General features: G+C 40.6%; 2 protein-coding genes across 6 annotated transcripts; one reads left to right on the top strand and one right to left on the bottom strand.

Annotated features, from left to right (window-relative positions):
- Window positions 1-31,381: 31,381 nt before the first annotated feature.
- On the bottom strand, window positions 31,382-83,588 carry mettl15 (methyltransferase like 15). 3 transcript variants are annotated; one of them, XM_034217148.1, is made up of 7 exons: window positions 83,514-83,588; window positions 81,502-81,753; window positions 62,228-62,364; window positions 54,350-54,541; window positions 53,080-53,258; window positions 44,291-44,580; window positions 31,382-33,149 (listed from the first exon to the last, which is right to left on the bottom strand). In XM_034217148.1, the coding sequence occupies exons 2-7, from the start codon at window positions 81,736-81,738 to the stop codon at window positions 33,078-33,080; spliced, it is 1,107 nt and encodes a 368-aa protein (XP_034073039.1). In that variant the 5' UTR covers window positions 81,739-81,753; window positions 83,514-83,588; the 3' UTR covers window positions 31,382-33,077. The 3 variants fall into 3 exon arrangements, with proteins under 3 accessions (XP_034073039.1, XP_034073026.1, XP_034073035.1); XM_034217135.1 differs by lacking the exon at window positions 31,382-33,149 and having other exon boundaries at window positions 43,082-44,580; XM_034217144.1 differs by lacking the exons at window positions 31,382-33,149; window positions 83,514-83,588 and adding an exon at window positions 83,340-83,485 and having other exon boundaries at window positions 43,082-44,580.
- Window positions 83,589-83,612: 24 nt separating this feature from the next.
- kif18a (kinesin family member 18A) lies at window positions 83,613-132,852 on the top strand. Of its 3 annotated transcripts, XM_034217119.1 has the most exons (18): window positions 83,614-83,779; window positions 84,941-85,282; window positions 86,776-86,933; window positions 87,105-87,209; window positions 87,451-87,561; window positions 96,332-96,529; window positions 106,415-106,591; window positions 106,687-106,761; window positions 106,916-107,016; window positions 112,678-112,840; window positions 113,339-113,503; window positions 114,470-114,591; window positions 114,719-114,990; window positions 117,755-117,799; window positions 122,143-122,521; window positions 129,860-129,952; window positions 130,154-130,251; window positions 132,229-132,407. In XM_034217119.1, the coding sequence occupies exons 2-18, from the start codon at window positions 84,967-84,969 to the stop codon at window positions 132,357-132,359; spliced, it is 2,709 nt and encodes a 902-aa protein (XP_034073010.1). In that variant the 5' UTR covers window positions 83,614-83,779; window positions 84,941-84,966; the 3' UTR covers window positions 132,360-132,407. The 3 variants fall into 3 exon arrangements, with proteins under 3 accessions (XP_034073018.1, XP_034073010.1, XP_034073001.1); XM_034217127.1 differs by lacking the exon at window positions 117,755-117,799 and having other exon boundaries at window positions 83,613-83,779; XM_034217110.1 differs by lacking the exon at window positions 83,614-83,779 and having other exon boundaries at window positions 84,967-85,282; window positions 132,229-132,852.
- The last annotated feature ends 11,327 nt before the right edge of the window (window positions 132,853-144,179 follow it).

The following is a 144,179-nucleotide window of genomic DNA, read 5'->3' as shown; positions in this document are numbered from 1 at the left end:
TTAAAAATACCGAAGCAGCAGAGACCGCAGCCCGTCCCGGGTCCCCAGCCCAGGCACGAGGCAAGAGGGAGCTGGCCAAGAAAATCTCCGGTCCCGGCAGCTGCCGCTCAAGCGCAGCCGACCCAGGTTTTCAGCCACCAGGCGAGGAAGAAGAAGCGGGCGGCCTGACAGCCTCCTCTCCTCTCCTCGATGAAGGAGCTGGAAGTTCCCTGTTCCCCAGCTCCAGAGCACGTTCCAGTGTTGGATGCTCATGTGTTTTCGGGGTGCCGCCATGCCCCCATCTTCCCGCCGCCTCGAGTGATGCCAGAACGTCATCCTCAAATTCGCGCCATCAGGGAAATGGACTTAACATCAAAGACAGCAAGTTCCGCTGCCTGTTTAAGTCACACAAACACATGTCATCATTGTTGTTTCAAAATAAATCATTTTCCACTGTCGTTTCCAGGCTTCAAGCCAAGGGCGCAGTCAATAAAAATGAAAAGAAAAACAATAAACAGTCTGTCGTCTGCCCCTCTTTTGAGAGTGGCTACGGCCTCTCTCAAATGGCGGACAATAGACGGGATTGTGAAGGCACCACCGCCACGCGCATGCGCAGTGTCGGCCGGGGTTGTCAACCTGGGGTACCACCGTGTTCAGACACTAGAGGGCCCCATAACACAACAAATAGAGACACTGAGGGCAGACGACAGAGCTGTGACATCTCCGCTCGCTTTGAGAAGCGAAAAGTGGAGGATGCTCACAGATTCTGCTTGGGTTTTCAAGACAGTAACACGGGGCTACAGGCTCCAATTCGCTGTCACCCCCCTCACTTCTCGGGCATTTTGTATTCACAGGCCCGGGGAGAGTCGGCCCATATTCTAGAGCAAGAGATTTTCTCGCTACTAGAAAAGAAGGCTATATCGATAATACCCGCCGAACAGAGTCAGAGCGGCTTTTATTCCAAGTATTTCCTCGTTCCCAAACGGGGAGGGAACGGAATTCGGCCTATTCTTTCACACACAGTGACGTCACGAGCTACCCACAATGCAACACGCGCCATATAAATATATATAAATGCGCCATTTTCCTGGAGGTGCTAATATCCTGGAAGTGCAAATATAAACAGCTAGCTAACTAGCCAGGCAGAGCGCAGTAGGTTTTTTTTCTGAATTAACGACCGAAGAAATCGCTGCATGTCTTCGGATTACATCTCTGGACTTGAGGGGTGTGCTTTAGGTCGTTACCAGCGTAAACTAGAGCTGTGTGGGTTGTTACAGACTGCCTGCAGATGTATGGAAAAACGACAGTGGCCTTCGTCGATTTTGGCTGCATCTACGTCTAATTTCTGGAAACACCAGGTGAATACCCCACTTGTCACAATAATATTATCATGCCATTGCATATATGTGGTATTTTAGAGTTGACTAGATATTGATTAAGGCAATAGACTATGATATTCAGTACAGGAAGCTTAGCAACACCTAGACGGTGTACGGCTGCTTGCACCTCGCGTAAAACGGCGCAGACCGGAAGTACGGTGTCGCGCTCGGCCCAATACCCGTATGTGTGTGTGAAAGAATACTAGATTTGAGAGCTCTGAACAAATATCTCAAAAGATACAAATTCAGAATGCTCACTCACACATCTCTGTTGCGTCTCGTGCGCCAAAATGACTGGTTCACATCAGTCGACCTGAAAGATGCGTATTTCCACATCCCAGTATATTACCCACACAGGAAATATCTGAGGTTCGCCTTTCAGGGTGTCTGTTACGAGTACAGAGTACTTCCCTTCGGTCTGTCTCTCAGCCCGCGAGTGTTTGTACGGTGTACGGAAGCCGCGATAGCCCCGTTAAGACAACAGGGAATTCGCCTGGCAACTTATCTGGACGATTGGCTCCTTCTCGCACAGTCGGAGCAAGAGGCTATTACGCAGACGAATGTCCTCGTAAAACACCTGCTCGACCTGGGTTTTGTAATAAACACAGAAAAGAGCATGTTGTCTCCAGCCCAGACTGTACTCTTCCTGGGCCTACGCCTGAATTCGGTGCCCTTTACAGCCCGCTTGTCAGCGGAGAGAGTGAAAGCCTTCAGGGCTTGCCTCGCTCATTTCCAGCCACGCAAATATGTTCTCTTCAGGTCATGTCTGCGGTTGCTGGGGCTCATGGCGTCAGCCATCCTGGTGGTACGACTGGGACGCTTACACATGAGGGAGTTTCAGCGCTGGGTAGCTGCCCTCAGACTGGACCCCGCGCGTCATGGCGCGCGGAGAGTGATGGTCACTATGAAATGCGTAATGGCTCTGCGCCACTGGCTACACCCGACTTTTCTAGTACGGGGCGTGCCTATGGGTGCTGTCCTATCGCGGAAGGTGGTCACCACAGACGCATGTCTGACGGGCTGGGGGGGTATATACGAAGGTCGACCTGTGAGGGGTCTCTGGAGCAGAGACCTCCAACGGTCTCACATAAATTATCTGGAGCTTTTAGTGGTGTTCCTCACCCTAAAACGCTTTCTGCCTTTTCTCAGAGGACATCATGTCCTTGTGAGGACAGACAACACGACCACAATATCGTATATAAACCGCCAAGGGGGTTTGCGTTCTCTCCAGTTACACATGCTGGCACGCAAACTGATCTTATGGAGCTGCGGACGTCTCCTCTCTCTGAGAGCGACGCACGTACCAGGAGTGATGAACCTCGGGGCAGATCTGTTGTCCAGAGGTATACCACTTTATGCAGACTGGACTCTACATCCAAGGATTGTGAGTCAGCTGTGGGTGTGTTACGGCCGGGCCGCGGTGGATCTGTTCGCATCAAAAGAAAATGCTAAATGTCAGCTGTTCTTTTCAATGCGCGATTTAAACGCACCGTTAGGCGTGGACGCACTCGCGCACGTTTGGCCTCCGGTCCTTCTGTACGCGTTCCCACCCCTGGCTCTGATACCCCCAACTCTGGCCAGAGTGAGAGAACAATGCCACACACTGATCCTAATAGCTCTGCACTGGCCTGCAATGTACTGGCTGGCGGAGATATATCAGCTGCTGTGCGGGCAGCCGTGGCAGCTCCCACTACGCAGGGACATACTGTGTCAGGCGGGGGGGGGGCGATCTTTCACCCACACCCAGAGCGCTTGGCACTATGGGCCTGGCCCGTGAGTGGTACAATCTGAATACAGTGGGGCTCCCTCAGAAGGTGATAAACACTATTCAGAGTGCAAGAGCTTCCTCTACCAGGTCTCTCTATGACTGTAAGTGGAGGTTGTTTGAGGAGTGGTGCCTTCAAAAAGGACACATCTCTTTTCAATGTCCTGTCGGGGTGATTTTATCATTTCTACAGGACCTGATTGATAAACACAGAGCTTTCTCTACGATCAAAGTGTACCTGGCTGCTATTGCTGCATGCCATGTGGGCTTTGAGGGAAAGACGGCTAGCCAACATCCCTTGGTCTGCCGTTTTATGAAAGGGGCTCGCAGGCTCCTCCCTGTTTCCAGGTCACTGGTGCCCTTATGGGACTTGGCAGTGGTTTTAGATGGGCTCACTCGACCTCCATTTGAACCCCTGGAAGAAGCTGACATGAAACACCTGTCACTGAAGACAGTGCTGTTACTGGCTCTGGCATCTGCCAAGCGAGTCAGTGACATTCATGCGCTCTCTGTGATGACATCATCGGTGACATCACAGAGCCTCTCCAGAAAGTTTGCAAATAGACCCCCGTTCCTCCACAGAGTTTTCGATGCCAAGCAAACGCAGACAAGCCGCTCGCCCCGTGCGCAGACGCAGGAGACCTCAGAAGTCCCACGCTGCTCGCAGACGCAAGAGAGTGAGTGGTCCGACGCAGACGCTAAGCAACGACAGGAAACGCAAACTTTTTTAAATAAATCTTTTTTTTTTTGGATTTTTTTTTCTTTTTTTCAATGTGTGGAAAAGGGGGCAAAATGGCTCCTTTGGTCAAAAAGGTTGCAGACCCCTGCCATAGAGCCTCTCCTGAAAGTTTGCAATAGTCATAAAGACCATTAAAAATGTAGCACAAGCTTATAAAAAGGCACAACCTTTTTAAAAGCTTGTACTACATGTTTCCTGTCGTTGCTTAGCGTCTGCGTCGGACCACTCTCTTGCGTCTGTGAGCAGCGAGGGACTTCTGAGGTCTCCTGCGTCTGCGCACGGGGCGAGCGGCTTGTCTGCGTTTGCTAGGCATCGTCAAAAAACGTAAACTCTGTGGAGTAACGGGGGTCTATTTGCAAGCTTTCTGGAGAGGCTCTGTGATGTCACCGATGATGTCATCGCATTCTGCATGTCAGTTTTGTCTACGTTACGTTACAAGATTGGAGCACTTGTGCTGCATTCATGTGGTGTCCCGTACTTCCTTCCTGAAAAAGAAAGACAAAATAGAAACATTATAAATTATAAAATATGTATGGTCTATTTGCAAACTTTCTGGAGAGGCTCTGTGATGTCACCGATGATGTCATCGCATTCTGCATGACGTTGCCGATGATGTCATTGCCGAGGACGTCATCACAGTCTGCATCGGTGATGTCATAGAGCCTTTGCTCACTGAGGATCAAATGACATCATGCAGAATGGGATGTCTTCATCAGTGACAACGTTATCAGCCATGATGTCATGCGGAATGTGATGACATCATCGGTGACATCACAGAGCCTCTCCTGAAAGTTTGCAAATAGACCCCCCGTTCCTCCACAGAGTTTAAGTTTTTTGACGATGCCAAGCAAACGCAGACAAGCCGCTCGCCCCGTGCGCAGACGCAGGAGACCTCAGAAGAAGTCCCTGGCTGCTCGCAGACGCAAGAGAGTGGTCCGACGCAGACGCTAAGCAACGACAGGAAACATGTAGTACAAGCTTTTAAAAAGGTTTTCCTTTTTAAAAGCTTGTGCTACATTTTTAATGGTCTTTATGACTATTGCAAACTTTTAAAATAATTTTTCTTTTTTTCTTTTTCAAAGATTTTTGTGGAAAAGGGTTGTGGCTCCTTTGGTCAAAAAGGTTGCAGACCCCTGCCGTAGAGCCTCAACCTGAAAGTTTGCAATAGTCATAAGGACCATTAAAAATGTAGCACAAGCTTTTAAAAAGGCAAAACCTTTTTAAAAGCTTGTACTACATGTTTCCTGTCGTTGCTTAGCGTCTGCGTCGGACCACTCTCTTGCGTCTGCGAGCAGCCAGGGACTTCTTCTGAGGTCTCCTGCGTCTGCGCACGGGGCGAGCGGCTTGTCTGCGTTTGCTTTGCATCGTCAAAAAACGTAAACTCCTTGGAGGAACGGGGGGTCTATTTGCAAACTTTCTGGAGAGGCTCTGTGATGTCACCGATGATGTCATCACATTCTGCATGATGTTGCCGATGATGTCATTGCCGATGATGTCATTGCCGATGATGTCATTTTAAAAGACTGGGATGTGTCATGCGGAATGTGATGACATCATCGGTGACATCACAGAGCCTCTCCAGAAAGTTTGCAAATAGACCCCCCGTTCCTCCACAGAGTTTAAGTTTTTTGACGATGCAAAGCAAACGCAGACAAGCCGCTCGCCCCGTGCGCAGACGCAGGAGACCTCAGAAGAAGTCCCTGGCTGCTCGCAGACGCAAGAGAGTGGTCCGACGCAGACGCTAAGCAACGACAGGAAACATGTAGTTCAAGCTTTTAAAAAGGTTTTCCTTTTTAAAAGCTTGTGCTACATTTTTATGTAGCACAAGCTACGGATGATGTCATCGCATTATTAGCTTTTCTTTTTAATGACTGATTTTAAATGCCATTTTCTTAATGTCTTTCATTTTTTGTAAAGCACTTTGAATTGCCTTGTGTTGAAAAGTGCTATATAAATAAACTTGCCTTGCCTAATGGGATGTCTTCATCAGTGACAACGTTATCAGCCATGATGTCATGCGGAATGTGATGACATCATCGGTGACATCACAGAGCCTCTCCAGAAAGTTTGCAAATAGACCCCCCGTTCCTCCACAGAGTTTACGTTTTTTGAAGATGCCAAGCAAACGCAGACAAGCCGCTCGCCCCGTGCGCAGACGCAGGAGACCTCAGAAGTCCCACGCTGCTCGCAGACGCAAGAGAGTGGTCCGACGCAGACGCTAAGCAACGACAGGAAACGCAAACTTTTTTAAATACATCTTTTTTTTTTTCTTTTTTTCAATGTGTGGAAAAGGGGGCAAAATGGCTCCTTTGGTCAAAAAGGTTGCAGAAACCTGTCATAGAGCCTCTCCTGAAAGTTTGCAATAGTCATAAAGACCATTAAAAATGTAGCACAAGCTTATAAAAAGGCACAACCTTTTTAAAAGCTTGTACTACATGTTTCCTGTCGTTGCTTAGCGTCTGCGTCGGACCACTCTCTTGCGTCTGTGAGCAGCGAGGGACTTCTGAGGTCTCCTGCGTCTGCGCACGGGGCGAGCGGCTTGTCTGCGTTTGCTTGGCATCGTCAAAAAACGTAAACTCTGTGGAGTAACGGGGGGTCTATTTGCAAGCTTTCTGGAGAGGCTCTGTGATGTCACCGATGATGTCATCGCATTCTGCATGTCAGTTTTGTCTACGTTACGTTACAAGATTGGAGCACTTGTGCTGCATTCATGTGGTGTCCCGTACTTCCTTCCTGAAAAAGAAAGACAAAATAGAAACATTATAAATTATAAAATATGTATGGTCTATTTGCAAACTTTCTGGAGAGGCTCTGTGATGTCACCAATGATGTCATCGCATTCTGCATGACGTTGCCGATGATGTCATTGCCGAGGATGTCATCACAGTCTGCATCGGTGATGTCATAGAGCCTTTGCTCACTGAGGATCAAATGACATCATGCAGAATGGGATGTCTTCATCAGTGACAACGTTATCAGCCATGATGTCCTTCATGCACTCAGTTTGCCCCGGGGCAAACTAGAGTGTTGCTGAAGCCCAACCCTGCCTTTATACCTAAGGTGGTTGGCTCATGTACCCCCATTGACATTGTGGCATTTCTTCCGCCGCTGTGTTCCTCTGAGGAACAGCGGCCGAATTTGCTGTGTCCAGTTTGTGCTTTACGCATCTATATGGACAGGTCAAAAGAATTTCGTTGTAATGACCAACTCTTTATATCCTGGGCTAACCCTCAGAAGGGCAAGCCCGTTACCAGGCAACGGCTCTCCCACTGGATTGTGGAAGCAATTGCTCTGACTTATACGAGTCAGGGTTTGCAGGCACCAACGGGCCTGCATGCTCATTCTACTCGTGGACTGGCTACATCCTGGGCTTTGTTCAAGGGTGTTTCCATCCAAGACATTTGTGCAGCAGCGAGCTGGTCCTCGCCGCTCACTTTTTTCCGCTTTTACAGGCTAGATGTCTCTGCTCCAAGTGTGGCCCGCGCAGTGCTGGGTCCCGTGTTGAGACAGAGTTCTACCTGTTATGTTCTGGTTGTTTTTGGTGATTTTCGAGATAAGCATGTCTAGCAATACGGGAGTTTCAATATCCCATAGTGAGACATCGAACGGAGAGTTATGAATGAGAACTATAGGTTACTTATGTAACCCCAGTTCTCAGAGTAACAGTCTCACCAGACGGCCCTTCTTGCTAAGGCGAAGCGAGAAGAGGTGCTTATTTTGAATGACGCTGCGTCGTAGCACAAGCTACTTAAAGGGTGGGTGGATTCCCTGACGTTGACGTCAAGATCACCAGCCAATCAGGATTGGCGTAATGAGATTGATGCTTCTGTTTGCATACGCGTTGAGGCGCATCCCATAGTGAGACATCTCACTTCATGTTACTCTGAGAACTGGGGTTACGTAAGTAACCTATAGGTTTTGTTATGTTTGTTTATTTTTGTTGGCCTAAAGTTTTTATTAAGTCCTCTCTTTGTTACGCTAGTTTTTTCCTCCTTGTGAGCGCTTTATGTTATTTCCACCACCTACTCTGTTAACTAGTGATGGCGAGATGAAGCCTTATGAAGCTTTGAAGCTTTCCAGCCAATTGGTTCGCAAAAGGGTTCATCTCATGAGGCTTCATCATGGGCTTCATTTGAACACAAACCCCCCTGTTGGTCAAAGTGTGTAAAACAGGCAGATTGGACATCTCCACAGTGTGCTCTCTCATACCGAGTTCCCAATGAGTAAAGCCTTAGAATACCTCTAAACAACGAACATTAAATCATATTTTCATGTTAACAATATTGTATTTATTCCAGTTTAATGATTGTGATTGAAAATCCTCAGGAGGCTGGTACACATTGCAAAGAGGGATTTGTATTCCTTAATAATATTCATAAACTTAACCATGTTGTAGCCTGAGAAAGACTAAACCATATCAAAGAATACATTTATTAACTACATTATCTCATTTAGCTGTAGCTTTTATAAACAACAAAACATACGTATTGTTCAGTCGTTGAACCAGGGACCCTGCCGTCATGAGTCAACTGTTTTCCAGCTGAGACACAGCACACACACTAAAGCTCCCTGAAAACACTGGAAGATATGTATTCCTGTATTTATTCATGTTTTTATTGATGTTTTTATTCGTACATTTATTTATGCTTGTATCTATTTATACTTATGACATGTTCCGACCTCTATTTAAGTGAGGGTCTGAGCTCTCTTGATTCCATCGTGTCACCGGGCCCGGGTACAGGAGGGGTAATATGGTTCTTGTTATACATCCATGGGTATTATGAGCGTTGTGGTTCAACGGTTCAACCGATCTGAATGGCTTCCTGAAGCAGTCACGTGGTATCGACAGGCAGCGAGGCTTCGTTTGTCATCGATGACGTCACTGGCCCAAAACGATACAAGCCTCGATACATGCTTCACAAAAAGCTTCGGGGATTATTCGACACACGCTCCGAAGCCTCGGCGCAATATGTAACATCACTACTGTTAAGAGGAATTACCTGAAATGTGAAAATAAATACACTTTTTTTATTACATTCAAGACTTTGTCTCTGGGTTGTGCATTTGGGTTCATCAATTTGTGTCGAGATCCTGACAGAACGAACTGACCAAAGATGGACCCAGCCGATCCAAAAGCACTCCAGACTGCTTTGTTTGCCCAAGGCAGTTTAATTCACCAGCATCAAGAGCAGCTAACTGCTATTGGGCACGGAGTAAGAGCTTTGTCGGACTGCCAGGAGGGTTTGCAGACCGCCGTAACCGCACAGGTCAATCAGCTGGCGACACAGCTTCAACAGATCCTCACCGTCTAGAGACTCCAGATGTGCCGACGGCGCCACCTCCCGTCGATCCTGCAGCTGGCCAGGCCGAGGTTCACTCAGCATTTGTTCCACTTCGGTTGGCATCACCAGAGAGGTTTTACGGGGAGTCTGGAAACTGTAGAACGTTCCTGGTCCAGTGTGATCTGCACTATAAACACAATCCAGAAGCGTTTGTTTCAGAGGAAGCCAAGATCGCCTTCCTGGTCTCCCACCTCACCGGCAGAGCCGCGGCATGGGCCACGGCTGAATGGGCTCGAGACTCTCCCATGTGCAGGTCGTATTCCGCTTTTCATGACACAATGGGCCGGGTGTTTAATCAGACTTCAACCTCCAGGGAGGCCACCCGGACTCTTGTGCAGATAAAACAGCGCACCTACCCTGTCATAGATTACGCCATAGAATTCCGGACCGCAGCCTCGGACAGTGGCTGGAACACTCCCGCATTGATAGATGCGTTTATGAACGAACTGTCAGATCCCATAAAGGATTGCCTGGCTCCGTTGGAATTGCCTCAATACCTGGAAACATTCATTTCCATGGCTACTCGAGTGGATAATCGCCTCAGAGAGAGAGAGACGTTGAGAGCCACACCTCGACTTCCGAGCCACCAGGGGCGTTTTCCTGGAAATTCTTCCTCATGGGTTCCGCCGGCTTCTGCAACACCAGGAACAGCGCCTCCACAGGCACGGGAGGAACCCATGCAGCTGGGAAGAACCAGGATTTCTCCAGAGGAAAGACAGCGCCGACTACAGGAGGGAAGCTGTTTCTACTGTAGACATCCGGGTCACCAGCATGCCGCATGTCTGGGAAAAGGACAAGCTCACCGGCTATGAGGAGGGCGCTGGTGAGCAAATTCCCTTCGAAATACCCTCCACGCACACCTACTCAGATAACACTCATAGTTAACAACCAAGACCACACACTAGGGGCACTGAATCTTAAGACTATTCCTTTGGTCCACCCCATCAATGCCAGCGCATTAGACGGCAGACTAATGTGTCAAGTCACAGATCAGACCGAGCCCGTTCAGGTAATAATTTAGAATCATTCAGAAATGTTACAATTTCATTTATTCAATTCCCCTCAGCACTCACTTGTATTAGGTTTCCCCTGGTTAAAAACACAATCCACACATTGATTGGTGCTCAGGCCAAGTTAAGGGATGGGGAGGGGAATGTGAAAACAATTATAGTGTTCCTAACTGACCTCGCCCTGCTATAACGCAGACTCTGGCGATCAGACTGCAATCAGTCATCATGTCCGGTAAAGACTCAGAGACTACACCAGTTAATGGTAATGATGAGTATCCTGAGTTGTCTAAAATCCCTGCATGTTACCACGATCTGAAGGAAGTTTTTAACAAAACCAAGGCTCTGTCACTACCTCCACATCACCCTTTTGATTGTGCTATCGATCTGCTACCCGGTGCACCCATTCCTAAGGGACGCCTTTATTCCTTTATCTCCGGGCCAGAGCGAGCGGCCATGGATGAGTACATCTCGTCTTCCCTGAAAGCGGGAATCAGCCGTCCCTCCTCTTCACCGGCAGGAGCAGGATTCTTCTTTGTGAGTAAAAAAGATGGCTCACTCAGGCCATGTATTGACTATAGCCCACTTAACGCCATTACTACAAAGAACCGCTACCCCCTGCCATTAATGTCATCAGCGTTTGAACTGCTTCAGTCCGCTAAGATTTTCACCAAACTCGACCTCAGAAATGCTTATCACCTGGTCAGGATAAGAGAAGGAGACGAGTGGAAAACGGGGTTTAATATCCCGAGTGGACATTATGAATACCGGGTCATGCCCTTTGGGTTATGTAACATTCCTGCTGTCTTCCAGACCTTCGTCAATGACATTTTGGGAGACTTCTTGAATGTATTTGTGTATGTATATCTGGATGACATATTAATATTTTCCCCAGACAGTCAAACCCATGTTCCACAGGTTCGTCAAGTTCTCTAAAAGTTACTGGAGAACCACCTGTACGTCAAAGCCGAGAAATGTGAGTTTCACGCAGCCACAGTTTCTTTTCTGGAACATTGTAACCGCCAACCAGGTACAGATGGACCCTTCCAAGGTTAGTGCTGTGGCTAATTGGCCCACACTAACCAACAAGAAAAAGGTGCAACAGTTCATAGGGTTTGCAAACTTTTATCGAAAGTTTATCCGGAACTTTAGCTCTGTTGCCGCTCCCCTGCATAATCTCACTTCCTCCAAAGTCTCGTTTCAGTGGAGTCCCCAGGCTGAGACCGCCTTCAGGACTCTTAAGGAGAGATTTACCATGGCACCTGTTCTTACCGTCCCAGACCCCCAGCGACAATTCGTGGTGGAAGTGGATGCCTCCAATGTGGGAATAGGAGCAGTGTTGTCCCAGAGATCCATCAAGGACAACCGGATGCATCCCTGCGCCTACCTGTCCCGTAAGTTGTCTTCGGCTGAGCGGAACTACGACCTAGGTGACAAGGAGTTGCTAGCGGTTAAGGCAGCTTTAGAGGATTGGAGACACTGGCTAGAGGGGGCGGAGCAACCTTTTATTGTTTGGACAGACCATAAGAACTTGGAGTACATTAGGAAGGCCAAGAGACTTAACTCACGTCAGTCCCGTTGGTCTCTGTTCTTTAACAGATTTCACTTCACGATTTCCTACCGACCGGGTACTCAGAATGGAAAACCAGACACACTGTCACGACTCTATGAGCCAGAACCTACTGCCAAGGAACCAGAGGTAATCCTTCCACTGAACTGTGTCGTTGGGCCAGTCTCCTGGCAGATAGAAAATGATGAGAAGCAGGCTAATGTTGTGAGCCCAGCACCTAGTGGGTGTCCGAATAATCGTCTGTTTGTCCCTGTGTCGTTACGCTCCAAGGTAATCCACTGGGCTCACACCTCTAAACTCACATGTCATTCAGGTATCCGGCGAACGATGTTCACCATTAAACAGCGTTTCTGGTGGCCAGCCATGGTGAAGGAGGTGACGGAATACATGGCTGCCTGTCCCCTGTGCGCCCGTAACAAGACCTCATCCCTGGCTCCGATGGGTCTTCTTCAACCTCTGCCCAGTGCCCCAATGCCCTTGGTCCCATATCTCGCTGGACTTTGTCACCGGACTACCGCCTTCTAAGGTTAACACTGCCGTCCTGACGGTAGTAGACCATTTCACCAAGATGGTTCATTTTATCCCTCTGCTTAAACTTCCCTCTGCCAAGGAAACAGCAGAGGTCATGCTAACCCATGTATTCAGGATTCATGGTTTCCCCAGTGATTTGGTGTCCGACCGAGGTCCCCAGTTCATCTCCGTTTTCTGGAGGGAATTCTGCCGGCTCCTAGGCGCCACCGTCAGCCTGTCCTCCGGCTACCACCCCCAGATTTCCATCGTGTCCCAGAGCCTCAGGTCATGGAGCAACCAACTCACCTCGGTGGAATACTCCCACAATACTCTTCCTTCGGCTTCTACAGGTCTCTCCCCCTTCCAGTGCGCCTATGGATATCAACCGCCGTTTTTCCCAGCCATCGGACACGCTAGGATGAAGGCAGCGGCAGATCGTTCCCGCCATGCAGCTCCCGTCTACAGACCGGGTCAACAAGTCTGGTTGTCCACTAAAGACTTGCCCCTACATGTTCATTCCAGGAAGTTGGCACCAAGGTTCGTGGGTCCTTTCCCAATTCAAAACATTATAAACCCTGTCGCGATGCATCTCCGACTCCCCAGGTCTCTCAAGGTCCACCCCACGTTCCGGGTCTGCAAAATCAAGCCTGTTCAGGAGAGCGCTCTGGTTCCCGCCTCCAAGGCCCCTCCACCACCCCGGATCATCGACGGGGGCCCGGTATACACGGTCAGGAAGCTACTAGCGGTCCGCAAACGGGGCCCGGGACATCAATACCTGGTCGAATGGGAGGGATACGGTCCTGAGGAGCGCTTATGGGTAGCTCCCGCACTTATCATTGATAAGACTCTGATCAGGGACTTCCACGATCGTCGTCCTGATCAGCCTGGGCCGTCAAGAGTCGTCCCTAGGGGGGGGGGGTACTGTTGTGTCTCGTCAAATGTGTAAGTTATGTTTATGTATTTTTTCTGCCATTTACTGTTTTATTTTGTATTTACCTCTTGTCTTTCATTTCAGGCCCTGTTTCTTCCTCCCCTTGTGTGTTTTTCCCGCCTTCATCAGTGTCTGCCCCACCCCTGATTGTTTCCACCTGTTCCCACTCACCTCATGTTTAAATAGTCCTGTCTCTCCCCTCGTCTTGTTTGTTTCCTCGAATGGTCGTCCCAAGCCTCAGCTCTGAAAGGATAGCTTTTCACTCATGTCAGGTTTTGTTATGTTTGTTTATTTTTGTTGGCTTAAAGTTTTTATTAAGTCCTCTCTTTGTTACGCTAGTTTTTTCCTCCTTGTGAGCACTTTGTTATTTCCACCACCTACTGTACTCTGTTAAGAGGAATTACCTGAACTGTGAAAATAATTACACTTTTGTTATTACATTCAAGACTTTGTCTCTGGGTCGTGCATTTGGGTTCATCAGTTTGTGTCGAGGTCCTGACATGAATATATCAACAACTTAACACCATGACAACGATAAGGATTCAGATATGATGGTATGTGACATGTAATTTCTTGAATGTATCCTACTTTTATTGGTTTGAAAGAGAAAAGTAATTCCTTGCATTTAGGAATCACAAATATGAGACATAACGCCACATATTTGTCTTGTGGGTTGCTTGTTTACTAAGAAACATTATTATACTTTTATTTTTTTAAGCCTGCAAGTTGCTCTGTTATCGAGTGCATTTTGAGAAGGGAGGGGGGCTGCTAGCTGACCAACTGAAATAACTGGTGTTTGACGTCATGGCTTTATTTTTAGAAGGTAATATATGGGTGTGGAAGTGCCTTTTCATGTTAGAATCAAAATACAAACACATACACACACCTGTGTGTGTCTGTGTGTGTGTGTGTGTGTGTGTGTGTGTGTGTGTGTGTGTGTGTGTGTGTGTGTGTGTGTGTGTGTGTGTGTGTGTGTGTGTGTGTGTGTGTGTGTGTGTGTGTGTGAATTAGGTTGTGTTAACACTCAATTTAATAGGATAAACACTGAGGAACAACTAGTTTTCACATTTTTTTTACTCAATTTGGCTAAAATAATATCAAGGAAAAAAAATGGACCAACTCTGATTTTTAAGTTGAAGTCAGTTGACAGCTTTTGTATTATTAACAGTATTTTAATTGAAAATGGTGGTATTTATCATGCACTAATAAAGGAATTCAACTTCAATCAATGCTATATATTATCTCCAAAAGGTAAAAAAGTATCTTGGCTAACTCAGTTTGAAATCTGCAGGCCAATTTCAGGGGTAAGTTTATCCAAGTTTAGCTTTCATCCACATAATAAAATCAATTTAAACTAATCACGTAAAGAGTTTCTATTGAAGACTTCTAGAACTTGAGCAAGTAGGTAATACAAACGTTTTGCAAAAGTAAGGGGGGTATACTACGAATCTAGTTCAACATATCCTGGATATTGTCACGATCTGTCTGTGTTGTGTTTTGTCTTGTCTTTTTCTGTCTTTGGTTTCCTGTTTTATTTTGAAAAGTGTTCACCTCCTGTTTTGCCTGTTGCTTTCTGTCTGTTTTCCCTCCCTGATTACCCGATTGTGTTCACCTGGTGCCCCTGTGTTTTCTACTCCCTCCTCACCTGTCTCTTGTTTGTTTGATTAGTCATGTGTGCATTTAGGTTCTGTGTTTTCTGTTAGTCTTTGTTAGTTCCTTGTTGTAGTTGGACGTTGTTCACGGGGTGAGAGTTCTGTTTTGGCCAAGTTTGTTTAATTTAAGCCTTGAAATACAGGTGTTTTTTCTGAGAAATCTGCGTTTGGGTCCTACCTGCTTCGCTCATCCTTGAAAGAAAAAACTAACCAAATATGGGCCCAGCAGATTCTTTTGAGCAGGAATTATTGGATTTTTCCTTTTTTTTGGCTAACTGCTCTGATCGATGGAGGGGAGCGTCTGGGGTTCGGCAGCGAGAGGCAGCTCTGGCAGAGGCGCGCCAGATGGCTACGGAGAAGCCAGGCTTAGTGAAATTCTTACCTGGCTGGATTTTGGATTTCCTCTCGGTGTGTTATCCCCTGCCTGCTAGCCCCAGCCATGCTGGCTCCCTGCCTCCCAATAGACCTATCGCTAAACCACGCCCCAAATAGAATTTGTCCAATCATATCACAGCAAAAATCCCTCCTGGCAGAAAACTCTGACATCACCAGAAAAGCCGTTTGTGGGGCGCATCAAACCAAAACCAGACGTCTGTGATCGAAACCACTGTAAAGAGTTCAGTTTCTATGTTTATTATCTAGCTAATATCTGATGGTGAAACGCTGTGCGTGGGGTACCTGTAATTCGGACACCAGGTGCCCTAAAAGACTGGATGGAGGAGTACATTTCGTACCTTTTCCGAAGCCCAAAAGAAAACTCAACAAATGCAAGCGGTGGATTATGCTGTGTCGTCGACCACATAGCACATACACAACTGAATGTGAAGACAATTACCAAGGACACTTATTATTGCTCAAAGGTAAGGTCAATTCATAAAGACATAATATTTGACGGCATGTATTAGAAACGTAGACCAAACTATTAGTTTGCTAACGATTGACTTTGACTGCCAACTAGCTAGCGTATATCCAGCCCAGCTAACTAACGTTAGCTGCCAACTTGTTAGCCAGCTAACTAGCTACAGTGTTATCAACATCAACGTTTTCTGTCTGACTTTTCGTCCTCGCTAGTTAGCTGGTGTTTTTAGCTAACTGTCTTTTCACCTCAAAGCACTTCAGAGATGGGAAGCCAACTCTGGAATATCCAGATCCCATCCGGGCTCTCGTGTGTGCTGCTCCGAAAAGACACAGACCCTCAACCAAAAAAAGGTAACGTAACAGTCAGCCAGGTGCATAACAGTGAAAATGAATACCAACAAGGACAGTTATAGTTATAGATTTAATGTAGTGACCACCACTGCTAACATTGACTTGAACTCCCCCCGCGGCCATTGTCAACAGTCATTCACGGTCGGCTTTGTTTGTCCGAGTTTTCAAAGGGGGCGTGGCTTAGCGATAGGTCTATTCCCATTATGACACCACACGCATCGGTGTGTTCCGTCTGGAGTCAACCCTTGCTTCGGCCCCAGCAGCCATGGTTCCAGCCCCAGTTCTGGCCCCAGCAGCCATGGTTCCGGCCCCAGTACAGGCGCCAGCAGCCATGGTTTCAGCCCCAGTTCTGGCCCCAGCAGCCATGGTTCCAGCCCCAGCAGCCATGGTTCCGGCTCCAGTTCTGGCCCCAGCAGCCATGGTTCCAGCCTCAGTCCTGGCCCCAGCAGCCATGGTTTTGACTCCAGTTCTGGCCCCAGCAGCCATGGTTCCAGCCTCAGTCCTGGCCCCAGCAGCCATGGTTTTGACTCCAGCCCCTCGTCTCCGGCTGACGCCAGCTCCCCGTGTCCTGTCGGCGTACCGGCCGACTCCAGCCCCCCGTGTCCTGTCGGCATTCCGGGCCGACTCCAGCCCCCGTGTTCTGTTGGCGAACCGACCGTCTCAAGTCTCCTCTCAAGTTCCTTCTCAAGTCCCCTCTCAAGCCACATCTCCAGCTCCCTCTCGAGTCTCCTCTCCAGTCTCCTCTCCAGTTCCCTCTCAAGTCTCCTCTCGAGTCCCCTTTCAAGACACTTCGCAAGTTCCCTCTCGAGTCCCCTCTAAAGTCACCCCTCCAGTTCCCTCTCGAGTCCCCTATCGAGTCCCCTCTCGAGTCATCTCTCAAGTCTCCTCTCCAGTTCCCTCAAGTCTCCTCTCAAGTCTCCTCTCAAGTCCCCTCTCAAGTCTCCTCTCGAGTCTCCTCTCGAGTCCCCTCTCAAGTCTCCTCTCGAGTCCCCTCTCAAGTCTCCTCTCGAGTCCCCTCTCAAGTCACCCCTCGAGTTCCCTCTCGAGTTCCCTCTCAAGTCTCCTCTCGAGTTCCCTCTCGAGTCTCCTTTCAAGTCCCCTCTCGAGTTCCCTCAAGTCTCCTCTCGAGTTCCCTCTCAAGTCTCCTCTCGAGTGTCCTCTCGAGTTCCTTCTCAAGTCCCTCCTCTAGTCACCTCTCTAGTCCCTCCTCTGGTCCCTTCCCGAGTCCCTCCTCTAGTCCCTCCTCTAGTCCTTTCCCGAGTCCCTCCTCTAGTCCCTCCTCTAGTCCTTTCCCGAGTCACTTCCCGAGTCCCTTCTCGAGTCCCCTCTCGAGTCCCCTTCTCTAGTCCCTCCTCGAGTTCCCCCTTGGTTCCCCTCTCGAGTCTCCTCTTGAGTCCCCTCTCGAGTCACGTCTCAAGTCCCTACCCAATGTCCTGGTCCGTTGGAGGTTCCGCTGGAGGTCCTGCCAACCCTATGTCCTGTGCCGTTGGAGGTTCCGCTGGGGGTCCTGCCAACTCTATGTCCTGTCCCGTTGGGGGTCCCGCCGACTACTCTTCTGCCGGGGGTCCTGCCAACCCTATGTCCTGTGTCGTTAGAGGTCCCGCCGACTACTCTCCTGCCGGGGTCCTGCCAACCCTGTGTCCTGTCCCGTTGGGGGTCCCGCCGACGACTCTTCTGCCGGGGGTCCTGCCAACCCTATGTCCTGTGCCGTTGGAGGTTCCGCTGGGGTTCCTGCCAGCTCCATGTTCTGTCCCATTGGGGGTCCCGTTGACTACTCTCCTGCCGGGGGTCCTGCCAACCCTGTGTCCTGTGCCGTTGGTGGTCCCGCCGACGACTCTTCTGCCGGGGGTCCTGCCAATCCCATGTCTTGTTCCGTTGGAGGTCCCGCCATCACCTTTCTCGCCGGGGGTCCTGCTAACTCCTGGTCCTCTTCCGTGGGGGATCCTGCCGAAGCCTGTCCCACCAGCTCCGGTTCCTGTCCGGCCGACACCGGGTCCTGCCTGGCCTCCGGAGCTGTCCCGTCAGCGCTTTCCTGCCCGGCCTCCGGAGCTGTCTGGTCTTCGCCCTAGAGCCCGGTCCCCTGAGAGCCACGGTCTTCGCCCTCGGGCCCGGCCCCCTGACTCTTCCTTGGATTCTGCCTTGCCCCCGGGCCTCCGCCCGAGTCCCCCACCTTGGACTCTGCCTTGCCCCTGGGCCGTCCGACCAAGTCCCCCTTTTTGAACTCTGCCTTGCCCCCGGGCCGTCCGCCCGAGACCCCTTCCGGGTCCTCCGCTGTGCCCCTGGGCTGTCAGCCCAAACCCGTCCTCCAGACCCCCTCCACCCACCTTGTTGGCCCTAGTTTTGTGTCCCTCCTCCGGTCCCCCTCCACCCACCCTGCTGGACTTTTTTTGGGACGTCTGGGATCCGTCCCTTGAGGGGGGGGTACTGTCACAATCTGTCTGTGTTGTGTTTTGTCTTGTCTCTTTCTGTCTTTGGAAAAGTGTTCACCTCCTGTTTTGCCTGTTGCTTTCTGTCTGTTTTCCCTCCCTGATTACCCGATTGTGTTCACCTGGTGCCCCGGTGTTTTCTCCTCCCTCCTCACCTGTCTCTTGTTTGTTTGATTAGTCATGTGTGCATTTAGGTTCTGTGTTTTCTGTTAGTCTTTGTTAGTTCCTTGTTGGACGTTATTCACGGGGTGAGAGTTCTGTTTTGTCCAAGTTTGTTTCATTTAAGCCTTGAAATAAAGGTGTTTTTTCTGAGAAATCTGCGTTTGGGTCCTGCCTGCTTCGCTCATCCTTGACAGATATGTTTTGAGTTATCCGGTTGACTTAATCCAAAACAAAGCCGCTGTCGCTAAACTGTCCTACGACGCTGGTTATTAACTCGTTCGCTCAAGCCAGCCGTGTCCTATCTAGTTAGGTGTGCGTTCACATAAAATGGGTGGTATTTGGAGCATTCGACCAATCACAAACATGGAGAAGCATACTGACAGCGTTGCGTCATACTTCCTGAATGAAAAGTCAACTATAATATTAGTCAAATATGAAGAAGTTAAACTTTAAACATCCATGACTTAAACACTTTATCCAGGATCAAAGCCACATAGCTGCACATGCAAGGTGAATACAGCTGATAAAAGAAAAAGTGTTTGAATGCGTACATTAACAGGTTTATGATATCACTAAGACACTAGTGGATCTGACTTTAATTACATTTAACTCAAGTGTTTCGTCAACTTAATGTGTTGCTTAAAATAATATTTCTGCATACAGTATGTGACACAGTGTTGCACGGCCAGATACGGCTCAAGAAGCTGACTCAGATAAGGAAATATATGATACATTGTGATGTGATATGAATGATAATGGGACACATCAACGTCTGCACTCACAGTGCCGCGGACTGTAGGCTACGTAATGTTACTCTGATCCGGTTACTTATGTTGTGGCAGATATTTAAGTAAGCTTTCTTAACGCTAATGCTATAATAGTCAGATTGCTCTGAAGATGGGAGGTGATATTCTATTCATTTTCACGTTCACACAGACGGTGATTTGAACTGCAACGGCAGTTTAAACTGTATTTCCTTTATCCCGTAATAGGACTTGATCGCTTTAAACTCTGCACACTGTTGTTATCAGCTTTTCCACCATGGTTTCTACCTCAACCTGTAATAGATTTATCCTTACTGAAACGGTTACATTCAATGAAAAATAAAATCAATATGCAGGCTTACGTGAACACTGTTCTACATGAACAATATGGGCAGTTTATACAATAAATAAATCAACAGTATAGTGGCGATATGCTCCAAGTGGAAGCGATTCGCCATTAAAGCAAAGAAGAAGAACTCCGCACAGTTGATCTCTTATCCTGGAACATATCCTGCTTCGGAGCACAGACTAGGTTCCAGGATAAGTCACCATGGAGATCTAGCCCGCTAAAAAGTGAACCAGCTTCGTAGTACCGGAAATCCCAGAAGTTATCTTGCTAAACGAAAATCCTGCTTCGTAGTATACCCCCCAAGAATGGAACTCATTGCCAAACTACCTTGCTGAAATAGAGTCCAGAGCCTCTTTCAAGAAGAGATTGAAGGGCCATCTACTAATGACCATGTACCCTTGTGAGCTGTGAACCCTAATTTAATTTGATCTCATGCTTTGTGATATGGAAAACTTCTTTGCAGCAATGTTGAGCCAATGTTCTTGAAATGAGGGAAACTGGATTCGCCTTAGTCAATACACTGATATTTATTGAGACAAAACGGCCGGAGGATTAACAAAGCAACTCGCACTGTTTAATGCAAGCTGCCAAATTAATTCTGCCCACACAAAGACGGAACCGCTCGAACCTGGTCGCTGAGAAGGGGCGGAGCCTAGAAACGCGGGCCTTTACCCCAATCGATTCCAGATGAGCAAACAAAGATGCTCTGTCTCGTAAAGGCATCGGGCAGTAAACCCTTCCCCCACACAGGAAAAGAGAACCCATACAACCTGGGTCATGTAAAGTTTCTCAGGACAGCTAAGAACACAAAGACATCAGACTAAAAATATTCCTTTACACTTTGTACTGGTGGGTGTCTTGTGCACTCATCCTTGGCTGAGATTGATATTGAAAGTGGATGAGATTGTTGATGATATTGGTGATGTTGTTAATGATGTCAGGAATTATGTCTTGAATGTTGTTGTATTATTGTGGTATTGTTTTAAGTGTCGGACCCCAGGAAGAGTAGCTTTTGTCAAGAGCAAAAGCTAATGGGGATCATTAATAAACATAAAAACATACACCATATTCTAATTGATCAAATACTAATTTATTTAAATTTTTATATTTATCATTTTGTTTTCAGTTTGTAGCTGCAAGTTTTTGCCACCAGGACCTGTAGTGCTTTGCCGTAAAAAGCATATGATGACAGATTTACGTTACATGTTTTATTTGTAATAAAGTTAAGTATAACTTTTCCTCCTCAGAAATGTTTAAAGCTAGACTGATTAATTGAGGGAGGAAGACATTAAACATGCTTTAACCACATCCACATGACAAGAAATTCTAGGCTGCACATGTGTTAAATGTTAGTCTTGAAAAAAAAAAAGGCTCTGCTTTAAATCTATACGCTCCATTATATTTTGGACAAAATATTTAAAGCATTTTCCTATATTCCCTCGTCTGATAGGTTTCTTGGTGTAGGCCAGTAGGGCCATGTCTTGTAGCAGTAACTGTTAGGCCACGTTGCTGTTAAAAGCTTATATATGACAAACGGTTTCAGTTCCAGAGTTTAACTTCTACTTAAAATGATTTAGCAATGTATATTAAACTGCCGAAAGTCATTGAAAAAAAAGTAATCCATTTAAATCTTCATGCTACACTACTAGTTAACTGATTGAAGCTAACCTAGACATCAACCTAAACATGGAATAGGTGAATAAAGAAAAATATGTTTTTTTAAATCAGTCTTTCCTTTATTCTCTCACTAGAGGCCAATTATAAACATCTAGAGTTATTCAAGTCTCTAAACATAAAAAGAACAATACACTTGGACAGTAAGTTGTGCATTATTGCTAACTTATTTTATTAAATATGAAATAATATTTCGAAATATGTATGAATGAAAAATGTATAACTGTTTAAGGCTCTACTATCCACTACCATAATAATGAAAATATGAATGAGTAAATGTGGGTCTGTGTCCGAATATGCATCTTTGGGAAAATTCCTCGGAAAATATCAGACAGCCTTTCAGTCAGTAGGGGGAGAAAACACTTCATCCCACTCTCAGCCTCTCTCTCTCTCTCTCTCTCTCTCTCTCTCTCTCTCTCTCTCTCTCTCTCTCTCTCTCTCTCTCTCTCTCTCTCTCTCTCTCTCTCTCTCTCTCTGAGTTTCCTCCCCCATTCTAGGCAACACCATGAGTCAGAGAATGGCACATTGACATGAGTGGCATGGCCAACCTCACAGGGAGTCAAAGATACAGCCTGGAGTCTGTCACTGTCCAGATTTTGTGAATATATGTTCTACTTCAGGAACCCAAGTCAGAACACACCGTAACTCAGAAACCAATTTACTGTTTTTGAACTCAACATATGAGCTGCCACAGCTGACAATCATAGCTCTCAGGAACTAAGCAAAACTGAATCCTTTCAAACACAGGTGAGTAATTTAGTTATGATTCATGATAAGTGTAACATTGTTGTAAAAAGTGACTTGAATCAGGAGTTTACTGAAACTGAAACCCAATATTTCCCTAAAGGCCCTGTCACACTGTCCCGAAATTGACACCCGATGGACACACGAATATGGAATTGTGAATTTCGCACGAAGATGGCCCTGAACCACACACAAAGCCAACATTTACATTACATTTAAGACATACAACTGCAATGAAAGTACCAAAAACAATTATGTTACAGTACTATGATACTGTACTGATATCTTCAGACTTTGTTCTTTACTTTATCCGTCGTTATATGTAGAAAATATTACGTTTTTTCCGTAATGTTGTTTCCATAACAACAACAACTTCCTGTCAACTGTCCTTCAAAATAATATATGATATCCTTTTTAGTTTCACAGAACACAAATTGGGTTATTTACATAATATATTTACATGATTTTGTTGTTCAATAAAACAACCCGATGGACACACGATAAAGGAAATGTTCAAATTCGGCTGTGATCGTAGCAACATCGGGCCATTCGTGAGGGCATTTTAAGCCTTCGTATGACCGCCGGTGGAGTTTCTCAGGCTCCGACAGCAACTTCGTGAGCGGTGGCAAAATCTTTGGCATGCCAAAAAATTGCCGAAGGACCTTGCGAAGGTTCATTTTCGTGTTGAATTCGTGTGTAAATGTTGCCCTTCGTAAGGCCATCGTGAGGGCATCTTGTTATCATCGGTGCCATCGGGCATTCGCCACGATCAGAGTGAGGGTGAATGCACCGATGATAACACGAAGATGACACGATTTGACAAGATGCCCTCACGAGTACCTTACGAAGTTGCCGCTCACGAAGTTGAAGTTGCTGCCGGAGCCTGAGAAACTCCACCGGCGGTCATACGATGGCTTAAGATGCCCTCACGAATGGCCCGATGTTGCTACAATCACAGCCGAATTTGAACATTTCCTTTATCGTGTGTCCATCGGGTGTCAATTTCGGGACAGTGTGACAGGGCCTTAACCCTAACCTTGGTGCTCTAGCTGCCTAATCTCGGACACAAACAGGACGTAAAGCCTCTCTCTGGTGTCAAAACCATGAGTTCTACTAAACATCCCTAAACAAATAATAAGTACTATTTTAAAACAATTCCAAGGGTTTGAAAAATGATAAATGTACCGCAAATTGAAAAGTGATCAACCGTTGAACAATAGTCAGGTTGACAGGACACATTTCTTATACCAACTATCCATTTAACCACCTGATAGCGTCGACATGGTGCTTCAGTTAATGTAGTACCTTTCACTCACTTCTATCTGAACCTGCTGAAGGGATTGTGAAATAAATTCCTAAATGTCATGTTTTCCCACTTTGTATTAGTCTCTAACTCAGCAGGCATCTGTTTGAGTCTTGCTTTGACTCAGCTAGAAGGCGACAATGATATTGTCCTCTTTTAAATAAAGCTTACAACCAGATTCTGACTTAACCCCAAGAAAGAGCATCCAGAGTGTCTTGGGATGTGCAAAGGGCAGAGGTCAAGATGACAGACAGAACGAGGGTCAGGCTGCAGATCAGAGACAGTCAAATAGGGAAAACTGAGGACATGCATGGTAAGTTAATAAAGTCAATGGTTCAGGTTTTACACAGAAATGTTGACCTCTTTGTCCGTCGAGTGCCTCTTAATCATTATGTGTTTTCAAATGATGCTTTTGAATGTAATAAACAAAATAAAGTTAAAATAACTTAGTTTTAGTGAGGCTCAGTGTTGATTTGTGGCCCCTTTTCAAATAAACAGGTTAGGTTTCCCCCCCTGTTTCCTGTCTTTATGCTAAGCTAACCAACTGCTGGCTATAGCTACATACTTTTCGCACGAACATGGGAGTAGTATCAATGTTCTTATCCAACTTTTAGTGAAAAAACTAAAACGCATATTCCTTAAAAATGTAGAATATTTATTTACGGAACAGCAGAACATTAAAAACATAATCAGCATGTTTCTGGCAACCTGAAATCATCTAAGTATTAGCTTTATCTTGTCCTCTGTTTTTGGCTTCACCAATTCCTGAAAAACACATTTGGACCTTTAGCAGCTACATGATCCATTATGATCATGACTAAAGGGTTTTTTAGTTGTTTTTTGCTGAAAATATGGTGACGGGCTGCAAAACCAAAACAATGAGCTTAAAGGCACTAACACGCTCTGTAGAGCTGCTTCAAGAACATTTTAGCCAGAATAGTCAAAACTTGTGAATCTTGGCACAACTCTCACTGTAACAAGTTGTTTACCTGATAATGACAACAATTAGGAAAAAGGAAGACCTACTGACAAAACTTTGTAAAATAACACAAATAGATTACAAGAAATGCAACAAGGAGAACCATGATCTGCATAAAGAGCTGATGTTAATCTGTAACCCAAAATCGATTTGATTAGTAAATATGTTTTCTAAATATATGTTTGGTATTGGTTGTTTAATTGATCAAATGTATGATTTTTATTTTGAGTCATTTCATAAAGTGTGTTTGGACAGCCTGCTGTCTGTAGTGTTTATGTTTTACTGTATTGGTTTAAGGAAACCTGTATACATGCAGTTTTACAAAACAAAGCATTATAACGCTGAATAGATAAGTCAATGGGTCTGCAGTAAACCAGGGTGTATTCCAGTGAACCACGTATGCTCTAATCCGAAGATATAATACAACGAAAATGTGAATACATGAAATACAAATGAGGATGTTGCCATGTCAAAGCATGATATATGGGATAAATACAATGGCTCAATGCGTCTTAAAACCAATCAGAAAGCAAGGGCAGACTGAAAGTGAGATACGATTTCTATGCCTGCCTTTGCCATATATTCGGGAATGCATCCTAAATAACATGGAAGCTAAAAATAGAAAATAGGTGTAAATGGCATCACACACACACACACACACACACACACACACACACACTCAACACAACACAGACATGTTGTGCATTTTAATTGTCTCACCGTTTGAAGTACTCAAAGTGAATATGTGATTTGTCAATTGATTCTTTTTCTCCCAGGCTATGAATAAAATGCTTTAATTATTGATGCTCTGACGTCAGATATCCGCTTGAATGTTGTATGTGGTGCAGACCTCTTTCTCCGGGCAAGCTACTTCCCCCACCCCACTCTCAACCCAACAGCACCCCAACCACCCCACCCCTCCCCAGCAGACAACCTCCTGCTCCCCCTAGCTGAGCATGCTCTACCTGGCATGAATGGAACTTGAACGCGTTGCAGGCAGCTTGCAGACAGGCGTCAACCAATTGGAAGGAAGTTAATATTAAGTCTGTCTCTCCATATCTGCCAGCCCTCATCTCTGTGTACTGCAATCCTCCCCACTAGAGGCTTGTCTGTGCCATGCCATCGTAGCACTGCTCCACTGTTGAGCAACTGGTATCTCTGGTAAACTGCATGTCAAAGAGCTGGCTTGTTAACGTTTTAGTTAGTTATTTTTGCCAAGATTACAATTTCTGAGATTGTTTTCTCCTAGCAATGCAGACCAGTGTAGTTTTTTTCCATTAAAAAATTATAATTTATTGATATTCTTTTCAGTTCTGGTCTGAAATCATGTAGAGAAAGCAATAAGGGGAGAAATGAAAAACCACTTTGTGTCCACCCTACTAGGGTTGTGTTATTTGTTTTCCATACCATAACATGACATACCATGACATAACATAACATGACATGACATAACATAACATAACATGACATAACATGACATAACATAACATGACATAACATACCATAACATGACATACCATGACATAACATGACATGACATAACATACCATAACATGACATACCATGACATAACATGACATACCATGACATAACATAACATGACATAACATGACATAACATGACATAACATAACATGACATAACATGACATAACATACCATAACATGACATAACATACCATAACATACCATAACATGACATACCATAACATGACATAACATAACATGACATGACATAACATGACATAACATAACATGACATACCATAACATGGCATAACATAACATGACATACCATGACATAACATAACATAACATGACATAACATAACATGACATAACATAACATGACATAACATGACATAACATGACATAACATACCATAACATGACATACCATGACATGACATGACATAACATAACATGACATACCATAACATGACATACCATAACATGGCATAACATAACATGACATACCATGACATAACATAACATAACATGACATAACATAACATAACATGACATAACATAACATGACATGACATACCATAACATGACATACCATAACATGGCATAACATAACATGACATAACATAACATACCATAACATGACATACCATAACATGACATAACATGACATAACATGACATAACATACCATAACATGACATAACATAACATGACATAACATGACATAACATGACATAACATACCATGACATACCATGACATAACATGACATGACATAACATACCATAACATGACATACCATGACATAACATGACATACCATGACATAACATAACATGACATAACATAACATAACATGACATAACATGACATAACATAACATGACATAACATGACATAACATGACATAACATACCATAACATGACATAACATGACATAACATGACATAACATACCATAACATACCATAACATGACATACCATAACATGACATAACATAACATGACATGACATAACATGACATACCATAACATGACATACCATAACATGGCATAACATAACATGACATACCATGACATAACATAACATAACATGACATAACATAACATAACATGACATAACATAACATGACATAACATGACATAACATGACATAACATACCATAACATGACATACCATGACATGACATGACATAACATGACATAACATGACATACCATAACATGACATACCATAACATGGCATAACATAACATGACATAACATAACATACCATAACATGACATACCATAACATGACATACCATAACGTAACGTGAAAAACTAAGAATTGTATTTTCAGCTTAAAAGACTGGGTCAAAGCTGCTAGTATTGAATACGTTAATAACTGTGAAAATAAAAGTCAGTAATTCTAGTTGAGAGGATCTATTTAACCTACATTAAAAAAAAAAAAACACTAATCGGTGCTGGTTGTTATAGGAGAGCGGGTACTTTGTGTCTGAGCGTTCTTCAAAAATATTTAAAGTGTTAAAGTCCAGCCCTGATCCACCACTAACAGTATATCTTGCATTAATGAGCTCCTTATCAGCATAAACCTACACTGCTGAGATACAGAAGGCTTTTGCTCTCTTAACCTGAGCATGTTAGGTCTGGAGGATATTAGAGGATGTTGCATTGTTGTCTATTTCTTTGTCTAACTACAGAGGCAACGGTGTGACTCACTGCACTTTCACCACCATACTGAGCCTTTGTTTGTACATAATCAATACAGAAATGTTCACAATGTCAAGATATTTATCTTTTTTCCTTCTTTAACTACATTGTAAAATGACAGAAAGCTCTCACCATCGTTATGTATAAAACATTTCATGCTTGATGAGTACCCTTCCTAAAGTGTGAAGAGAGACAAAGAGAGACATGCCTAGCTAGGACCGGCGTATGCCATGGATGTGAAGAGATCCTCTTGAGGAGGCGGAGGGATGGAGGGAGGCAGAGGCACATTGAAGCAGATGCAGAGAAATGTGAGAGGGTGTCAGTGAGACTGGTGATGACGCGCTCATGGCTGCGGAGAGCTGGCGAGGCCGCGGCCCTGGCTCTGACTCACCTCATCCCCACGGGGCCTCCTGGTTGACGTCACTCAGCGTGCGCTGTGGCATTTCTCTGCTTCAACTTCTTTGTGAGCAGTAGCCACACATGAGCCTTTCTCACATCTGAGATACTCTGAAAAATGCATCTATCTATCTATCCATCTATCTATCTATATCCATCTATCCATCTATTGATTTACTGTATCTTTATAACTATCTTTCTTCTAATCTATTTATTTAGTTCTCCCTCTGAATGTACTACCAGAGCTTTTTCTGTTGTGCAGTTTTTTGTCTAACTACCAGTGTCGAGCAGAGGTGTGACTCATTGCGCTTAAAACCTAAAACAGGGTACACTTTGTACATTGTCAATATATTACTTTAACTTGAAATGTTAAGTCATCTGACACATTTGTTTTTGTAACATCCAACAACAATTCTGACTGTATATTACCTCCACAGTTAGATGAGTAGGGTGAAATTATAAATAATAGTTTAAGGGCGTAGATAAACTTCTCTTATGCTTAACGCTGCAGCAAGCTGCACACCTTGCAATGTTCTGCTCTCACCTCTTGGATGTACATGAAGTCCTGTTGGGAGGTAAATCACTAAGGAGCAGACGACAGCAGTAGGTGGAATGTTGCATTGCTCCAGCAGGTCATTAACATGGCCTTTACTCTAGTTATGAAAGCAATTGTAAATGATACGTCCTGCGGAGTTAAGATTGAATTTAACCATGTTTACAGCATATAACTAAATAAATACGTCATGTTTTTATTTTTTGTGTTTACATAAAAATAGTTATTATAAAATGCACACTGAAATGGTTTACTGTATTCACATTGAGTTTGGTAAAATTGTGGATCAAACACTGCAATGATTCCATATAATATGTTATTAGTGATGTGTAAAGCACAGTCATCTGCATATAAACGAGCTGTGTATCAGGCCACCTGCTCTTTTACACGACTGAAAACAAACAGAAAGTTAGAAGCAGACAAGTACTGTATAAGGGAGCATGCTGGTATAGGTTCTAAAAATAAAACATACTAGTTGGCAGCGTGTACTCCTGTAATCAGCTTACATTTGTTGGCAACAAGCAGTGTATTGGAATAGGATTTTGGTGCTTTTCTTTAACATTTAGATCACCATAAAGTTGTAGCTGGGTCTAACAAGTAAAAAACACCAATCAGAGATCTGCTTTATGTGTCTGGCATGTGACTGAAATGAATAGTGCAATGCTCTGCTCTGTTTCTGCTCAGAAGCTTTAGCCCTCAGCAGTACCGACCAAGAGAAGACCATGCACCATCCAGACTTGCTGCTGGGGAGAAACCATGGGCAGGGTGAGGGTAGTACACTGGTACAGAGTAGTGCTGGAAGACAAACAGACTCAGATTTATTCCTAAAAGTATCCAAAAGTGTTTCAAGAATTAGCTACCACGCCCGAGTCCACACAGTACAAACACAAGCCCAAAGTCTCTCACATCACACGTTGCTTTGTGGTGCTGAGCAAATATCCAGAGGGACCTGGACACAACAAACCACACACTTCAACCTATCCATTCTGCCTCTACGTGTTGAAAGTGTTGGCAGTAAACCCAACAAAGCAGGTCTCACACTACCCGCTTCTTCCTAGTGGAGAGCTGCAGCAGGATTAGGATCCTACGGCTCCCAGAGGACCCAACACAAATGTTGCAGGAACAGGATGTATTTACTCTAATGCAGGCAGAAGTGGGCGGTCAGCATCATAATTACAGGATGAACGCTGGGTAAAATTTCATATTTATGGTATGGAAATAAGAGAGGCTGTTATTGTTTGGCAAACTGCAAGCAAATGTATCATCTTCCAGTAAACTGTACTCATCTAATGTGATCAATATAGTGTTTTAAATATTGTGCGTGGATGGTTTAGTTCTGTTAAGAGTAATACTCACACTGCAGCTCTGAAGTCTGACTCAAACATCTCCATTGCCAAAGGAAACTACATTTAGTCAAAGAAAGCAGCGAAGGCTTCTGTAATGTTTTATTTAGTTTTAGTTTCTGCTGCCATGTTTTGCTATTTATTTTTAAAGGAATTGACGTTGGCTTATTGCATTTATAAAGATTAAAATATGTTATTGTGTCTATGGAACGGGGTAGAAAGATTTTAAGTTGATCTGCAGGAGTGGGTAAGGCTTGACATCCGGCGGGAGCGAGATCTGGGTGCCACAATGGTCACATTCAGAAGGAAATTATGTGTCTAAAGAGTTAGGGATATCACAAATGTCTCTCAGTCTGTATTGCAACATAGCAGCTTCCATTTTAAAACTAAATATACACACGAGTGTCATTGGCATAACATGAATGGGCCATTCTTACAAGATAGCATTGCAAAGGGGGAGCATAAACAAACCAACAAGTCCTCCAACTCATACGACCAAATAGGTCGCTTGTTCAAGCGCTTAGTACAACCTATAATCACGTTTTAAAGTTTACGACCTCTAGTGCTCCCGTTGATGGCAAACGTTATAGAGGGTCGTTTATTCACAAATAACCCTGACCATTGTAGGATAGTTTGGCCAATAAAATGCTTTTTGATTAGATTTCTAGCGAGAAGTGTATATTGTACTTTTAGAATCTACGTCCAGTGGATGTGTAGGATCTATAGTTTGATAGATATTACAAAGATCATTTGAGATTTCGCCGAACTGTAAGAGACATTATATCAACAACATTGTAAGTATCTCTGCCAAAAAATGACCAAAAAGGCAGAACAGATCACAGTCTCAGTCCTGTGTTAACAATGTTACGGCAAAGTCCACAGGCCAACAGGGCTCACAGTGATGACTATAAAACGACTCATAGGTATCCATTAAACACTGGAGTGAAGCTGTCATGTATATAGAGTAATTTACTCTCGCACAAACTCTATCATTTTAACCCCAGGGTGACTGTTCAGCGCATGACCTCCGTTTCACTGTCATTGGAGCGAGTGCTGCTTCTGTAAGAGCCAAATTGACGACTGCAGGGAATATTGCAGGCTTGTACCCAGACAGGCAATTTTCCCTGTGGTGGGATAATGGCAGTAAGTGGGGGGGTGGTAAGATTTAGTCATATACTGTACACCTACTTGGAGGGTGGTGATTTTATTCTGCTGCCGCCATCCAATATATCGCCTCATTGGTGTTGATTACAGACAGCTCCTGGTTTCTATGTTTTGCCATCTCACCTCCTACAACCTAATTTGAAGGCAGTTGTTTTTTTATTCTTCCAGTGTAATTGTATCTCTTTCTTATTTTGTTACTTTACCCCCGTATAGGAAAATACCTTTTATTTTTCCTGGTAGAGCATTTTTAGAACTGCTTGGAAATGAAACACATTTTAGTGACACAGCTTGAACTGAATTTCCGAGAGCACAAAGAAAAACACAAATCATCCACTTCCATTTTCAATGGAGCAGGTTCAGAGAAAATATCGTGCTGACAATATAGATTCAAGTCTTTAACCTGGTCTCTATTTTTGTGTGATGGTTAATCACATTACCACACTTTGATGAAAAAAACATGAACTTATTTAACTGTACAACATGTCACACGGTTTTTCAATGACTTATTCTGCAGTCAGGGATGTAGACTTTAAAACATTTAGGCTGTGTCGGAACAAATTATCTATAAAACAAAATCTCTCATTTGCATTTAACACCTGGAATCAATATTCATTTATGTTTCCTCCATGTATTGTAATTATGCAAACACAAAAGCAATGCAGAGCTGGCAGTCTCAACATACTGTACATGATGCATACACGTCAAGTTACAGTAAAGGATGTGGGTTACTCTCTTAGGTCTGCTAGATCTGCAAAGGGAGAGTCATGTGACTTTAGGCAAAGGTTTCTTATCCTTAATAATTAAAGTCAAGTAGTCAATTAAAAAAACATTGGAATAATGTAAAACAAGTTTGTGTACACAAAATGTACCAATGTGTAATGGATACAGACGTATTCCTGCCTTATACCAGACAACTCCTTTTAAAAACAAAATATTTCCCTGTACTGTTGCTCCACTGGAGGGTTTGAGGTTAAAATGGAGCTGTTTTTTTAATGATGTCATCTGGAGTATGTATTATATTCCATATATTGGGTGGAACCATTTATTAAATTGTGACTATAGAGCTTACATATCCAGATGCTGATCACATGTTAATACCAGTTTTAAATGATCTAATCCTATCCTATAAAAACTGTGCTTATTGCATTGTAATGTATGAATATCCACCTTGTTCTCAGCTTCTTGAACTAACAATAAGGTTTTACCATTTAGATTTTACCATCTAAGATGTGTGACGACCCCTGTCTATTTCACTCCTCACATCTGTTATGGCCAAGAGCCAGGCCATGACAGATGTGAGGAGTGAAATAAACCTTTTCTTCTACGGGACTCCCACTTGGCTGCGGCAGGGTTTGTTATACAGCCAGACAGAAATAAACAGGTGCAAAAATGCAATTGGCTGTTATAGCAGGAAAGGAAGCCAGTGTTGTGTCTCCTTCAGTTGGAGACACTGGAGTAACAGAGATGGCATCAGGTCACCCTGTTCACCGCCTGACACAGCAAGAGGTGCTCTGATGACGGCTCAGGCATAACCAAGAAGCATCACCTCCAGGATGCACTAACCACCACTCATCACGGCAGCTTGGAGGTGATGGATTTGGGTAAATTGTTAAGAGGGTAGGGCTTGTGATTAACATTTTCAATGTCATAGTTGAATCCCTTAAACTAAGTTACAAATTGAAAGTCAGCTAAATGTAGGATTCGCCCCTGGCTGTGCAGTATCGCAGTATTATCCAACATGGCTGTCTTCTTTCACAGTTGGATCTTCTTCCCATGAGACCTGCAGGCCCCTGCGTCAATCACAAAAATTATTCAAATAGCTTTGACCTCAGTGTTTTTCTCTAAGAAGTCTTTTTATAGCAGGCGGAGCAGCAGAGATGGGCGGGGAGTCAGAGAGTTGGAGGGAGGGGAGTAAAGATGTGGATGGAATGAGCTTTCTTTCTCGGCTCAAAAACTAAAACATTCTTCAGCCTGTCAGAGGGGGAGCCACAGGCTGACGCTTGTCTCTCTCCTCACACATCGCCTGGCTCTCTTCTCTCTGCCAAAAATGAAGACATAACAAAAAAACAGTAGTCAGAGTTAGATGAATAACCAGAGGTACGGCATTGTCATTCATCTTGCTTGCTACTTTAGTGTTTAGTTTATTTCTCTTCTTTTTTACTGTTGTCATATTTTTGTCTGGTTCTCGTTAGTTTTTTTGCTAGAGCTGTTGCTCTTCAAACGTATAAATACACATGAGCTGGACAATCAATAACCATTGCCTGTTCACAGTTTTTTTACAAAACCGGAGTGGTATAAGTTTCACATCTCGATTTTTCCATTTCAATCTTCAAAGTTTAAAAACAAAATGTACAGCCAACATGAACAGAATATGATGAAACCACAGAGCATTACATGTACAAATCCTAGTTGTAGTTGAAGTTTCATGGTATCCTCTAAAAGTCATCTAACAGCAGAATCACCTCTGCAACTGAAGTTTCTTTTCACAATTGACTAACCTGCAACTTATTTGCATCAACCAATAATGGTTAAGTCTATGAGATGTCAAAAAGCAGTTAAGAAATGACCCAAACATATCTCAAATGTGTTTGTTCAAAGTTAAGCAACAAGTTGTCTCATGTGAGAAGATGGGATCAGAGATTGTTGCGTTTTTTTAAACAAAATCTTAAATGGCCAGAATTGATCGACAGGTATTCAGTCAAATAGTATTCATATGTTCTTAAACCTTTGTCCTCACCTGTGTGGCCTCCTTTAACTTTAACTAAGGTTGTACATTAAAAACGAGGGAAACAGTGAGATTGTTGTTGGCTGCCTGAAATTCACTGTTATAATGTATGATGTCCTTTATTGTTTTATGTTTCATATGGAACCTATATGCTGCAGGTCTCCCTTGAAAAAGAGATCTATGATCTCAATGGGACCAATCTCGTTAAATAAAGGTTTGAAATTAAATTAAATAATAATGCAACACATCAGTCCTTAACTGACCATTTCTTCTGTTGGTGGGCAGCCAAACAGACTCTTTGTGTCTGTAAAAGCAGAAGGTTTTTTTCTGTATGTGGCGGAGACATTGATAAATGACATTATTTCTTTTGTTGGGCGTTATGTTTTGCTTTCCTATAGAAAACAATAAAAGGAGAAAAAAAGTTTGGTAGTTGGTCTCCTAATAATCATCTGGATATAATGGAAACTGTCAGGGAGCAAGCAGTAAGGCAACAGGACTGGTTTAAATAAACTAGGGTTTTTATTTACCCCAAAAGTCCACAAGAACATCATACAATAACTAGGCCTATAAAAGAGGTCAACAGAAAATACCTCAAAGGCACATAACAGGTGTTAACTCAACAAAACTGACCTGCTACAATGAAAAACCAAGGAACCTATATAGGGGCTTGGCCAAACCAAGTTGAACCCAAGAGATAATTAATAGTCACATTATACACAAAGGACACTGACAAAACCCAAATCCCCCCTTTGACATGGAAGCAGGTGGTTTGTCCCAATCTGTCCCAATTGGCTCCTTGCAGTATTTATGATCCCTCAGCGCTCGGCCACGCCCTTTGCTGAACCAGGAAGTAACCTCCCCCAATGGACATGGTAACTCAAGAGACAAAGCATGTAATTAATACAAACAAATACTTGTGTATTAGCTGTGCTAAAATGTTTGAAGTAATGTCAGATTACAATCAAATAAAGAGTTTACCATCTAGAGCAAATGTGTGGTGTTAATTGGCATGTTTTATTGTAGCTGCACTGAAGCAAAACTACTGAAGATGAGGATGCAGTGTAGTTGGTTTACCCTGTGTGGCTGTGGCCATCACACACTTTCCCTCCTCTCCCCTCTCCCCTCTCCCCTCTCCCCTCTCCCCCCCTTCAAGACTCTCGCTGGAACAGCGAGAGAGGTAGTCGGCTGTGACATTGTCCTTGCCTGGGATGTGCTGAATGTTGAAGCGGAATGGTTGCAGTGCCAGGTACCACTGGGTAATCCTTCCATTGGTATCCTTCATCCTTCCCATCCACTGAAGCGCTTTATGATCAGTCTCCAGGGTGAATTCTCTACCCAGGAGGTAATACCGGAGAGAGTCGAGGGCCCATTTGATAGCCAGTGCCTCCTTTTCCACGGTTGAATACCTGACCTCCCTGGGGAACAGTTTCCGGCTGATGTAGGCCACTGGATGGCGGTCGTCTGATGACCCCTGGAGAAGCACAGCACCCAGACCCCTATCAGAAGCATCCGTTTGCAAGATAAAATGTTCATCAAAGTTTGGACTGTAAAGAACAGGTTTCTTACTCAATGATCCCTGGATGTCGTGAAAAGCTGCCAAGGACTCCTCTGTCCACTGTATCTGATTTGAAGACCGGGATCCAGTCTGGTCTGTGAGTAGAGCTGCCCTGGCAGAGAATTGTGGTACAAAGCGGTGGTAGAAGCCTGCCATGCCCAGAAAAGATCGGAGCTGCTTCCTTGTGTGTGGCACAGGACATGACTCGATGGCCTGAATCTTGCTGACCCGCGGCCGTATCACACCGCGTCCAATGATGTGGCCCAGGTACTCCGTCTCTGCAGCGGCAAAGACGCACTTCGATGGATTGATAGTCAGCCCCGCAGAGTAGAGGCGATCCAAGACAGTGGGCAGATGTTCCATGTGCTCCTCCCAGGTGGAGCTGTAAATGACAATGTCATCCAGATATGCTCCAGCAAAACCAGATAAATCACAAAGTACCTGATCCATAAGCCTCTGGAAAGTCGCTGGAGCACCATGCAGCCCAAATGGCATGACCGTGAACTGGAAAAGACCCAATGGTTTCCTAAAGGCTGTCAGCTCCCTGGACCGCTCAGTCAGTGGAGGGAATCAAACAGAGAAATTGAGAAATTGAGTTCAGGTACCTAAAATCAATACAAAACCTAAGACTGCCATCCTTCTTTGGCACAAGGACCACTGGGTTGCACCACTCGCTTTTCGAAATCTCAATGATCCCCAGGGACAGCATCAGATCGACCTCCTTTTTCAGTGACGCCAGCAGGCGTTCCGGAATCCTGTAACCCAGCCGTTTCACAGAAGCACCTTCTCTAACCACAATGTCATGCTCAACAATATCTGTTCTCCCAGGATTCTCCTGAAATAATTCTGACCTACAGATTGTCCTCACCTGAAGCTGTTTGTCTTCTGAGAGGTGGCTGAGGTCATGGCTCACCGTAGCCCCCCCCTGGAGATAGGTATTGCTCCTCCACTTCCTCTTGCACATCCCTGATGAGCATCACTCTTGCTTCTTGTTCGGGTCGAGGCACCCACTCTTTCAAGAGATTTATATGTAGTACTCTACTGGAGCGTGGCTTCCCAGGGGTCGATACCTCATATGTTGTGGGCCCGAGTTGCTTCTTGATCTCAAATGGTCCCTGCCACTTTGCCAACAGCTTGCTGTTATCACTTGGGAGGAGAACTAGTACCTTTTGTCCTGGGTTGAAGGATCTTTGCCGAGCTGACCGATCATACTAGGACTTCTGCTGTTGCTGGGCCACTGCCATGTGAGATTGGGCAAGCTGACTCATTTTCTCCAATCGATCTCTCATCTGAACAACATAGGATACAATGTTAACAGAACCCTCCCTCGCCTTGTTTCCCTCCCAAATCTCCCTCAACAGTGAGAGAGGTCCTCGTACTTCATGTCCATACAAAAGTTCAAATGGAGAGAAACCAGTGGAGGCTTGGGGTACTTCTCTATAAGCAAAGAGGAGGTATGGCAGCCACTGGTCCCAGTCTGTGCCACTGTTGTTGACAAACTTCCGTAGCATCTGCTTCAGGGTTTGGTTGAAACGCTCAGTCAATCCATCAGTTTGGGGATGATATGGTGTGGTCCTCAGGCTCCGAATACCCAGCAAGTGATACACCTGTTTCAGCAGAGTGGACATGAAGTTAGTTCCCTGATCAGTTAATATTTCATGAGGGAAACCTACTCTTGAAAATAACTGAACCAAACAGAAAGCAACTGATTTTGCTTTTATGGATTTCAATGGAAAAACTTCTGGGTACTTTGTGGCGTAATCTGTTATGACCAGCATGTACCGGTTTCCCCCCTTGCTCCTCTCAACAAGACCAACAATGTCCATCCCAAGGCGCTCAAATGGGGTGCCAATGATGGGTAAAGGCTGGAGGGGAGCTCTGGAGGGGGTTCTAGCAGATGTTATTTGGCACTGAGGACAACTTCTGCAGAATTGAGTGACCTCTCTTCGCAGGCCAGGCCAGTGAAAATACCGTTGGATGCGAGCTATGGTTTTATGCTTACCCAGGTGGCCAGCCCAGGGAATAGAGTGCCCCAAAGAGAGAATGTTGTATCTAACTGCTTGGGGAACCACTAGCTGCAACACCGACCCCTGCTGACGGTCGAGAATGCCATTTTTCAGAACATACTCGTCTTCGTTGAAGTCCAGCTCAGCCCCTGGCTCTTTTTCCTTCGCAGTCTGAAAAAGAGAATCTAGGGATAGATCAGCTTTCTGCATTTCCATGATATTGGCTGGCATTTGAAACTGTAAGGATAAATCTGGCTCAGTGCTGGATGGTGGGTTCACAACTGTGTGTTGGAACTTTTCCTGCCTCCTCTGTCTGCGAGTTTTCCGAGGTCTCCCGGATGTTGTGTCAAGCTCCTGATTGAAAAAAGGTAAAGCACTAAGAGTCTCAGAGTGCTCATTTGGTGATTTTGCCTGTGCTCTAGTAACTACAACATTACATTTTTGGCTTTGCTTCCCCTCCAACAAATCAAAAAGCACTGGAAGATCTCGCCCCAGCACCGCTGGATAAGGCAAGTTATCCACAACCCCAATGTTCAAGAGGTAAGTTTGACCCTCTACTTTTATGTACATGTCAGCTGTTGAATAGCTTTTCTCATCTCCATGCACACAACAGATTGGGATCGTGTCTCTTGTGCTAATAATGTTGGGTGGTACAAACTTCCGGTGTACAAGAGTCTGACTACTCCCAGAATCCAGCAAGGCCTTGATAATCTGTCCATTAACTTCTATAAGTGTCATCTTAATAGACTGGTCATCCTTACGCACATGCTCAATATGAGGGCGAGGCACAAAGCACATTTGTGTCATTTTGGCTGCATTTTGGGGGCACATAGGTTTTATATGGCCTATTCCACAGAGATAACAAATTGGCTTTTTACCAAGAGGTTTAAATGGGCCGCTAGCTGACTGCTTTTCCCACATGGGAGGCTTACCCACACCGGAGGGTGCCTCCTGATCGTACTGGTTTGTGTCGATCCTTTGAACTCCATGAGTTATAGCTCCATTGTTGTCCTTTATTACGGGCAGCAACAAAGACATCAGCCAGTCCAGCAGCCTCCATCGCCAATCCTGGGTCACGCTCTCGGATCCAGACTTGAAGCTCAGGGGACAACATTCTCAAATATTGCTCTAGTATGATTATTTCACCAATTTCATGTATGGATTTACCTTTTGGTTGGATCCATTTCCCATAAAGTTCCTTGAGTCTTACATACAACTCCTTGGGGCTCTCGTCAGGGTTAAACTCCAAGGAACGAAATATTTGCCTGTAGGTCTGAGGGTTGATGTCATACTTAGAAAGAATAGCAGATTTTACTTGGTCATAGTCAAGGGAATCATCAATATCCATATGCACATAAGCACCTCTAGCTTTGCCAGTAAGCAATGGTAACAAGTGAAAAACCCAATCTGCTTTCTGCCACCGGCATGCTATAGCAATCCGTTCAAATGTAATCAGAAAGTGTTCAATGTTATTATTGTCCGTTAATCTTTCCATTCTGGGCTCATGGTGTGTGCGAGACTGACCTGCAAGGTTTGGATGGGCAGCCATGGTAAAAAACTCAGCTTGCACCTGAGGATGAGTGGTGGATGGTAAGACTTCCACCTCTGATGGATCAGGGTCTGCGGACAGAGAATCTGGTACTGGAGATGTTCTGGCCTGAACTTCTAACTGCAAAAGCTGAAACTGTTGTTGCATTGTTTCAAAACGCTGTTCCTGTCTTGTAGTTATTTCGCTCTGCTTTGCCGCTTGAGCCTCCGTCTGCCCCATATGAGCCTGAAGCAGGGCCACCAGGTCCGACATGGATGGCTCCTTACCTTCACCCTTAGTGCTTTCTACCACTCCAGAGGCCCCATTGTCCTCCTCTTCACTACTGGCTTGCTTCTCCTGGACATTTGAAAGGCTTGTCGGTCCTCCCGGTTTCCTTGTAATTCTCCCTCCACGCTGCATCTTTTTAAAGAAAAGAAAGTGAAAAAAAACACCTGTGTCCTCCACTGAATGATCCCACCACTGCCACCAATTGTCAGGGAGCAAGCAGTAAGGCAACAGGACACAGGAGTGGTTTAAATAAACTAGGGCTTTTATTTACCCCAAAAGTCCACAAGAACATCATACAATAACTAGGCCTATAAAAGAGGTCAACAGAAAATACCTCAAAGGCACATAACAGGTGTTAACTCAACAAAACTGACCTGCTACAATGAAAAACCAAGGAACCTATATAGGGGCTTGGCCAAACCAAGTTGAACCCAAGAGATAATTAATAGTCACATTATACACAAAGGACACTGACAAAACCCAAATCCCCCCTTTGACATGGAAGCAGGTGGTTTGTCCCAATCTGTCCCAATTGGCTCCTTGCAGTATTTATGATCCCTCAGCGCTCGGCCACGCCCTTTGCTGAACCAGGAAGTAACCTCCCCCAATGGACATGGTAACTCAAGAGACAAAGCATGTAATTAATACAAACAAATACTTGTGTATTAGCTGTGCTAAAATGTTTGAAGTAATGTCAGATTACAATCAAATAAAGAGTTTACCATCTAGAGTAAATGTGTGGTGTTAATTGGCATGTTTTATTGTAGCTGCACTGAAGCAAAACTACTGAAGATGAGGATGCAGTGTAGTTGGTTTACCCTGTGTGGCTGTGGCCATCACAGAAACAATCAAATAATGTTCAATGTCAACGTTTTATTTTCATTGGTAGTTTTTCTTACCTTTTACAAGTTTCAACTCAGTGGGACTAATGGCATTTCATGTTTCCCTCAATCCTTTTCAAATCTGGCTTGTATCATGGCGACACTTCAGTTGCCCTCAACTCATTCAACAGTATGTAAGTTCTTAAAAATGTAAATCCTAACTCTGGATATTTATTTTACATTTTCAGTTTGTAACATGTTAGCTCTTTTAGCTTTACACTTAACTGTCCCTGCTGTGATGACAAAGTGATTCAAGTCATGGAAGTCACTAACTTTGCCTCATTACAAGTTATCTGGCCCTGTGCAGTTTAAGGTGTGCCACCTAAATTAGAGATTGGCTCTAACAAATGTTGAGACAATGATAAGCACATATGATGTAAAATGATTCAAATAAAAAAAAGAGATGTGAGTATGAGCCACACATGTAGACAGTGAGGTGCAATTTGTGAATCACTAGTGGGCCACTCCTGATTCATAATCCTTTAGTGTAATTTTTTCGGGTTATAGTGAGTCTGTGAAAGATTGAGGCTTGAATCAAACATCCTGTGCTGACGTACTGAGCTCACACTATCCAGATTCATTTATCGTACCTCTGTGCTCCTCAGCCTGTGGAAAAGCAAACCTACCAACCAATGTGCAGTGCAAATCTTTAAAACCAAAATAAAAACACCATTGTTGTGTGCTCTTTTGTTGCAATTGATAATTGTAGGTATCAAGTGAAAACATTAATCTTGTCTTCATGTTTGTTAGCAGCAGGTTAGATTATGTTGATAGTGTCTGCCTGCAGCTTCAGAGACGTGATTCAACCACAGTAGCTATTAGTTACGCATCTGGTAGTCAATTTATGGATTGATCCAAGTCTACAATAATAGCTTCGTTTTACAGCATATTTACTGTTATCTGAGGTAACTGTTTCCATGGCGATTGAGAATTTGCAGTCGTAGATAACAGTAATTTATATTACTGATGTTCCCGTCTTATCATCTCCTGCATCGAGCAACAAACATCAGTTGTTAAAGAAAAAAAACAAATTGAAACCATGTATTTTGGTACATGTACATTACATTTTCTAGCCTGACACTATATCTGCAATTGCTTGCAAGACTGTAATAATCCCTGTCTCAACAGTGGATAATGGTTATTTGAGCTTCAACTGATATGACCCCTTATCAGATGCTTATATCTGAGACCTTATGTTACAAAAACACAAATATCGGGGCAAAACATTTGACATTTATCCATGACATCACCATACCCATACCCATAGAACTACCATAATGTTAAACACAGTAGATGAGGTATTATGTCAATAAGAAAATAAGAAGTAAAAATTCTGCTTTCAAAATGTTATGTTGAGTTAAGTACAGGGTTCTATATTAAATTTTAGTCTTCAAAAGTAAGTAGTAAAGTTCCCTGTCATATTGAGTACAGAGTAGCAGAACATGGACATATTTAAGAATAGTGCGAGTAACTCACACTTATACTTCCACAAATGTATCACAGCATCACTCATGATGGACAGTTTAAAAATTGAAAACCAAAGATATCTTCTTTGGCGCCTACATTACCCACAATGCAACTGAACTACTATAATGCTACATGCTAGTACTTATGTTGCCTCCAACTGCATTAGCAGTCTCATCTCAAGGAGAGAGATGAAAGGCAGGCTACACAGGTCTCACTTCTTTATAACTCCACCGCACCACCTGATGTAAATCATACATTTTATTCAAATGACATCACTAATTAAAATTAAACATGGCGATTTCCTTAACCCTAACCCTGGGTGACTGCTAAGTGCTAAAGCCTGAACCTTCTACTCACTGGGCGACCATCCTTTACACAACTTGAGGAGCAGTGAAGTTTGAGTAAGAGAACTAAGGTGGCCTTCAGTAAAGGCTGTAGAGACAGAGCTTGGTTTGTCCACTCTGAATTACCGTAGAAACATCACGGTGCAAAATGGTGGACTGATGATACACTAATGAAAACATAGTAATTAGTATTGTATTAATTGTATGCAAATAGATCCCTCTTAAATACAAGAGACTGTCATCCTTAAACATCATGAGTTAATAACTAACCACATGAAGTATAACATATTTCTACAAAATCAGACATTGAGACAACCTTGCTTTTAGTGAAGTACATGGGGTGAATACTATGTCTCTATAATGTGTAGATGCTGAGTTACTGTTCAGAAGATTGTATTAAAAAAACAAGCACCCACCCACACATCAACATGACAACAGGACTTCTTGCACAGCAGGGAAAATGGTGGCAGTACAAAAGACCACTTACTGAGGATGAACCTTTGAACACTTAAAAAAGTTGAAATCTCTCCCCCTTTTCTTTATTCTTTTCTATTTATATGAACACTTTTACGCATCAGTATGAGATGAAATCGTGAGTAACATTTTCTTACCATAAATGGTAAACAGTGTGATTCAGTAAATATATTAAGGAAATAAAATGGGAGCAAAGCAGCCAACAGATAACATTTCATGACACGTTCACTTATGTCAAAAGGGAGGGTTAACAAACTCACGATATGGCATTATTTAATAATAAAAATAAACTGCATATCATTTTAGACACAGTTAAATGTTACTTGCGCCATTTAGTTTCCAAGGTAACGAAAAGGGTATATTTAGAGTGCACTAAACTGAGAAAGAAAAAAAAGTGTTAATAATCTTGATGGAGCAATTACAATTAGTCAAAGTCAAATAGTAAAGATCAAAACACCTCATCTGCTTACGAATGAAGGTGAGAGAATGCTCAGAAACAACCAACCAGCTCATTCAGCACCACTTCTGACACTTGCGTCATTCAGTATTTAGTGGCATTACTGATTCATACGATACAGTAGAGGTTTCACTTGAGCGAATCATCAAGGGAGGTTCAGGGAAAATACAGACGTCAATGAGAAAAGGTGTTTCTTTTTTTATATGTTGAGATATATAGCTGCAATAAACGCCTTATACTCTGTCAGCAATTCAAGAAAAGTTTATTTATTTAAATGGAAAACAGAAAGCTTTAATTCGTACAGGATCCTAACAGTGAGGATCAAACCATAGTGTTGCAATGAAGCGGGGTAAAATGTCCAACATTTTACAATACAAAAAGCAAACAAAAAGATTAAATACTTTCACTCTGGTAAAAAAAAACATCAATTTTTAACCAGCTTTCACACAATGTGTGGTTTTCAGTCGAGTTTCGAGCTAAAGGAAGGTGAGAGAAAGATGGACCAGCGCAATTGGAGTTTGGAAGTGGCAACCTAAAGTTTTTTCTTCTCGAAGCAAAACTTTAAGTACATACTTTATATTATATTAAACTGTAGACATTATCATCCCTTCTAATTAATAATCTATCTTCATTTATTTTATTATTGGAAGTTCACTTCTTGACCTTAATTAATCTTAGATCAAAGGTAAATTTATTAGCTTTCAAAGCTCTCAATCACATGTTACAGTCTTCATAGAGTGAATGGATTGGTGTCGTTGTGTGAGCTAAATGTCGAACAATGCTATATTACATGACCAAAGTTTCCAGATGACACCTTAACCAGCTCCAAGCACTTATTGAAGACAGTGAGATGAAAATGAAACCACCTGCCCCAATTTGGAAAGTCCAGTTTTCTAAGCACACAAGTTGTTGTCACTGCTCACCTCTGTAGACACATGGTCCCACCAATTATTTCTTTCACCTGCCAATACAAACAAAAATCTGGGCTCAAACCCCGAGTCATATTGTTTGTCAGAATCATTCTCTCTCTTATCCAGAGTTCATCCATCACTATGCAGAGCCTTAACCAACCATTGTTGTTGATGGCATACAACCCTCAATGGCTTTCCACCACTTTAATTGTGATAGTTGAAACAGAAAAAATCCAAAATTTGCAGTCAAGACAAAAAGAAGGCAGCAGACAAATATAGTTGCATTTGCACCCTTTGCTTAACCTCCTTACGTGTTAATTGTTAAAACAAAATCTCTATCTGTATAAAAGTTAAACAATTTAATGAAAAGAGAAAGAATTTAAATTCCCTCATATTTAAAAAAAAATGTTAACGTCTGAGTGCTGCCCTAAGTTTGGCAGAGCGTCCTCGAGGATTCTCATTTACATCGTCCCTTTCTGGGGTAATGACTTTTCTCCGCAGAGGAAGCCAGTAAACCTCTCCACTTTCTCTGTTTGCATCTACCTGTTTTTGCTTCCCACTGCTTTTCTTCCTCGGGCTGAAGTGATCTAGATTGGACAAGTCCTCTCCCTGGAGGTAACGTTTAACCAGTCTGTCTTCTAGTGAGTGAAAAGTGATCACGCAGAGACGTCCTCCAGGTGCCAGTACCGACCGGGCGGCACTCAGTCCTGCGTGAAGTTCGTTCAGCTCATCATTCACAAAGATACGCAGAGCCTGGAAAGTCTTAGTGGCTACGTGTGCAGACCGTTGGAGTCTGTCTTTACGGGCGTAAAGGACAGCTGGAGGAAACGACCCTAGAGACAAAGAGATGGTAAAAGTGAGTGGATCTTGTAAACAGAAGAAATGTTGTTAAGAAGCTTTTACAAGTGTAACAGTTGTAAATATGCAGTGGTGTTTAGTGTTAAATATTTCTTTATCATTTAGTATAATCACACAAATTCTGTGTTTTGTATTTAATAATTCTGTGTTCTTTATTTATTAAACGTTCAATACCTGACTAGGTATAGAATCAGTGGGCGGAACCTCCAGAATTTAGTCAATGTACTCAGGAGATTTTCTTTTTGTGGGGACTACTCCCTTCATATTGTGTCCCTCACGTTTCCTCTTCCCTTTTTGTAAATGTTCCATGTGAGAGGAGTGAGTGTGAGGGATAACAAATGTAATACTAATTTGTTGTATATTGTCAGTGAATAAACGGAGATCGCCTCGACTGTATGCTGGCTCGGGTCTCATCCATCAACAACATCAACACAACGCAGACACCGCTTATCTATGAGAGGCCGTCTAGCTCACAGCTCACACTTGGTCTTACAAACAATATCAGAATCTCACACATACACCATTAAACTCTTTTATACATATTGCTAAACACTTTTACACGCACAATCATACTCTCTTTCACACACTTTTGTCTGGGCCATAAATCAAACTGACTTACATACCAAACTGTATTTTCTTAGAAACACTATTATTCCCACTTACATACCACATCATACTACAATATTATACTCTAGTAGTGTATGCAAGATGGAAAACTTTGTGTGTGAGAGAGAATGATAGTGTATGTGAAAGACAATGCAGGGTTGCGGTCGAATAGTTTGTTTCTCTTAGGAACCTTCCTAACGGAGTGAAATGACCCGGAAGTACCTCACTGGCAGCCATGATAAGTGCCGTTCGAATTCTCTAGATCAGTGTTTCTCAAACTTTTTCATACCAAGGACCACTTAACCAATAAAAAAACACTCGCGGACCACCTAACTCCACAAATATCCAAAATCACATCGTTTTTCTAGAACAGATTACAAATCGCCTGAAAATGGTACAAACAAGTGGCAACATGTGTGATGAAGGTGTTGTGCTGGGCTATATCAAACAATCGAAAGTACAACTTAAGCTCGCTCCATTGCGGAGATATTCCCGCGAGAGTGCGTAAAACTTTAATTTATTAATTTATTTATAATGTGAAATTGTACCAATATACTCACGGACCACTAGGGGGCGCTCACGGACCACCAGTGGTCCGCGGACCACACTTTGAGAAGCACTGTCTAGATGATAAGAAAGGCGGTTTCAAACTAAGAGAAAATGCTGTCCCACAGCCACAGCATTTGCCGTCACACAACATTCGGCCTTCATGGAAACAACCGATTATGACCGAGAAATAATATCATGAAAGTTACGGTGCTTATTAAGCATTTTAAAACGTATGTGGTAAGTTGCCAAAGTGCTTTGTTTTGAACGTTCATCAGTATTATAATCAAAAAGAGAAATATGAATGTTAGTTTTTACTGAAATTATCAGTAAATGTAAGGGAGAGGGTGACGACGAGCATAAGTTGCACTTTCCTTTTTTATTTCAATTCCAACTTTGGTCATGAAGAATATGTTTCTCTGTTGTCCACGTTCATAAAGCATAAAACAACAGCATCAAAGCACGGTGCAGAGGCTCTAGATGAGTTTACAGTAGTCCCTCGTTCTCATCAGAGATTCTTCCTCCCTCACATCACTCAAAACCCACCTGTTCAACACTGCATTCAACCACTGACCACCCCCCTCCCCCCCTATTTTCTGTTTTGTTTATCTCTTTTTGTATTTCTTTGTTATCTATTTTTTTTGTTTTCTCTTGTCTTTCTTTTTTTCTTTTCTTAATTCTCTGTCAAAGCGTCTTTGAGTTTCATGAAAAGCGCTATAAAAGTCCCATGTATTATTATTAAACATCCATGTTGTCCGCTGTATAGAAAACTGTAGTTTCCATAGTTTCCCCACAGCAGCAGACGCACATTCATGACGTCCGCTGGCGCATCATAAACACGTCGGATAGTGAAAGTGCAGTTGGATTCTCTAAAGTACCGCAGTCTCTTCTCCTAAGTCCTTTTGAATTCTCCTATCCACTATCCCTTAACCCCGTGACGTTTCACTCAGAGGTCAAGGAATAGACGATAGGGTTAGACGTTAGGAGCTGATTGTTGGACTATTCGACTGCAACCCTTGTGTTTTTGAGAGCTTATGACAGGAGGACATTGTACTGGTTGTGAGAGAGCATACTTTAAAAGGAAGTCAGGTTGATCCAACAGGAAGCCAGTTTAAATATTCATTCCTTGACTGGTTTACAGCCTTGAAAACAAAGCCTGAAGCTGCTCAGAGCACGGCTACATTTGAGCTGCAATAATAACTTTTGGTAACACTTTATATTAAGGTACACAAATTCACCATCAACTAGTTGATAATTAGCATGCATATTAGCAGTATATTAGCTATTTATTAGTCATTATAAAAACACGTATTAATGCCTTATTCTACATGACCAGATTATACAAGTAATAGGCCATTAGTTGAGAGTTTTTCCTCAATAACCCTCTAATTAGTGCTTATTTATTGCAAGTAAGGAAGTTGTTGTACATGAGTTTTGGTCTTAATATGCTCTGCTCAATATGGGCCTAATAAGACAGTAGTACCTAATTTTGAGTTATTTAGACTTAATTAACACTTAATAGTTTCATGTCTTGTTACATAAGAATAGATCATATTTAATCCAAAAAATATCTATTTGTGATCATACTGTGTGACCTGCTTGTATGTACTTACACTAGGTGTACTGTTCTCTCTATGTGTTGTACTGTCTCAGTGTGAACATAGATTAAACAGCCAAACTCTTTTGAGAGCCAGGGAATGAGCAGCCATGCTCCTTTATTGACTTATTCGCAGTCTACTGACATTCAAACGGAGTGAAACTATACAAAAAGAAGTTACAAGGCACTTAATGATCTCATACATGCAAGTGTAACATACACAGATTAACACTTAGGACCGCTAAGTGTAAACAAGGTAAATATAGCTAATGCTAGCTGTGCAATAAGCATGTATACAGGCTAGTATGGCTAACGCTAGCGTGTATGCTAGCGCGAATGTTAACGCATTTTAACGCAGTTTAAACATCTCCAAATGTCATCACAAACACAATACATGTTACTAATCCTTACAGTCAGTGTAAGTGTTAGGCTTACACTTACAGTCATTACTTTCTGACGGACTTGACCCTTTTACTCTTCAGGTTACACAGGGAAAATTAGTAGTAGTCTACTGCCATTGTGGACGGTGTCCGTCAAACAAAAAACGTAGAGCCAATCAGGAACTGAGAATTTAGACCAACTTCCTTTTCAATCAAACTCACTTCCTTTTCAATCATACTCTCTCACACACATAACTATTCGTATGCACACACCCTATCATTCTGTTTTATACACATACCTATAGTCATTCACATGAACTATTATTACCTCTTATATAAGCTATTATTCGGCCTTTCATTCACTGCTATTCTGTTTTACATATATGACTATTGTTATTAACATGAAATACTATTCCCTCTTACAAAGGTTATTATTCTGTCTTACATACATTGCTTACCGATTACACACATACTACTATCCTCTTTCACATACACTATTATATAATGTTCTATTAGATTATAGTTGTTTGTGAAAGACGATAGTGGTGTGTGTACGAGAGTATGATGGTGCGTTTAAGAGATTTTGTTTTTGTGTTTGAGAGAGAATAGTTATTTATGTATGATAGTATGATAGTAAATGAAGGAATGAATGACAGTACGTTAAAGATGGTATGATGCTGTGTGTGAAAGAGTCTGGTGAGATTCTGATATTGTTTGTAAGACGAAGTATGAGTTGTGAGCTTGACGGCCTCTCATACTTATCGACACCGGTTACACAAGCAACTACAAATACAGTATGCAGTTCAAATGCAGTGACACCCATGTGAGTTTGGTAAAAGACAGATTTTGGAGGGGCAGGAGAGATCATCTGAAGGAGGAGTGAAAAAGCCCATCTGTGTCAAACTTTAACAACCCTCTATGAACACAGTGGGGGACTGCCACACCACTTAACAGCTACCACACTACCAATCCACACCTGAAGTCCTGTGACTCTGAAGGCTCATGTGAACTAATGATTCATATAGGACCTCAACAACCCACAGGTGTTATCAGTATGCGATTAACATTAAAAAAGTTTGGATGTCTTAGATGTCCACAGTCTTAAGAATACAAGAAGCCTCTTAAATGAATGCAACTGAGTACTGGACTGTATTTAGTGGCAGAGGTCCTTCACCTAATCATCTCTAATGATACTATACAGTAAGTATAAACTTATTGTAGCTGAACACAAGAGAGAGGAACACCTCGCCACTTAATAAAATGTATTAGTTATATTTTATGATGTATGTACAGTAACTTATACCTTTGTATGAACTCACTTAAGTATTATGAATTCCTTATATTATTAAAGCAAGTAATTTAATCAAGTTACAAAAAAGTGATGAGTAGATTTATCAAGATGTACCACAGAAACATGGATAATTGCTGCTGTGAGCAGTGAAGAGAGAGCTCCAGCAGGATTGATCAGCAGGTCCATCAGAGGATCTGTGAGTATTAGATGGAGGGTGGAGATGGTGTTGATATGGCTGATGTACCACTAAATACCGAGGTAAATGCAGCCAAATGCCTCTAATGGTCCATCAGTCAACTCAACGCCAAGTTTAGGATATATGTTACGGAGCACAAAATGACTAAATCACCACGTCATGATTTCTGTTTAAACATGCCAAAATATTGAGGTTTTTTTCCAGTTATTACCGTCTAGCTGATGCACCAAGTCTTTATTTTTGGAAAATAAAGGTTGAAACGTTTTTCTGTTGAACAACCCGTACCTGCCTTTTTGAAAGGCAGATAACTTTTCATGCAGAACTTTTCATATCCCCTCATTTTTTGAGCACACCTAAAATGGAAAGGCATTGCTAACTGCAGACACGTAGAAAGAAACTGCACTTACAGGCTTGTGCACTTGTTTGCTAAAAAAACATGCAGGGTATAGAATGCATCAGAATTCAAACACAAAAAGGTCCAAAAATGTAGACAATATGTTGGGTTCAAAACGCTAACTGAAAATCTATTAAATAACATTTAAAAAAACATTAACTCTATGTCAATACAACTGAACAGTTTATTTCCACTTTGAGCAGCTCATAATAAAGAGAAATTAGACAATTAGACCTAAAGAAAACCGCAATAAATAGAGACGTGAGTGATGTGGCATTTATCTCCTCCTGCACTAAACAGCCTAAGGTGTGACTCACACTGCAATCGATACGATGCCTGCACAGCAAGGCCCCGCCCTGGCCTCACCAAGCCATGCGCTCTCTCTAATTCATCTTTCAAAGGTCCTACAGACAGATCCATGGAGAAACAAAGAGATTAAGATATGTACATAAAGGGGAGTTAAGAAGGAATCACAACACTGTGAATTTATTACAAGGCACAGTATTTAGAATACAGCTCATGCTGACCCTTTTGTTTTATGTCTCATCTTAATTAGCTATATTTGATGTTTAGGGCAAGCAACAACAAAAGAAGCAGCACAACTACATTCCACAGTAAGATATTTGGACAACAACAGTGTTTGGTGCTTTGGTGTTCCTGGCCCAAACAAAAAGCAGGAGTTTGATCAGAGCAGGTTGAACAGGAAAACATTGACACAACTGGGGTGGAACAACATATAACATGATGTTATTGATCAAGTTGAAATGTTTCAATTTGTGAGGCAAACATCAACTGAAACACTGTGGAGAAAGAAGTAGCATCACTAACAAACGGGAATGTATCAAAACTAAGTGCTTTGTCACACTATACAGTTGCACACTGTCATTTATTTACATGTGGTGCTGATGCTTCATGATGCAGTAACGGCTTGCAGGGGTAGCTGCTGCAGCTGGGGTTAATCTGGGGAGATGCCATTTGACAGGGAGCAGCCTATGCTAGCGTTAGCCAGCCAGCCCTCTGCAATTCCAAAGCTAATTTGATAGCCTCCTCCATTTTGGACTTTACATCTTTTTCCATTCAACAATGCAAGTTTTGGTTTAGAAAAAGATGGAAGATAGAAACTATAGAAGAAGAAGGAGATGAACCTTTATTAATCCCTGAGGAAATTATTTTGTTCTGTTTGTAAAGAAGTTCAACAAGCCAAATATGCCATTGTCACACAAAGTCACATAAATCAGAATATCAAACTACAGATCACCTAATATAAGCTTATTGCAGAGATATTGGTATATAATGCAACTCAACCCATGTAACAACATTCATCACACATCCACACAAATGGGATGGTTTGTGGATATTTGTGGAACTCTGCAACTGGTTGAGTCAATGCATTTTATAGTGGCAGTGAAAGCTGACGTGCTAATGTTGAATTAATTTAAGTAGACCACCAAACGTGTTTTACTGTTGTTGCTCTGGGTTGAAATTAACGTTAAATAGCTTGTGTGTGTGTGTCTCTAAATAATTGCATCCATCTCCTCTCCTCTGGCCACACACACACACAGTTTAGTACAGGGTGATTAGGCCATTTATTGGGTTGTTTTGTTGAATGCATTTGACTGTAATGTAGCTAAATGAAGCTCACTTGACTCTTGCTGTCAGCGTTCAGCAAAGTAAACACACTTTTATTGTAGTTGCATGTGGGGTAGAATTCTGCTTTGCTTTCTGTTTCAGGGTTTAAAGCACTTTGCACAACAACACCACTACGCACTGCTGTGGCTATTTGTAGAACCTTTCTAATCACATCTGTAAAGCATCCGGCAGTGATATCTCACTCATAGTTAAGTGTCAGGAAAGATTGAAGATGATTTACTGAAACAGTCTTTACTAAGTGACTCACAGCTAAGGATAACATCAAAACACCATTGTAGATAAAATAATTCACTTTATAAATATGATACACACTCATCCACCACCCTAACCTTCACACCCCTTCCTCTATCCGTACAACACAAACGTTGCACTGCAATAAACATTGGCACTAAACGAAACGTCACATACGGCAGGATTGTCCAATAACAATGAACTTTGGGGGCACTGGGTTGGTGTTTACAACAGCTGACAACAAATATACATAAATCCCAACTGGAGACAGAACTGAAAAAAAGATTGTGGATTTTCTTGGATTGTGTGAGGATTTTTAAGATCTCTAGAAAGAGATGATGTAGTTGATATTGTATCAACAAATAATTGTACAAAGTGCTGCAAAACACTTACACAATCAGTGAAACAGCCCAACAACATAAACAAATAAGGTTTAATTATTAGGCTCACTCTCTAAATCTCCTAATCTCAAGCATATCTACGTTTACCTTTCTTCACTTACAGATTGCACCAGAAAACCATGTGTCTTGTTGAAGTTTAATATCAGTTTTAACCAGTTCTTGACAGGGAAATAGGCCTATGTATGGTTTTCCATGCATCTGTAAACAAGTAAATTGCTCTGCAATTACATTCTAATAACGAATCAAATAACAAATCCACCTGTTGGATGCTGATACAAGCTATTTTAAGTTCAAATAAACATTATTTGCTGCAGTATTTGTTATTTTCAATTACAAAATTCAATATGAAATGTTTTCTATATAATGATAGATGACTGGTAACCTTAACTGTAAAAAGTACAGTAGGAGAAATGTGACCAAAAGACCTTTCTTTTCTGATGTCTCAATGCCACCAGGCCCCCAAGTGGCTTCCTCCAATTTATCCTGTGACTTAAATGTCTTTCTGCCAGCATCGCTGTCACAATTGTTCATAGATCCCTCTGGAACTTTCTTAAATCAAAACCTCTTGGATTGTTTCAAATAAACATTGCTAGTGACTCGCTTTAATCTTCAAAAAGATCAAGCAGCTGCTCTTACTCACACCTGTTTTCCCAGGGTGACACTGACGCACATACTGCTCCGTGCAATAAGTACTGAAGCACTCACTCGTTCAGCAGCTTGAATGTGGAGGCATACTGCTATAAAAAACAATCATTGAAGACAAACAATGTTATCCTTTCCTAATGCACGAGTGTGTCATGTGTGTGAGCATACGTGGGGGTTTACCTTTGTGTCAGGTGTGTGTGCATATTTGTGAGTCGAGAAATAGTGGAAAAGAAGGGAACAAAAACAAAGCAAAGAGCAATGGGGAAGAAGAGAGAGATTGGTTTCTGTGTGTGAGATATTGTTTGTTTTCAAGGCATTAGCCACATTCTGTCTCGGCTGTGGCTTTGTCTTCGCTCTGTCAAAAGAAGGTGGAAGGTGGGGAAGAAAGGCACCAAAAACAGAGGCAGAAGAAGAGAAGATGACGACTGAGATCACAGTCCTCATAATTTGGAGACAGCCTTAATAACTTCACTTGTGTTTTATTTTCTCATCGCAGCCTCCAGAATGCTGAGGATAATTAATCAGGATTGTGTCTACCTGCCACCACGCTGGCCAGCTGCTGTGTCCGGGTGATGGGGTTGACTCGGCGTGCCTCAACAATAGCTGAAGCTATTTTCCAGGCTTGTCTTTCTTCCCCATATGCAGTGAGGATGGATGCAAGAGCCTGTTGATCTAAGGTATTCACAACGTCAGCAGCGCAGGGCATGTCGGGGTACCTACGCACAAAGAGAAGCCCAATTAAGCTGCTTGACGTCACGTCCTTGCTGACAGCGGCGAATTCTGACAACTCTGAGATACAGCTGAAAACATTTATGGCTGACAGTTATGAATAGAATGATTGTGAGGGGATGAAAAGAGAGATGCAGCCTGTGCAATAGCTTTTAATGAGGTTATTTTAGCTGGTAGATCTGCACATTACGCTGACCTTGTGAAGTGATTCATATATATTTATGAGAAACATTCAATAAACTAAACATTTTAATAAAAATATAATTACACATATATGTCTATCAATATACCTACATACATACATACATACATACATACATACATACATACATACATACATACATACATACATACATACATACATACATACATACATACATACATACATACATACATACATACATACATACATACATACATACATACATACATACATACGTACGTATTATGCACAGACATACATACAGTGTGATAAATCAACCTTCAACATAGAAATTAAATTTAGGATTAGGATTATTGGAATATGCGTATAAAGCCTGGCGAAACTATCTGTTTCAAAATTAAAGTTTATTGAACCATTTAAATGCTACGCACTATGACAAAAACCCAATCATACTTGTTCATAATCATTAAAGATTATATTTTCAGTGTAAATGTAATGATAAAGAAGGAAGGAAAATATTGTGGTCATGGTTAAGGAAAGGTTTGCCCTAATATTTACGAGAAACTTCTGTCAAACGGAAAATGGAAAGCCCATCGTTTAATCAAAATTAATAGTTTTGTCATTTTAATATTCATATGACTTATTTTGCTTTTCACATATTACATATTATTATTTATTTATTGAAAAATGTGCAACGTCCCTTTTTTATAAGCTACTTTACTGACATTGGTGCTCGAATTACTGCTGACGCATTTTCAAGCCACCATTAATTCCGATTTTCCGGCAGAACCCAACATTATTTATTCTATAAATGAAGTCTAGAGTTATTTGTATCCAGTTTTGTTAATGCTGTATTGTTAATGAAATTGAGATCCATCAGCCTGATACAATTGCTGTATTTTGTAAATATATTACCTCTCACAATCCATTCTCATATCCAGGGGCCCATCCTTGCTGAGGGAGAAGCCTCTCTGCGCCTCGTCCATCTGCATGGAGGAGCAGCCAGCATCCAACAGGACAGCATCCACGCTGCCTGGCTCAATGTTCATGTTAGACAACAAGGCTTCAAGCTCGCTAAATTTGCCAAGCAATGGTTTCACACGACCACTGCAGAAAGGATAATGGGGAAAAAAGCATGATTAGACATTTGTATATCAATGCTTATGGCTGCTGTCAAAACACTGGCCTAATTTAAATGCAATGGAAAATAAATGTTACATTTCTTCAGTGATATTTAAACAGCAGAATAAGGGAAAATACGTTTTTATTGCTTGGTTTAACTGGTTGGATAGCTTTTTATTTTTAAATGATTATAGTAAAATAGTTTAAGTAAAGTTTAGGGATTGTGTTGCAAAAAGATAGTTTAGCTGTTTATGATTTCACTGTCAACTCATAACTAGAAAATTCCTTTAAAATTGTTTACAATGTGGAGCAGGGAAATGAGTCTAATACGGTATTGGATTATGTTCCATCATTTAATATAAAAAAGAAAAATATATTAAGCCCCAATTATGATACAAAGACTTGTGTAACAAGATTTAGTCTTGCTGAATTATTCCTTGATGAAGACAGAAGTAATGGAGTTGATAATACAGAGTGGCTCCCTTTCTGTGATAATACAGGGAGAGTGTTTCACAATCTTATACACTTAACTGGGGATTTTACCGACTGGTTTAATATGTAAGTGATGGGAAGAGAGAGATTGCTACTAGATGGGAATGGTAAATGAGTCCCCTCCTCAGTTAATGGCAAATATTGACTGTATTTTCATGTTCAAATTGGTCATACATAAAAACAAACATCCACAGTCAACAACCAGCAAGTCAAGGTCATTTTAAGCATTTCTAGCAGAGACCCTGTGATGTATACAATTTAATGTGAACCCAAAACAGGCTCAGGTATTTCCTTGGAGTTCCCACTAAGAGTCTTTTTTAAATCCTTCCTTGTCACAGACAGCAAGAAGCTATGTACACAGTCACTTCGTCATGCATCCTCAAGCCACATTCATGCATTTTTCATGTGACCTTTAACATTGTGCGAAAAAGATGATGGCAGAAGAGAGCAACAGGAGCTAGCATCTCCACATAAGGAGCCAAAGGTCTTCTGCAGCCTGCTCTACCCATCCCTGCTAGTGAAGGTATTTTTCTTGAAAATAAAGTGACCAAAAATATGTTATTGTCATTTCTAAATGACAAACAACTCATTTTGTATATCACATACCTGACCGCAAATGCTAAACAGCTTAAATTGATGACACCTTCCTCATTCATTTCTCCATATAATGTGTACTCAGTATGAGGTTAACATGGACCGGATTTAAAAGATGAAGGAAATGTAAAGACCTCATTATGGGAGTTCCTGATATCTTTGTCAAGAACTCACCAACAGACTTAAGTGAAGACTTGTACCCTGAGTCATTCCTACTGTCAAAAAAGCTTTTCTTCATGTCTAGGGCACGGGTGCCCACACTTTTTCAGCTTGGGAGCTACTTTTAAAATGACCAAGTCAAAATGATCTACCTACATTAAAAATGCTAAACATATATTTATTTATATATACTGAGTATACCTTATGTTGGTGTACCTTGCATAACTGCATGAACCCGTATGGCACAATACAACTCAGTACATTTTTGGCCATTACGTCAATTTTATACCCTTTCTTTAGTATAATTGTATAAATTGGAAGGCTAACTACTAGGTAATCAGCTCACCAGTGATTTGCAGCTGGCGCGGTTGACCGCGGTGAACTGCGTGTTAGAAAAGATGAGATCTCAGACTGGCTTACCTGTACGTCAATCAAGTGGCAAATGCCATAGTAAGGATGGATGATAGGCTAACTTTTTCTTTTTTTTCAATGTCATGCGATCTACCCACACTACCTTTGCGATCGACCGGACGTATTGGGCACCCTTGGTCTAGGGCTTCATAATGAATGAAGAAACAAGACTAAGTTGTAGTTCTGTTTACATTCTGCAGACTGTATTAACATGTGGACAGGAATAAATGAACGGAAGAGAAGGGTAACATTGAACCCAACATTTGCAGCATGTCCACTTCACTAAAAACAATTATCATACGCTCAAAGCAAAAACCTTGTATCAGGATAACCATCGTTATCGGATGAAACTTTAAGGTAGAGAGCTAAAGCTTATTGTGTGACAAGTGTTTTGACAAAACGTGATAGCTTTAGTCAACATAAGATAGTACTGGTTGGCTATGGTGATGCTCTTACATTTATGCAATGCATATTTAATTAGCTAATTTAATCTGCTGTCCCACCCATCTTTAAAGTATCTAGCAACCTGTGCACATAGATTGAGAACAACACATGAACCTCCATCTGGAGAAGGTTTGATGGACGGACCGAAATCTGTCCACAGACAGATAGACTTGTTTTTGTCATTGCAAAGCATAAAACCAGTACAAGATGCACTTCCTAAATGTGACAGGTGTGAAGAAAATAAAGGCCTAAATTCAATGAAAACCCAAGCAAAAGCGTCAGAAGTAGGGGGGTTGGGAAGTGAAGAAGGAGCACACTTTACCCCGGCCTGGTTCGGCATCACAAAACTTTTCAGATGTGTAGATGAGATGAGAATGAAGGCAGAATTTAAAGATGGGGATTTTCTGAGCAATGGCGCCAAAAGAAGGGGGGTGGAGGTAACTTGGAAGCGACTTTCATTACTAGACAGTGTTTAGTTTTATTCAAGTTCATTTTGCTATACCACAAGAAAGTAATTGTAATTATTGCTTGAAGTACTGTATTGATACCAATAAGCAGCATCAATGAGTATAAGCGGCATCAATATAGGTATGGATAAAATAAAGATACTGTTATTGATTCCCGGACATTTTAATACATTTATGTACACAACAATGACTCTTAAGATTAACTAGGGGTATGCAAGGAAAGAACACAAATTGGAAGGTCCTCTATTTCAAAACCCACTGAAGACAAGATGGCAAGGGAGCATCTCACCCACGCTGCCAGGGCCTTCCATTGCTTTGCTGTTGTTATTCACTTTCCTGCACAGTGATTGATTTGTTAAAAAATCTATAGTAAAGGCTTTGTTGTTCTCTCCCATCACCTGTGCAAACCCTTTCTGTTACTGCCTCCTCAAAAGCACTCTGCCCACCTACTCCAATTTAAATTTTTGTTGGTTATTCAGGGTATAAACTGTCTAATTGGTGAAAGTTGAGAAACTTTTTAAGCTCATGTGTGTTGAAAATCTTAGCAAACCTGAATTGTTGTTGACGTCGATTTACTGAAGGTCAAGCAGTGTTGTGCGGATGAAAATAACAGCTAGTTGCTAACACACAGAAACTGCTGTCATATGATTATCACCAACAGCTCCACTGAGAGACTATGGAAAACACACTTTGCTGCACTACGTGCCTACTAATATATACTTCTGAATGATTACAGGTACTTGTAGGTTTATTACATGATATTTTGAGTAAGAGGAAAAGATTGGTATTGATACACTAAAAGATGGGCACAATGGTAGATGGTCAATTAATGGTCAACATAGCCACTTCTTATAATGTCGATTTCCACACATAGCATTGATAGCTAGCAGCTAACAAGGGGCTCATCTGTATGAAGGGCAACAGGGAAGAGGAGAAAGGGGACGGAGCTTTACTGACTGGTAGGCAGCACTGCTGGTCCAGTCACAAGCTCCCCAATGAGTGTTGCACAAGTCGAGGCTTATTAAACTATTGCGGAATTCCTAATGTTATTGATGTTGTGTGGAATAGAAAGAATGAAAGCTGATCTAGAGAACATGCTCTGTGCAACATTTAAAAAACATTTGTGTGGTGAATAACAAAAGAAGATTGATGTCTGAGAGCAGTGAGTTAGGAAAGAGTGTAGCCTGTGTGGGACCACACAGAAGGCAGCTATGGGAGGAGTCTATGCCAATTGTTACATTCTAATACAAAGGGGAAATCTGTACAATGTACATTTTAAAACACAATACAATTTGATATCTATAATTGATTTCCCATACACAGTTGGAGTCTCGTAACATAATGAAAGCTCTATCATGCTTAAGAAAGGCCTGTTATTATGGTATGTTTTAAACAATTTACTTCTGCTTTTTAATAATGGATATTAAAATACTGTGGTCTGTGTGTCCGCCCACACCCAGGTGATGATGTACATACCTTTCTCTAGACACTGTGACTTTTTCACCAACACGTTTTTGTAAGCCACTGAAGGATTTAAAAATATGCAAAACAGTTGCATAACATTTCTAAATTATTAACTTCTTTATGTGGCTTAGACACAGAGTTGGAGATATAAATGTCTTATGTAAGGTCTTATATTATTAAAGAGGACAAGTTTCAGTGGTGTATGTGCTGAGGTCCAAGTGTGGGCTCATAATTGCTTAAGAGATCTATTTATAGTTGTAGCACCCCACAACATTGACATCATGCAGGTTTTTTGTTATTCTTGCATCTCGCTAGATCAACCTAACACTGAATGTGATCTTCAAAAAACGGGAAGATCACACAGAGACAATCCAAAGCTTTGCAGATTGTATAACAGGATATGTGAAATGGCAGTGACAAAGATTAAGAGCCAGTGCTAATGATACAAGGGTATATTCCCATTTGCGCTGTAGCATATTCTACAAGTGAAGAAACCATGTGCCAGATAAAACTAAAAGTCCATCAGACATTTCCAATTCTCAGCATATTCTTTTTAAATGTTCAATGCTTTGCCTTATAATTGAATATCGGAACAGGTGATTACAGTTAGATGTTATCTATCTGTCAATGTGCTTTTAAGTCAGACACAAAGTGACAGGAATTCATGTCATGTTAGCAGTAGTCAGCTTTCGTTACCATTTTGCCCCAAAGAGATAATACACAGACTGTACATACGTGAACTGTATGTGTGTGTCCAGCTCAGCCTCTGGCAGCCAGATCCCTCAAGTCTTTGCCTTATTCTCTAAATGTTTATTAAGTATATTTATACAACAAAGCCTCGACATAAATGTGTTTTGCACTGCCCCATGTGGAATTAAATCTAAGCGTCTCTTTTCTTTCTACTAACAACTGCAACTCCTCCTAAAATTAAATTAGCTCAGTTTGAATCATGATCAAGATATCTTCATGTTCTTAAAAGTTATGCGATGAAAAGGTGTCATAATCCAGTAGGAATCAATAATCCAAAATATTATGATAGATTTTGTCTACTCAAAACACAGTCACATTTTGTCAAACCAGTTTTAAATTGTATTCAAATAAACTGGACAATTATATTATAAAAGGTTATCTGTCTTTAATGTCAACATGTTATTTTCTAAGGTCATTAATAAACCATAAAGCTGAATAAGACAATACGTACTTTGCACAAAGCAACACATTTGGCTATTCTTTAGTATGTCCTCCTTTCACTAAATAATTCCTTTTTCTTGCCCATTTGGAATAAGAGTACACTCAGTGAGGACATCAGGAACCTTTTCAGCAGACAAGATGCAGTCTATTCACAAATCAAGCCTGAAATATTCCCTTGAGTTGACCTGCTCAGTTCCTTTAAGACAAGACGCTGATTGATTGCTTTCAGCAGGGGAGCAGTGATGAAAATATCTACAGTCCAGACAAGATAAAAGAAAAAGGAGGCTACAAACATCAAGAAAGACACACACAGACTAGCCTTTAAAAATGTGTGTTTGTTTAACATTTACATGTAAATGTATGCTTCCTCACTTGACCGAGTAAATGTAATTAAACGGCTGTTTACTTGGTGGCCTTGCCGGTGTTTCTTTGAAATGTCATCAATAACTGTTAAATGCTTCCCTGCTTTTCCTCCACATTTTCTCATCTTCATGTCCTCATTCAAAAGCTTGTTTCCGAACAGTTAGGAGATGTTGTGTCACAGATGAGGAAAGTTGACAACTTTGAAAATGTACACTTTCCGGGATGTTGTCTGTGATGAATGATTCATGTTATTTATCCTCTTGTTAGAGTCAAGAGAAAGTCTGACTGCGATATACTGAACAATGTAAAGACAATGACTCATGGTTGGATTTTCTTTTTGGTAAACAAAACCATAGACTTAATACAAACAATAATACAATACATACAAAATATGGACATTGTCTCGTCACGTTGCCTATTGGTTTCTGAAGATCGGTAGTGAAGCTTAATGTGGGTGGCTTCCGGCTCCAAACTATTACAAAAATAAAAGGTGGAGCAGAGTTAGCTCCAAGTTAGCTGCTTATGACCTGTTATAGCACCCACCGGTTACCTCACTAAAGATAAATTAGTTCCCACCATGTTAACTTAAGTTGCAAATGTATTTGTTTCACAAACTGTCCCAGAAAAGTCTTTGAATGCATAATCTGTTACTGCAACTGCACTGCCTTGATTGCATTTCATGTATCAACTGTACCTCAAACTAAATCCGCCCAACAACAATCTATCTAGCTCCATCCATGACAAATGGTTACAGAAAATGTGAATGCGATTGCAAGAGCTAAATAAATCACTTTTAAATTGGTTTGAAATCAACAAAGTACAGTTCATTTTAAATAAAATTTGATTTCAGTCTATGTGTGACAACATTGAACAGGTGTAAATCCAATGTTTGCCTGACATTAGAATAATGCTTAGTGCTTTTTCTGATTCGTAACATTTATTGTGGGCATAACTCCTGCGTAGCTTCAAGCGCAGGGAAGTCATAGCAACAACAGGAATGGTGAAGAGGAGAGAATAGGCTGACTGAGACTCAACATGCAGGAGACAAATCCCATTTAAGGCATGGTTGAATATCATTCAGGGATCAGAGATTTAGTTTCATAAGCTAATGCTTTAAAAAAAACATTTGAGGTAAAATGATTCTTTCTGTACTGTTAAACTGGGTTCAGATTCACACCAACATTCAACAGCTTGCAGTGAGGTTATACTTCCCTCAAGAAACAGCAGTACAGGCGAGAGAGAAAATCCTCTAACCCTGTTGTGAGGATGCACTGCGTAGGCTGCGATTGTCTTTTACTCAGGCTTCCAATAATATTGGTTAATTGCTAGATTTCTCTAGCTTCTCTCAACTTGTATCACGAGTGGGCGTGGAAGAGTTTACAGCAGGGGTTTATTGCTGCTGACAGAATACAGTGTTCTCATTCTCTCTTTCTCTTAATTGTCATTCCCTGCTCACAGGCACATTTCTCTGGCAGAGTCCCTTGAGAGAGGTTTCCCCAGAATCTACGTAAAAGGATTCCTTCCCACGCCATAGTCTTAGGAACATCTCATTTTCATCCTCCCGCGCCTTGCTCATGCTCACACACACTCCCTCTCACACTGGCAACGTGTCCTCGTGTCTCCCTGTTCTCTCACTCTCGTGTTTTCTTTTTCTTTTTTTCTCTCTTGACACTTTTTAACTTCTCTGGGCTTCTCTATACTTCCCGCCCCCCCCTCATATCTTATAGATCCTCCGTGGGAGGCAGCATCTCCTTCACACTGCAGGCGTGGGCCCTTACTCTGACAAATGACATGCCGGGCCCACCAGCTTTGCGTGGGGGGGAGAAAAGCTTTAAGTTAAGAAGGAGAAAAGGATTTGATTGGATGGTGAAACTCAGGGGCTGTATCTTGGCGAGCAGTATTTTATCGGGCTCAGGGAAAAAGTGAGAAATACAGACAGAACAGCAACATTTACATCATATAGTATGTTTTAAGAAATAATGACCACAAACCAGACACTGTGATCAAAATGGTCAAGCTGTCAGCTGCGGCAATACACATCTATTGTACATTTGTCTCATTCTACATGCTTTAATAAATCACTTACCAGTATTCCTTGGCTAATTGCTGGGCCAGAGAAATGGCTGTAGGATCTCGGTCTAAGGCCAGGACTGTGACTTCAGGGACCAAATTCAGAATTGCTTTGGTGTGACCACCACCCCCAAATGTCATGTCTAGAACCACCTACAGGCGAGAAAGCAAGAAAACATTCACACCAGGACTCTGTATGAACAATTAATCATCATCACCCTATCGTGACAATGTTGATTCTTTTAGTTTACAGTAGTGAATCTGACTTTGTCAAAAATCTAAAACGGATTTGTATTCATGATTCCTGATAAGCCTGTAAGTTTAAAGCAGACATCCCCAAAAATAGAGGAGTGATGCTCATTATTTAAGTATAAATTATGGCTGGACAATATGGCCAAAATGTTCTACTACAATATAGGTAATCTCATATCTTGATAATGATACAGTATATATCATGATATAGCATGCTTTCTGGTCAAACATATTCTATATGAAATAACCATAATGTAAAGTACTACTTTGTAAATTAAATCTTTGATTCATAAAAAGCTATGAATATTTTTCCATTTCATTAAGAATTTAAGTGCAAAATGAACATAACAGTTTCAAGTAAAATGACACCAAAAATAGACTGTTACTTAATTGCCTTGATCTGAGTTGTAATATAAAGTGTGAAAAGTTGGTGCGAGCTTGTTGAAACAGATAAACGTGACGTCAGCCTTTGTTTGATGATTATTTAAATAGCTATAATTTCTCGCAGGCTCTGGCACATGTCGACAGTTTACTTTGTTTTTTCGACGCAACAATCATTTGTGTCGGCCTACTAAACCATTATTAATATCCACTTAAGAAAACAAATCAGTGGGGAGTCTTTTCTTTCACATCATTCGCGACGACCTTTGGCCTAACTGTTCCTAAATATAAAAAAAACTTTATTTGTTCCTAACTTTTTTAACATGTTGCTCTGGTTGATTACAGAAAAGCAAACATTTAAAAGGACTCAATCACATAAAAAAGTACTGTCTGGTTCTGGCACAACTGTCTGGTTCTGGCACAAGGTCCCTTCACTGTCAGTCTGGTGATTCTATCAACAAGTGCAAACTAAACTCTTGCAACAGATGCCCAGCAATTAATAATGCCTAAAATGTAAATTAACTCTCTCTCTCTTCAACCAGTCCATTGTTTATTTAGCAATAATTCCACACTCTTTGTTTGCACTCTTTCTCCAAGACACAGCTCTTTGACACCATTGCAAAATTAATACATAAAATATTGTTCCTGCAATGCTAATTTGTCCCTGTGTTGAGGCTTTTGCAGCATTTGTTTCTACATGTAGCTATAGTGATGAATAGTATTTATGCTACATCATAAATATGTGTATAGTTTTTACTGAAAACAATTAGAAATGAAAAAATTGCATTTCTTCCAAATCTGGCAATAAAGAATGAACAAATATGGTCAGTGTTTGATTCAAAAAGTTTAAATGTTTCAGAAACCTGTTAGTAATAAAAAACATGAATTTCAAACTTTTTCAATAATAGTTCTACTAGGTTCTACTCTTTCAAACAAAGCAAAAGAAGAAGAACATTTTCTTTTGGTAAACATCTTTTTGAGGATAGCTATTATAATGATTTTGTTACTCCAAAAAATATTGAATTTATCCTAAAAATACCGTTGGATATCGGAGGTAAGTTTAAAGCAACTAAAGCATTTGTTAAACAGATAATAAGAGGTAGAGAGTGGGCTTTAGAAAGGAAATGTCCAATACCTGCCAACCACTTTCCAGAGCAGCTTTGCTGTTAGTCAGGCAGCTGTAAACTCAGCCTTTCCATGGGTCCACACAACAAACATCTCCTGTCCAGACATAATTATGTAATATATTTCCTGAATGCCTATCACTGACTGAACACTCTGAGATTGTTCAAAACAACTCTTTGGATTATGCCTTACTTTTTATTTCTTAAATGCCTGCTATGTAATGTCAGCAAATGGAAGGAACACATGTGAAAATGACAGAAAAGGAAATGCCAGCTATTTCCCACAAAAACATTAAACATGTCGATCGATAGTGACGTTGAAGGTGGGGTGTGTGCGTGCATGTGTGAGGGAAGAAGTGATCAATGGCGGTTCCCTCTCCTTTCCAGCGCACAGCAGCAGATGGGGAGGGGGTGTGGGCTAGTGGGATGAGTCACACGCATAATGAACTTGCCTGTTGTGCTATTCAATACAAAAAGGAAAGGAAAACAGAAACACAAACAGCAAAGTAGGCTGGCGTTTATCGAAACAGTCGACACAAGCAACCAGGAGACAAACTGGTCCTCTACTGGAGTGTGCTGCACTTGTCAAAACAATATTTCTTTAAATCTTGGGAAAGCTTTGGCCAAAATAACAAAAGGTAAAGCCTGCTTGTTCCACTGGTGCAAACGAACGGACAGACAACTGATGCTCAATATTCTTCGAGGCAAATGGTTGAAGATATAAATACTGTACTATGTATTCGTATTTGTATCACTGCTGCTGCTCTAAGCACAGACAATATCCATCTTTATGAGGTTTAATCCAAGTTTCCTCCCTTTTACTTACTCACACACATACACCCACCAAAGAAACCACGCTTTGAAATTAAGGAAAATGGAAAATGGGATGTTTACAAGGTCATTTATAAGGTACATTGGAAATCTAGCTCCCTCACCCTGAGGGAGAACAAGCTTTTCAATGCTGTTGTGAAAACCTTCCCTCTTTCCTAACAACCCTGCTGCTTCTGCCACCTGATGAACAAACAACTTCTTGAAAAGAGTTGGTGATAATGGGTTTGGCATTTGCGATGAGGATTGACACCAAACTTGGGAGTGAGTCATTCGCATTGATATTTCATACAGAGGGGTGTCAGCGAGGCTCTCACCTAGACCAAGCCTGCATAGAGGAAGCAGCAGATTGAAATTGAGCCTGAACACAACATGGGTCATCTGAGTTCCTATGTGCAGCGATGCTACTTAAAGTAAAGTCATTAGTGTAGTCTGTGTTTTGTGCTGTGTTTGGGCTGTGTAATATCTGCCTTTCCCAGCAGAGGGAATAGGAGAGTTAGGAGTGGTCCGAGTGGTGCAGTCCGACAGTGAAGCTGCAAGGTGCTCTAATGCAGGACACTTCAGCAGCCACCCCAAAGCATTCTTAATGAGAGCTTTACCCCCTTAAAGAAAAAATGAAAAAACATTATAGACTCCCATTTGGTATTTTAAATTAAAAACATGGGGAAGATCATCTTCTGTAAAAAAGGTTTGCCTAACATTTGTGAAGTGGGAAAAGTATGATGTTTGATAATGAACATTTGCAAACATAATACAGTTCGTACAACAGTAAATAATATCCTGGCCATGTGGAAAAAGAGGCCCCTTCTCAAGTCTTCTTATGGTTGAATTCATTAGGAAAAGGGGAAGAGGAACCTGAGAGAAGGCTGAGTACTCACCTAAATCCTACTTGTGACTCCCCAGCCCAGGTCAGTTACAGTGGGGGATCTAAAATGTCATTGAGGGGAGTTTTTACAGATCTTGTTACACTAACACACAGACCATTAGGGAGACAGATACACAGGTACAGGATCGCTTTTCTTGTCGCGTCCGTTGCCATGGCAAGAGTGGAGGTAACCGGTTTGCATTTCTTTCTCTGTCACACAAAGTTCATGGTGAGATACAAGTGCGCCCAATTTTGTGCTGCTTGGCCGCACGAGAACATGGTATGGATAGACGAAGTTATGATAACGGGGGGAAATGGTGGTTTAATCCACTGCAGAAAGTGAAGTGTGTCGTTGCCTTTGTGCACTTGACTGTGGACATAAATCTCACATTCAAAACGGCTGCTGTGCTCAAACTATATTAAGATTATAATACATTAATATTACTTTTGAAACCCCTTATGACAGCATCATAATATATGTTACTCTGCATCTTATCTCCACATGTATTTTTCCTTCACCTACTTGTTTAAATGAATGTAATGCGAGTTGTATTAGACCAGCAAGTAGTGGGTGGAGGTGGGTGTGGGGGGGCACAGACAGATGGCCAGTGAGAGCAGACGAACTCCAAAGGCATGAAATCTTCCCGCAATTACGCCGTCAAGAGATTATGTTGGTGGTGACCAGTAATGTCTGAGATGAGGCCTTTTGCCTCCCCTACATAAACGTAAAGTCTACTAAACATACTCCCTGTGTGTCTGAGAGTAAGAAAGATAGATTGAGTGATGAGTGAGTGAACAAGTTATACAGGGGTGCAGAAATGTTCACAAAACTCGTTGCCAGAGGGCTGCTTCCAAATGCCTCTCTGTATGTTAAGATAATCTCTCTTTTGTCAGAGGAACGATGCAGAGTTACGACAAATACTTTCATTCCTCATCTATTCAGTGCTGTTTGCACTCTTTTGGCACACGTTTAAATAAAAGGCACTTGAGGAGGTATTTGAGCTAGTCAAGACAAGACACATCTACACGCAGAAAGAAGAAAGCGTTCTTAATACACTCATCTGAAGTTTGTAGGTCAAACGAAGAGTGAGAATCAGCAAACCCTATCGGAGGCACTTAGAAACTTCTTTAGAGTCCAATAGAACATTTATTAGAGACTTAAAAAGCTTATTTGTTTAAGTGTCCTATGCTGACTTTGTCATTTATAAAAGTATTTATTGGAATGTTGGTATATTTTAAGGTACAAGTGAGCTCAATGTCACCTTAATGTGTCAGAGTTCACGTTAAAAGAAGTAAGTCATGATGTTAGTATACTTTAATACAGCCAACACTGCTCAGGATCATACCAAACCGGAAGAAGGCATGATGCTTCACACAGGGTAACAATGTAAAAACCTATTGACATGTTCACATGCATAGCTGATAAGTTCACACTTAACTACAGTTGCAACTAATTAATCATTTAACGATTCATGCTCCCGAGATAATACCAGACCCAAAGGGATGTCTTCAAATGCTTATTTCGTTCTCCCTATTCAAAAAAAAGTATTCCACTTAGAATGAAATGCCATTGTTTGAAGCAATCAAAGGAACTCCCAGTTGGGACCACCATTATTATTCTATTATCACAGTTTCATAATTATTATTTTTTTAATTGTCAGCATCAATCTCGGTAAACCTCATCATAAAGGCTGACATGATTGTGTGAAGAAAGCAACAGCAAGCTGCAACTGTAAGTCAAGCATCTTCCCCTGAGGAAAACACTTGACTGGGAAAGAGAGCGGCGTAAGGGCCATAAACCAACTCTGCCTCGAAATGTGTGTCGAATCCTGCACAGCCATACCCACACAGACACAGTCAAATAGCACTGAGCAGCTTTTAATGGCAGCCATGGACACTGAAAGGGAAGAGTAATCCCCAACAACAACATTTTGATGTCAACAACTTCTGTAAACAGTATCTTCAGCTGCTAAATGTTGGACTTTCTCCACAGTCTTACGAGAGAAACCCTAAAAGAAAACTGGGCTATTTTGAGTCTACTGGCCAGTGTTTTGACTTTTAACTAGAGACTTCCCTTTTTTGGATTGGCTGCAACAGGACATAGGCTATTGGTCTACAGAAGTGTGTGCTCTCAGGGTAGCACAAGGCAGAGGACATTCTGGAAAACTATCTAAACAATTTCAGGAAGCTGGCTAGTCTGTTTGTCACAGTGTCTCCCAACACCATATATAGCAAACTTCAGGCTGCTATGAATCACGTAGGTATGGTTAAGTGTCTTTATGTTCCTTTTGGTGTCACCATGATTTAAGCTCAGGAAAGAGCAATAAGGGTTAATAAAGCAGATTTTTAACTGTGTTGTGAAGTAAATAAATATTGTTGATATAATATATTACATTACATCAGTAACATACTGTTTGGTTCTGCCTATACAGTTTTTTCTTGGTTCTATAAAAAACACATCCCAAACACAGCTTGTGAAATAGTAAACTTAGAGGTAAGACAGGACAATACTCTGCCAGTATGTAAACCATAACGGCTCTAAAGCTAGTCCTTTGTTTGCAATTAATATAAATGGCGAGGAATAAGAAATCCACAATCAATATTATGATGAGCAAGTGCAGAATATAAAAATATTGAAAAGTCACCTCTATAAGCTCTGTACCTACTGTATCATACAGCACTCTGATGCTAATTATGGGCTATCCCACAGCTTGATTATATCAAAGCTAACATCTTTGTATTTACTGTAAGGGATCTTCTGATGCATAAGCAAATAGTGCATGCTTAGTCAGGTAGAAACTGAATATGCATGCACTGCATCATTATGGTGCTGATGTGCTGAGAAAAGAAAAAATAGGGGATGCAAATGTAAAAAAATAATAGATTGACCCACTTTTTCTTTAATTTAACAGTGGCATGTGCAGGGGCTCTGGTCATTGCGACTGTATCTGTCTGGAGGCTCCTAGTTGACAACCAGACTTCAGTAAATTGATCACTAAATGAACCTGAAAAACATAACAATCTTTTGTTTCAGGTGGATCAGTTCTAACTTTTTGTTCTTATGTGTGCCGCAATCTCTGTCCAGGGTGCTGATCCTGGGACAGTCAGGGATGGGGCAGCTGTGAGAGGATATTTGTCATTGAGTCTCATGTAGAAACATTATTTTAAGTTTCTCTTTCTGTGCAGAGAAAAAATAAGAGAAGTCAACTGCAGATGCACAAAATGTCTTTAACTATTTAAATTTGCTCTTACTCAGCTGGGCTAAACATGGTTACTATGTATTAGAGGGGCGTGGCACATTGTTTGTAATTAGCAAAGGCAACGTCCCCTTCACATTACATTTGGGTAAGTGTTATGCTGTGTGTAAGTATTTTGGCACATGCCCAAGAAATGTACTTTATAGTTCTACTTCACTCAGATTCCAATATTGTACTTTTTACTACTCTACATTCATTTGATACTTTTCGTTACTAGTAGTTACTTTACTATTGGTTATTGTTACAAAAGTATAATAATGGGCAGGTAAAACAACATGTCCTTCTCCTTGCTCCTTTCCATCATCGGCTAAGAACTGTGTAAAGTGTACATGTTTTGTTTTATAATAATTGCCACGAGTGGAATAAACTAATAAATTAAAATAATTAAATAATGTACACATTTACTTCTCATAGATTAAGCTGAAAAGCAAGATTAAAAGGTAATTCAAACTAGCTCCACTTTTATCAATGGTAATAAATGAAATTATATGTACATTATAAAACAATATTATCTACATTATGCTACCTATCAGCCATTTTGCTAAGGTACTTTTACTGTGCTTTGTATATATTTGGAAGCTAATTTTACTAATGTAAACTAAGTTTTAAAAGTTTTCATTGTAAAATAAGTATTTAGTATTAAGTCCTCAAATGTCCCACAACAGAAAAATCACCTCACCTTTGCTGCATGTCAACAAAAAGTTACACACAGACATCAACCTATGGCAAGCAACCAGTAGAGGTGAAATGTTTGTCATGTTGAGGGTGAACTCGTTGTAAAATCATACATTAGAGGTTTGGACTGCAGAAGCAGCTGAGTTACACTCAAATGACCTGCTGGTGTTACCAACTAACATGTTAGTTGAATGAGTCCAGAATTTAGAGCACTGATTATGTATAACTTTAATTTAGGGTCACGGTCACTGAAGTAAGCTGTTGAGCAAAAAGCTCTAGTGACTCCTAATTTAATGAATGGTTGGGTGGTTATTTATCTTACTGGAGTGATTGCCTCTAAAACTATTGGACTCGATTGTGCAGCTTGATTGTAGCAAGAAGAGGGACATGAAGACAGGCCATCAAAAACACCGGTCGCTCCCTAGCTGCTTCCTGCTTACATGATGTGTTGCTCAACTTTGGAGCGATCGTGCATCATAAAAATCTGAACTGAGTCAGCGACGGTGACAACAACCTTGTCAATGTTGAGCTTACAGACTACCCACGCTCAGTATCCCAAAACACCAAAACAAGCACTGTACTAGTCGTGGATAACTTTGAAAAGTAAAGCCTTTTTGCTTTTCTACGATAACACAAGGTGTTAGCTTTCTGGAGCCTTTACTTTTGGATTCATGGTTTTAAAGTGTATATATTTAAAACTCCATGTTCAGCTGCTGATATATTATGAAGATTGTTTTAACATTGTAATACAGTATGTAACCCCCCTCACTTTCTCATATAACACCCTAACCCTCCTCAAATGTCCTTACTTTTACTTCTTTTTCTTTATATACCTTTTTCTAACCGACACCTTTAGATCATTCATGCCAGCTCAGCCTTTGCTCTATGGTTACATTTGTTTTATTTTTCATGAAAACCTGACAGCGAAAAGGGAAACCCCGGTCCCTGTCCTCCTCTACATAAAGCTCATAAAGCCCATGTCAAGCATCCGCCCACTTCAAAGAGTCCTGAGATTGGCTCTTACACCACGGTGGTGTTGAGGAGATCCCTGGAGAAACAGGGATAGCAGGCACTTGTATCTTCTCTGAAACTATGAGCCAATAACTCAATATTTACTGTACGTGGGCAATCCAAGGCAACGATTAGTCTTTCTGCTGCTTTATAGGCTGCTGGCATTCTGAAAAAGTAATCTGAAAGTAATTGCATTTCAAAAATAATGACTTCACCTAGCTTCTCAGAACATATTAACACTTTTTTCTGTTAAAATTAAAACGTAGTTTGATGTGCATTCAATAGCAACTTTAAAATCTATTCTGGAGCATTATAACATGTGTCTACGTGTGATTAAGTTGAATTTGGGGCCGCTGCATGACCCAAACATCCTAAATGCGGAAGATGATCATCTGCACAGCAAGGTAATCACATCATCATGCAATAATCTATGTGTCAAAATTTGAATTTAGCATTTATATTTGATTTGTAAGTTCTAACACTTTATGAATAAAGTGATTTAACAGGGCATGGAAAAGCACTGTTGGGATCTGATTTGGAGGCAATGAGTGACAGATGAGAAAGAACTGATTGGACACAGAAATAAATGGAAAGGGAGGGACCTCTACTCTGTGCATGAGTCATCACTCTCCACCCCCACCCCCCAGCCAAACTGTCTGTTTGTGTCTTGCAGGTTGGAGATTTACTGAACCACATTTCTTCTGCAAGAAAAGAAAAGATTCATTTTCCTATCAAACTGAATGCAGACTTAAACAAGCACTTCTTTTTTTTAGCAACATCATGAGTCCAATTTGTAGGTGCATTATGGTGACTGTTAAGAATACATCCTAAATATATCAGTACTTTTGTGTGTTTGACCATAACAATGTCCGTGGTTCATGTTATAACATTATAACACATTATAACACATTATAACACTTTCATAAATCACAAGGGTGCTGAGTGTGCTAAAATATAGATGGCATTATGCATTTTCAACATACATCAGCATAACTGGCTTAAACTACAGCATATGGATTTCAAACCTAAAACTGTATGAAAAGATTCAACTACCAAATCCACATACCAAATAACTCTGTTGACTAAGCATTGTGGCTCTCGGATACACATCCTTAGATCAGCACAGACTACAGACTCCCTTCAGTGCTCTGTAGTTCATGATAATCAAATTAATGTTTCCCACCCTCCAGCATGTTAGTTTGGGTAGAAACAGGGGCAACGGGGTGACGCTGTGTGAAAGCCTCCTTTGATTAGTGTAGTTAAATCTCTATTGTCACAACAGTGCTGGTATTTAAATATCTGAGAGGACTGTATTTCTGTATTTTTATTTAAAAGAATCTGACATTATTATTCCCTTTTATTAGTTATACCACAGAGAAGCTTTGGCAAACTGATTGATGCAATATCAAAGTCCTCTACTCAAATACATTCACTATGCATGAAGACAAATGTGTAATTTAACACTAGATGGCTGTTTGGTTTTTCTGTGAGTTCACCTTCAACCAACACGAGTACAGAACAATAAAATGATGTGTAATCAAAACAGTTTTTAATTCCAATCCTGGTCCAGTATTCAACTTGCATAAATGTGAATCCTACTGTGCATAAACACTGAGAATTTACTTTTCAGTGGAGTAGATGACCTCTTGTGTTCCAGCACTTCAATGACTGAAACAAAAACAAATGTTTACATATTTAAACATTTTGGATTTGTCAACGAGGGAAAAGGAGTAGATGTCATTCAAAAAAAGTAAAAAAAAGTAATTCAACTTTCATTTGTGAAAAATTCTTAACAGACACAAAACTATATTCAATTTAATCGATGGTCATTACTGAGACATATTTTACATCTCTAGAGGGGAGCTATAAGAAGACCATTATGATACCACAAGAAAAAATGTGCTTGATGCTTGATGGTGGTTCAAGGTTCAAGATTCAAGGCTTGTATTGGTCATACGAACATGGCTACAGTGTAAGTGTAAAATAGTGCAAGTAAATAGTAAATACAAAAAGAAAATGGTAAAAAAAAGTGTAGTGTGGCCAGGATGCTGTTCAACAAAACAAGGGGTGGGCAGGAAAGCACTGGTGTCTAAAAGACAACACACATGGTCAGTGGGGGAGTCTTGATGTGCGTTTATCATGGATGGACGCTTGCTGGGATACACCACTGTCCCATTTAACTATTAGATGCACATCAACAATTCAGAAAAAGACTATCAAATTTGCTCTCAGGATATTCACATCCCTGCTAGTGACTCCTTCCCCTGTCTGTTTGAAACCATGTGTAACCCCTGATAGACACAACTTGAGTAGATCCATGTTCATTTATTGTACAAATGTTTTTAGAAGCATTCCATTAATGAGTTTAAACAACAAATAACTACTTGGTGAACATTATAAATAGATTTGTACCATGCCCAAAAAACATTTGGTCTATTAAAGTTTAGGCAACAACAACTACTTAAATGGTTTTAGAGGTTAGAGAATGATATTTCACCAAAACACATTTGAGTCTGGCACAGTGAGTCATGGTAAACCCTGCTCTCATCTCTCAAAGGAAATGCTGTATATTGCCACTCCTTCCTCAGACATTTTGCTATCCTGTACGTCACACTACCTCCAGCACTTAATGTAAACATAGACCATTTTAAACCATTCAACTACCAATTCTGTGTTTTCTTTTTAAGAGGCGTGTCTCAACTTAAAATAGAAACGTTTTGTTTTCAATGTCGTTATCTGACTACATGCTGTTATGTTGACATGCTTACAATGTGTCCTTGTTAAATATAAGTTCCAGTGGGAAGCATATGCTACAAATTGTGACAGAAGTGCCAAAAGGCTATTTCTTTGTTTTAACAAGAAACAAGAATTAAGGTCAAATATGATGCAGTGGATCTATTCAAAATGATTACATGCTTCATTGCTCTTCTTCACTGCTCTGAAAGATTCCTCTTCAGCGTGACACTACTGTCAATACAGTGTGCCGAGGAAACAATGCAAACTATATAAAGCCCGAAAGAAAGCAGAAGTGAAAATGAAAAGAAATGGTAGAATCATCTAACTATATTCACAAAATGTAAAGAAGCATCAGGAAGGATGGCTTCCTCTCCTGAAGGTGAATTTCATGGTACTAAAGGAAGACAAAAGAAGAACAGGGCCAAGTCCATTAGGCAGTGCAAAGAGGAGCCGAGCTAAATGAAGGCTTCGTGGTGGAAGGCATGGTAATAGGGAAAAGACTTCTAGAGGCATTTAAGTAAGAAGATGCTTCCAGTAGTTGGAAGACTGGGTTGACAATACAATATGAAATGAAAGGAAGTAGGGAATGGGGTGGGGGCAGTGGAGGTGGCTTGGGGGAGGGGTTGGACTCTGAGGGAAGCTTCATAGTAGAGCAGTGGTAATGTAATGGCTGCAGAGTGCGTCCCATTTCAATGTGGTGAACACTAAACAGACAAGAGATAATGTTAGCATACCAGACCATCTTATATGTTCTTTACTCTTGTTTCAGTATCAATTACATTCCTATTAACATTTCTACAACGCTCATCATAGATGTCTATTGAGAGACCTACAAACAGGCTAACGTTTTACTGTACAACAGTTGACAAATTGTCCCACAGTCAATACAGTCCTATTGTCCATTGCTGAGCTGGCACTGAAGTGTAGTTTGTAAGGATGGAAATGAGCAAAGGTCAGATTTTGAGTTTTCACTTATCAGGCCCCAACCTCTAAAACCCTGACATCAGTCTTTTAGCCTTCAGGGTGTAGTGGTCAGTCTCAGGAGCTTGAGGTTGCCTGGAGGGTACAGAAGCTTGTGTGATAGGTCTGCTTCTCAGCAGGATGCTGCTGATACAGCGAGTCTAAGATTTACTACATTGAGCACTGCTTCCAGAATGAATATATTTCCTTTAGGTACTCATCAGCAAGAGGTGAAGGTGCTGTGAGCCAAAGCACATCTGGCCTATAAAGCACACTGTACAAGGGTGGTATCTTGCCAAAATAATTGACAAGCCTCAGGGTACTTAATGTTAGAAATGATACAATGGTCCTCAAAGGCCTTTCCTCAAATTATTGAGGAGAATTTTTTTTGACCATTATTGTTTTCATGAAAGAACCAAATTATTTTTAAGCACGTTTTCTGCTGTTATAGCTTATATAAAACCAGCATGCCCAAAAAGGGACACTTGTTACAATGTGAAGTTAAACATGGTGTGGGAACAGAGAGAAGGAAGCGAGGAAAATCTCTGCTACTGGTTTAGGTCAGTAGTGTCATGTCGTGTCGAGCGGACATGCTCTTCCCTACCAAATTAGTCAGGAAACAGAGAAGGCAAGGAGAGGGTGCACTCCAGCTGAGAACAACAGCACTTCATCTGGATGCTGCTGGGAATATAGATAATGTTGGTTACACAGTTAAGGTCACTGCGACTGACTTTTATCAAAAATGAGCAACAGCACTTTAATAAAGATCATTAGGATGCAGGAACACATGCTGAGAAAGGGCAGTAAGAGAAATCACACCTGTTTTAAATTACTTTAGTTTAAATCGGACACAAGACCCAGGTTAAAAAATACTTTTTTACAACTGGAAATTCCACGGCAATAATCTTCACCTCTGTCTTGACAAAAAGGGTAGAGTAGAATTACCCCGTTTGCATGTAACTTTTAAGCTACGACTGACCGACACAGAACCTTTCAGAATGACATTGCATTGCGTTGTGTCAAAAGTTGAGTGAGGGCCCCATTTTTACCACATGTGCAAGCTGACATTTACAACATGAAATCATTTCCTCCTGCTAATTTTGACCTCTTTCAAATCGTGAAAACAACTGCCATACTTGCAGCTCATGAGCAGGTGAGAGCCCTGCAGGACTCGCAAATGTGTCTGCAATTTGAGAGAAACAATCTTTTCTGAAACGCGGCGCGGCCACCATTTGCGACCTGAGTGTGAGCGGTGCTCTCAAATCGTTTTTTGTGAAATGGGCCAACCCTTTGATGACATTGCACAAAACGCAAGTGTGTGTTGGCTGATGTTTGCCGATCAGGACACTTTCATCAACATCACTGCTTACACGCGCATCATCACACATTTCTCATGTTTATAATATTGCAGCCTGGTTGTGGCGCTTATAAGTGAGGCTGGGCGTCGCAGGAGAACGCCTGTTAAAACTCAATTTCATGCAAGAGAGGAAGCATGTCTGACAAACATTTGACTGCAGCACTATTCTTTCTTTCAATTTTACAAAAAGAACACCAAAATCCATCTTTTAAATAGTCAAATAAATACAAGTACAACCATTCATTAAAACAAGAATCATCCAGAAAAATAAGAAGTAACATAACAACCTAAATGTATCTAAACAGTAAGTGTAATAATGAGACTAAGTGTGAATTTGTTGTTGTGTCATTATTCTGAACATTTTTAATAGAAAGACCACTGAGATAATGCAGTTGGACCTCACACAGACACCAGTTGAAGATGTGTTGCAGGAATGAGTCATCTAAATCCAGCTGTCCACAGGGCATGTATCTAATTAGCATACCCACACTCACACACAGGGAACAAATGTAAATATTGCAATAAAATCTGCTGTAATAGTTTAAAATCAGCGTCAAGGATCGGTTCCAGTTCAATTTTATTAAGTTTAGCAATATGTGTTTTACAATACAGTTTTACAATTTCAATAATTGTTATTAAAGCTACATGCAAATAAAACTCTCAGTAATCGATGTTGTCACAGCAATCTCTACTCCTGTACCATGCCATGTAATGTAATGTTCATGATTTACATCACACACACACAGATACACACATGCGTCACACACACAAACATCTAAATGTTGCGCAACTTTTGGGAAATAATTCAATTTTAGGGGATCTAAGCTTTTGTTGACAATGTATTTGTAATTGTGTGTGATTAACAGATTTGTAAGCAATGTAGTCAATCAGAAAGAAGGGTTTATTGCCAGGTAGGTTCACACGTACGAGGAATTTGACTAGGTGTCTTGGTGCATACATTCAAATAAAAAATAAAAATCTAAAAAAGTACACAGATAGCAAACTATATTAAGAACACTGTAATAAAAATATAGTAAGATAGCAATAAAATAAAGCAGTAATTTACATCTAAATAGAATGCAATAAATTATAGAAACTTCAAAGGTGAGCAAATATAATTTGGATGGAGGGAGCCTTACTTGAGCACTACTATAATAGACATCATCTTTTCAGGTAGGGTTAGGTAAACGTTTTTGTTTGAGTTAAGTTTAAAGTTTACTTTTGTTTGAACAGAAGCTGAAGCATTTGTAAGACGGGAGGGCTAGAACAGCTCTACAGGACCGTGTGGTGGGTTGTCTGCTCAGCAAGGCAGAACGGTTTGGCGCTCTGTAGACTGAGGCACCCCATTTGGCTAATGAAGTCCCAGACTGTCTTCACACCGCACCCCCACCCTGATCCACTATGAAATGTTCTACTCATGAAAGTAATGAGGCAGGGAGGGAGAAAGACTCTTTTGGCCACTGATAACCTCAGACTAAACTTGCAACCTTACGAGACAAGGGCCTAATATCTGGCCGTCAATCAGCCCCAGCATCCCTGGCTGGAGTGTTTAATTACAAGGATCAATTATTTACCAGCCTCCTCTTTCACTACTCAGTGCTCCCAAAAAGGAGTGTAAAGAAAAAAAAGAAGAAAAAGACACGACACAGACCCAGAAGAGGTTGTGGTGGCAAATTTGGTAGAGAAAAATTCAAAAATATATATTTCAGATGATACAGATTTTTGTTGAGGTGTTTGCACCATAAACGGCTAATGAGTCTGTCTGGAGTGGACTGTTACCCTTTTTCGACTACAGACAGCTTAAATGTGTATTCAGATAAAACACAATGCCATTCTCAAGCATGTGTGACCTATACATTTAAAATCTAAATGTAAATAATACAAATACAAAACCAATCATAGTTACAATTCAAAAATAAACACAGACATTTCAATAATATTAACTGTTTTATGTATAAAATGCATATGTTAATTTACAACGCCAACACAGCATTGAGGTCTGACAAGACACTGACTGACAAACTGTTTAAAATTATTTTGTAGAAAATAAAACTTAATACAACTTAATTTGTAAAGTGCCATTCTCACACTTATACAGTACTACAAAATAAAGTACACAAACTACTATAACTCCATGCACTTCATATTTACTTCTAAAGCCTTTCTTTGACTTCAGCTGCACGGCCCCAACAGCAACTGCAAGGCTTTTAACTAATTTGAAGAGACAAGATCCTATTACCTATTTGCTTGTACTTACAACAGCACTTCACCTGGCTGTTGCTGGGAATATAAATTTGAATACACAAAGTATTAGAAGATTAACATGTTGCTGCCCATGAACTGACTATCAGAAATAGAGTAAATAACCCAAATATTTAAATTCCCTTCAATTGCTGCCTATTGTTTCACAATAGAGATGTTATAAATGGTATGTTAAGTTTCTAAATAGTCTTGCACAAAAGTACACAGTGCTCTGTGTACTGTACACCCACCTCAGCTGGCCCAAAGTTCAGCTGTAAGACTTCAAACTAATTTAAAGAGACAAGATCACATTAACCCATTATATTCCCCTCTTTATAAGCTGGTACACTCAGTACCCACAGTACTCAGTTAGCACTCTGATAGGAGCCACATTTGAAGATATGCTGGATTAATTTGCATCAAACATTGATGCATTTTTCCTTGAACATCCATAATCTATGCATTCCACACAAAAAAACACATTTAATGTACAAATGTGGACTGCTTTTCATGTCACACATCTGCACATTAGATTTGTTTTTGTTCCATCTGGCATCTAACAAAGAAAATAGGCAACATTGAGGAGAAGCAGCTGGTGGAGTGTTGTGTGGTCATCTATCCACGGAACAGAGTGCCTCTTCATGAGTCCGGATTACAGCCAGCCAAATAACCCAAATAACAGGGGAAGTGAAAAATGTAGCACTAAACTCAGTCTGCTGTGGTTCACGGCCTTAACAAGCTACAACACCTGTGATTTGTGGTTTGCCTGTTTTGCTGTATTTCTGTGCTAGATACCTATTGTCATCACAAGTCCCTGGTTTATGCTATTTAAGGTTTGCAAGCTCCACATCAGCGACCACCTGCTTTCTACATAAACTGGCATTAATGTTTCCGTTACTTTCAGGATAACCTCACACTCCAAAATTATAGTACTTTGGTAGAATAGATATAAATACATAGTGAACCAGAATTACATTTTATAGATCATTTCATCCTTAACATTTAACAATGGGTTAGAAGGAAACCTATATGACTGTTATCAGGATGAATGTAACATTTCAGCCAAATAATTATATGAATGCTGAATAGTTCAACGGGAATTATGAACAATTAAACTGTGTCATTCATTCAACATTAAGACTAACATATCTTCTAGCCTATGTCTGTAAGAAATAATACATCTCCTGCCAAAGTATCATCAAAATAAACAGTTAAACCAATAGTTTTTATTTGCTTTATCAGGCTGTTAATGTGTTGATTGTTGAAAGCCTCTGATATTGATCCAAAAAAGTAGATTTAACACTTTGGCCTCATTAATTCCACAAGGGGGAGTGTGCTGAGACTGAAATGTAAGAGTAGGCGGCTGGTTTCTCCTTCTACAGCAGCAGCAGGGTTTTTCCCCTGGACTCTCAGCTGATGGCTCATTAATCTGTTCTAGAGGAGGTCCCCTACGCAAGCAGCCTGCGCCAGTGGAGGACTCCTTGTGCTTTATTTAAAAATATATATATTTTAATAAAGGTTTTTTAAACATTATAATAAAGAAAATCTAAACCTGAAATACATGTTGATGTATATTAGTGTTGCCTCACAGCAGTAGCCATGTTTAAAGCCTCTCTTTAAACTCTATCATTATAAAATGGCTCACTGTAGTTCAAAAGGGTTGCAGGTTCTACCAGTTTCATGGAGCATCCGGCAGATAGAGATGTCATCAGGATACATCTTAAAGTTACATGAATATCTGTATTCATTTCCTTGGCAATCAACCAACATGTTGTTGAGATATTTCAGTCTGGACATAAGTGAAGGAGCAAGTGTCTGACATTATCATCCCCTGGGCCATGTAATCAAAATGTTATCCTGTTCCAGTTTACATTTCATACAGAAATATATCAAAATAATAAAGAAAGCTGTTTTATAGCCATTGCATGGGACATATAAATCCGTCAGTGGTGACCTATGTATTTATGTGAATGTTTGCTTCCAGTAAAGACATATGGAACACTATCATTACAGATCCAATAAGCACAATGGTTATTTGCAAATTAGCTACCTTACACATTGTGCATCCTTTGTGGGAGGCAGCAGGGCATGGAAAGGCTCCATTTACAGAATTTGGTTAAACTACAGTATTTGCTCTGACACTCATCGTCACTTATCGTCACTCAAGTACTCTATTCCTACTCTGCTTCAGCTGACCAGAGCAATTACAGTTTGGTGATTATTTTACAATAGCCATAGAGATTATAACTCACCCTAGCCTCTGTGATTTTAGCGGGCATTTGTCTGATATCAGATATTCCTCCTCACAGCAATTGATCTGCTAATGACACCATCACTCAGCCACCACACATTTTACTGCTTAAAGACAGCACTGACAGGGAGTCAACATTTTTGATTGCCTGACTGAGGCTGCCAGAGCATGTGGCTGTCTCTGCCTAGTTAGAACCAGGGAAACAGCATATTACATGTGTCATCATTTTAATGAATAAATTAACAGACATCTGCAGTGAAGCAGCATTTAAAACATGACTTGTGGATGTAACCATCCAACATTTCCACAGAGCGTCACATTTAGTGAGGTGCACAGCATGTACTGTACAAAAAAACAAAATCTATCAAACTGTTTTTAATAGCATCTGATTGGCAAGCTGTCTTGGGACAGTTGGCAAATGGGCGGGCAGCGGAGGAGTTTAGAGGTGCTAAAGTTCAGGCAGGAGCAACGCAGCACCCTGTGTCCTGCCAACAGCCTACAGTGGCGCAAATCCTGACTAAGTTGTGACCCATGGCCCCCACCTGTCTTGACCATGCATTATATAGGGAGGCATCACTTCCCCTCCTATGCTGCCTACCACGCCAGAAGGCTTTTGACTCATGCCCATCTGTCCTGGTAGTACATAGGTGAGAGCCAAGCTGTCAGCACCCTGTCCAATGCATGTGTGCCTTCATGGGTTGTTATATAGATTGTGAACAGAAAGTAATTATCTTGGTAATCAGAATTATTATCAAGAAATGGTTTGTTTTATAATTGTTATTTTCACATTACAATGGGATACTACTGAGGTGTGAAGGTGCACACATTTGGAAACCTATATCATTACACTCTGATTTCTTTATCCAATTAAGAAATAAAAGAATGCATTTACTAAATTAACTAGACTCTAGTTGGTAATGGTGTTGTATGAAAATATATGGACGAGTGTCCTGACAGACATAAGAGGGACATACTCTAAGAAACACCTCACAGTAAGAGTTTGCATGCTATGCCATTACCACAGCAACCGAGTCAGACCAGAAAGCAATGCCTGAAAATACAAATACGACCTAATTACTTACTAATATCAGTGAGGGAAGTCTGTCCTTGAGATTCAGATATCAGATTTGCACAAAGGCTAAACATGTCCTATTTTTGAATGGGGGAATAAAATATTGGGCAAATAACGGTAAGAAAGAAGTAGAAATAACATCATTGCTTTTGTGTGAGTATTTTTACAAAGCACTCATTTAGTCTGAATGAATATTTGACTTGTTAGAAAGAACATCTTAACAAACAGTCATTTACTCTCTTTCAATAAGCTGGCTCAAATAACAAGGAAGCAAACGTACCTGACCTGGCTGGATGTCTAAGTAATGAAGCACCTCTTTAAGCATGACAGGTCTGTGAGGAGGCTTTTCGGATGAAACGGAAGACAGTTCTTCAGATCTGTCCAGGGGACCAGTACCCGAAGATGCACAAACTGTAGAAGAGTGCAGGCTTAACTTCCATGACCTCCATGCTCTCCACACAGCCAGATTTGTTTTCCGTAACATTGGATTGGAGCGAACAGACAGGTGGAAAATCATGATCCTTATAATGATCTATGGAGATAACAAGAGTGAAGTTATGAGATGATGTAAGCAGAAACATTGTGTCTACCAGTAAAACCATAGCATGTAAGCCAATTAGGAGAAGGGTTTGTAAAACTGTTTAATAGTAAAGTATTTTTAAAAAGTGAAATAAAGATTGCATTTGTGATAGTTATGGACTTCAAGTGACTAGGTTTACATAGTTACTAAGCAATTATTTGGAATATTTATCAAAATATCAGGCCTACATCATGCTGTGCAAACTGACAGATATCTTGTGCTGCAGGCTAACAGAGTAGCTTTGATATTTGCATACGTGATAGGAATTGTTAACTGACATTAGCAGCTGGACTCCAACCTGGGGTGTCAAACCAAAACAAGAGGGCATCACAGTTTAAACATTTCATGCCGGTACAGATCATTCTGAAGGTTAAACTCTTCCACAGCACACAATTGTGGCTCAATACAACCGCAATAAGAATGAGCATCTTTGCGTAATTAGTTCAACATTTTGGAATTCCTCATGAGCAATACTGCCTACAGTGAGCCAAATGGTTAAAAGGTATTCAGGTGTTTCCTGGCAACAAGATGCATTGAAAATGAGAGCTAAGCTAGTGATGCATGCCTCCAATGAGGTAGACATATCTGCATGGATTGAAGGAATTTAACAAGTTTGTGCATAGCATTGGTAAATGTAAAGAAAATGTTCAATTGCAGCAAACAATTACAGTATTTGAAGAGATGGCAATAACATATTGAGTGACAATGCTTGATTGCTTTCAGATTGTGAGCTAGACCTGCTGTACCAAACAGGAATTATTATTACATTTGCATATGTGCATCTAGACATAAATCAAATATATTAAATCTTTCAGTTTCAGGTAACCTATCCTTTACCAGAAGACCAGAGAACATATTGAATGGACTATTTTTTATCAGTGCCCTTCCACCTGACATAATAGCATCTTTGATCAAGCTAAGGTTATTAATGATCACATGTACAACAATAAGGAGGAAGCAGTTGTCATTTCAGTCAGTTGATATTTCTATCCCATAATGCTTAATACATCTTTGTTTTATGAAAGGAAATCACACAAGGAAATAAAAATGAAAATCTAAGAGATAAAAGTGTGCAAGTAAAACATTAGGGTTACAACCTAATAACACATAATATAGAATAAAGTTATATACATGTGTGGTATAATATACAAGATGGCTACTTGAGATGGATAAATGCCCAAATTCACGCACTGGTAGTTGTTAGCTCCCAACAGCGTGATTTCCTTGGAACTAACACGTGTAATTGGAATTATTGTTGCTATCTTTTGTAACACACATAAACAGTTCTGTTGTGAAGCAGGTAAGCCCCATATTTTGGACAAAAAACAAATGACTCAACATGGAGGAAATGTGCCACAGTTGTCATGCACACACTGACCTTCACAACCGAGTTAAATCATGTATGCGTTTGGCGTGACATTGGTCAATGCAAATGTATTAGTAGTGAAATACAACGTTTAAACGTCATGCATTGCTGCTTTATCACATGTGTGTAGTAGCTGTAACCTCATTCGATCAGCATTAGCTAAGCATTTTACCCTTGACGATGGAGCAATATCGTTGCTATGCTACCATGTTGACGCATGCACACACGCACTTTCGCACGAATTTACACAACATGACATGGATCATCCACATGTAAAAAATGTTCAACTAGGGTGAACTGTGAACAAGAAACATGTCTACACTTCTGGAAGTGAACAGTAGCTTACCGTAGTAGACCAGAGAGTAGCTCCGCCTCCATAAGCAGCATGTCCGGTGCGTCATCCAATGCCCAGCGTCTCACATCCAATCAGCGTTTAGAGAGGAAGAGGGCTTGTTTTTGAAAATATTGGCGCTTGCGCTAGCTATTACCGGGTATTTTGCTATGTCTAAGCTTTCCTAGCAAGTTCATCTTTCCCAAAACGACATAAGTGTGTCTTCTCTGAAAACGTAACTGTAGTCAAATGCAATTAAAGATCACCGTTGCTGACAAAAGGTAAGACATAACTGCACTCGACATAAAGAACAACAATTCTAACTGACCGTTGGAAGATGTGTAGGAGCTAGCTCAGTTAGCTAGCAGGCTTTAGCTGACCCCCTGCACACTTATCGTTGGCAGGTTGGCTTTTAATCGTTCACTATTGTGATGTGTGAATTCAAATACGTATGTTAACATTTTAAACAGCACTCAACTAACAGTAACATCTCTATCTCGTATGTTGTATTTGAATGTGAATTGAGAGTAGTTACTGGTCATTAACTGCTTGGTTAAAAGCATAACGTTAGTATGACGTTAACCAACAAGTCATATAGACATTCACTAAAACATGCGTTAGGTTTTTATTTGGAATTAATTGTCATGTACTGGTATTTTAATGTTGATGTGTGTTACATTGTTAACTATAGATAGATAGATAGATACTTTATTCATTCCAAATTGGGAAATGTTGTTTCAGCAGCATTGTTGTTGTTCAGGCATTTAAATATGAAACAATAAAAAACAGCAATTATATACATATCTACAGTAGACAAGACATATGTCCAAAAGAGAAATGTTTTCCTGTATTACTCCTGATACAATTGAATGTCCGTTTAAAATTATACAGCACAACAAACAGGGGCCTCAGAAATGGCCATAAATTCAAATAAAGACACAATCTAAATCTCTTCAACAAAACTAAACATAATAACCTTTATCACAGTATGACATCTATTAGCCCTCATTCATGACATCCGTTGTTTGGCTACAGTTATGTTATGTTGCCCTTTACTGACATGACATTGAAACAAGTTTGGGCCAAAAGCGAAATCTTGGACTCCACTATGGTTAGCAAGCATATCAATAATGATTTGCTATCAATAATTAGGTAAGACCAAATACTTAAGGGATGTTGAAAAACGTGTTGTTGTTGTTTTTAAGTCAGTCAAGTTAATTTTAATAATAAAATCATACATTACAGGGCTTATTGTACAAGAAACAACTCCTTTACTGTCAACAGACCCTTGAAACCATCTCCTGCTGTCTTCTGTCCATTTCCCCCTGTTTTTATCTCACTTTATGATTTACTGAGTTTAAGTTTTATTTAAAAAAGAAAAACCTACAACAGTGTTGAAATGTGTGATTTGGGAAATGTAACCCTTTGTTTTTGTTTTGCAGCATCACATTTATGTAAAGGAACCACAATGGCAAGTGACGTATGCAGCCATGTGAGGGTGGTAGTTCGGGTGAGGCCGACCACCGAGAGGGAGAAGACTGAAAACTGTCGAAGTGTGGTCCAAGTGGTTGATAACCACATGCTCATATTTGACCCCAAGGAAGAGGACATATCATGTTTTGGGTCACAAAGAGTCAGAAACAAAAATATCAACAAGAGGGCAAACAAAGACCTTAAGTTTGTTTTTGACCAAGTCTTCGGTGAGGAATCGACCCAGGATGACCTCTTCGAGGGGACCACTAAAGCCGTTTTGGATGGTGTGATGAATGGATTTAACTGCACAGGTAATACAACAATACTAATATGTTTTGTGTTATCGCTTTACCTGGTTGCCAAACATATTGGCATCCCCAATCTGTAAAGAAACAACTGAACAGCCATTTTTCCAAAATCATATAACATTATACTGAACTATTGGAATCCGACCCGAGTGTGAGCTATATCATCCCAAGCAGCTAATCTGCTGGAGTTAACATTTTGGCCTTTTGACCGCCTCTCTTCAAATCCAGCATCACCAAATAGTGAAGTTCAAATGCAGCTATGAGCCACAGCAGTAACCATTTTTTTTTTAGTAATTTCTTATCAACATGGCTTTCTGACTCACACTGTTGATTATTATTTGGAACTGTTGGCTGCTGTTCATTCACTTCACAACACTGTGTTTTAAATCAGCACAAATGGGACATTTTGACTCCTCCGTATACTGATGTAAACAGAATCCAACACTGTTTGGGCTTCAGAAAGCCATCATTGATTAGGGATGCCAGCGAGTATTCGAATATTCGTTACAGTCTCCATAATCGAAAAGTATTTTTAAAATTCGATTTTATTTATATATATTTTTTATTATTATTTATGGGTTTGTTTTTGTTTTTCGCTTAGTTTCAACCAAAATATAGACTAATGCTAATAATAGTAATAATAATTGTAAATGGCCATTGGTCACACCACCAGTTTGTTTTACTGTAAACTTGGAGGAAGCCAGCAGCGCAGGCTGCGCAGACTGCTGCACTCTGCGCAATAATCGATTATTATTCGCCAGGGCTGTCCGATTTTCGATTTTGATCATGGTCAGTTTCTGGCATCCCTATCATTGATCCATAGAAAGATGCTCGGATCAGCTGAAAATCTTGATCTTGTGGAACAATGTCCAACTAGTTTACAGTTTATTATGTACACCTAGCTTCACCAAATGCAGTTTGATTCTGAAGCCATGCAATACAGCCTATCTTCATGATGTTTTTATTGTTCAGCTTTTGTTAAAGCTGTTTTAGAGAGGGGTTTTTTCAGCTTTAGCGTCATTCTTAGGATGGAGTTTGTAGTGCTGTTGAAATAATGAGATGTTTCTATTATTTAGCATAGCCTCATTGATATAAATATAGGGCGAACAAATAAAAGAAAGACCTATCGGTTGTAAACATTAACTTTTAAATTAGATTTGGTTCAGGGGGGTGACTGAGTTTAAAGCATGTCATTCAGGTTGCGTTGTGGGTATTGCATACTATAGGCCTAATCTCAAATATAGGCTGATAAGAACATCTTCATTCTTTATCAGTTATAATTCCCTTAGCAAAGCTTTTCATAATGAGCGCAGTTTTTTCTTGGCTTCACAATGAAATATAATATGTATTGTGCTTCAATTGTTCACGTTACATAACATTAGGTTGTGGTTATGCTCTATCCAAACAAAGTAAGTTTGTTGTTATTGTTTTCTGGATAAGCATTGTAACTCTATAAGCATGTTTTACTTACATGGAACCTTGTCTTTCACTTGCAGTGTTTGCATATGGTGCTACTGGAGCAGGCAAGACACATACTATGTTAGGTGCCCAGAATGACCCCGGGGTCATGTACCGCACGATGACGGAGCTGTTCAAACGCATGGAGGATGCCAAGGAGGAGAAAGAGTTTACTGTTGCATTCTCATATTTTGAGGTGATTTTTTTCATTTTAATTTTCTTATTATTATTATTTTTCTGGTAAATACATTTTTAGACTTAGACTAACTCTTATCCCTAATAGAGCCTTAACCCAATCAAGCATTTTGTTTCAACTGAGCTCCTGGGATGAGTTTGATGGAGTTGCAGTTATATTGTTTGTTTACAGGTTTACAATGAACAGATCAGAGACTTGTTGGCGAATATTGGGCCTCTTGCAGTCAGAGAGGACAGCTCTAAAGGAGTGGTTGTTCAAGGCCTCACGCTACATAAGGTTAGTAGCAATATGTATTATACACACTCCCAATTAGCTGGGGAAGAATTATAACATCTGCTAATAAATAAAGATATACCTTTTTTAAATAAAAATATATTGTTCTATAAAATGTGGCTATGCAAACTAACTATTTAATGTTTATCTTCACTGTTCAGTTGCTGTGGTTTGCAAGAGCTGAATGGCCCTTTCTCTGGTTCACACACCATCCCTGATATTACCTTTTTGTATTTATATACAGCCCAAATCTGCAGCGCACATTCTTGAAGCTTTGGATTCTGGCAATCGCAACAGGACACAGCACCCTACTGACATGAATGCCAACTCTTCGCGCTCCCATGCTGTATTTCAGGTATTTCAATCCATTGTTATTAAAGAGGAGAACTTATGCACACCTGTAGATAGACGGCTGCGTAGGAGAAGGCCATTTGTCAACAATACATAACAAAAGGCTCTCTCACACTGTCTTCTTAGTAACAGTCTTTGGGTACACATACAGTGGGGCAAAGAAGTATTTAGTCAGCCACCAATTGTGCAAGTTCTCCCACTTAGAAAGATGAGAGAGGCCTGTAATTGTCATCCTAGGTACACTTCAACTATGAGAGACAGAATTGGGGGAAAGAATCCAGGAAATCACATTGTAGGATTTTTAATGAATTAATTGGTAAATTCCTCGGTAAAATAAACAGAACAAAAATATAAATGCAAATGTGACGAAGGTTTTCGTCACTATGGACTGACGACTTCAGGCCGGGTAATATGGCACTTTATTAGCGTGATTGCACAGTACAGTTGAGGTCTGTGGCTGATGATTGTGTGCACCTGGTGTCCTGTGTTGTCTCCTCCCCCCTCACCTGTGTCTTGTTGTGCTGATTTGAGTGTGTGTATTTAGGCTCTGTTCCCTGTCTGATTGAGAGGCTGGTAGTGTGTGTGAGATCCTGGTGGCGACAGGATGTGTGCAAGGAGAACAGCAGGATTGAGGCTGTGAACTTTGTGCACATTATTTTAATAAATGCCCACGCCGGGTTATATTTTTGGACGTTCTGCCTCTGCCTCCTTGCTTGGTCTGGGCCGCTCAACGGTCAGCTTCACAGCAACACTTTTGTTTTTGCTCCCATTTTTCATGAGATGAACTCAAAGATCTAAAACATTTTCTATATACACAAAATAACCATTTATCTCAAATATTGTTCACAAATCTGAAAAAATCTGTGATAGTGAGCACTTCTCCTTTGCTGAGATAATCCATCCCACCTCACAGGTGTGGCATATCAAGATGCTGATTAGACAGCATGATTATTGCACAGGTGTGCCTTAGGCTGGCCACAATAAAAGGCCACTCTAAAATGTTCAGTTTTATCACACAGCACAATGCCACAGATGTCGCAAGTTTTGAGGGAGCGTGCAATTGGCATGCTGACAGCAGGAATGTCCACCAGAGCTGTTGCCCGTGAATTGAATGTTCATTTCTCTACCATAAGCCGTCCCCAAAGGCGTTTCAGAGAATTTGGCAGTACATCCAACCGGCCTCACAACCGCAGACCACGTGTAACCACACCAGCCCAGGACCTCCACATCCAGCATGTTCACCTCCAAGATCGTCTGAGACCAGCCACTCGGACAGCTGCTGCAACAATCGGTTTGCATAACCAAACTGTCAGAAACCGTCTCAGGGAAGCTCTTCTGCATGCTCGTCGTCCTCATCGGGGTCTCGACCTGACTCCGGTTCGTCGTAACCGACTTGAGTGGGCAAAAGCTCACATTCGATGGCGTCTGGTACGTTGGAGAGGTGTTCTCTTCACGGATGAATCCCGGTTTTCACTGTTCAGGGCAGATGGCAGACAGCGTGTGTGGCGTCGTGTGGGTGAGCGGTTTTCTGATGTAAATGTTGTGAATCGAGTGGCCCATGGTGGTGGTGGGGTTATGGTATGGGCAGGCGTATGTTATGGACGACGAACACAGGTGCATTTTATTGATGGCATTGTGAATGCACAGAGATACCGTGACGAGATCCTGAGGCCCATTGTTGTGCCATTCATCCACGACCATCACCTCATGTTGCAGCATGATAATGCACGGCCCCATGTTGCAAGGATCTGTACACAATTCCTGGAGGCTGAAAACATCCCAGTTCTTGCATGGCCAGCATACTCACCGGACATGTCACCCATTGAGCATGTTTGGGATGCTCTGGATCGGCGTATACGACAGCGTGTTCCAGTTCCTGCCAATATCCAGCAACTTCGCACAGCCATTGAAGAGGAGTGGACCAACATTCCACAGGCCACAATCCACAACCTGATCAACTCTATGCGAAGGAGATGTGTTGCACTGCGTGAGGCAAATGGTGGTCACACCAGATACTGACTGGTTTTCGGACCCCCCCAGACCCCCCCAATAAAGCAAAACTGCACGTTTCAGAGTGGCCTTTTATTGTGGCCAGCCTAAGGCACACCTGTGCAATAATCATGCTGTCTAATCAGCATCTTGATATGCCACACCTGTGAGGTGGGATGGATTATCTCGGCAAAGGAGAAGTGCTCACTATTAGGGGTGCAACAACTAATCGACTTAATCGATTAAAATCGATTACCAAATTAGTTGCCAACTAATTCAGTCGTCGATTCGTTGGTGACGTCATCACGTGTGTTTTACGCGCCGTTAAGCTCCAACGTTATTGGTCTTTTTATCGGTAATGGAGACATTTAAAAAATATATGTCATGTATTATTGCTACATAAGCATTATATCGCAGTCTTAGTGTCGCCAACTCGTTTCTAATATGCAAAAAGACAAACAAATGCGTCTATGATGTATTTTCGATCTTTCCAATCCAGACGCGACCTCTCTCCCCCGTCTGTGTCCGAGGGGGCGGGGCAGTTTACACACACGCGGCTGCTACATGCAGCAACACACTGCGGAGATGGCGGAGAGAACGCGCTCCGAGGTGTGGTTAAACTTTACGCGTCTCGATGTGGACAATGCTCGTTGCCAAAAGTGCAATAAGAGTTTAGCATGTAAGGGTGGTAACACGAGCAATTTGTCTAAACATTTAGCAAAAGTGCTCCACATTCAGACGGAGGAATGCACCGGGTTCCACTGTCTTTCTAGCAGCTCTGTAGCTCCATCCACGAGTAACGTTTCCACGTCAGGTGTTATGTATGCTAGCAGCAACACACGGAGTTAACTCAATTATACAAACATGGGTTAATGATTAGAGGTAATTGTTAAAGTTTCAGCTATTCTGTTTACAGTTCTGTCATCAGATTATTTAATACGATTTGTTAAAACACTGTTCTTTCTTTTGATGGGAAATATTATTTATCTAATTTAAATAAAAAGCAATGTTAATTTTGTTCAAAATATGTTTAGTTAATTTAATAATATATGTATTTTTGAATCAAGTATTAATCTTTATTGTCTTCATTGTTAGTTTCCACATGCCTAAAACAGCCTCAAGCTAAATCTAATTTTATTTTTTTATTTGTCCCGCTCATGGTACGCAAAACCAAATGTACAATAATTGCCACAAAACATGACTCTACCATTGAGCGAAAAGGAGCAGGGAGAAGAATAAAATCTTATGTGACCTGCCCCTTTCTAAAAAAAACAAATAAATACAAATAGATGGTCTGCCCTTCATAATAATAATTTTTTTTTTTCACAGCCAAACATAACAGTATCTTAGGATACTAAGAGAAACACACACAACAAATACTTATTTCCCACTTGACGGTTAACGGAAAGAAACAAAACAACACCAAAACATCACATGTATAAGGAAAAGAAAAGTCCAACACCCTCATCTGAGTCCTACTGGAGAAGAAGGTGGAAAGCGACACATGATAATAACAATAATAACAATGGCAATGGGACCCGCAAATACAGAGGAGACATCACATCAAAGACATCAAAAACATGAAGGACCAGAGTACATAGACTTATTCACATTCTGCTTCATTTAGTCCCATCTTTCTTAATTTATACAACTTCTTTAACTGAAAAATACATATACAATTCTTTAGATCCTTGTGTTGAGAATTCCACAATTGTACACCAACTACCGAAATACACATTTGTTTAAGAGTAGTCCTTGCATATGGATGCTTAAAATTTAATTTCCTTCTGTGGTCTTCCTTGTCTGATCCAAAAACAAACAACTGTTGTAAATATGCTGGTAACATTCTGCTTTTTGCCCTGTGCATTACTGATAATGTCTGCAGCTCAGCTATGTCTTTGAGTTTCAAGAGTCCTGACTTAAAAAACAGTCTGTTGGTGTGTTCTCTTGAGTCAGCTTTATGAATTATTCTTACTGCCCTTTTCTGTAATATTGACAATGGCTTTATGTTGCTCATATACGTGTTGCTCCACACTTCTATACAATAAATGAAAAATGGCAAAATGAGTGAACAGTACAACATCCTCAATGCCTTGTAATCTAGCAAATACTTTGCCTTGTTTAGAACAGAAATATTCCTAGACACTTTCGTTTTAACATGTGCTATGTGTGATTTCCATGTCAGGTTTTCATCCAGCGTCACACCTAAGAATCAAAATTCAGAAACCCTTTCAATAAAAACTCCATCAATGGACAGTGAAATATTTTCATCTTTTTTTCTATTAGCAAAAACCATAAACTTCGTTTTATTCAAATTTAGGGTTAACTTATTTTCATCAAACCATCTTTTAATTTTGACCATTTCATGTCCAATACACTTTGCTAAAATGTTTAAATCATCTCCTGAACAAAATACATTTGTGTCGTCCGCAAACAACACAAATTGCAATAATGTTGACGTTTCACATATGTCATTGATGTACAAAATAAAAAGTGTAGGCCCTAAAACCGAGCCCTGCGGGACACCACATTCTATGTTCATACACTCCGATGTACTACCAGCAAATTCTACATATTGTTGTCTGTTATCTAAATAACTTTTTAACCAATCTAGAACTACTCCTCTCACTCCGTATCTATGTAATTTCGAAATTAATAGGTAATGGTCTATACTAGTATCAAATGCCTTTTTTAAGTCAATAAATACACCTATTATGTATTTCTTTCTTTCTATAGCTGTTGTAATTTCTTCTGTTATTTTCATTAAAGCTAAAGCTGGAGATCGATTTTTCCTAAATCCATACTGACTCTCACTCAATAACTCTTTTTTTTCAATAAAATTATCAAATTTTTGGACAAACAATTTCTCAAGGACCTTTGAAATTGTGAAAGCAAGGACACTGGTCTGTAGTTGGTAAATTGGCTTTTGTCCCCTGTTTTAAAAAGTGGGATAACTTTAGCTATTTTCATGTTATCTGGGAAAAAACCTGTCTGAAATGAAAGATTAAAAATGTAGCTTAGCGGTTTAATTATGCAGTCAATAGTCGTTTTCACTATTGTCATGTCGATCCCATCACTATCTGTCGAAGTCTTATTTTTGCATTTGTCTACAATGGATCTAATTTCAATTTCGTTTATCTCTCCCAGAAACATTGACTGCAACACTTTACTTCCCCCAATTCCGCCATCCTCTTTTTGCCCATCGTGTTTTTTTGGAATAGTCTTTGCAAGATTAGGTCCGACATTTACAAAAAAGAGTTGAATTCATGTACCACTTCATTCATGTTTTTTACAACCTTATTTTTGTCATCAATTAAGTGACTGGGCAGGCCAGTGGATACAGATTTATTTCCAATAACATTATTTAAGATTTTCCATGTGCCCTTGATATCATTTTTCTTTTCTTTTAACATATTATTATAATATTCTCTTTTTGCTTGTCTCATTATAACTGTAAACTTATTTTTATATGCCTTGTATTGCTTTTCAATTGCCTTTGTCCGAAGTCTTTATAAAGGTTATTTTTCTTCTTGCAAGCATTTTGTAAGCCCTTGGTTATACAAGGCTTTTGATGATAAGTACCTTTATATGTACGGAGTACAGTGGGACAATGTTTGTCATACAGTGATATGTAGATTTTTAGGAAGGACACATATGCAGCATTTACATCTTCTACATAAACCCCTCTCCACTCTTCCTTTAAGAGGTCACTCCTAAATTTGTCTTTTGCTTCAGCAGTCCTTACCCTGACATATCTACTGCGAGTCTCTTCCTTCTTTTTCTTTAATTGCCAATCATATGCTACAAATACAGGTAAATGGTCGCTTATGTCATTTATTATTAGCCCACAAGTTGATGTTATTCTACTGGGTTTAGTGATTAGGGGATAAAGCATTGCTGTACAATGCATCCAGGAAATCAGAAGTTGTTTTGTGTTTAGATACATTTAGAAGATCGATGTTAAAATCCCCACAAATAATACATGTTTTATTTTCATTTAGGCCATCCATTAATACTCCTAAACTATCTTTAAAAAGCTCTACATTTGATCCTGGTGCTCTATATGCACAAGTCACAACAACATTTCTCTTCCTTTCCATTTCAATTTCTATAGTTATGCATTCCATTAAATCATCAGTCACAATTGAAATGTTTTCAACCAGTGTGCATTTTAGGACGCTGTCCACATAAAGAGCCACACCCCCTCCTCTCTTATTGGTTCTGTTGATATGGTGTAGCACGTAACCCTCAATTTGGAAATCAGTGACTTCGTCTTTATTTAGCCAAGTCTCCGATATGGCAATTATTTTGAATTGACTTTTAAATGTATGTAGGTATTCAGTGATCTTATTAAAGTTTGCATACAGACTCCTGCAGTTGAAATGTATTAAAGAAAATCAATCAATCAATCAATCAATCAATGTTTATTTATATAGCCCAATATCACAAATGTTACATTTGTCTCAGTGGACTTTACAGTTTGTACAAAATATCAGTATGACAATATGACACCCTCTGTCCTTAGACCCTCACATCGTACAAGGAAAAACTTCCAAAGAAAACCCACAGTTTAAAGGGTAAAATGGGAGAAACCTCAGGGAGAGCAACAGAGGAGGGATCCCTCTCCCAGGACGGACAGACGTGCAATAGATGCCGTGTGTAAATTGAAAAGATAATACATTTGCAACATAGGAAATTCCCAGCAGTTTCCATGCGAAATTCTCTGATTTATTTTAATATTTCAGAGAGGCCTTCCCCTCCCTCCTCAGGTATATTTGCCTCAGGCGGATTCATTGTGCCGGCCTGTTTCTGTTTTTCTTTCTGGCTGAAACGTGTTGACATTTTCCTTTCAAAAGTATTTGCGCAGTCAACCCGCCCTTTTGTTACACTCTCAGTTCCCGGATTCCTACAAAATAACTCAATTGTTTGCAGCGTGTTTTCACCTCCGCACCAGCTAGGCAGCCATCTTGATCTAAAAGTTGATGGCTAAATAAGAGCGTTTGAGAAATTGTGCAAGGCATACAGTAATATTCCGAATAGTCGATTAATCGTTTCATTAATCGATAGAATAATCGATTATCAAATTAGTCGTTTGTTGCAGCCCTACTCACTATCCCAGATTTTTTCAGATTTGTGAACAATATTTGAGAGAAATGGTTATTTTGTGTATATAGAAAATGTTTTAGATCTTTGAGTTCATCTCATGAAAAATGGGAGCAAGTGTTGCATTTATATTTTTGTTCAGTGTAAGTATTTGGTCACCTACAAACAAACAAGATTTCTGGCTCTCACAGACCTGTAACTTCTTCTTTAATGGCAGACATACAAGACCACTGATAATCTCCCTCGATCTGGGGCTCCACGCAAGATCTCACCCCGTGGGGTCAAAATGATCACAAGAACGGTGAGCAAAAATCCCAGAACCACACAGGGGAACCTAGTCAATGACCTGCAGATAGCTGGGACCAAAGTAACAAAGGCTACCATCAGTAACACACTACGCCGCCAGGGACTCAAATCCTGCAGTGCCAGACGTGTCCCCCTGCTTAAGCCAGTACATGTCCAGGCCCGTCTGAAGTTTGCTAGAGAGCATTTAGATGATCCAGAAGAGGATTGGGAGAATGTCATATGGTCAGATGAAACCAAAATAGAACTTTTTGGTAAAAACTCAACTAGACGTGTTTGGAGGAGAAAGAATGCTGAGTTGCATCCAAAGAACACCATACCTACTGTGAAACATGGGGGTGGAAACATCATGCTTTGGGGCTGTTTTTCTGCAAAGGGACCAGGACGACTGATCCGTGTAAAGGAAAGAATGAATGGGGCCATGTATCGTGAGATTTTGAGTGACAACCTCCTTCCATCAGCAAGGGCATTGAAGATTAAACGTGGCTGGGTCTTTCAGCATGACAATGATCCCAAACACACCGCCCGGGCAATGAAGGAGTGGCTCTGTAAGAAGCATTTCAAGGTCCTGGAGTGGCCTAGCCAGTCTCCAGATCTCAACCCCATAGAAAATCTTTGGAGGGAGTTGAAAGTCTGTGTTGCCCAGCGACAGCCCCAAAACATCACTGCTCTAGAGGAGATCTGCATGGAGGAATGGGCCAAAATACCAGCAACAGTGTGTGAAAACCTTGTGAAGGCTTACAGAAAACGTTTGACCTCTGTCATTGCCAACAAAGGGTATATATAACAAAGTATTGAGATTAACTTTTGTTATTGACCAAATACTTATTTTCCACCATAATTTGCAAATAAATTCTTTAAAAATCAGACAATGTGACTTTCTGGATTTATTTTCAAATTTTGTCTCTCATAGTTGAGGTATACCTAGGATGAAAATTACAGGCCTCTCTCATATTTTTAAGTGGGAGAACTTGCACAATTGGTGGCTGACTAAATCACTTTTTGCCCCACTGTACCTTCGTCTGTGTTGTCATAAAATATGTCTGATTGCAAGAGAATTAGACTGTGTGGAATCTTCTGTTCTGTAAAACCTGTGGTTATCGTACCATGAACTGTCATGGGTTACAACATTAGTACATTCCAGTTTTATGTAAATACAAAGGCAGATTCATGAACATAAAAGACAATTATTAACAAAAGATCAAACATAAATACAACATTTTAACTGCAACCCCTCCAATTTCAAGAGGGCAGTTAATATATTCAGTCTATAAGATCATAAGTATTTAAAGTCTCTTGTTTCACTGCAAACATCTACAACGCATCGCTGTTTACTTCTTGATAGTCTTGAATTGACAGTTCTTTGTTCTTTTCTTCAGATATATTTGAGGCAGCAGGACAAAACGGCCAGCCTCAATCCTAATGCCTGCGTTGCAAAATTGAGCCTGATTGATCTGGCCGGATCAGAGAGAGCCAGCGCCACCAACGCTAAAGCGGCACGTTTGCGGGAAGGTGCTAACATCAATAAGTCACTCCTCGCCCTAGGGAATGTCATCAATGCCCTCGCTGACCCAAAGGTGAGTTCATATTATCCTACATTTAATGCTGATAACTAGGGGTGTAATGGTTCACAAACATTTCGGTTCGGTACGTAGCTCGGTTTTTAGGTCACGGTTCGGTTCGGACTGATTTCGTTATCGTATCATCGGACCTGAGGCCGTATATTTTGGACACTCTGGTAAAGAGAGGGGCGGAGTTGTCAACTGATCACCATCTGGTGGTGAGTTGGGTCGAGTGACGGGGGAAGCCTCTGGATAGACCTGGTAAGCCCAAACGTGTAGTTCGGGTGAACTGGGAACGTCTGGAGGAGGCCCAAGTTCAGGAGGCCTTCAACTCACACCTCCGGCGGAGCTTTTCAGGCATTCCTGTGGAGGTTGGGGACATTGAACCAGAGTGGTCGGTGTTCAAAGCCTCTATTGCCGAAGCCGCGGCGGGGAGCTGTGGTCTCAAGGTCCTAGGTGCCTCAAGGGGCGGTAACCCTCGAACCTCCTGGTGGACACCGGTGGTCAGGGAAGCCGTCCGACTGAAGAAGGAGGCCTTCAGGGATTTGTTATCCCGGGGGACTCCCGAGGCAGTTGCAAGGTACCGACAGGCCCGAAGGGCAGCAGCCTCATCCGTGGCCGAGGCAAAGCAGCGGGTGTGGGAGAAGTTCGGAGAAGACATGGAGAAGGACTTTCGGGCGGCACCAAAGTTGTTCTGGAAAACTGTCCGACACCTCAGGAGGGGGAAGCAGGGAACCGTCCAAGCTGTGTACAATAAGGATGGGACGTTGTTGACCTCAACTGATGGAGTGTTAGGGCGTTGGAAGGAACACTTTGAGGAACTCCTGAACCCGACAACTCCGCCCTCTATGTTAGTATTGATGGGGGATCAACACCAATCTCCCGGGGGGAGGTCACTGAGGTCGTCAAACAACTCCAAAGTGGCAAAGCCCCGGGGGTGGATGAGATCCGCCCAGAAATGCTGAAGGCTCTGGGTGTTGAGGGACTGTCATGGTTGACAGTGACACGTCTCATCAACATTGCGTGGAAGTCGGAAACAGTACCGAAGGAGTGACAGACCGGGGTGGTGGTTCCCCTTTTTTAAAAAGGGGGATCAGAGGGTGTGTGCCAATTACAGAGGCATCACACTACTCAGCCTCCCCGGGAAAGTTTACTCTAAGGTACTCGAAAGGAGGGTCAGGCCGATTGTCGAACCTCAGATTGAGGAGGAACAATGCGGATTCCGTCCTGGTCGTGGAACGACGGATCAGCTTTTTACTCTCGCAAGGATCCTGGAGGGGGCCTGGGAGTACGCTTATCCGGTCTACATGTGTTTTGTAGACTTGGAGAAGGCGTATGACCGAGTTCCCAGGGAGTTACTGTGGGAGGTGCTGCGGGAGTATGGGGTGAGGGGGTCTCTACTCAGGGCCATCCAATCTCTGTACTCCCAAAGCGAGAGCTGTGTCCGGGTCCTCTGCAGTAAGTCGGACCCATTTCCGGTGAGGGTTGGCCTCCGCCAAGGCTGCGCTTTGTCACCAATCCTGTTTGTAATATACATGGATCGGATTTCGAGGCGTAGTCATGGGGGAAGGGGTCTGCAGTTCGGTGGACTAAGGATTGCACCACTGCTTTTTGCAGATGATGTGGTTCTAATGGCTTCATCGGTCTGCGACCTTCAGCACTCACTGGATCGGTTCGCAACCAAGTGTGAAGCGGCTGGGATGAGGATCAGCACCTCCAAATCTGAGGCCATGGTTCTCAGCAGGAAACCGATGGACTGTCCACTCCAAGTAGGGAATGAGTCCTTACCCCAAGTGAAGGGGTTCAAGTATCTCGGGGTCTTGTTCTCGAGTGAGGGAACAATGGAGCGTGAGATGGGTCGGAGCAGCGGGAGCGGTACTGCAGTCGCTTTACCGCACCGTTGTGACGAAAAGGGAGCTGAGCCAGAAGGCAAAGCTCTCTGTCTACCGGGCCATTTTCGTTCCTACCCTCACCTATGGTCATGAAGGACGGGTCATGACCGAAAGAACGAGATTGCGGATACAAGCGGCCGAGATGGGTTTTCTCCGCAGTGTGGCTGGTGTCTCCCTTAGGGATAAGGTGAGAAGTTCGGTCATCCGGGAGGGACTCGGAGTTGAGCCGATCCTCCTTCGCGTCGAAAGGAGCCAGTTGAGGTGGTTCGGGCACCTAGTTAGGATGCCACCTGGGCGCCTCCCTAGGGAGGTGTTCCAGGCACGTCCAGCTGGGAAGAGACCAAGGGGTAGACCTAGGACCAGGTGGAGGGATTATATCTCTTCGCTGGCCTGGGAGCGCCTTGGGATCCCCCAGTCAGAGCTGGTTGATGTCGCCAGGGAAAAGAAAGTTTGGGGCTCTCTGCTGGAACTGCTACCCCCGTGACCCGACCACGGATAAGCAGGAGAAGATGGATGGATGGATGGATGGATGGATGGACTACAGCATTTCACAAAACACCACAGCATTTCACAAAACACTTCAACATTTCACAAAGCACTACAGCATTTCAACTTTTACGGAAAGGGTATTCCTTTAGGGCAGTGGTTCTCAAACTTTTTCGGTCAGGCCCCCCCTTTGGAGAAAAAAAAAAGTCGGGCCCCCCCAACACAAATAGTCAGGCTCAGTGGCGGCGCCAGAGATTTCTTTTGGGGGTGCTGTGGGGTAGCTTGACCTTTCATAGAGCGTGCTCAAACATTTAGGGTTTCCCATTAATGTACCGGTCGCTACAGTGGAATTTTCTACTGCAACACTCCCCACGCACATACACTATGTACCCGCGACTGTTACAATGAAGGCTCGATATCAAGTCTCGGCATATAGGTGTAAGCAGGGGTAAAGTGCTATTTTTATAGGTGGTGTGTGGACCTCACATAGGGGGGTCCGGGGGCATGCTCCCCCGGGAAGATTTTTAAATATTGAAGTTGAAAGCATCAATCTGGTGCACTTTGAGAGCAAAATGAAGAGATCTATGGATACATCTCTCAACACCCAGATGAAACAGAATTGTAAACAGATTTACTATTTCTTTATGGATATTTTATAAATCACTCTTTTAAACTTTATTCTTGTTTTACTGTCATATAGTATTTCATAGCTGTTTTTCATGTATTCTCTTATTTTTTTATAACTATAATGATCATATAAACGTGTGCCTCGGAAATAATTGTTTACATTAATGGTGACCAAAACGTTTGAGACCCACTGAGATAACACTGAGAGTCCTTTAGCTCACTGAGACTCTGAGTCTGACAGGAGAGGACTCTCCTCCACTTTGTTGTTAAAAAAACTCCTTATATCCGTTAGCGTAGCTCGCTAGCACCAGAAGCTAATATCAACGATCTCCGGTACGCTATCTCTCTCGCACGCACACAAAATGGCTCGTTCCACACACACACACACACACACACACACACACACACACACAGCCGAGCTTTAATGAAACACAGAGACCCAGACGTAATAGTACTGTATCATATTATTTTCGAATCAATAATTTTTCAAAATATGATTATTTTTTTTTAATAATCTTTTCCTTTTTTTTTTATAACCATTTTTCCTCCTGGTCTCTCGCGCCCCCCCTGTCATGCCTCTGCGCCCCCCTGGGGGGGCGCGCCCCCCACTTTGAGAACCACTGCTTTAGGGAGAACACTTCTTGTTTGTGATTGGACAGAGCCAGCCAGAGAAGTACTGCTGTGATTGGTTGTTTTTGCTGCCAGACAGAGAAGTACTGCTGTGATTGGTTGTTTTTGCTGCCAGTCAAGAAATTACGCTTCGTGATTGGTCAGCACCCGACAGCGCAACATGTCCCAAAACATCAGCCGTTAGCTGTTAGCACACAGAGCTCACAGCTCCTCATATCTGTTCAGAAACTGGACAAAAGTTAAACATTTACAAACCACAGACTGTCTATGTCATGGCGAATACAGTTGCTGCTTTATTTCTGTCTGTATGACGTTGTTGTGAGTTTGGACGGAGCAGCTACAGGTTAGTTTATCCTGATCTCCATTCAGAAAACACGTATTCTAAAAGGTTTTTCGCCTGCCGTCTTGTCTGCAGACTTGTCACAGCATTAATTCATGTTTTTTACTAACCGGTATCAGTCTGTAGTTACTTCGGCATCATTTTGAAACGCGTATTACAATTAAATCATAAAAATATGTTCATTTTGTTGTAGTTGGTATCTACCAAATTATTTGCATGGATATAAGCCCCGCCCTCTCTCCAGCGTGTCTTGTTTGAATGACAGGAGTAAACACAGCTGACAGACGCGGTGAAAACTGAAACGCGGGCGTTTAGAGCAATGCGAATATTCGGGGCTTATCTCCATGTAAATACTATGGTAGACTACAATAAAATTAAATGCTGTGTTTTCTGAAATGTTGAAGTGTTTTGTGAAATGCTGTGGCGTTTTCTGAAATGCCAGGGTTCCATGTACATGTCAAAATTCTTCCCAAAGGTCAAGGAATACCATGATCATAACACCAGAGGGAGCTCCACAAATCATGTTAAACCCAGATTTGGCACAAAAAAGGGGGAATACACGTTTCGCAATTATGCCACATCAAGGTGGAACGCTCTTCCCACAACTGTAAAGGAAAGTAAAACTATACTTACCTTCAAAACCTCTCTTAAAGAGCACCTTCGGGGGAGAGCATTGCAAAACTGGCCCCGGTAATGGTACAAATCTCAACCTGTCGTACAATGGACAGCTTCCCCCCCCATCTATGTATATACTCGCATTTTAGACTGTTACTAACTGTATATCTGTAGACTTGGTATGTCTTAAATGTCCGGTTAGGATGTATTAGAACGAAATCTAAAATGAAAATTGTAAATAAGCAATCTGTATGTAAAAAACCACCTGTATGTAAATTGTTTGTCAAATATGTCTTATATGTCTTAAATGATATGATGAATTGGAAATGGGGGACCCTGATGTAAACAAGACGAAAGTCTTTCTCTGGTCTGCATCCCCTTAACAATTGTATGTTTTGAGCTGTACTGTACTGTACCCAATATACAAGCTGTTAATAAACTTTTCAATCAATCAATCAATGTGCCGCGGCACACTGGTGTGCCGTGAGGCAAGTTCGGGTGTGCCGTGGGATTTTGTGACAACCATACGTTATTATTGCAATATACAACTACACAAAAATAATTACCGTTTAATTTATTATATCAGTACTTTGTAGGTTTATATGTACGTAATCTGCGCGACTTGTGCGTCCACATCTCCACGTGCAGTGCTGCATAAACATGGCTGAGTCAGCGATAACTTTCGAGGGGTGGAGGTATGCCCATTATTTTGAGTTCGTCCAAAGAATAGACAGGAATGTGACGGTGAGGTGCAAACTGTGTCCAGGCCAGAAGCTGTTATCCACTGCTGTAAACACCACGTCAAACCTCAACACACACCTGCAACGAACACATGCTAAGGTGAAGCTAACGCACACGCTATTTGTTGTTTGTTTATATCACGTAGTCTGTTCTTCTTCTCTGTCTTCCGGTTGTTGTCTGTTTTGAATGACAAATACACACTACCGCCGCCTGCTGGTAAGGAAAGTTATTGCCACTCACGCATGTGCTCGGCGAGTAAAGTAACGAGTTACTTTATGTAGATAGTAACGAAGTAGTGTAATATATCGGCAAAATATTTACAATAGCACATGTTTCAATGCTGATTGCTGAAATGTTACATTTATAATTTGTAGTTCAGGACCATGGACAATGCAGCTTCCTTGCATTGACAGTTCTCTGTGCTGAATTTCTGCTGAGTTTCCTTTGCCTCATTTTTTATTTTGTGACCTGTCTGGTTTAAATGAGTGTGCTGCTTTGATGAAGCCTAATTTGATAAAGTTTCAAATTAATTTCTGAAATATTTCGTTAATAAATATTTCATGAGTAATATAGTTGTCTTTGTCACATTTTATTTAGCATTAGTAAATAATTATGCACATTTACAGATATTTTACATGATATGAGTGATAACACGTGTTATAAGGGCTATTTTGCACAATAGGTGTGCCTTGAGATTTTTACTTGTCCTTTGGTGTGCCTTGGGCACAAAAAGTTTTGGAACCACTGCGATAGACTATACTTGGGCGGGCCGCCCAGGTATATTAACGGCCGCCCAAGTATATTTCGCGACCCATTTCGTTTTTATTTTTTTTATTCGTCCGTGACCACGACGCCATCTGCGATCGATTAACTTGTGGACAATGATCCCTCGCTCCCTTGCTCTGATCTCGCCTCCTCCTGGCCTGTTAAGTGGCCTGCCTCACACAGGGTGACTGGCTGTCCACATGATGTGGCCTGCCGACATGGCCACTGTCATACAGATCATAAATCAAAGCCCTTGATTGGTCTCTGTGTGTCATTCAAGCTCGGGATAACCTCAGCTCAGGTGAGGTAAAGGACTCTCTGAGTGTTTAGATAGTTAACTTAGTCTAAGTTCTCAGTGGGTCTCAAACGGTGTGGTCACCATTTATGTAAACACATATTTCCATTTGAGAGGGTAGTGATTGGTCTAATGGATAGTGAGGTGGGCTGAAGATCAGAAGGCTGTGAGTTCAAATCCCGCCAGGAACACCACCACTAGTGTGCCCTTGAGTAAGGCACTTAGCCCTTAGTTACTCCAGGGAGAATGTCCCCGTAATCGGTCATTATAAGTCGCTTTGGATAAAAGCGTCAGCTAAATGAAATGTAATGTGAGTAGTAAAATATGCATGAATAAATAAATAAAAAGTTAACTAGGTGAAAAAAGGTAAGATTTTAAAACTTGACTAGTCTTTGCTGCTGCCTCAAAGAGCAGCAGGGGGGAGAGGAGGGAGACAGGAGAGGCTGATTCAGGAGCACAGACACACTCAGAACTATAAATGAACCAAAACTAAATTAATAAACAAGTTTCAGTGTTTTTTTCATATTGGAAATGGTATGTTATTGGTTATGGCCATGATTTTATGATTATTGAAATGTATACAGTTCTGTTTAATATAGGTGTTTCCATAGATCTAGTCTCTTTATTTCCCCCTCAAAATGCACCAGATTGATGCATTTAACTCCAAAATAAAAAATAAAATCTTACCGGGGGGGCATGCCCCTGGACCCCCCCTAGAGGATTTGAGGTCGACCCCCACTAAAAATCACATGGATAGGTTCCTAAATACATTTATTTTTTTAAATAGTAACCCATTTCCATATGTTCATGTGTGGGTAGTAGATTTAAACTATAGGGCTATCATTATGGGCCCTGCCTGTACCTGTTCGCTCTGCCATCGCGTGAAGGGTCTGCTAACAAGCGACTAACAGAAAGGTTAATGTTGTTGCACGTCACCTCAAACCCCCCCCAAGTATATGGGAAACACTGCCAGTTAATGGACCAGCACCAGAGGCGTTCCCATACACACAGGCGTTGGAGCTGTTTTTCATGAAATCCCAGAAGGATGAAGTGCTCTGACAAACAGTGCCATCTTTGCGCAAAATGATAATACAAAATGAAAACTTTTTTTTTGCGCACCTTCTCTTTAATATATTGAACAGGGTTTCACCTGGTGTGTTTGCTGGGAGCAGTCTGCTAGATGCCTCAGTGAGTTAAGATAAGCGGTCTGTTCACAAATGAGACCAAGGCACCAAGGCAGCTGCATCTGCAAGACTATAGGGACTGAACCAAATGTTTGGTTATCTATGTAACAAGTTAAAGGTGGGGTAGGTAATTTTGGAGAAACCAGCTTGAGTGCGCTAGAATTAGAAAATACACAGCCGGAAAAAATGTGCCACTTCCTTACAGAGCCCCTCCTCCAACACACACGGACGCGCACATGACCAATGTGGGCACGAGATAAGTTTGTGAACAGATGGAAGGCTGACAGGCAGGTAGGCCATCTAATTATTTTAGCCGGGCCGGCTCAGATGATTGGTCGTGCTTTTTACAGTACTACGGCTTCCACAGATGAATTTTTATGGATTTGTTGTCAAAGCACTTAAGATATTCATTGCTATCGGGATGTTAAGAGCATTCTTTAAATGCTAGTTGTGATTAACAAAAAAATTATATTTTGAAACATTTAATATATTGCTTTTTTAAATAAGGTACAAATCAAGCAATTATAATATTTTTAAAGCAGCCATACTTCAAAATTATTTATTTTTTCAAATTGTTATGGTTATAGGTATATGAAGTTAGGCACTAGCTTGTATGTAAAACGGAGAACCTGGGATGTGTAGAGTGAACTGAGTATTTGGGTATAATTGCATTCCAGTTGCATACATTAATCTGTCAAGCAGTCTTCTCATTTTACACACCAGTCTCAAGGGACGAGGCGCAAGCAGGCCACATGCATTTAGTGCTGTGCACATGTACCGGGCCACGCTGAAATGTGATCCTTCTTCAACAGGTTACTTAACTCTTGTGTTAAAACTGTATTATACTCTACCCACCTTTCCAAAGTGTTCCAGTTGTGAACTCATAGTTTAATCTGCTTAATTTACTATATATCCAAACCCAATCCCCATGATTATTGGCCTTGCAGTGTTTACTTTTGGCAGGCAAGGAATTCACGTTGTGGATATTGTTTATAGGAAAGAATGTCCCCACTTGTGTCTGGGCTGACATGCCGTTTGTTTGAGTGAAGAGAAATCTCCTCTTCATGCTATGCTGCTTCGTGTTTTTTGTTGCAATTGTTTGCCGTATGCTATGTCCAAACCAATGCAGAGACATTTTCCTGAAAGTGTTGTCCAAAGTGAAATGGAAATGCTCAATGCTGCAGATAGTAAAAATGTTGCTTTTTTTTAAAAATACGGATATGTGGTTTTCAACTTAAAAAAACAAACAAGGTTCCTAATGGAAAAAAAGCCCCCCTCACTTATGATCTATGTTCAAATGATTATGTTAATTGTATGCTTGTACAGTGGTAACAGCGATAACTACAACCTTTTACATTCTTCATATTGTGTGGTTTTCTATGATTAAAGAAATGTACTTGACCATGGAGAGTAGTCAGTAAAAAAAACTGAATGCATCATTGACAGACAACCAGACAAAGCCCATTAAAGCATCGTGGAATTGAGGTTCTTATCAAGCGCTTGTTTTTCATAGCTGCTTTAAAACTTCCCTTTCACATTACTGAAGGTCCTTCCATTCATTTGACATTGAACCTGTAACAGATTTCCCATCACAGACCAATCTATTGGAGTCAAAACATATATTTCAGTTTACTTTTAGATACAGACATTGCTAAAAGAATACATTTGAGAGCAGGTTTTCCAAATTTGCATTACTATCCTGAATCTTCCTGGACCTGACATGAACTATAACTAAGGTCTTTGGATCCAGATGTAGCATTAGGGTGTTTCCAGGGAGAAGTGCAGGCACAGCTGCTAACCCCAAAAGAGATCCTTTTACACTCATTTGTTACTTAACTTTAATGTGACTTTCTGCAATCCCTATGCCCTTGAGATTGTGACTCACCTAAGCAGCTGTAGTCTATCTGACGCCATTATAGCAGACTGAGCTGTGTTCCCAGACCAGCTGCAGGGGGACTTCAGACTACTGTGGTCCATGGCTGTTCTCTGTTTTGACTAAAATGAACACTTCATACTGAATTTAGTTTCCTGTTAAGTTTATTGGTCCCCACCAAATAGTGTAATATGACTAAGCTTTTCTTGTGCGGCTTTTCCAGATGGAGAATGCATATTAAGGTGCACCTTGTGTTTTTCTTCATATCACAATGCACCTAACACTCCTAATTGTTGCTCTTTTGGTCATGTCTGACAGAAGTATTGAATATCCATATTCAGTATTTTCTTTTGATTTGATTCTAAATTAACTCAATGTTCACTTTATAAAGCAAAAAATCCAATATAGTCTAATTTCTCGGACTGATGTTATATTTTCTTATTTGTTTTTAGAATAAAAAGACTCATATACCGTACAGGGACAGCAAGCTGACGCGGCTACTTAAAGACTCCTTGGGGGGAAACTGCAGGACGGTTATGATTGCCAATGTTAGCCCCTCATCCAAGTCCTACGATGACACCCACAACACACTTAAGTACGCCAACAGGGCCAAGGAGATTAAATCATCGGTAAGTATCTAAGCATTATATTATATAAATGAAATAATTATTTGACTATAGATCTATATTTTTAATCTTTACATGTTTTTCTCTACCTTTATCAGCTGAAGAGTAATGTTGTAAGCTTGGACAGTCACATTGGCCAGTATGCAGTGATATGTGAGAAGCAACGACAAGAGGTAATATGACACAACCAACACTACCATACTTAATGATACAAAAAATCCAGCAAATCTTTATTTTCTGATATTTAAAATGTCTCTTTCAAACAGTTGCCATTATCCAATGCTCATTTCTTACTGCTATCTCAATTTTATTTTTGCATTTCTGAAGATTGTGCAGTTGAAGAAGAAACTCAAAGACTATGAGGAGAAGAACATGGTGCCTGGGGCTTCTACCACCATCTCTTCCCAGAAACAAACAGAGTTTAAAAGGTAAGCATGTACAAAGTGGGATTCAGGGAGTAATCTGAGACATAGAAAAATAAGTTGTGTCTTTATCTGTTATAAACTCTTTTATTAGGAGTCTCTATTATTTATTTGAACTTTGTAAATGGAATGCAAACACTGAATACATGCAGGAAGAGCACAAAGCCTTTTTTTACATTCATAGGACCTGCAATTAGACTTTTCAACATTATGATGACAAAATTACTTGCGATGAATAATACTAAAGTCTGCATTTTAGCTTTCCATTTCATGTAATTGTTGTTGTATTGTGACCTTTTGGTCCACTATTTGTTCATGTTTGTAGCATAGTAGGCAGAGTAGCCTTTAGTTGGGAGATGTATGAGCTCCTCTCCCTGCCCACGTTCTCCAACACAAGAGTATAGTGGCTTTAGACCACTCACTGCTGGTGAAGCATTGGTGATGCAATCCTCAGGTCCCCTAACTGGATGCTGTCTGCTCCTAGGTTGCACCTAAAATATATTTGTCTATAAAAAAAACATGATGGCAACCTCTTAATGTTTGCATAATCTCTTGATGGCTCGGGAGAGAATTGTACTGAGCTGTTGTGGATGGATATTATTTGGTTGTTTTTGGATAGCCTGTCTTCACCCTTTTCATAAAGAAAATCCAAAAGTTAAAATGTAATATTCAACCAGGAGCAGCACCATCAAGACGTTGCTACAATAGAAGCAAACTACTTTTTTTCTACCAAACGCAGTTCTACGTGTTTTGATCAGTTAGTCAGTAGGTATCATGGTGGATCTCATTCATTGAAAAAGGTGAACTGCTGTTTATTTATTTGTTTGTGGTGCCATGCCCACACACTCGCAACACAATGCGTTGGTGGGGTTTTTGACAGCTGACCTACCCAGAGTGTACAAAAAAAACAAAGAATCATCGTAATAACTGCACAGTTGATGATTCTTGGTACCTGTCCCTCACAAATAAACAAATACATAATTCACTAAATGAATCATAAGCATCCAATGACACTTCTGATAATCTGCTGATAAAAGTCTTGTACTGTTCTGTACCCTGTTCATATCAGCTCACAGCATGCCTTATTGACCTGAGATTTAGATTTTTTCAAAATACTTGTTTGTATAACTCTTATGAAATGTTATCCCACGAAATGTGCACCTCCTGGAAAACGGTTTCTTCCTGGAAAGTAGTACATCTACATGAGTCTAATTCCCCCTGTAACATACTTTTAAAATGTACTAACATTATTAATGGAGAAACCTTCAGAGAGAACATTATTTGCCATACCTAGTATGTTTTAGTCTAATTAACAGCAATATTTTACAAGCACTTAACAATTTGAGCTCAAGAAGCAGTTTGTTCACATCCACTTCTGACCTGCACTGTAGTCGCTGTAGACTTGAATAGAGCAGCCAGATACTAAAATATTGATTAACTGGGTCTGTAATTAATTAAGCTTTTGGGGGGAGGGGCTTAATTAGTATAGTTCCTAATTTTAGATCTTTTTTTTATAAATTCCTGCTATGTCCTTGCTTACTTGTTATCTGTTTCTTAAATTAACACAATGACAGATAATGGTTTTTTTTCAATCTAGATAGTCACTTGTTAAACTAGTGAGGGACTGTTTGACCTCTTGGATTAAAAATCAAGTGCTTTGAGAGACCCTAGGATCAGGTTTGAAAAACACTGTCATTAACAGTTTTTTGTTTGGGATACGAATGCAACTCTAATAAATCTGCCACACATACAGTGGGGTAAAAAAGTATTTAGTCAGCCACCAATTGTGCAAGTTCTCCCACTTAAAAAGATGAGAGGCCTGTAATTTTCATCCTAGGTACACTTCAACTATGAGAGACAGAATGGGGGGAAGGAATCCAGGAAATCACATTGTAGGATTTTTAATGAATGAATTGGTCAATTCCTCTGTAAAATAAGTATTTGGTCACCTACAAACAAACAAGATTTCTGGCTCTCACAGACCTGTAACTTCTTCTTTAAGAGCCTCCTGTGTCCTCCACTCGTTAACTGTATTAATGGCACCTGTTTGAACTCGTTATCAGTATAAAAGACACCTGTCCACAACCTCAAACAGTCACACTCCAAACTCCACTATGGCCAAGACCAAAGAGCTGTCAAAGGACACCAGAAACAAAATTGTAGACCTGCACCAGGATGGGAAGACTGAATCTGCAATAGGTAAGCAGCTTGGTGTGAAGAAATCAACTGTGGGAGCAATTATTAGAAAATGGAAGACATACAAGACCACTGATAATCTCCCTCGATCTGGAGCTCCACGCAAGATCTCACCCCGAGGGGTCAAAATGATCACAAGAACGGTGAGCAAAAATCCCAGAACCACACGGGGGGACCTAGTCAATGACCTGCAGAGAGCTGGGACCAAAGTAACAAAGGCTACCATCAGTAACACACTACTTCGCCAGGGACTCAAATCCTGCAGTGCCAGACGTGTCCCCCTGCTTAAGCCAGTACATGTCCAGGCCCGTCTGAAGTTTGCTAGAGAGCATTTAGATGATCCAGAAGAGGATTGGGAGAATGTCATATGGTCAGATGAAACCAAAATAGAACTTTTTGGTAAAAACTCAACTAGACGTGTTTGGAGGAGAAAGAATGCTGAGTTGCATCCAAAGAACACCATACCTACTGTGAAACATGGGGGTAAAAACATCATGCTTTGGGGCTGTTCTTCTGCGAAGGGACCAGGACGACTGATCCGTGTAAAGGAAAGAATGAATGGGGCCATGTATCGTGAATTGAGTGACAACCTACTTCCATCAGCAAGGGCATTGAAGATGAAACGTGGCTGGGTCTTTCAGCATAACAATGATCCCAAACACACCGCCCGGGCTCATTTTGTCTCTCATAGTTGAGGTATACCTAGGATGAAAGTTACAGGCCTCTCTCATCTTTTTAAGTGGGAGAACTTGCACAATTGGTGGCTGACTTTTTTGCCCCACTGTATAGAGTAGGTACCTCTGTGTATACCGGTGTGTGATACTAGTGCTTTGATGACTACTATAATCAACATTAGCTTAACTATCTTAGTTAACACCTCTTAAGCCCCACGGACCCGTATCCGGGCCTGAAATCGCGTAATTTGCAGGAATCAACGTCTAAGGAACCTTCATATTTAATAATCTATGAATCTTTTATATCCATATAACGGGAAAAAACTAATTTAACTGACATTTTTCTTTCTTTTTTTTTAACTCAAAATACGAACAGTGACCCTCTGAATTACCCCACGAGCGAAAAATGCTAACCTATTACGGCACCGAAAATCACTCCTGGCACCCTTATTACTTATCCTAGCTGCACATCCAACACATCATTTATGATCGTAAGGAGACACAGAATCTATTGGTACCCACCTCAACACTAAAAGATTACAAATTCGCGGAGAAAATAACAAAAACCTACATCAAAACATGTGGCGCTAGGTAGCCCAAAACGCTAACATGGCTTACCTTGGTCTTTGTCTGGTCAAAACTGGTCTTCAATGGCATTAAAATGATGGTGTAGTTAATCCATAGGTTAATCCAATGTGTCTGTGTCCCCTTTTGAAATGTTCTGATAATCCATAAGCAATAAAAACTGCTTTTCCGTTTCCAGAAATCAGAGCAGGGATATTCCTACGCTCTGCAACATGATTGGATGCGCAGAGACGCCAGCTTTTTTTTTTTTTACATGAGAGTCTATGGGACGATTTCCCTTCGATTATATTGTCTCTAACGGTCAGGAAGAGATGTCACATGTCAAAATCAAACAAGGGGGGCCAGAGATATGGAAAATCCACCCAAATGGCCCCAGAAGAGTTTTTTTTTGCTAAATCTATCTAAAAAGGTCAAATATCACTTGTTTTGCATCAATCTTGATACAGTGTACTTATTATCTGTTGTGCTTTGGATTCCTAAAGCTTTTAGTCTACTAACCCATCATCCAAGGTTAGTTTTCACTATAAGTACAAAATATTTTTTGGACGGACACTATAATTTACAGTTTTTTTACCATGTTCAATCTGAATTTTCTTTAACATAAAAAACATCTATATTGATTCTGACTTTTTTGGGGCCTAACAGGTTAAGGTTTAATTTGATAGGGACATCTGTGCAGCGCCTTTTTTATTCTAATGATGTATACACATCAACTTCTTTACCATAAATCAGATTAACTACCTCCGATTTAGTCATCTTTAAGATATACAGTAGCATCTGTCGGGGTATTTGAGTTGGGGGCGGGGGACAAGAAAAAGCTGAATGAGTCTCACTCCCACACATTTCATTCACTGGCATCAGAATTCACAACTCGCACAGTGAGAGGCTCTGAATAGAGGCTGCACGCTTCTCACGCTATTAAAAATTCAGCAGTCTAGCAAGGCCACGACGTCTCCTACGTCACTGGAGTTACATTGAAGAGTGCAGTCACATTTCAGCGACAGCTCTCCAGTCTTATTTACCTGCGTGCCTCTCCTGTCTCTCCTTTTGCTTTAACTCAAGCAGACAGCCACTTGCATCCAATCTCAATATCACCTCCACCGTGTTCCAAAAATACACCTATACATCATATAGCTAAGAATATTTCTCCAGCTCAGAGCTGGTATCTTTAAAGAAGCTTTAAGAAACCATAAACAGCATATTCTAATTCTTGAATCAAACCTTCAAGCAATTCATTGGCGAGAATAACAATAATAGTCATGCAAACATTTGATCTAAATAATACGTTTTGTTTCACCTGATCATTAAAAAGGTCGGAACAGTATTTCCCACATATCTGATATATACTTGGGAGGGGGTTGAGGTGACGTGCAACAACATTAACCTTTCTGTTGGTCGCTTGTTAGCAGACCCCTCACGCGATGGCAGAGCGAACGGGTACAGGCAGGGCCCATAGTGATAGCCCTATAGTTTAAATCTACTACCCACAAATAAACATATGGACATGGGTTACTATTTAAAACAAATGGTAAATGTATTTAGGAACCTATCAATGTGATTTTATGTGGGGGTGGACCTCAAATCCTCTAGGAGGGTCCGGGGGCATGCTCCCCCGGTAAGTTTTTTATTTTGGAGTTAAATGCATCAATCTGGTGCATTTTGAGGGGAAAATAAAGAGACAAGATCTATGGAAACACCTATATTAAACAGAACTGTATACTTTTCAATAATCATAAAATCATGGCCATAACCAATAACATACCATTTCCAATATGAAAAACACTGAAACTTGTTTATTTATTTATTTTTGGTTCATTTATAGTTGTGAGTGTGTCTGTGCTCCTGAATCAGCCTCTCCTGTCTCCCTCCTCCCCCCCCTGCTCCTCTTTGAGGCAGCAGCAAAGACTAGTTTTAGCTCTCAACAAGTTTTAAAAGTGTATCTTACCTTTTTTCACCTAGTTCATTTTTTTTTTTTTTATGCATATTTTACTAATCACTACCCCCTCAAATGGAGATATGTGTTTACATAAATGGTGACCAAACCGTTTGAGACCCACAGCATTAATGTCTTCTTTAAATGTATGATATAAAACTCATTTTACACGCTTTCTGTAATGCTTGACATTCACTTTTGTTAAATTCAGATTTTCAAATGCAGCCCTTTTGATAGGAAAGATTCTCACATGTGAACATCACTCTTCCCCCTCTCTAGGGTGTCAGAAGCTCTGCAGCAAATCTTCTCGGGCCGGGCCCAAATCAGAAAAGAGCAGCTGGATCTGGAGAGACGACTGAAGGAGAACGAGCTGCGCCAGCGGTACAGTGAGGAGGACAACCTGCAGGTCCAATGCTTCTGTGCCAAAGAAAAGACTGAGAAGGTAGCTGATGCTTACGTTGCTATCCACACTTCCCATCATCCCCGCAGACAAACAGCTGCTGAGTCATCATTTCACGTCTCTGTTCTCTATGGTTGTCTTGGCCTCTCATTTACGCCACTACAGGAGGAACTATGCTCCCCAGCACCTGGCTCCTCTCTGCCAGTGTTGGTCCCAGCTGTAAATTACACTTAAAGTATAATTAGCACACAAAAAAATTCTAAGACCAAACTTTATAGAGCGGTTCAATGTCATCCAAAACGAATTAAAGTGTGAGAACAAATGACCTGATAGTGGTTTTAAATCACCTGCTTTTGAAAACTTCTATATTATAAGAAGAAATAATTAGTTTCAGATGAACTTCTTCAACAATTGACAACACATGGAGTATTTAAATTATTGTTAAGAAATACTTTGACCACAAACATAGTTAAATATGTCTCACATTAATCCTAGCAATGCACAATTCAAACTTAAATGTGTTGTTGTTGCTTTCATTAGTCCACTTGCAAGCATGAGCGGAAGATTGCCAGCTTACGCACTCAGCAGCAGCACATTCTGAAGCGTCTGAAGGAGGAAAAGGCGCATTTCCTGGACAATGACGGCTGGCTACATCGAGTTGAGAATGAGATCAAGCTGCTGAAGTCCAATGATCAGACCTCGGAGGTTAGTAGAACCAAGTGACATTTGTGCATTAACTAGTTATTGACTTCCAAATGTGTGTTTTTGTTGTGACTTTGATAAGACTGAACACTTGCTTCACAGATGTTCTTTGTAATCATTTATATTTCACTTTTATAAAAAATAAATGGAAATGCTTCATGGTTTAGTATCAACTTTATTTGTTTGATCATAACAATTGTGTAACCACAGTGCTTGTAGCCATGTTTATACAAATTCCAACAACCTTGGCATTGGCGATGGAGTACATTCATTCTTGTATGTTTTTGGACAATAGATCAGTGGAGGCGAGTTGTGAGTTAAACTAGTTACAACATTACATATCTTGTGGACAGGATGAGCTAGTTAGAGTTAATCTAAGAAGACAGATAGGCATGATTAGATCAAAAGAATAACTTCACAATGTGGGTTACATCCTTCAAAACTCATCACTTGGTGTTTTTTGTTTGTTTATTTTGGAAGGTAGGCTGTGTCTCTACTGGTGTCGTGACTGTCTTTGTTTTCTTCCCATCTGTTCTCCCAGTAATTAGAACCGTGCTCATTTTATTTCTCCGGCTCACTCGTGGATCGCTGAAGAGAATAAATCAATACCCTTTACTCATCCCTCACACTGCAGCCAGTTACCTTAAACCATGCCCATGTTATGTTTTTCTTCTTTATCCTTTCTTCCAGGAACTGACCCAGAACTGTGACGCACCCACCGGTCAAATGTTCTCTCTGCTGTTGTTTCGTAGTTTCTTTACGTCAGAGTTCTTTCTCTTTTTTTCTCCCCTTCCTTACCCGCAGCAGACAGATTTTCTGATGAAACATGGATGAAAACAGAACTTTGCATCTTCTTTTCCTTTTAGTTTCTTTTAATTCTGCCTTCAAGAGTTTCAATTCTATATGTTTTGTTATAATGGCTATTCCCTCGTCATTTCTGCTCTGAACCCACTTCTCCCCTTTGTTCAGGTGTTAGATAAGAGCCTACACGGCCACCGACTGGAGCTGCAGGTTAATGATCTCAAACAACACATCACTCAGATGGTGGAGCTCACTGCACTGCAGGATCAGGAGAACAAGCGAATGCAAAAGTATGTTGACAATACCTAGAAACAATTAAAGAACTGTTGATCAGTCTGGCTGAAGAAATTGCACCTTACATTGCTGTAACTTCTATTCTTTTCATCTGTTAAATCATATTTTTCCATTGCTTTTTAGAATGGTCAACATCTTGTTGCCGGCTTATTCTCGGCACTACTCTACGCTGCGTGCGGCTGGGCTGGTCACAGCCGCAGATGAGATGGAGAACCATGAACTAGAGCACCTTGTGTTGAGGGAGAGAGGTGTGGTCTGGGCAGACCAGGAAGTGGCAGGGCAGCAGCTGAATGGTGTGGGGGCCGGAGGGGAGTCTCAGGAGGAGGCGGGCTGCAGCGACCTGGCACCTGTCCTGTCTTTCTCACATCTGCTCTACCACCAGAGTTCTCCCTGCAGTAAGTCATCAATATTACTTATTTATTATTCTGCTGTTTATTAAACATATGTTTGGATGGATTGTTGCAAAACTAGTGAAGGTAGGAAAATGAGGTAGTGCAAATTATTTGTTTACTATAATCAATTAATATTTCATTTTTTTAAGAGTTCTTCAGTCAATTATAATTATTAAAAATGCTTTTTTTATTTTTAAGAAAAGCAGCAAATCCTCCAATTCTGGAAGCTATTTCATTTCAATGTTTGTCTTTTTTTTTCTAGATTTGATTGGTTAATCCAGTAATTGTTTCAGCGTTGAAAAGTACTGCCATGTAGCCTGACTGGGAAGCTGTCAATTTGCTTGATCACTACAGGAAGACCTGACTACATAGCCACAACATGCATGACTAATAAAAACATCAAATGTTTCAGTAATGGGTTATTGCTTATAATCAAGACATCTACTTAGAAAATGTCCATTAAATGTTATTCTATAAATAGCCACTAAGAGAATGCACCACTGCTCCCAAATGAATTAATTGAAACTGGTCAGATATAAAAAAAGGACTTGCATTCATCATCTTCTGCTGGTGGGAAGAAAAAAAGAGAAGGTGTCATTTTTATGGGGAAGCAAGTCTCCCCTATAATTACATCTAAATGATTTGTCCCCCTCAATTAACTCTACCAAGTGCATGCGACAGCCCCCACCCCAGAATGAGGGAGAGAGAGGGGGAGGCCTCTCATTGACCGAATCTGTGTCAATTCAGACATTCATCTCTCTGATGTGCAGAATCTTAGCTGCTTGCTAATGTTTTAATGCCCCACCAATTTATCTGTTTTTTTACTTAAATATGTTTTTACAAAAGTTCAGTTCAAATGACCACCTCTGTTGTATAAATCATATTTACAGCTGACATTCACACCCTTTCACACTATATTGTTTGCTCAGGATATTATGTGCCAAGAGTAGGGCTGCACGATTTGGGGAAATAATCGAATTGCGATTTTTCTGACAGATATTGCAATTGTGATAAAATTAGCGATATATATATATATATAATCTGAAAGGACATCCACAGGAGAGTGTTTCCATAGATAAAACACACACACAGAGACAGTGAACGTGACACACACACAGAGACACACACAGAGACAGTGACACATACACACACAGGTCTTTCTCTCTGACCCAGTTCACGGTTCATTAAATAAAATATAATACACAGATTCTTCACTGATTGTACCTAAATTGTCCAACGTTGCTTCTGGCTCGGCTGAAGCCATTTATCCACACCATGAATGTTGCTAGAAACGTCTTCACACATGGGCGTTTCACGTGCAGTGTTTTTGTTGGGCGTATGTGTAGTTACCATGGGCCACTTCTGATTGGTTAACAATGGCTATTACATGTGGAGCGCAGCACTTCTGATTGGTGCGGATGACTGACACAAGAAGAACAAAATTGCATCATTTAAAATCGCGATTTCGATTTAAAATCGATTAATTGTGCAGCCCTAGCCAAGAGTAGTATAGCTACATGGACCGTGTCACACACATGTATTTTTTTATTTTTTTATTTGTTCCACTCTTGGTACATAATTCATACAACACCTGTACCCTCAGAGCAGTTCAGACCATGATGGAAAGGAGCCGAGAGTAGAAACACTTATTTGCCCTGCCTCTTACACAACATTAGCTGCTCTGTCATCACAGCTGCCAATGAATACCTGAATAGTATCCTTTTTAATATCTTGAACACCACCCAGTAAATGTTTTGCACAAAGTTAATAAAATGACACCCCTCCAAGGGACATCTTAAATGTAAAAATGTTAGATTACACAAGTGTAAGAAGTTGTTAAATATATTATTCAGGAGTCCTGTAGGGTAGTTGAATGAGGTCCAGTGTATTTGGCATTAATCCAGGAGCAGTGTGTATTGTAGGGCTCATAAGATTGCACTTTTCATGTTCACTTTAACTGTCATCTTAGCATGACCTAGCAGCCCCTGAGCCCCTTGTGACGTATAAGATACGACACACACTGGAGCATGAACCAAAGCTGCTTAACAATCCTCAATTACTGTGATGATGTCTCATTTGTGTGGCCGTAAACTCTGCACCTGTCCCTCTCTTCCACTGCTGGCTTATATCAAATTGTATTACATCCAGTATTTTTTTTTTAAGTGTTTTTTGTTTGGGTCCATTTAAATTCATTGCCTGTAATATAAATCATTTCATAACTGAATACAGATGATAGTATCGGCCTCCTGTGAATCATAGATTAAAGTTTCAAAGATAATGAGATGTTTGTTTAAGATTTCAAACCTTTCAGGATTATTTGATTTTTGGGCAATTCATTATGTCCCTTCTGACATCTCGGCCACATTGCCCTGCACCATGTGTGGGCTTTTGTGTCAGATTAATATTTTCTTGAACATCAACACAACAGCCAGATCGACTTTTCCTAAAGAAAAGATTCATTTCAAATGATGTTGGTACAGTCTGCACAATGAGAGATCCTTGAAACATAGACCGTCCTCAATGTTGGAAAGTGTTAAACCTTTGTATTCATCTCATTTTTATACCAGCAAACGTTTTATTTCAATTTCAGTAAATAGTTTAAAACAACAACCCATTTGGTCAAAGCACCTTTATGTAAGATTTCTAACAAAAACATCCACTTAAAGGTCTCGGAGGTTTGTCAGGCTCTCCGTGTTGTTGTTATTTTGATAAAGGTGTTTACATTTAGCTTCTGCTTGAATCTCTTCATTATTTTTAAAATTCTCAGATGCAGAGAGGCACAGGAAAAGAACCACGCTGCTTCACCCAAAAGGTAGATCGACTCTCCTCTCTTCCCCGTCATGCTAACATACTGTAGTCATTAATCCTAAAGCCCTGCCTGCTTGTTAATCCCCCCTCCCCCTCAATCATTCACTTCTCTCCTTGTCACCTTTCACTCAATCCATCACACTTGCCCAAACACACATTTAAGAGATGATGCTACGTTTTATCGAAGCAGCACACACACATCATAAAATTGTGTTTTCAATGTGCCATATAAACGTACAATTGTTTTTGTGTGAGCCAAAATGTCCACTTTGCCGCGTTGCTTCTTATTTGGTGAACGTGTTTTGAGCAGTTTAAGTTAAAGGCCTTCTTCAGAGTAGTAAAATGAACAATAAAAGTCATAGACGTAATATAATTAGATTTATAGGTGTGCTGCAGACATTCCGCCCTGGCCAAAACATGAATAATGAAATGATGTGAATACTCAAAAGCAGTTTTATAGAGGGAAAACTACACATGGAACCTGTAGGGAAATATAACACAAAAAGCTCTGTGAAATATTGCAGTTCAAATTGGCTGTAATGATATTTACTGCAGGTGGTCTACATTTCATTGAAACATATTGTGGGAAATGTAACTTTTGAAGAAAATAGTCCTGCCAGATGACCAGAGTTTCTTGAATTGCAATGAAACATGAAAGCACGAGGGAGTTTGTCACCACTGATATGAAGTTTCCCTGCTACGTATTATAGAAAGTCCTTCTTTCTGTCTGGCCCTTCCTTCTTCATGCCAAGCCAGTTGTTTCCATTTGGTCATTTATTGTTATTTGCTCATAATTTAACTTTTCTTTGGCAATACATCTATAGTTGTCTCTCTACAAATGTCAACACCACCACTCACAATTGTATTACTATGGTGATCTTTTATATTTTTGCAAACAAACTTGAATGGCCAAACATTAACTGTATTTATAAAACTTTGGGTGGATATGGTATTTGAAATAAACAAACGTTAGACATTCCTCTAATAGAATAGTACTTAATGAATTCCTGTTATTGACAACATAATACGTCATGGGAATAAAGAAATATAAATCATAGTAATCTGCTATCTTTCTTTGAGTTAGGAATGTTATACATTTTTATAAAGGGCACAGCTTTATAGTATTATTCCTAAATGTACCAGACACAAAAAGGATTTGTTTATATAATGTCCATAATATCAACATGCCTACAGACAGCAACAGAGATGCAACACACAAAATACATGCAAGGCTTTTAGAGGCTTAACATTTGCTTAATAGTGAATAACCAAATACTTCTTTCAGTGCAATTTGTTCAGTCAATAATTCAGTTTATTTGCTTTTGTAATTATACATGTTGTGCAGCACTATCTTAATGATCACTATATGACTGAACATTTTTCGATTAAATGCAGTTGACATAACACAGATTTTCTAATAACTATGGTTCTATTTAGCATCGAGACGAAGTGCTCTGATCTGATCCTGATGCTGTTTGGCAGCCCCTCACTGCTTCCTCAGCTCTTAATGGTAGTCACTGCAGCATGTTATGAGGAATGGCTCCACCCTGCAGCTGGCAAAGCCAATCACATTTCATCCCTTTTAAAAAGGGTTGGGGTTTTGAAAGCGCATTAACTCTTTGTGGGCTGCTTAATAATAGCATATCACATAAAAGTGTTCCCTTTGAAGAAACACAATTTAGTGTTGATTTCTAAACGTGTGCACACGTGCGTTTATTAATAGCTTCAGGATGTTTCATTCAGTTACCTCCCACTGCCCCCTTTATGCTGTTCTTTTTATATTCCCATTCGATCCTGTACCTCTCTCTTCTCTCTTATCTATTTTTTCCTCCTCAGATTTGTTCTGTCCTTTTGCTTCAAACGTCTGTTAGTCTGGCTTTTTCCTCCATTCTTCCTTTATTTCCCTCCTACCCTCAAATATGTTTCTCTGTCTGTCTCGCATCTAACCCTCCCAAATCCCTCCTGAGCTTCATTCATGAAAATGCAGATCCACAGCAGGGCAGGAAAAAACGTCAACAGACGTAAACTCCCCTGCTCCACCAACCAGAAAAGGCGCACTATAAAAAACAGGCAGCAGCAACCAGGCGACCCTAATTCAGTGCAGCCTCCACCAGAAATAGCAACTCATGCATGTATTAATCCCCTACAAGCCAAAAATATGTGATTGAAGGAAACCGGCTTCCATGTATTGCTATAGGGACAACTCCTCTGCCACAGAAAAGAACGATTTATCATCGTGCTGTCTGAGGTCTGACTCACATTTGCTAAATATTGCATTTTGATATTTAAGGTTATGTCTAAATCAGTCATTCACCTTTGCATTTAGTGCTCTCACTTCCTTTATGTGCTGGAATGTTTCTTTTTTGAAACCCCCTCCCTAACCCTCTCCACTCTCCTGCAGGAAATGCCACGAGTGTAATGCTGTTCGTAATGGGATGCAGACACCATGATTTTAACACAATCTGCCCCAAGATGTGGTTGTCATTTTATTAAAAAAGACAATATGGCATCAAAATTACGACATTCAATTACTTGTATAAATCATTATTTGAATACATAGTGATATATATCATTTGGTGATCCTGTTTTAGTTTTTGAAGGAACCAGAGGCTTCATCATCATTTGTTAAATATAATATATTTTAATTTCAACATTGATCTAAATGCAGGCATGTATTTGTGCTCAGTGTTACAACTGTCTTGAAAAGGAAACAAACATCAATGCTGTTGGGAATATGCCCACTTGCTATAATTACCACTAATGAATGCAAGTTTGACTTCCCTATGGAATAAGGCTGTGAAGCCCATCACTATTCACTATCTGCTAGCATTAGCTATCTGTCAGTGCTCGACTGCTGTGTAGCTACAGTCTGCGTGGCTGTGTCCACAGTCGGTGCATGCTACACTGTTTAATAATAGCTTTATAACAGACTTTGTTGTTCTTTTTGAAGAGCAGGAACAAGCCATCCTATAGCCTTTTTAAATATAAAAACAGTACCACTTAGCAAAAAAGTCATGCTCGGAAAAAATTAGAAGCCAGCTTGCGTCATTTATTGTTTGCTACATTTTATGGATAAATTCAGTACAGGAAGGTTCTGACCAACGGATGATTTAATATTTCCAGGGGTCTAACTCCTGTAAAGCTTACAATTTAATACAAATCTGAGCAAAAAAATAATTGAAATCGTTAAAATTCATAGATCTTTTTTCCAATCAAATGCTACAATGATAAAAATCAAACCTTGGAAATATCAAAAATACAAGTTCCTGGCTGTTTACGGGTCACCGGCCTCATAGAAAGCAGTGGTATAGAAAAGTATTTGAGGATTTCCCTGTGTTCATTAAATGGTGCAGTTTGCTAGTATATATTAAAATGCACATTTTTGCCATGTGTTTTACCCTGGTAATTGCTGGAATAGTACGTTTTTTATTTAATGAGAGCAATAAACAACAGCAGACTAATTACATACGATATATAAAAAAAATAATGTTGCCCATAAAAGTTCTGCAGCACCTTCACTTTATCCTTTTTAAAAGTAGAGTTCAGAGCGCTGCGTGTTTGAGCATTATATTTTCCTTGTTTGAAAAATATACCGATCCAAGGCTGTTAGCCAGTAGTCCTTGAGCTCTGGTTTATTTATATAATGCAGCGCTTTTAAAGATAATAATGCCTGTCACAGCTTCATTCTGCCATTGTAAAGTTTAAATGTGCAAATAAGGCACTATAATGTTTAATTGTCTTGTGCCATGTATAACCTCACCAACACTACTGCACACTTCCGGGTGTAACTTAAGGGAATGATCCATCTCATTTCTCTGTTGTGACATTTTGTAAATTGCACTATTTAGCCCAAGGCTGGCACTTCAGCACTTATTACTGATTGAATACAGGGACCACGTCATTGGGGATGGGTTTGTTAACTGTTGCTCTGCTGTGGTTTGATTAGCCTTTTTTTACTCTTAAAGCTCTTCGTTGTAAACAATGCATTTAAATATGCTTATATCGGTTATATATTTTTACGAAACAATGTTTTCTTTGGTTTCTTGTTGTAGCCTATGGACATTTTATTTCTCTAAATAATATAATATTCATAACTTAAGAAGCAACAGTCAACTTTTGAGTTTGTAAAAAAATCCGTAAGAACTCTAGCTGTCAAAAACTAAATTCTCAATCAGGGTTGATGGACAATGTCACATTGCCCCCCACTTCGAATCAGGGATAAAAGCACAGAGAAAAAACAAATACAGATCATTAATGTGAAATAGGTTTACCAAAAATGTTCAAACATCTTTTATGTTATTGCTGCTTTGTCCATTTTTACTAAATGCTGATTGTTTGTTTATTTAGTTGGAGGAAAACAGCCAGATATGAAAGCAGAACTACATCCAACGATGCCCACCAGGAGGAATCTGTCTGCGTCGCTGGCACCACAAAGCCCTCAGACGTTCGCCACAGCCCAGGTGTTTGAGGAGGGCATGTTCCCACTCCAGTGCACACCAGAACCTTCTCAAAAAACATTTAAAGACTTGCCACAGAGCTCAAGTGCCATGGATCCTAACATGACATTTGAAGTTATGGACGATGATGATCAAACTGCAAGTAATGCAACCATCATATTAGGAAGTAGGAGTCCCTGTCAAGCGTTGGCGTCAACGGAGCTCTCGGGTCCCAGCCAACCACTCCGACTTCCGAAAGCCAACGAGGGGAACCAAGTTCCTAACAAAAGGTGAGAGAACGTTCATGCCTAAGCTTTCCTTTTGATTTTAAAACGTTTAAAAGGGTATGTGATCCTTCAGACACACATTCCTCCCTCCTGAAAGTTGGATAACATTACTAGTCAGTTTTGAGAATGGCTTGTAATGTTGATTACAGTTCTCTTGACACTAAACATGCAGTATATTGTCCATATGGTGCACTCTTTTAACGTGTTGAAGTAGTCGTAAACAATGCATCGATACAGCTGCATACTGCTACTACACTCCTGTGGTTCCTCCAAAAAGGTTCTGCTATAATAGTATAGGACATTGTGTAAGTAAGGCTTCGGTAAACAATACTACTCTTTATGGGAACAGACACTTTGGTAAAACACACAAAACACTGCTAACCCAGCACTGCTATCTGAAGTCCCACTCGTGTCATGTATTTCTCTGTTTGTCATATACAGTGGGGCAAAACAATATTTAGTCAGCCACCAATTGTGCAAGTTCTCCCACTTAAAAAGATGAGAGAGGCCTGTAATTATCATCCTAGGTATACCTCAACTATGAGAGACAAAATGAGAAAGAAAATCACATTGTCTGATTTTTAAAGAATTTATTTGCAAATTATGGTGGAAAATAAGTATTTGGTCAATAACAAAAGTTCATCTCAATACTTTGTTATATACCCTTTGTTGGCAATGACAGAGGTCAAACGTTTTCTGTAAGTCTTCACAAGGTAGAGCAGTGATGTTTTGGGGCTGTCGCTGGGCAACATGGACTTTCAACTCCCTCCAAATAATAATTGCTCCCACAGTTGATTTCTTCACACCAAGCTGCTTACCTATTGCAGATTCAGTCTTCCCAGCCTGGTGCAGGTCTACAATTTTGTTTCTGGTGTCCTTTGACAGCTCTTTGGTCTTGGCCATAGTGGAGTTTGGAGTGTGACTGTTTGAGGTTGTGGACAGGTGTCTTTTATACTGATAACGAGTTCAAACAGGTGCCATTAATACAGTTAACAAGTGGAGGACAGAGGAGGCTCTTAAAGAAGAAGTTACAGGTCTGTGAGAGCCAGAAATGTGTTTGTTTGTAGGTGACCAAATACTTATTTTACCGAGGAATTTACCAATGAATTCATTAAAAATCATACAATGTGATTTCCTGGATTCTTTCCCCCCCTTTTGTCTCTCATAGTTGAAGTGTACCTAGGATGAGAATTACAGGCCTCTTTCATCTTTTTAAGTGGGAGAACTTGCACAATTGGTGGCTGACTAAATACTTTTTTGCCCCACTGTACTTGCATCTTGTACTTTTCTCTGGGTTGCACTCATAATCACCCAGGTGTCTCATGGTTTATCATGCATCAAAGACTGACTTGATCTAATATTGTTAATGTCTTGACAAGCCAGCAAATATGTTTTCACCTGCTTCCACATACTTTTAATGCTTTTAATAAGATTAACAAACACCAATAATGATTTTCATTAACTCTCTGAGCTATTGAGTACAAACAAAATAAGGGAAATGCCCACTTCCAATGCCTCTGTGCTAACAACAGCCGATCTGGAGGCACAGGGTTTTCCGGTTGCCTCTACGTCCGACCAATTTGTGTAAATGCGATATCTCAAGAATGCCTGGGGGTGATTTCTATACATTTGGCACCAATGTCCACTATGACTAAAGAATTCATGCAATAATCATTTACATTTTGCACAGTCTAATCGGATAAAATGACTGGAAAAGGCATAAAAACTAAGAATAATAATGTAATGTTTATTAAATATATATACTTACTATACTTTCTTGTATCATCTTCCCAGAAAGCATAAATAATGTTTTTTTTTAAACAAGCATCTGTGTAGTTAATTGGTTCAGAGGCAAACATGTATCTGTTAAATCAGTTCCATAAAATGTATAGGATCAAACTATAAACATGTCCCTTCGGCCGCCAATGAAAGTTTCCCAGAATGTAAGGATTCTATGTAAAAGACGCTCATTCTGGATGGCTACCAAACCCCGCAGAAGTGGTAAATCCCTAAAACCTTTTTCAAAACAAGACAGAGACTATAGTGCAAACAGACGAAGTATTATCACCAGCAGCAAATTTCCAGACTGGAACCATAGGCCTAGAGGCTTAAGTCAGCTAAGAAGAGGCAAACAGAATAGGAAACATTTGGAGCAGAAGACGGGGTTTGTGTCAGTGAAAGATGTTCCAAGCAGATGAGCCTTTGCATTTACACATTGACCATGTATCAGTGTATTGGTTTCCAACTATCTTTAAAGGTCTCCTATTATACTGTTTTTCATCAATATATTATAGGTCTCAGATACAAAACATGTCTCTGAAGTGTTTGGCTCAAAATACCAAACAGATCATTGTAGCATCCCATAATCCCCTCTGTTCAGCCCTGTTTCAAAAGTGCTGATTCTCTGTCTTTTACTTTAGAGGAAAATAAGGTGCCCCTCGTCCCACGCCCTTCTGCGAGATATTTGGTTAAAAATAACACAATGGTGCTCTAGGAGGAAATTCAGGTAATAAGGTGGGGGGGTTATACCTTGGTTTGTTATTGGCTAATGGTTACACAAGCCAAAAAATCGTTATGACATCATAAAGTGGCCAAAATCTGATCAGCTCATTTTCACACAGGTTTTTATATAAATGGATCAGGACAGAAAGTGAGGGAATCTTTTTTCCTGAAACTTTCAGAATCTCTTTACACAGAGGGACACATGTTTATGTATAAAATACATGAAAAAGTGGATTATGCATAATAGGTGACTTTTAACCTCTTCTACACTGCACCCCCGATACCGGGGGGAAAAACGCATCATCTGCAGGAAACAGCGTCTGAGGGCATCTTAATATTCAATAAACTATGAATGTTTTATATCCATGTAACGGGAAGAGACTCAGCTAACTGATCTTTTTTTCTTTCTTTTTTTAACCCACAAAGCTAGCGCTGAGCCTATGAATTAGCCACGAGCGAAAAATGCTAACAGCGTGTTGCACTGAAACTCACTCATAACACCCTTATTACATATCGTAGCTGCACGCCCAACCCATCGATTTGCATCGTGAGATGACACAGAATCGATCGGTACATATATCATCACTCCATGATAAGAACTCGCAAAGCTATTGACAAGAACAGACATCAAAACATGTGGCGCTAGGTAGCTAAAAACTGCAACATGGCTCACCTTGGTCGTTGTCTGGTCAAAAGTGGTCTTCATTAAAACAATAAAAACGCTGCTGAAGTTAATCCATAGGTTAATCCAATGTGTCTGTCTCTTTGAAATGATTTCTGATAATCCATAAGCAATAAACCTGCTTTTCCGTTTCCAGATGTCAGAGCGAGAGATAGGTTCACTCTGATGCAAACCTGCATGCGCAAAGCCACCACCTTACTTTTTTTACCATGTGTGTATATGGGGAATTCCCCTTTGATTCTATTGGCTCTAACGGTCAAAAAGAGAAGTCAATCACCAAAATCGACCAATGGGTTCCAGAGAAACGGTAAAAACGGCCATTTCCACCCAAATCACCTCAGAGGTGGAGTTTATTTTGCTAAACCTCTCTAAAAAGGTCAAATGACACTTGTTTTGCATCAACCTTGATACAGGGTACTTATTATATGTTGTACTTTGGAATCCTAAAGCTTTTAGTCTACCTTACCATCATCCAAGGGTAGTTTTCACTATAAGTAAAAAATATTTTTTGGACGGACACTATAATTTACAGTTTTTTACTATATGTTCAATCTGAATTTTCTTTAAAATAAAAAACATCTATATTGCTTCTGACTTTTCTACATCCAACTCACAGGTTTACCATTACTTTGAGAAAAAAGATTATTAATTTAACCCTTTTAGAAGGGAAGATATGGTCATTTGTTCTGGGAATGTCATTTCGGCTTAACAGGTTAAAATCTAAATGCATTAGCTAAATCAAAGGAAATATAACTGCTTGGGGAACAATTGTACTGCCCCACGATCAAGCTGTGTCACAAGGAGTTGTTTTTCTTTAACTTAAAGAGCCTGTGACACGAGTTTCCCCCATCATCCAAACCCAACAATTTGAGTAAATATTGTCCCCTTGAAAACCGTTACTGAACTGATTTTGGATATTTGTACTTTGATAACCATTAATCTGCCCTTCAATGTTGACCATTTCCTGGATCTGCTCGGGGATTCTTCAAGTCCCGCCAAATTACGTGTGACGTCATTGCGGGCACAGCGCTCCAGCTGCACCGTTCAGGATCCCAGCATCTGCATGTAAACGCACGATGGTGCACACAGCAGCAAGCTCAGATAGCTCAGACAGTTTCATTTTGAACGTGTCTGAGAGCTCATATGAGGCTGAAGGATCGGTTTATGTTGTATCTCTTAGAAGTTTAGGAATTAGGTGCGTCAATATGGGCGATCATACGGTCATGTAGCCAGTGGTGGAATGGGACTAAAAATCATCCCGGGACTCTCGACCGGCCCACTTCGGTACCGCTAGTAAGTTGTCAACGGGGGGAGTGGGGGATGTCAGGGGCGGCGGGTGCTGTAGATAGTAAATGTAAATATTTGTGTCACTGCATCCTGGTAAAATACAAATATAATGCAATGTCTGTGTCTTTGACATTAGCGCTGCCAGCCACCTGTGCCCTGTACTACGAAGCCAGTTCAACAGACCCTGGATATGTTTGAGTAACAAACTAACTAACAACAACAAACTAACAAACGAGATCTCGCTAAGCGGTCCTACGACGCTGGTTATCAACTCGGTAAATCAAGCCAGGGTTTCTCTCACCAGCTGAGAGCGCGTTCACGTCTAAGACACGAGTGGATCTGACTTTAATTACATTTGACTCGAGTGTTTCGTCAACATAATGTGTTGCTTAAAATAATACTTCTGCATACAGTATGTGACACTGTAAGTGTTGCACGGCCAGACACGGCAGATAAGGAAATATATGATATATTATGATATTATATGATCGATGATCTGATTGATGATGTAATATGAATGATAAGTGCGACACGTCGGCGTCTTCTCTGCATAGGCCTACGGCAGTTTAAACTGTATTTCCTTTATCCTGTAATATGACTTGAGAGATTTAAACTCCGCACACTGAGTTGATCTCTTTTCTATAGACGCCGGAGGCGGGCAGCGTCAGGTAAAAAAGTTATTTAGCCTTCCCAAACCTGAGCCTCACGCGCCGCCTATGGGGGATGTGCTAGTGATTTATCCGACCGGCCCACTTCGGTACCGGCCCATCGGGATTCGTCCCGATGGCCAGTCCGCGACTGCACCCAGCCCACGTAAACTGTCAACGGGGGGAGCCTCGCTGCGGGGAAACGGTGGACCTAGTGTCCCGATCGGAGTGGGAATAATAATAATAATAATCCGTGCATTTTATCCATTAATTTCCCCAACATTGTGGTGAAAAAAACACACGTTTAATCCATGTTGGTGTACTACAACTACAAAAAGCATCGGTTTGTTTTCTCATCAGGAAATGCAGACCGGCTCAAACAAACGATTTTTAATCATCATTCTCACGATCATTTAATGTATCATATGTTCGCCGAATTGACATGAAAGCACTAATACATGTAGTTTCATCCACTTGAGTTTACAACTACAAAAATAATCGATTTGTTTTTATATCACATCCTACGGGAGGAAATTCAGTAGCTCTCACTACCGATTTTTAATCCTAATGTAATCATCATCTTCACCACGATCATTTATGTTTATGTTCGCCGAATTGACATGAAAGCACTGACAAATATGAATATACTGTAGTCAACTTCATTACAACGTTATTAACGTGCCTAAACTCAGTAATTCACCATTTCTACGCATGACAACACACTTTGTCCGTGTTTGGCTCTCTCGCCGCACAGTGAAGCGTTCCCGCATTGACGTCACTTCCGGCTTCCCCCAAAACTTCAAAATGAGTCGAAGGAATTTCCCCGCGATGTTCTAAATTATTGATATTTAACGGAATGGTATCGCTTTTTCTTTTTTAAACTGACGGTTCGAGATTACTAGTAGCCCAATATTTCATTGCACAACAGTTGTTGGGATGCTGTCACAGGCTCTTTAAAACACAAGGCTTATACCCACTTTCTGAGAGCAATGTTGCCAAATATTTTCCTATGGAAGAAGCTAGCATTATCTCCAAAAGTAGCTTAAAGCGCAGGACAGATGACGTCACATGCACAATTGCATATTGGTGCAATGCAATATTTTTCCTAAAGCTTGGTGGTCGCTTTGAGGGTCACAGCAAAAAAAGACATTGGGAATAATTTGATTATACTATATTATGTGCTTTTTCCCTGATGGTCTGAGTCAATCGCTTTAAGAGTTTAGGTTGATAAAGAAAGTCTTCAAATGGAAAGAAAACACTGCCCGGTAACGGGTTGTCCTGCAGCAGACAGGTCAAATCTCGATTGGAAAAACGATTGCATCGCAAGAACCTTTTGTAAATATTTCAAAAGTAGATACCATTGTAGATGCCAACATTGTAAACTACGAAAACGATGTTAAAAAGAAAAGACTTCAAGAAACGGCATTAGTTTTAGACTGGCAACTGTATAAAGGCGATTTTATGGAACTGCAAAGTGAATGTGTGGCAGTTCTCTGTGCGGGGGTTATGCAAAGTGTAGCAGACACGTTTTAAATTACTTAGACAGTTTAACTGTTGTGTTTGGAAGAAATACAATAAAAAAGAAAAACATTTTTTTTTAAAACCTCAATACACACGTAGAGACCTGACTCAGCAGTAAATGTGAATGTTAAGGGCTAATGATTAAGAATGGCATTAAGGTACATACGTAAAAGGAGATATAGTTTTCACCAGGTTGGTTTTGCCAGACATCCGGTTGCTCAGTGTGTTTATAGCGCAGTGGGGTTTTGTCCTGCATCGGAAGTATTTGCTCTCTTGGGATTAGCTTTAGCCCCAAAGCGATGCCAGAGATGGAGTTTAGAGCGGCTAAATTTGTCCATAATCATTTAAACCTCGTATAAGTATGGAAATGCTAGAGGATTTTGAGCATTAAACTGATTATACGGGGTAAAATGTCATATAACTTATGGATAGTTTACAGAAACTAAAACGGGAACACACAATCCTTAAGCATTGATCTACTCATTTTCTACCTTGAGGTGTTATTAAAAAAAAGAGACCACAATATTTGCATATCCAAATGTCTCAATGCAGGTGCATCGGAACAAAGCATCACATATCAAAGCTTCAGATTTGTATACACGCAGCTTACACAATACAAATCAATGAATAAGCTATTTTGATTGAATGTTTTGATAAGAAGTCAGTAGAGACTGTTTGGTAAGGTGAACCTCTGCTCTGCAGTCAACAGATCCTGACTTTACAAGAAATGCAACGAGCCAAACCGACCTACATGCACATGACGTCGGCTGCCAAAGGAAAGCGAAAAATGAACTGGTAATGTGCCTCTGGCTTCTTCTACCTGCAGTCGATAAAACGCTTTGCTTTGACATAATGATTTTGCCGTCTGACTAAAGCTGTACAGAACTGAGACCAAAATTGAAAGACAATTCTGACTATTAAAGGAAGGAAATCAAGTTATTGATATTTTGTTTGATAACTCTATTTATATTTCTCTGCTTGTTTTATTCACTGCAGCACCCAAGAAGACATAACGCAGCGTTTGACTGGACCGAAGCGCATCAAGATAGAATCTTCATTCGCCAGCAGACCCCTCAGAGTGCATCGTTTTGGGGGTAAGTGTCAACACCGAAAAAACAGAGTTTAAGGAGACATCCAGACACTAAACATAAACTAGTCATAATTATTCACAATATTGACTGTCATGACTAAGAGTGCAAGCATACAACCTATAATTTACAGAATAAGATGTTTTTTAGATGAAATGTATATTTCGAACAAACCAAAATGTTTTATATGTTTATTTTTCACTGTTGTGAGTTGCTGTTAGCAGCCAGAATGATATTGCCTGACAAAATAAAGGGTTTCTATACACTATAGAAAAATATGGAATTTGACTTTTGAAAGATTTCCAGGTCTGGATGTATGGGAAAATATTACTGTTACCAGACTATTGCCCATGACAATTCGGTTTTCCAAAATTAAGGATTTCTTTCAAACTAAATATGAATTGATCATTCCAACAGTGTTTTTGAAAGCTGTTTAATGTCGTACACACTAAGTCAAGATGTATAAATTGCAACTAACTTATACAACTATGCAGAGCTGCGTGTGTACATCACATCCTGTAAAACAGCTCTGTGCAAGATGGTTTACAGTGCATCATCGTCAACATTATTGCAGGCTGGCTTGGCAATGCCCAATATAATGCCTGTTTGGCCAAAGATTCCAAATGGGAAAAAGAGATACAATTTGTTGGCGTATAGTCGTTTGACATCTCTTACCTGCCCAAGGTGGCTATTGTAAGCCAAGTGCAACAGACTGTAGTGTTGCTCCAGCTTACTCTGCTCCCAGAGTCACAGCATTTTGACCCAACCCAACGAGAGACCAAGGCCATCAGCAAGTATTGATCCACTTATTTCAGCTAGAGTACCTTGCTACAATCTTCTGGCATTCAGAATGTAACATTCATTCTAATTTTAAAACCTTTTATTTACATAATAAACCTCTAGCTGTTTGTACTCTGTACACTGTCATTTTGAGGTGGTAAATGTGTAGGAACCCTGTAAAATGGTGCCCTCTGTATGGCAATAACAGCGTCATGATTGTTGTTTCTTCACATCCTTTAAGCCCCTGTCACACTGTCCCGAAATTGACACCCGATGGACACACGATAAAGGAAATGTTCAAATTCGGCTGTGATCGTAGCAACATCGGGCCATTCGTGAGGGCATCTAAGTCATCGTATAACCGCCGGTGGAGTTTCTCAGGCTCCGGCAGCAACTTCGTGAGCGGCAACTTCGTAAGGCACTCGTGAGGGCATCTTGTCAAATCGTGTCATCTTCGTGTTATCATCGGTGCATTCACCCTCACTCTGATCGGGGCGAATGCCCGATGGCACCGATGATAACAAGATGCCCTCACGATGTCCTTACGAAGGGCAACATTCACACACGAATTCAACACGAAAATGAACCTTCGCAAGGTCCTTCGGCAATTTTTTGGCATGCCAAAGATTTTGCCACCGCTCACGAAGTTGCTGCCGGAGCCTGAGAAACTCCACCGGCGGTCATACGATGGCTTAAGATGCCCTCACGAATGGCCCGATGTTGCTACGATCACAGCCGAATTTGAACATTTCCTTTATCGTGTGTCCATCGGGTTGTTTTATTGAACAACAAAATCATGTACACATATTATGTAAATAACCCAATTTGTGTTCTGTGAAACTAAAAAGGATATAATATATTATTTTGAAGGAGAGTTGACAGGAAGTTGTTGTTGTTATGGAAACAACATTACGGAGAAAACGTAATATTTTCTACATATAAAGACGGATAAAGTAAAGAACAAAGTCTGAAGATATCAGTACAGTATCATAGTACTGTAACATAATTGTTTTTAGGGTACTTTCGTTGCAGTTGTATGTCTTAAATGTAATGTAAATGTTGCCTTCGTGTGTGGTTCGGGGCCATCTTCGTGCGAAATTCACAATTCCATATTCGTGTGTCCATCGGGTGTCAATTTCGGGACAGTGTGACAGGGGCTTTAGTGTGTTCACTCTTGACACTATTCTTGTTTGTTGTCCTCAGATTCACAGGAGAACAGGCCACAAAGAGTTGTGAAGAGCATTTCTGAAGGAAACCTGATGGATCCTCAGAAGTCTAAGTCCTTTTTCTATAAAACGTCTCAACAGTTCAAACGGGCGACCAAACGGCTGTAAAGAAACATTGTGTTTGAATCCCACCATTTAGCCTTCTTGAAAATGTCCATTCTCCATCTTTTTACAACATTTTCATCTCCTCAAAAGTATTTTCTTCAAAACCTAAAACTGTAGAGGTTTCTTTAACAAAATGTGTTATAAATTGCACTAATATGTTAATATGTTGGATTTAGCCTCACACGGCAGTGGCATTTTACTTGACTGCACATACATTGTATAGTTCTTAGATAATCCAATTTGATTATGTTTAGATACATTAGTTTCTTTGAACTGTTCTCTAAAAAAAGAGCCGGTGTGATCTGGTAGGTAGCAAATGTCCCTGGGCAGCTAATATCAAAAGAAGATTACTTGACCTTAGATAAAGGAATGGCTGCAGAAAGAATTGAAACTGCTCTACACTGAAAAGTTTGAATTTGTTGTCTCTTTTGTCTCTGATGTACAGTTAATAACATGGAGTTATGGATATATCATAATAAAAATGCTTGTAAAATAATCTGTGAATGTTTTTGAATGAGTAAGTCCCTTTCTAAAATGTAATCTCTGCCTTTGTCTGCAATTGAAATAGGGTCTGAATAAATGAAGAGGGTGATAGAGTGGTAAATGAACTTTTGGTTACAAGATGTTCCAACGATGAATAAGTGACGTAGGCCGGACTTAGGGAAGGTGAAAATACGACGAGAAATTGAACTGACCTAGGAGTGACCCACAGCATAACTCACAAACGTAACTTTCTCGTTGTCTTCCTATTGAAAAAAAGCAACCGTTTCATAAACCTTTATCAGAAAAGGTAAACCCAGAGTGTAGTGAGTGATGGGATGCTGTTTGTCTCTACCAATGCCTCGTGGGGTTTCAGGATGATAAGTGTTGTTTCACCTCAACAGAGGTGAAACAACTCAACTGACTCAACACTCAGTCTTGAAAGAGGTGTCACCACTAACTCAAACACTGATGTCCAAAAATTCAGTGAAGTTTTACCTTTATTTATATTTATTTATTTATATACTAGTGATTATTAAAAATGAAAATCTGATAGGCAAGCAGATAAGTAAAAATAGCTAAAAGACAACGGCTAAAATATTGGTAAACTAAAGGTAACGTGGGAAAAACAGAGCGAAAATATAGCTTTATGATGGTTGGCCGAGAGTTACAGATACAATGAGCTAATAGAAATAGCTAATCAGTTTGTTTGCCAAAAGTAATGGGTAGGGTACCGGTTCCATACAAATATATATATATATATTGTATGTAAAAAAATAATAATAATTGAATCAGTGGTTGAAATTGTTAGCTAAGCATAACAACAGAGTAAAAGTAATGGTGATGTATGTGGATGAAGTCTTTACCTCATCTGACAGTGCTGTGGGAAATGGGTTGGGTTGGCTCAATCCCCCTTAAGATATTTTTAGGCTTTCCTACGTTTCGTTTTTAGCCTGATCAAATGTGAAGGATCGTCGGGAACAAGCTTTTATTAGAATTCTATACTAAAAATGAATTTCAAAAATACCTCCTGCATCTATGATGAGGGTGGGACCTCATTGCTCTGTCTGGAGAGAACTAGACATGTCACTTTGAATTCAGTCTTGCAACTTTCAGTAGCACAGCATTCAGTGTGATCTTTATTTTTAGCTCAGGAGCTCAATGCATATATCAGCACTGTACTGCGCAAGCACTGACACCCTCTCATGCTCTCATTCACAAGAATCTCTTGTGTGTGTGTGTGTGTGTGTGTGTGTGTGTGTGTGTGTGAGAGAGAGAGAGAGAGAGAAAAAGAGAGTGTGTGTGCGCACACAGGGAGGCAGGTCTTGGCTAAAGTTTATTAACTTTCTCTTAGCCAATGGGGCTCCTTGTGCGTTTTTCCTGCTGACCAATGGGACAGATTGAGAGGTTGGAGGTGGGTGTTGCTTAGCAACTGCAGGTAGAATCTCAGATCATGTCGGACCCATTGTTTTATCTCGCCTCCCTGAGAGACATTACATGCTATGTGTTGTGATTTGTTAGTAAAAAAAAAAACACCTCTGTGCAAATGCGTCACAAAGTTGTTAACTCTATTTTTGTGTTGTTAAACAAAGATCACAGTGACTTTAATGATGTTTCGCCCTCAAGTCAGAGCACTTTTAATTGATTTGCATTATGTTACTAAATGTAGCTGTGTTATTTTCATCGCCGAGTCACTGGAGAACATACAAGGCAATGTGGACTTTATTGTTTTATTTTCTGCTCCTAATTACAGCTGTAATAACCGTTATTGAACCTCATGCCGAGTCAAAGATGGGAGATGATACACACAACACACAAGGCTGCTAAAAAGGATTCTACATGTAGATGAAACCTCAGCATTTTTTAAGCAAAATATAACATACCTCAAATCCAGATACCATCACACCAACAGGCACACACTCAAAGCACTGTTGCAAATTATACGTCTCTTTATTCTAATCCTGATTTAAGAATCTTTCAGCGTTTTGCAAAATTCAGTGTTTGAAAAGAGCCTTTATATTTGTGTTTTTGTGTTCATGGCTAAATATGAGCATATGATCCTTCTTTCATTGTTTTTGCCTCCCACAAAGCAGCATGTCACAGCTGTGAACTTTTTGGCCCCTGTATACTCACATGACCATCTTAAAGCCGAACACCCCTACAGTCTGTCCTCTCCCCATTTACAGTGTCACTTGTTGGCTTTTGTTCTGCCCATAAACAAAAATGTTACTCATGTTGTCAACTTACAGTACTGTGTCTCATGTAAATGTGAACACAAAAAAAATGTAGGTTAATGTAGAATTAAAATGAAAAAATACATTAATCCATGCTCCTCCTCTCAAGTTTTCCCGAGGTAATTAAACCATTGTTGGATACTTCAGGTAAATTATACAACATTTTTTTTAAATCTGAAAAGTTTTTTAATATTCAGTCAAAATACTGCATCGTAAACTGGGCCCTTTAGAGTTGCTTTTGATCATCCTCCCTTCCCGTGATGCTTGATGCAAATATTTAAATGGGGTTTATGGAAATTCCTGGCATGCACCCTTGATTTGGCATGTAAAGCAGCGCCAATGAGATTGTTGTTTACACCATGCACATTTGTGCCCAGTATGTCCGTCAGTCGGAAGCAAACTATTTGACATATAAGTATAAAATAAAAGTGTCTTTATCTTCAATTCGAGCACACTTTGTGGAGATATTTCAACTCGAAAGACAGTCAGCCATAGTGATTCTGCATAAGGTAAGCCTCGATAACTTAAAACGTTACAGAGATTGAAACTTGTGCTGACACGATAAGACATCGGAAAATAAACCGTACATTGTTTGAAAAAATATCTATTTCATACAGAAGTTCGTAAACTTTGAAAAATCTAAGGTAACAACAACCATTCATCTTTCAACAAGATGATATACTGTCTGTATCACATTCAGAAAAAGGAAGATTGTTTTATATTCTCATTCACATATTACCAAACAAATTATGCTGCGACCGAATTATATCTGAATACCTGTGCATTCAGTTATGTGTTTGCTTGACATCCCTGCAGTCTGTTTTCAGGAATGTTTTCTGTTATAATCTCAATCTGCATTTCACTCAGCAAACACATTCTGTGAGAAACATTGTGGCAGAAAATACCAGGCCGCCTTTATCAATACACAGCTGAGAGTAGACAGGACCTTGTGCGGTGGTTAAAGTGGGGGGGATGGGTGAGATTTACAGTTTCCTTTACCAGGTAATGTCTCCTGTTGTGAAACAATGTGACAGAAAATCAGTACAGCTGTGATGGCTCAGCAGTGTTCTTTGCCCCTCTACATTCTCCTCCAGGAGCTTATCCAAAGCCCACCTCAAATGTACTGTATGTAGCCTGCAGATGACTCATCCTCCGGAGAATGAGCCGTATGGTGCAGGTAGCCTTGCAAATAAACATTTCACCATTTGCAGAGTCTACTGAAGTACTATGCTGACTTATAGTCTGAACCCACAGACTGCAAATACAAAGTCTGACAAACCAATTCTGTTTTTATTCAGTCAGTAAATTCGGTCGGTGTTAAAGATCCTCCTGTGTTAACATGTCCCTTCTGTGTTACACATGGAATTCCTGTGTCGCTAAAACTCATAGCAATGAGGCATCACTTAGTGCTCCAGAATTTTTAGTCATTTTGTTTATTGAAACTGAATATTTGTCATCATTGCAGCAATTGCCATGGAGACAGGGTTAAGTCCCAAACCTACTGGTATTTTACAGTGCATGAGTGTATGCTCATTACCCTTTACCACAACTTCCAGGAAACACTGCACACTGAGTGGATCGGTGACTCCCGCTCTTTAACAGGGTTCGGGAATATGCAGACATTTAAATGATATTTGTTTCTCGGCAGCCTTTCACACCTTTTCCCTCAAACGGCCCGTATATCCTCTCTTCCTTTTGCAGCATCCTGTTGTTATGTTGTCTTTGCTTGTGCTGTTTTATCGAGAAGTCACTAATGGCAATAATGGGTGCAATATCCATCCAATTACGATGTAGCTGAAGTGATATGTCTAAATTAATTAGATTTTAAATTAGAATGTATTAATCCCTGGACCTGGAAATGTACCCCAGGGCTGCAAATAGTAGAAATAGTACCTCTGATACCCAGAATGAACACATTAGGGGTAATTGGGTGAGTGAAGGAGTGTTTTCTAACATTTTTCAGCTTGTGAATTATTCAAACAAAGCTATGGCCGCCTCCGTTATGTATGTTTAGTTGCATTCCTTCCCTGTTAGCAAATATTTTGACCCCCTCTGGTTTATCTTGTGACCCCTTTGACCCCCAGGTTGTTTAAACTGAAGGCCTACTTTCTGTGAGGCAACAATGTGAAGCACAGGGAAACAATGCTGCCCACTAAGTCAAAATGTAAATCTCTCAATCAGGGCGGTGTGGGCGACTGCCTGCCTGTGCGCTGGGGTGTGGCAAAGTTAATGTGTCGGTGGTGAGGACGTCCACCTGCAGGCTGGCTGGACACAGCAAAGCTACTTAGGTCCCTTATCCATCCTGACATTTTTTGTATTCTCTAATTGAATAACTTTTTAGATAGTAATTGAAATAAAGTTCGAGCCACTACACATCCATGTCAAGCCCACATTGTTTAGCCTGATTAGACCTCCTCTCAGGACTGGGTGGGCGTGAACAGGCTTTGCTTGATCCACATCTGCATCACTTTACAGTAAGGGAACTTCAGCTTAACACCTTTGTTAATACTATTAGTACATCCAAACAGTTTGGATTACTAATAACTAGGCACGACAGGTAATGAGCAAAATCTAAATTAGTATTCTCCCACATCCTTAATAATTTATGATTTGGATCAATTTTATATCCCACACGGACACATTCGTTTGGTCTAGTGGTCCAGTCATGAAGACAATGTCTAGGTAGGGGTATGTTAGCACCTTCAGTTTTAATAATTGTATCTGTATTTATTGTAATGTCACCATGACTAAAGGCTCTAAACAAAACCACACCACTTAGCGTCAGCCATCATTGGACGTGAATCAAATCTTTAGCAAAATCAAACCTAATACACTTCATCATTGCAATTGGAACCAATTGGAAGGCCATCTCCATAGTCCTTAAAATTGTCCCAGTTATGAAAGTTAATCGATCTTTATCTGATGTAAGATTTATCAGGTTTCTGCAACACAGTCGTTATCATTAGCGGGATGTTAGCAGTACAATCTTTAATTATTGTTTCGATCCAAAATGTTCGGGTTTGAAAACAGTACGAAGTTAAGGTTCAAACTTCTTCGTAGTGGAAGATTAAGGATTCATGTCATCTATGTAATAAAAAGGTTTTAAAAGCTATATTTCTTTTTATTTGCATTTTTGTCTTGAGTGCATTTCTGTGGTTTGGCATCAATACATTTAAAGGGTAAATGGTACTTATAGCGCTTTACAGGGTTGCCAACTCTCACGCATCTGGCGTGTGACACACGCTTTCACTCTCAATCTCACGCTCTCACGCTGCCCAAACTATTCTCACGCCAAAAACAAGATGAACCGGCGATCGTTTTTGGTTGGTTATTTACAATGTTGAGTATCTGGCCCGCCGGTATCGATCCGCTCCCTCCCAGTCCCCGCCCCCACCACTCTTAACAACGTTAACAGACAGCAGAGCAGTGGGAGCCGGTTGGTCAATCCCCGACCCGTTTTGCGCATGCGCAGATCTAAGATCCAGTAGAAATGATAACAAAGTAAAAGTCTGCTGCTTATTGTTCTATTAGGCCAAAATAGAGTCAAAGAGTATATGAGAGTGAGAGTGTGTTAATTCATATATTTGGCAGTTTGGAGTAAGTCTGTAGATTTGTTTGTGTGTTTGTGTTTCATGTGCCTCTCACGATAATTAATTTTGTTGGATTCATTTTCCCGGAAATTGTTGCGATAAACGATAATATTGTCAGCACCGTTGTATGACCATTTTAGACCACTGACATAATGATAATATATAATAATAATTCAAGTACATCCTTTCAAACTGCTAGTCACATCCTCATGTAAATGGTAATTTTTATTTATCGTATGATAAGTCAATGAATTGCTTATCGCGACAAAACAGTGGAAACAAACATGTGTTTGATTTTCATTAGTGAATGAAACTTTATAGTCTGTGTCCAATATTGTGTATTTGTATATATTGTATATATATCTTATATATATGCTAAAGTCCCGCTACTGACACGATAGCAGTCATTTAGTGCGCATATGTGTAATTAAACCCATGATATCAAAATCTCACTCCAGCCAGGCACCCAAAGTTGGCAACCCTGCGCTTTATCAGGTATTTTCGACCCATCAAACTTCTTTTACATACTACATATCATTCACCCTTTCACACCTCATTCATACAGAGCAGTGCCAATTGTTAAGTATCTTGCCCAAGGATACATCGACATTGTGATAACCACAGTGTTAAGGTTAAAGTCGTTCCTGATCCTGTCTTTAAAAAGAAAAAGGTTCCCGTGCTTTAGCCACAGCTGAAGCTGATAGATTTTCTTGGGCAGTTAGGTCTTTGGCACTTTATTACTGTTGGATGTAGTAGTTTATGTAGGCCTACATGTATATTTATTTTAGTGTTAAAACTGTTTTAAAATGCAATCAAAAGGTTTAACTACGGGTGTTAACTGTTTAGCTGGGGCAACAGCTAGCTTGAAAGCCAGTAATGTAGCTAGCTGCGCCTTTGGTAGCGTTAATATAACCACTTGTTCTTGTTTTAGGAGAGAGTAGTTACATACAGAGGTAGTTACTTTATTTGAGGCCATTTGTGGGTCGGGCATAAAACTCCAACCCAGTCTCATGGCATTTCGTGTTCACCAACACGATTTTTAATCTATTGATTCGTGTTCACCAACACGATTTCCCCCTTTTTTCGTGTTGCACAGCACGATTTTAAAAGCAATGTAATTCTACTGGTAATGACGTTTTCGTTTGTGTAGGCTGCCCTTAAAGGCAATGTGAGCGTCCATTCTCATTGGATAACGGAGAATTGTACACCCGGAAGTAAGTATTCCCCTTAATGTCGATTGATTTTACAGTGATATGCACTACTCATCGACTAAAAAACACCAGATTATCCTTGTTAATTACACAACATTGATTGGTTTAAATTGTGTGCAATGCTTTTGTATTTTTCCCCTTCGATTCGGAGAAACAAATATTTTTTAGGAGTAAAGGATGGCAGAAGACACTACACTACCCAGAATCCCCAGCTATCATTTGGACTACACCATGTGCTCTGTTTGACAAACCCCGTGATAGTCCTCAAGCTCTGTGATTGGAGAGTGTGCTCCGAGGGTTACTGAGCCTCGAACAGCACTTGAAATGGGATGGAACCACGGCAGACTGTCCAAAACTGGATTTGAATGGGTCCACCGCGTCCCCCCCTCCCCCACCCCGTCCCCAGAACTACACATGCTGGCTATTCTGTTTCGCAACATGTTCTTTATCTATGGCACGTCTCTACTGGGAGTTGTAGTTTTAAAAGACGTTTTCGTATTTCCCATAATAAGAAGTTGCCAGTATTAAACTGTGTACATCCCTGGAGGTTTAGGGGGTAGGAAACACTCACATTTAAAACATATAATTAATAAATGGGTGAAAATTGCTTGTGCCCATAATGGGCAGCATTAATATATATACATACACACATGCCAGAAGAGCTTTATTTAACAGCTGGTCTTATGTTTGTGACCCCTGTTGTTAATTGATAACATTACATTAATTGATTGATTGATTGATTGATTGATTGATTGATTGAAAAGTGTATTAACAGCTTCTATATTGGGTACAGTACAGTACAGCTCAAAACATACAATTGTTAAGGGGATGCAGACCAGAGAAAGACTTTCGTCTTGTTTACATCAGGGTCCCCCATTTCCAATTCATCATATCATTTAAGACATATAAGACATATTTGACATACAGATGGCTTATTTACAATTTACATACAGGTGGTTTTTTTACATACAGATTGCTTATTTACAATTTTCATTTTAGATTACGTTCTACTACATCCTAACCGGACATTTAAGACATACCAAGTCTACCGATATACAGTTAGTAACAGAGTCTAAAATGTGAGTATATACATAGATGGGGGGGGGAAGCTGTCCATTGTACGACAGGTTGAGATTTGTACCATTACCGGGGCCAGTTTTGCAATGCTCTCCCCCGAAGGTGCTCTTTAAGAGAGGTTTTGAAGGTAAGTATAGTTTTACTTTCCTTTACAGTTGTGGGAAGAGCGTTCCACCTTGATGTGGCATAATTGCGAAACGTGTATTCCCCCTTTTTTGTGCCAAATCTGGGTTTCACATGATTTGTGGAGCTCCCTCTGGTGTTATGATCATGTTATTCCTTGACCTTTGGGAAGAATTTTGACATGTACATGGATACCATAGAGGTGTAGTGGATCTTGTAGACCAGGCCCATTGCAAGTAGCTGTACTCTGTTGTCTACTCTAAGCCATCCTAGGTTGTCAAAGTGGGCAGAGGTGAGGTGGGTTCTAGATGAAAGGTCAAGCAGTAGTCTGACCAGTTTATTTTGCGATGTTTGAAGTTGTATTTTTAGCGCCTTGGAGGTGCTATGGTACCATGACGTGCAAGCATAGTCATAGTACCCTTGAATGAGTGCTCCTGCCAGAGTTTTCAGGGTGTTTTTGTTTACCAGAGAGGAGATCCGGTATAGGAATCTAGTTCTTTGATTGACTTTTTTTATATAAGCCTGAAACATGCACTTGTCAAGGTTCAGAGGCAAATTTTGCAAATATGGCAGTAGCCATCGATCAGCTTAAGATATACTTTATTGATCCCAAGTTGGAACATTTGCGTTACATCAGCATGTGTAACAGTTGTAAATATGCAGTGGTGTTTATTTGTAAATCATTTAGTATAATCACACAAATTCTGTGTTTTATATTTAACAATTCTGTGTTCTTTATTTATTGATTGTTCAATACCTGACAAGGCCGGAGATTAAATATCTACATACATCTTATAAGAGTATAATACATTATGTATAATATCAGTTAAAATAAGTGCTTCAACATAGTTAACATTGCTGGAGGTATGCACAAATATTGATAGATGTCTTGTAATGCACTATTGAGGAACCTGCCACCCAAGTTTTTCATTCCATGCATACACCATAGTTGTGTGGGCCTATATGATATGTCAATAAACCTTAGAAAATCTTGAAATCTTGAAAAGGATGTGCAAAATAGTCATTATATACAGTCTTTAATTAACTATTAGTAGAGAATAACGAGTAATGAATATACTTTATAGGGATCCTATTCATATCTAATAATAAAAATAATGAAATTCAATAACATGCTTTAACCACTAGGTGTCCCTTTATATCAGCTGTGCACCTTTATGGTGTAAATACAGCCTATCTACCAATTGGATCAAATATAAAAGTCAGCCGAATTAGTGTTGATACTGCAAGGAGACGTATTGTGTGAAAAGAAATGTAAGATGTTGTTTAATGGCTGATATATTTATGATCCACGTCACGTTTTCAGTTCCTCATGTTTGTCTAGAAGTCTTCTCATCAGGGCTCTATAAATACAGAACTACGGCAGATATGTAATATTTAATGCAGCCGAACCGTGTATTACAATGCCGTTATGTGATGACTTTCAAAGAGAAAAGCAAGCACACTCGGAATAAAGTATTATTTTATTTAAATGTTTTCGGTCTGTTTCCGGTATTTGTTAATGACGATGTGCTGTGAGATGTGAGACTGGAATTGCACTGGGGAAAATAACGTAGGCTATCTTTAGATGCGGATTTTGTTAAACTAATATGTTTGCGCTGTGGACCAACACTATACATTGACGGGGAAGGGGGTAGCAATAAAGATAACACCATTAAACAGTTACACAACATAACAGAAATAATATCGATAGCAGCGTCCCTAGCAACCACCTTGGTAATAATGAAAACTTCCTGAAGTAATCTTCATAATAACTAGCAAACTAAAGATCATGTACATCCACTGCACACATAATCTGAAATAACAACTCATATTTCTCGCATCAAAGACATCAAAACGCATTTTAATGGCCAAACTAACTTTAAAATAGACATTTTCCACCGAGAATAAAACGAAGTTCGGCCATGTTTTTTTTTTCTGCAGGGAGAAATTTGAAGATCACGTGACATAGACGCCAGCCATTGGAATGAATGGTGAAAAAAAACGGGGTTTGTCAAACAGAGCACATGGTGTAGTCCAAACGATAGCTGGGGATTCTGGGTAGTGTAGTGTCTTCTGCCATCCTTTAATCCGAAAAAATATTTGTTTCTCCGAATTGAAGGGGGAAAATACAAAAGCATTGCACACAATTTAAGTCAATCAATGTTGTGTAATTAACAAGGATAATCTGGTGTTTTTTAGTCGATGAGTAGTGCAGATATCACTGTAAAATCAATCGACAGTAAGGGGAATACTTACTTCCGGGTGTACAATTCTCCGTTATCCAATGAGAATGGACGCTCACATTGCCTTTAAGGGCAGCCGACACAAACGAAAACGTCATTACCAGTAGAAATACATTGCTTTTAAAATCGTGCTGTGCAACACGAAAAAAAGGGGGAAATCGTGTTGGTGAACACGAATCAATAGATTAAAAATCGTGTTGGTGAACACGAAATGCCATGAGACTGGGTTGAAAACTCACGTATCACACATTTTTGATAAGGTCTCGTTCTGTACAAAAGAGAGATCTCTGTCATGGTAATGTTATATACTTTTTAAAAGTATATAAATATACAATATTATTTTGATTATACTATTCATAGTATTTTATTTATTTATCATTACATGTTATTATTATAGTTATTTTATTTGGCTTCATGTGACTGAAAACACTCTTAAATGTCCTCATGACAGTATTTTATTCATTTTCCTTTACTGTGATAGAGTTAAAGTTGGTTAGAAAACATGAATTGATATGACACTGATGAAAGCTTCACACTTTTCACTTTTGACTTCTATTAAGAATTTGATGCCTATGGGTGACCATTTTTTAATGAATGACAAATATGTAAAAAGTTTATTTCATGATCATCTCAGTTTTCATCCACACCCTTTTAAATGAGATTTTACCATGGATATTATAGTAGCGTTACTGTATGTGGGCTGGCATCTGAAGATAGAGCGCCTACCATAGCCTTTCATTTTAAAAATTTACAAAAAAATGCTCGTGCTTTGTAAAAATAAAAATAAAAGTTCCATATCAATCTGGCCTTCAAAGAGTGTGTGAACTTTAAGAAATCAGGCAGTATGTCCATCCAACCACACATT

This window comes from Gymnodraco acuticeps, unplaced genomic scaffold (assembly GCF_902827175.1).
Source record: "Gymnodraco acuticeps unplaced genomic scaffold, fGymAcu1.1, whole genome shotgun sequence".
Lineage (NCBI taxonomy): Eukaryota > Metazoa > Chordata > Actinopteri > Perciformes > Bathydraconidae > Gymnodraco > Gymnodraco acuticeps.
Note: the sequence above shows the minus strand (reverse complement) of the source record. Positions and strands in the feature narration are given on the sequence as shown.

Bases quoted from the DNA above. Each gene is read 5' to 3' on its own strand.
- kif18a (XM_034217110.1), top strand. From the start codon at position 84,967: ATGGCAAGTGACGTATGCAGCCATGTGAGGGTGGTAGTTCGGGTGAGG. The intron at 106,592-106,686 runs GTAAGTATCTAA...TACCTTTATCAG, and splicing joins CCAAGGAGATTAAATCATCG to CTGAAGAGTAATGTTGTAAG. The intron at 112,841-113,338 runs GTAGCTGATGCT...TGCTTTCATTAG, and splicing joins CCAAAGAAAAGACTGAGAAG to TCCACTTGCAAGCATGAGCG.
- mettl15 (XM_034217135.1), bottom strand. From the start codon at position 81,738: ATGATTTTCCACCTGTCTGTTCGCTCCAATCCAATGTTACGGAAAACA. The intron at 54,542-62,227 runs GTAAGTGATTTA...TCCTTTCTGCAG, and splicing joins CAATTAGCCAAGGAATACTG to TGGTCGTGTGAAACCATTGC. The intron at 53,259-54,349 runs GTAATATATTTA...CTTTGTGCGTAG, and splicing joins ATGAGAATGGATTGTGAGAG to GTACCCCGACATGCCCTGCG.